Source organism: Diadema setosum, chromosome 1, assembly GCF_964275005.1.
Source record: "Diadema setosum chromosome 1, eeDiaSeto1, whole genome shotgun sequence".
Classification (NCBI taxonomy): domain Eukaryota; kingdom Metazoa; phylum Echinodermata; class Echinoidea; order Diadematoida; family Diadematidae; genus Diadema; species Diadema setosum.
The window spans coordinates 6,444,316-6,585,153 of NC_092685.1; the positions used below are offsets into that span (position 1 = coordinate 6,444,316).

Here is a 140,838-nt window from a genome sequence, read left to right on the forward strand (position 1 = left end):
ATATAGCTACAAACGGCAGTTGTTGGAGTGTAAAATGTTAAAATTTTGAAACTCGCTCGCTCCGCTCGCTCGCATCTAACCGCTATGCCATTCTCCTGATGTTGCTGCCAGTGATTGACAGCAGGTGCGCCCGGTGCGCCCCCCTTAATTTCCAAAGCGAAAATATAGCTACAAACAGTTTTTAGGACTGGAAAATGTCAAAATTTTCAAGCTCACTCGCTTCGCTCGCTAGCATTTAATCAGTATGCCATTCTCCTGATGTTGCTGCCAGTAATTGCCGGCAGTTGCGCCCGGTGTGCCCCCTTAATTTCCAAAGCGAAAAAATACAGCCACAAACGGCAGTCTTTGGACTGTATAAAATGTCAAAATTTTCAAGCTCGCTCGCTCCGCTCGCTCGCATTTAACCGCTATGCCATTCTCCTGATGTTGCTGCCAGTAATTGTCGGCAGTTGCACTCGGTGTGCCCCCTAAATTTCCAAAGCGAAAAAATATAGCTACAGTAACGGCAGTTTTTAGACTGTAGACCATGTGAACATTTTCAAGCTCGCTCGCTCCGCTCGCTCGCATTTAATTGCTATGCCATTCTCCTGATGTTGCTGCCAGTGATTGTGAGCATGCGCCCCCCTTAATTTCCAAAGCGAAAAATATAGCTACAAACGGCAGTTTGGGGACTGTAAAATGTCAAATTTTTGAAGCTCGCTCACTTCGCTCGCTCGCATTTGATTATTATTCCATTCTCCTGATGTTGCTGCCAGTATAATTGCCAGCAGTTTTCGCCCGGTGCGCCCCCTTAATTTCCAAAGCGAAAAATATAGCTACAAACGGCAGTTTTTCGACTGTCAAAGCAATGTCAAAATTTTGAAGCTCGCTCGCATCTAATCATTATGCCATTCTCGTGATTTTGCTGCCAGTAATTGCCAACAGTTTTTGCCCGATGCGCCCCTTTAATTTCCAAAGCGACAAAATACAGCCACAAACGACAGTTTTTGGGGCTGGAAAATGTCAAAATTTTCAAGCTCATTCGCTTCGCTCGCTCGCATTCAATCATTATGCCATTCTCCTGATGTTGCTGCCAGTAATTGCCAGAAGTTTTCGCCCTGTGCGCCCCCCCCCCTTAATTTCCAAAGCGAAAAAATACTAGTACAGCCACAAAGGACATGTGGGATATTAAAATATCAAATTTTTCAAGCTCACTCGCTTCGCTCGCTCGCATTTAATCGTTATGCCATTCTGATGTTGCTGCCCGATTGCCGGCAGTTGCGCCCGGTGTGCCCCCATAATTTCCAAAGCGAAAAAATACAGCCACAAACGGCAGTCTTTGGACTGTAAATGTCAAAATTTTCAAGCTCGCTCGCCCGGCTCGCTCGCATTTAACTGCTATGCCATTTTCCTGATGTTGCTGCCAGTAATTGCCAGCAGTTGCGCCTGATGCGGCCCCCTTAATTTCCAAAGCGAAAAAGTATAGCTACAAACGGCAGTTTTTAGGCTGTAAAATGTTAAAATTTTCATGCTCGCTCACTCCGCTCGCTCGCATTTAATTGCTATGGCTATGCCATTCTCCTGATGTTGCTGCCAGTGATTGACAGCAGTTGCGCCTGGTGTACCCCCCTTAATTTCCAAAGCGAAAAAATACAGCCATACACAAACGGCAGTCTTTAGACTGTAAAATGTCAAAATTTTCAAGCTCGCTCGCATTTAACTGCTATGCCATTCTCCTGATGTTGCTGCCAGTAATTGCCAGCAGTTGCGCCTGATGCGGCCCCCCTTAATTTCCAAAGCGAAAAAGTATAGCTACAAACGGCAGTTTTTAGACTGCAATGTTAACATTTTCATGCTCGCTCGCTCCCCTCGCTCGCATTTAATCGCTATGCCATTCTCCTGATGTTGCTGCCAGTGATTGACAGCAGTTGCGCCTGGTGCGCCCCCCTTAATTTCCAAAGCGAAGAATATAGCTACAAACGGCAGTTTTTGGACTGAAAAATGTTAAAATTTTCAACGCAAAGAGATTTCACCGTAGGAGGGGGAAACCCCCCTACCATATACCCTCCCCCCTCGCTTGATTCGTTCTCACACCGCTCCTCCTAAGATCAAATCCTGTCTACGCCGATGATAGGCCCCATTATTTAGTAGGCCTTCACAGTGATGTCGCACAGCAAGAGCTAAATTACCACGATTTTGTCATTCAATAATATATTGTGAATATTTCATTTTCTTATTGGTTTTTTTAAAGAAAAGAAAAGAAAATTTTCACCACAAGTGTGCACCAGATCGCTGAATTTCAGGACTGAAAATGCAAAATATTCCTCGTATGGGAGAGGGATAACCCCCCCCCCCCCATACACACCCTTCCCCCGTTCGGTCGTTCCGCTTCCTCTCACAGATATTTCCCCCCCCCCCAAAAAAAAAAAAAAAAAAAATGTTTTCATACTTTTAAGGTCTGATTTTCCGCCGAAAGTCGTCTGACAAGCAAAAAAAAAAAAAAAAAAAGCAACATAAAGGAACGGAAAGTCTTTATGTTGTTGCTGCCACTTTTCTCCCACTTTATATTTCATGCAAAAGAGTGGGGCATCCAATCCCTGTAAAGTGTGTGTGTGTGGGGGGGCGGGGGTGGAGGGGAGGGGGGCACAAAGCTTCTCCCCCCCCCCCCAAAAAAAAAGGCTGCGCCGGTCCGGTTATGGGCTTGTAATCGTGGTGATGGTGACCATCCCCCCCCCCCCCCCCACTCCTCAGCTGCATGGATTTACGCCGTTGCTGCATGGCGTTTATAGAGGTGACTCCAAATACCTATGTCACCAAAAAAAAAAAAAAAAATACAACGGGACCCTCCGCAATAACAATCCAAATACAATTTCAGGGACGGTGAAACTGTAACTTATTACCCACTTGCAGAAAACCCCATCCGTTATCTAACTTATGCTTCAGAGAAATGAGAATTTTTGTAGAACATTGTTCAGGAATCCCTTCCCTCCAAGTTATGTCCATTGTCAAGAGCATCCAAGTGCTAAATTTGGAAGAATCACATCCACGACATGCTTCACATTTATCACTGTGACCAAACAGCATAGACTGTTTAATCATATTGGAAGCTATCAATACAAAAATCCGATTGTGATTTTTTTTTTCTTTTTTTTTTGGGGGGGGGGGGTGGCATCATACATCATTACACTTAGGGACGCACTGATAGAGGCATCAACATTAGGCAGAGTATAAGGGTGAACTAAAATACTTATATATAGGACGTAGGAGAAGTGGGACACCTCGACACTCTCATAACTATAAACTATTATCTCAAAAAGTTTTGAACTAATCAGCTTTCAAGTCTTAGAGTATAAGCATATGGTACTGCTCTGCAACAACTCTGTGGAAAAGTTTAATTTTGAATTATTTTTAGGACACTTTTCCACATTTTTTTTTTTTTTTTGCATTCAGGGTGAAGTGCTTTCTGAATTCATCGTACGGCTTTCGCAGGCACTTAATAGCATGCTATAGTAGGCCTTATGAGTTCCAATAATTTGCATTAATTTTTTTTTTCTGTGCAAAAATTAATTAAATTGTGATGTACTTTTTAGCCGCCATTTTGAATTGTTAGGGTGCTGGGATGAACTGGGACAGCATCACTGTCCCACTTCTCCCTGTATTCAAAGTTATGATAAATATATCAAAGATTTTCTTATTATTTTCTTTTATCTTTCATTTTCTTTATCTGAATGCTTTTAATGCAACTGTCTCTGATGGACCGTAATGGATATATCACATTTTGTGATGAAACTCTTCATGTGCAAATAGTCAAACACACACACACCCACATTTCTGTGTGTTAGGGCCACGCACACACACACACACACACACATTATTATATGATATTTATGCTTGTAAGTGTCTAGCGTATATAGTTATATACTGTTTATCCTATACACACTAAAATAAAAGATTGCACAATTGCACCTTTTATTATGCAAGTAGACAATTAAATATCTTAATATTTATATTCGTACCTATATACAAAGATTCGGACATATCTATCAGAGTGTAAGTTTGATCTTACGAGCAAAACCTTGGTACTCGTGGTCCAAATTTTCAAATCACAAGATATTAATGTTTATGGTGCACGTCTGCACCCTCGATTACCAAAAACCTGAGGGTGCAAATGCGCACCCCTGTATAGGTTCAAAATTCAGCGTATTGCACCTCTAAGGGTGCAAATTGCTTATTGGGTTGCAAAGTTGCACCCTCTGGGGTTCAAATTTGAACCCTTATTTCTTAGTGTGTACTTCACCCTAACCAATGTCCCACTCCGACGGAGTGGCTTACTCACCTCGATCAGAAGCCTTTCAAATCAATACCACAAATGAGACTTAGGAATATGAGGTAACAACCCACCATGTGGCTTATAGCATCAGCAGCTTAAAGTTGGGTCTTTGAGACATGTAGGCTCCATATAAATAGATTTATATCAGAAAAGGGAAGAAATTCATCAAATCACAATTTTTGTCCCACTTCTCCCCACCCTCCCCTATATGAATTATTTGTTTCATATTTTGACTTTAAATAAAAGAAGGGAAAAGAAGGGGAAATGAGGCGAGAAGTCGTGTGTGGATGCGATGCAAGTGTGGAAAGATCCTACAGTGACCTTATATACGTTGCATGCAGGACGGGATGTATGTCACGATATTCAACGTTGCTTCGTAACATAAAAAGAAAGAAAGAAGAAGAAGCAACGCACGATCTCAGTATTGCGTTCACAATTGCTTTCAGACATATTTTCATAAACTTCGATACGAAGCGGTGCGCGATACCACAATAATAGAGAGCTTTAGATTTTAGACGTTCAAAGAGAAAAAAACATGATCTGAGCGTGCGCAGTAGCGCGGATCAAGTTACTGCGCACGCTCAGATCATGTTTTTTTTCTCTTTGAACGTCCGCGCGTCTAAAATCTAAAGCTCCCTAATAATACTTCATGATGACCGGGCCGATTGCGTTGTGATATAATTTCAAATATACTACTATATTGTAGTACTATTTGCCATTTGGAAAATTGCGTCACAGAAGGTGACGTCATTTTCCAAAAAAGGGCATATCATATTTTAGATTTTGAAAATAATATCCTCTAGTGATTGGCTGAAAGTGTTTCACGTCATTAGTATGACAATTATGTCAGAATGGGGTCGGCCTTTCTGACACTCCATGCAATTGACATAATGTCACAAAACCATTGTGACATCGCGCGCTGCATGCTTCAAACGGTCGTTGTCCGATACCTCCACAACATCGCCTCATCTATTCTTTGATGTCCTTTTTTTTTTTTTTTTTTGTTGGTCAAAATGCTGATCCAACATATAAAACAAATATAATCTGCCTAATTTCATGTTCCTCTCCGGTTAAAACTTTGGCCTCAACTTAATTATTTGAATATGTAGGCTAATGTGTTGCTCTGGAACAGCGCAGAGAAAATGACAGGCTAATTATGATCTACCAAATACACAATAATCTCACTCCTCTTCCCAAGAACTGTAAGGAACTGGAATTCCCTGTCGTCAGAAATTGTTTCAGCGCCATCTGTGGGATCATTTCGAAACCGTCTAACGGTTGATCACAGTGGCTAGTGTTTTCGTCAAATTTTCTATGTGCTTGTAAATATCTGTAAATAAATTGTATTATAATCAATGTAAATAGCACCAGTCTGCAAGAATCTTCAGTCTATTGAAGGAGGCAGACTTAATCAGAAGAAGAAGAAGAAGAGTGCACCGACCGAGTAGGGAATTGGGGAAACTCACTCTGGTGCATTTTGCATAAATATTGCAAGAAAAGGCGGAAAACAAACAAAATCCTGTAATTGTGGAGTGAATCATAATACTGATCAGCTTATTTGTAAATGTATTGAGCATATACTATCAGTCCAGCGAAAAGCGGCAGGTTGTTGTTGTTTTTTGCTCCCATTATTACCTCGCCAATAAAATCTCCTCAAAAGCAAGCAAGTATAAACAAACAAACAAAAGGTACCACACCAGACACACACACCACACTGATTCAATTTCTGTGTAAATTATGCTAGAATTATGCTAAAAGTAAAATAAAGAAGAAGACCTATAATACGTCTCGTATTGCTATCATGCCGAAGCGTCACAATTATATGCCAGATTTGGCAACGTTGAACACCCGGAAACATTTTTTTCTTCTCCAGTGAAATGCATTAATTCCTTGAGTTAATACAGCTATTTAGACATTATACATTACACTTGTGCCAAAAAGCTAACACTATGTTTATAGTATACATTACGAATTATTGAATTGCATTTTAGTTTATCTTTTTTTTTCTTTTTCTTTTTTTGGTATACTACCATTTGCAGGTAAAACCAAAAAAAAAAAAAAACCCATTATAGTGCTTAGTAGTTCTAAAATGTGAGTTAGGAATAGAAACAATCAACGTAAAAATGTTAATCACTATAATAATGTTAAGTATTGTTAGATTTTTAAAATATGGGTAAACCCTAATGTGTTTTATCAAACTGCTTTTTAGGATAAATTGTCTTTATGTAGTAAGGATTCGAAATATCTCCTCATATTTTAACGAATAGGCCTATGGTATGGTAGGATGCTTTGTGATAGAACTGAACTGTATACTTAGGCTAAATAGGCCTCATAGAGCTGTATTCGATATGTAAATACAGCTCTATGGTAGGCCTACATATTTTTTTTTCGAATTTCATAACTCGAATTTTTTAATCACTGTTCCCTAAGGTAAACTGATAGTGGCTTTAGGTCTAAATGCACAGCATCATAAAAATATTGTTATTTCTTTTTACTTTCAGTAAATTTTACTAGCGCCATCATGTACAAATTTGTACGTGGAATACGTGCGAGTTCACACGCCGAACTACGTGCGCGTTCGAAGTGCTACACTGTGGTGAAGCAGTACGCGTACGTACAAGCGTATGAAAACATTATGTGGAGTGCGAGTGAGTACAGCGCGCATTGCTGTATGTACGATCTTTGAGTGCGAGTAAACTTGTGGCGCTTTTTGAGAGAGACGTCCAAGAAGAGCCTGTGAAAGGTGACTGGTTTTTTTTATTCCTAATTTTCTTCTTCATCGTTTATTAATACATTAGTAAATCCATTGTTGTGGTCATCAGTCATTACTGTCCATACTGGGCGAACGTGTAGAAACTATTTACAATGACAACAAATGATTCTGATTCTGATAATCATGTCACCACATTTGTCAGTCGATCTCTGAAGCTGTGATCTGTACGAGAATGAATCGAATGCAATGTGTATTGTACGCTACGTCCGTACATAAGTGTGCACATTCGCTTTTGTTTTGATAATCAGTAGCGATAGCGCGCCGTATAGTAGTACAACAGACTTCAGTGTGTGCTTGGCCTGCTTGCATGATCCCTTGAACAGAGTGTCTTTGGAGGAGAAATAGTTAAAGCAGGAAAGTAGGCCATTTTGAGTTATTTGTAGCTCATTTATCGGGCAGTGGGAGATAATTCAGAAGAGAAATAAAGGAGAGAGCCTTATTTGAAGCCAATTGATTAGAATTGATTGAGATTTTTAATGAATGTAGAAATCCTGCCAGTTAATAAACTTTTAGTGCCCCATAATGTGGCACTGGCAGTGCAGTGCCGTGGCAGTGCACGTGCAGTGAGTGGTCTTGCACGGGGCCGGTCTTTGACATAATCTAGCTTCGAAATATTCTTTCCCTGTTCGTCCTCCCAGGCCCCAGACTGTTTATTACCTCCGTGGTCCAAGAATGCGCCATAGTAGGCATCAAATGCGCACAGTTTCTGATTGGTTTCCACATACAGTTTCGATTTGAAACCTGTGCGCGTGTGCTAGCAATTTTAGCAGGTAGCAGTTTAGACTTTTGACCAGGCACTCTTGATGCGCGACATTGTGTGGCGCCTGATTGCTTTCTAGTGGGCGCGTTTCCCTCGGACTCTTTTGCTTGCCACTACACACAGCGAGCAGCAAAAGGGCGCCTTGACCAAAGGCTAAAAACATTGTGACTTTCATGCGTATTCATATCGCCATCAATGTGCAAAGAGCCATGCAAAGGTTGTTTTGAAAAACGAAGGAATGAACTGGAGGTATTGAGACGAACTTGTAGAAAAACATCTTTTCAAGACCATGGGATCAATCTCTAAATGAGCAAGTGCACAATGGGTAGGAATTAGATTAACTATACACAGCCCTGTCGCTGTACACAAGTGTCGCGACAGGGCTATATTGACTGGGGCGCCGACACTATTCTGAATTTACTACAGTATATTTGTTACTCAGACTATGTAAATGAAAACTTTATCTATTTAGCTTCCGTCTTTAGCTATTGATATTGACATACAGATATCACAACTTACCGAAAATGAAGCCTTTTTTGGTCGTATACGCTGCAGAAATCGTAGAAATCGCAGAAATGATTTGAAATGTCAGCGCAGCACTGCAAAATGGTGGGCAAAGGGGGCGCTGTCCACCGTGCGGGTGTACAAACTTTAGCAGCGCAATTTGCATCGTTCAAAGTTGGGAAAGATTTATTTTGAATCGCCCAGCGATGATAACAGCATTCCAGGTTAAGATTAGACTTTTTGCTCAGTGTCTGTTGCATGAGGGCTCACTATGGACTGATATGCCATGCTCATAGTCCAAGCATTTCAATTCGCGTGAGTGATTTGTAAAATTTGTGTTAAGAATGAAGAAATTTTCCACAGTTTTGTTGTTGTGTGGCCATGTTCAATGGTCTTTAATAGATTGGTGTATCACAGTCCGTCTGACGCGTCTGGTCGGGCTAGAATTAGATATGGAAAACTGTAAAAGTGGATACTTTCGCGCTACTAATTTTTCGCACTTGGCCAGGTGAGAAGAGGTTGCCGTGTTTTTAATTCCGCGGAATCAAGACATCAACCACAGAAACATACGGCATGCAAAAATATTCGCGTGCTTTTATTTTTGCGCTAGTTTCTGGTTGCGTGAAATACGTGAAAATTTCAACACCATGAAAATTTCCACTTTTACAGTACAGGTATAGTTTAAAAGTAAACCATTTGCTAGTAAAATAGGACACTTTGAACATGCTTGAATTTGTCTTTCCTTTTTCATTGTACAGAGACACCACTTTGTTGACTTAGGGCACTTCCACAGTATAACCATGTGAAAGAGCTCCCTGGGGTTACCCCTCCCCCTTCCCCAAGTCTGGCACCTTGCCATTGTAGGATTTTGGTTCTTTCTTGATTTTTTTTTTTTGATTTTTTTTTTTTTTCAGATAGTGGTGACACAACACACAGTCAAACTACCTTCTCCTAACTGCGCATTTTGTTTTATTTTGTTTTTGTGGTTGTGTGCAGAAAATGGCAGGCAGTTTCTTCTGCTACCACTACTTTCACTGATAAAAATACTAAACTTTGATAGCCTTTGTCACCATAGAACCAAAAAAATGATTGAACAAAAAGAGGGGCATGACAGCTAAAAAGACACCTTTGCAAAGGTGTACATGACACAGGCGCATGACGGCCAATAGAACATTCATTAGTACACTACTTTTGTCACCATAGGCGCATGACGGCCAATAGAACATTCATTAGTACTCTACTTTTGTCACCATAGAACCAAAAAAATGATTTAACAAAGAGGGGGGCATGACAGCTAAAAGAACAAGAACACACCTTCGCAAAGGTGTACCTGACCACAGGGGCGTAATGGCCAATAGAGCATTCATTAGTACTTTTGTTAATTACATCCTTAAATAGTAACAGTCTAGTGATTTTGTTTTCATACATATGATATTTCTCTGGCAAATTAATTTTCAAGATTTAAAAAAAAAAAATATATGTCTTCAAACTGAAAATAAAATGAAAACAGCTTTTGCAGACTTTGTGTAGAAAGTAATATATTCAAACCATCATTCTTTTGGCAATAACCTCACCAATGATTGTGATAAAAGCTGAATTACTAGATGTTGCTTCATGTCTATGGTTATATATAAAAAAAGAAAATAAATAAAACTTTCCCCACATAGGGTACACACGTAAATTCTACTGTACCTTTGCCCTCAGTTACACTCGGTAACATCCCAATTCCTTATTCTGACCTTTGCAGCTTTTGCATTAGTGTAACTCTACTCAGCAATGGCCCGTACCAAGCAAACAGCCCGTAAGTCTACTGGAGGAAAGGCTCCAAGAAAGCAGTTGGCCACAAAGGCAGCTCGCAAGAGTGCCCCATCCACGGGTGGTGTGAAGAAACCACATCGATACAGGCCAGGTAACAAAAGCAGATGTCTGGACATTGAACATGTTGTATTCTATATCATCACTGTTTTGTGATTACATGTGTATGGTTTAATCACGCTGTAGAGAGCAAATACAAAGTTCTGGTAAACCACCAAAAATGTATAACGCAAAATTCGGCTTTTCATTTTGGTTTGGAAGATCATATAAAAAGAGACACAGATTGTTTGAGTAATGACAACTTTATCATTGACATATTAATTCAATGAATGATGCAGCCTAGTGTATTGTCATGAAATTTCAAGAACATGTGTGGGAACAAATTTTGGTACTACTTCTCAAAGAGATGAAAGTGGATGAAAGCCATTGCAATCAATGACTGTATAGGCCAATATTTCGCGAGGTTTTTATTTTCGTGAATTTCGCGAGTCGGGTGCTACTTGCGTAGTTAAAGACGCAAAAATATTGACTCTGGTCCCGATGTGAATGTGACGTGCGTGTACACTTCTCCGTTCAGTTTAGGACTCCACAATCGTGAATTTAACCACTTGCGAAATCGTCGGGAATTCCTGATTTGCAAAATTTTAGACTCGCAAAATACTTGTATATGACGTATACAGTAGAAAAAATTACCAATCTCATATTTGCTCGTAGTGGTGTCTTTCTAAAGAGCATAAGGTGGATGTTCGTTAATCTCATGTACATACAAAATTGATTTGAGTTCATTTTTTTCTTTCCTTTTTTGTACAGGTACTGTGGCTCTCCGTGAGATCCGTCGCTACCAGAAAAGCACTGAGCTGCTCATCCGCAAGCTGCCTTTCCAGCGTCTGGTTCGTGAGATCGCCCAGGACTTCAAGACAGAGTTGCGATTTCAGAGTGCTGCAATTGGAGCCTTGCAGGTCAGGATGATTTTCAGGCTGCCATTCGAATGTTTTAGTTGCTGTATTTTTTTTTCTTTTTGGTGAAGGTAGTTAGTCCCTCTAAGCTTAATGTGGAAAAATGACATCTACTTACAACAATAAGCTTGCTGTCCAGCTTCAATATTCTTCTGTAACAAAGAGAAGTTATCCTGACTTATATACATGTATTAACCAATAATTCTGTTTCCTTTTGCAGTTTTAACTAGGCTGTGTGCATACCTATGGGATTCATAACTGTCATTTCCTTACTGAAAGTTTGCTTTGGCCAAGGGAATAAGATGCCACATTTACTTCAGGGAAAATGGACAACATGTCTGCCTTAATTGGGCTTACTGTTTTGCTTTTGTTTGTATGTTTCTTTATTCTGATGATGATGATGACTGTAAATGTTCAACCATTTCCTTGTGCTTGATTCACATGCAACTCTGTTGATACTTGACATACTTGCCAACTAATAAGATTTTATCAGATTCAGTAAGATTTTTTACATTAAAAATAGCAAAATAAGATTTTCTGTCAGAGAAATAAGTTTTTAAAAAAATATTTAGATATACCTTTCATGTGTATTTTCTGAAGATTTGACTGAAAGTAAGAATTTTAACTTCAGTTTGCATATAAAATAAGATTTTTGCAATCCACGAGTAAGATATTTCATCTTGAAATGTTGGCAGGTATGACTTGACTGGCAGTTAGAGAGCACAGCAGTGGAAAAAAAAAAAGAGTTTGATACAAATTTGCATTGGGTAAATGTATAACGTTTGGTGTATGCAATTGCGTATGCAATTACTAGTTTGTAATCAGATTGTTTCTGGAACCTCTGCAGGAAGCCAGTGAGGCCTATCTGGTAGGTCTTTTTGAGGACACCAACCTGTGTGCCATCCACGCTAAGCGGGTCACCATCATGCCCAAGGACATCCAGTTGGCTCGCCGTATCCGCGGGGAGCGTGCTTAGAGGCTCTGTGTGTAATCAGCATTCTCATAGCATCCACTGTTTATGTCTGCTTTCTGATTTTGTCAAGTTGTATAGTTCTTGCTTCATTATCACATTAATTAGAAGGATGTTGAGCATCAACAATCTCAATCCATCATGTTGAGTACCTGTTTTTGTGTGAAAATCTGTTTGCTATTATGAAAGTACAATGTTTTTGAATCACGTAGGCATTAGTTGTCTTCAACTGTTTCGTGAATGTATCTTTGACATTATTATCTTGGAAGGGAAATTCACTTTTGTAGATTTCTTTTCACATTATTGCACCCATACTTTTTACTTGTGTTTCATGTACAGCATTTGTGTCAGTGGGAGCCCTATGTGTCAAGCCATATTTTAAGATACTCATGAAATCTACAGATAACTTCATTGTCCCCTACCTCCTTGCCTCCTTCCCTATCCCCCTCCCCTTTGTTTTGTTTGTTAGTTTTTTTCTCTGCAACTGATGTACTGTTTGTATCATTAGTTGAAACATTTGACAATTTCATTTGTTTTCCTTGTAAGTTGTGAATGATTAAAAAAAAAAAAATATATCTTAAAGACAGAGGCTCTTCACATTGTTAACTTTTTCAGGCTACAAAATTACATGCAGGAATATTTGATATAATACAGATGGAAATACTCATTCATCTATAGATTAGAAGACCCAGTATTGTTTGAAGTTTGTATAAAGACAAGACATATCCAGTTCTATTTGCAGTTCCTTAAAGGGAAGGTAAACCCAAAGAGCAATGTGGATTGAGTGAAAGCAGCAACATTAGTAGAACACATCAGTGAAAGTTTGAGAAAAATCGGACAATCGATGCAAAAGTTATGAATTTTTAAAATTTTGGTGTTGGAACCGCTGGATGAGGAGACTACTAGAGGATATGACGTATGAGTGGACAACAATACAAAGAAAATATAAAGGATATTCAACAAAAATTCACTTTTCTAGAATTATGAAAGAGCAGTGGACCAACCGCTTTCAGAAAGCAGGGGGAACAATTGCTACCCTTAACATATGTCAATATCAAGTTGATGGAATTTGTAATTTTCATGAAAAATGGATATTTGTAGTATTTTCTTTATATTTTCTTGATATTGTAGTCCACTCATACGTCATAACCTCTAGTAGTCTCCTCATCCAGCGGTTCCAACACCAAAACTTTAAAAATTCATAACTTTTGCATCGATTGTCCGATTTTCTTCAAACTTTCACTGATGTGTTCTACTAATGTTGCTGCTTTCACTCAATCCACATTGTTCTGGGTTTTATCTTCCCTTTAATTCTAGTAAATATTTGTTCAGAATATTCCTCATACTGTAATATCACAATGTTTATGTAAATAGTCTTCTTTCAGGCATTGTGCTGGTAAGTTTGTGAATGTGTTTGTGTGTTTGTATTTATCTTACATCATAAGGAGATTAAGACAGTGGTGCTGTGGGTTGTTTTCATGTTTTAGAGTTTATTCTAGTATTCCCCCGTAGTATAATGAGCATTTCAAGCATGATTGATGGTGGTCGTTTTTTCCTTACGCCATTCTACATGGGTGTAGATCTTTTCATTCCCAATTTTCAGTGTTTTTGTGCATTTGAACTATTGGCTCTCCTGACTTCTCAGAAAGTTTGCAGTATTCAAGAATTATGCAATCTTTTACATCTTGATATCGTAGTTAAGTTTTGTTATTGCCATCTGATACCTTATGCGGTCATGTGTTCAGTAATGAAGTTCTGTAGTACAATGTTAACGATTCACTTTTACAAGAACTCATTTTCAGTAAATTGTACTGGTAAAGGTACATTACTATTTGTTTTTCCTCCATTTGGTTGCAGTTCTTTGGTGAGGGAGACTTTCTGAGATCTAATTAAATTGGTAAATAATTGCACGAAAAGCTGTCAGACCAAGCTTTTGTATGATATGACAAATGATGATGTCTTGGAGTACAGACATCTCCTTGAATGGAGCACTCGGCAGCCAGAAGCATTTTCTTGATGGAATGGCATACCAGTATTCTATTTGTTTTGAGTCCCTCAACTGAAGTAACTCACCTTTATGCCTAACAGCTTATATTAAATTACATCTTTAAAAAGGGGAATCTTTGTATTAAACAGCATAGAGAGAGAGAGAGTGAGAGAGAAGAGGAGAGGAGAGAATGGTATCATACATATTTGTTCAAATTTTATGTTTCCATTACCCTTGTAAGTTGGGAATGATTTCCATTAAGGGATAATTTACCCAAAAAATAAATGTTATTACGACTATGAACCATTGTGCTAATGCAGCAGATCAGGAAATGAATCTGAGCAGAGTTACTTCCTGTATGAAGCTTCTTATCCTTTAAATCACCAGCAAATGGATGTGTGACGCAGAGGACCAAATTGTCTGCATTTAGTTGCCTCACATTGAAAAATCTGTGGCCAGCTATGATTGAAAAATATATTCAGTGGTATGATGTCTGATAAATTCTGATGTCTTTACTGTTCCAGATACATTTGTAGTTCCAAATTCCAGATACAATTAGCAGATGTGAGGCTGATTAAGCATTGTCTCAATAACTTTTTGATCTTTCCTGAAAGGCATCAGTGGGCCCACTTACAACATTACTGTAATCTGTATTGTCAGTAATGTATTCTATTGTGTGTATGATTGAATACAGGACTATAACTACCTCTACATCACATCTTTGCTGCAGTTGGATCGTCCTAAGTGCTATACATACATTGTATAAATCTTCTCCAGCTTTCTCGCTTCATTTTGTTACCGTTCTGAAGACTTAAATGAATGACTGTATTGATAGTGCACATTACCCAGCGTCAAAGAATATCCCACAAATTAAAGAATGGAAAAGGAAGTGACAGACATTCAGCATTATCCGAGTTATGCAGATTAAAGAGAATTTAAAGGAGATTGTGCTAGGTGCACTATTCGAGTGTGGAATTTTTATGACTTTCCAGTCCTGTGCAGTTGTGAAATAATTTGCTTTTCCTCATTCCGCAGCCTTTTAGCAAATTGTAGTACATGTAGTTTTACAATAAAAAAACAACAACTAATGGTGTAGTGAATATTTAGTTGTTACATCATGCATCATTATTTCAGTCATGCTCTGTTCTGCACAGAGTGCATTGTGATCTGTACAGCACAAACTGGAGAACTTTGGTGTGTTGGTGCAGTTGTTGGTGATAATGGAATACACTTTTCACACTGTCAATCCCAAGGAAATAGAATGGAGAGGTGGATGATTGAATGTTGATCAGCATGTGAAGTGTTTTGCCTTTTGTGGTATTTGGTTTCATGATGTACATGTAGAATCAAACATTTCATTCTTTCAGAGCCTTGCCATGAGAGTCAGAGTCAAAAGCATTTGTTCTCTGTTCCACACAGGTCTTGTACTTACACATACACATAGACCATTTTTTTATATACAGTGTATATGGTATATATGTATAAGTATTATGTGTGTGTGCATGTATGTGTGTGTGTGTGTGTGTGTGTTATACAAACAAACATGCGTACACAGCCTTCACAGATATCTTGACTGATGCTCTGGACAATCACTGATAAGGGAGTGGACATACAGCCCTGCATAATTTAGTCTCTGTTTTCATCATGAACTTTGCTATTAAAAAGTATGAATATAAAAAATGTCCATAGTACAGGTATGTATGTTGTGCTTTGATTTCACTGAAATTCTTCAAAGTAACCATTTCTTCCACTGAAACTCACCTTTTATAAAACATTTTATGGAAGATATTGCACGCATATGGCCATTGTATCTGAGGGTATACTTGGCATAAACTGAAAGAAGACATGCAATGCCTTCCAAAATCAGAGTCAGACTTTGTTTCCTCTTCAGGAATCTCAGAGCATTTCTTGGTGCAAGAGATTTCAATCGTTATTTTAGGTACTGCTCTCTTTTTCCATAGATCTATATATGATTCGGCACGCCGTACACCGGGGTACCGTTGTAACCCGGGGTACCGCTTTGTATAGCGCCATCTCATGCCCATTATTTATAATGCATATCCGAATTCAGACACGCCGATTCTGAATTCGGATACGGCAAAGTCGTCGCAATGAACTAGCACCATATAGGTGTTTTTCGAAGTACCGGTACACTTGCATGCATTAATTGATGCATAATCACAAATAAGAAAACATTTTTGTGCATAATAATACTAAAAAATATTTTGACACATTTTTTGGTAAGCCAGGGTACAGCGCTGAAAAAAAAAATAATCAATTCAACACAATGGCGAATTTTCATTTGGTACCCCAGGGTACCAAATACTGCATCATATACAAGATATCATAGGCCATTCCGACTGCAATACACTTGACAGAATAAAGAGGAGGGGGAAGGGGTGGAGAAGAGGGAGGGGGCCGATGAGAAGGAAGTCGGTATGAAATTTACTCCTAACACGCAGAGATGCCAAGTTCAAAAAACTTTTATGAGTGAGATTTTTATGACTCGGCGTCTCGGCGCTCGCGCGCATGCGCACGCGAACGAGGAGGGTGTCCCCCTCCCGTGGTAGGGAGCTTTTTTAAATCATTAGCTCTTAATGATGCGATCTGGTGCATACTTAAGTGACTATTTTTTTCTAATTTTGAAAGGCAAAAGGGAAATATATACCTTCAATTGCAACTATCACTCTAATCCTTTGAGATATGCTCCTTATTTTTGGCCCAAATTGCAGACTTCACCAGATGCGTGAGAAAAATGGGTGCCATGCGTGAGATCGTGAGACAGACCCTAAATGCTTGAGTCTCACGCAGAATGCGTGAGACTTGGTAGCTCTGAACACGTACGCATTAATTTTATCTATCATATCAATAATTAGAATGGTTTTGTGTAATTGTGTGTTACTATTACAGCATTGCTGTACAATTGCTGACTTTTTATTCGATGACTTGACTCAAACCATGAGAAATTCACCACTGATTACCACCTGAAAAACAAACAAACAAACTAAAACAATTAAATGAGATTTATTTTTTTTTTAAATGTCTGCATTTGTTGCGCTCATTTTGCGAGCGTGATCCTTCTCCCTTGTTGCGTAACGTCCGGAAAGGCTTTCAAAACTGATGTAAATATTGCATGCCTAGCTAGTAGTGCATCGGATCCGTACACGCTGCGCCAGTAGTACAGTCGTCGCTGCTTGTCGCGTTACTCGATCGCGCCTGTGAAGATGAAGTCACGATTTACGACCATTGACCTTCGGGCCCTGCTGTCTGAGATTGGTACAAAGTAAGAATAATGTTTTTGGATACCTAGCTCTGTTTTAACTCGATATGATGTTTTCTGATAATGTAATTATGACAAACATTGATACAGAGACAGAATGCTACCACTGTATATTATGTAGTGTAGTCCCACACCATCTGATTTATGTTACCATGAACCAGGTAGGTGGATTGAAGAGGGCGAGGCGAGGGAGCATAGCATGAACACTAGATCTAACACTTCTGCATGTGCAGTAGAAAACACCCCCTTTAGATTTACTTTGTAGGTGTAGAGTCTAGAAGAATACTCTTAGTCTAATACAACTTTTACACAATGACAATTGCACAGCCACAAGTAATTGGATCTAGGCTAGAGTAGAACCACTAAAATAAACGCATAATTTAATAGAACTCTAGTTTCTATCTAAATTAATTGGCCATATCCCTACATATAAAACATTAAAAGGTATCAGTGCAGTTTACTGAGTAAACATTGAAACAACTCTTTTGCGGCACGGTGCCTGTTTCTGGCAGTAGGGGCACTTTCATTCATTCATAAAAGTAAAACAGCTAATTACAATCAACGATGATCATCATTTGTGCTTTAGTCCCACTTGAAAAACACAAGCAGGAGTTACTCGCAAATGTTATGGGAAATGACACCTGATAATTAAGGCATTTTCATCAATGAATAAAATGGCCCCTGCCGCAAATAGACATCTTGTACAAAGCCTGCCGCAAACGGGGTGTTTTGCTCCAGTAAATTTCTAGGCATCTATTGAAACATTTACCTTATATAAATGCAGCTATGTCACAGCACAGCTGCAGCAAGTCACGTCAGACTGAACAATTGCCGTTGAAATACATCAAAAAAAGTAAATAAAGTATACTAGAAGGGACTCTGTAAGACCATTATGTCTATGATTTGACTATTAAGTGTATTCTGAATTAATTTCATTTACATACGCTTGGTAGCTGAGACCTACCTAAATCTAATCTTGATTATTTATGTTTTTTTCTGTTTTTGATGTTATTAATTCTAACTTCCATAATTTACAAATACAATGTGTCGAAAATGATGATTTATCGCTTTGTGTGCACACTGAGTGTAAATCACTTCTCTCCACACTGTTTACCCTCGTAAAGTTAGAAGTCATCAGCATGATAATTGCTGGACACACACACAAAAAAGTCCCGCTTTTGGCCGTGCGGCTGTACACTCCAGCCCCAGCAGCGTACACAGAGAGGATTCTGTATCGATACTCATGTAGGGGCTGTAAACAAGTGATAATTTGAATTAAACTGTGTAATCAGGGCAAGTATATCCTGCATAATCTTCCCTTTTATAGTTTATTCATTTTGTGTCTTTTCTTTTGCCATCCCTTGAAATATCAGATTGCTTGGACTGCGTGTGCTCAATGTGTATGATGTCAACAACAAGACCTACCTGATCAGACTAGGAGGGTGAGTACCAGTAACTGGTAAAAAGGTAGTCACCCACATTTATCAAATACCACCGAGTGTCAGGAAACTTGTGGAAAATATTGTAGAATGGAAGGTTATTGTCCAGATCTTGAGATTATTTCTTATAGAACAGAAAAATATGCATTCTTTTGTTGGTTTACTATGTCAGCAGACATTTGAGAAAATGACTGCAATATCTGATGGAAGCCAGCAAATGGTGTGAGAAATTCCATTTTCTGTTTCATCAGGTCTGATCAGAAGGTTGTCTTGCTCTTTGAATCGGGCACACACATCCACACCACCTCCTTTGACTGGCCCAAGAGCAACATGCCCTCCAACTTTGCCATGAAGCTGAGGAAGCATCTGAAAGGACGCCGCCTGGTTGAAATCAAACAGCTTGGTGTTGACCGCATTGTTGACCTCCAGTTTGGTTCGGACGAAGCAGCATATCATGTCATTGTGGAGCTCTATGACAGGGTAAGGAGTTTTTTTGTATTTTTTTTTTTGCTTCAAAGCTGTATAGCTTTATACAGAAACACTATAGATAGAAGTGCAGTACAGCAAAGTTGTAGAAAAAAATTGCAAGCATTCTGTGATGTACGTTTTACGACAGAGCACACAAAATTGCATTTCCAAGAGACTGACTCTTGCACACCACATGTGTATTCACATTAGCATCAAACAAATCACTCAAATATGTGATGTACTATAAAAGTGGAAATTTTCGCGGTGTTGAAATTTTCGCACATTTCGCGCAACCAGAAACTAGCGCGAAAATAAAAACACGCGAACATTTTTGCTTGCCATACGTTCCTGTGCGTGATGTCTTGATTCCGCGGAATTAAAAACACGCGAAACTCTTCTGACCCGGCCTAGCGCAAAAAATTAGTCGCGCGAAAATATCCACTTTTACAGTATATGATTTTGATAACCGGTATTCCATACAAGGTGCAACAAGTGAAAAGGGTAGTTGTCATTTTATGTACATTGATTTAAAGCAGAGTTTGAATTAAAGAGCTATGAATGTCATTTTGGGGGTTTTAGAACCAGATCAGAACAAGTTTTTGTTTTGTTTTGTTTGATTTTTTTTTTCTCAGTGTGTGTCTCATTTACAGTATTTTCCATGAAGTTGATTTGATTGATTAAATATCATTTGGCTCTCACCACTTTCTACAGGGTAACATTGCCTTGACTGATCATGATTACACTATTTTGACACTGTTGAGGACCCGAAAGGACAGTGAGGATGTTCGTTTTGCTGTCCGGGAGCGATACCCCATTGATGCAGCTCGTCGGCCACCAGCCATTCCACCTATAGAAAGGTTAGCTGATCTCAATCAGAATTAAGGGAAAAAAAAAATTAGAGCAACTGCAGTCACCCTCTCTATCAAGCCATCCATATGTCTAGAAAATTTGAAATGAAAGGGATGGTACAGTATTGGTGGAGGTGAGAACTGGGCTTTAACTTGTTTGTGAGATACCAAGAAAACACTTATGTAATAGTACAGAGCATATGATTTTAAGAGGAATTCAAAGTTTATTTGATGAAAATTGGGTTCTGAATGACAGAAACATCCAAAAACAAAGTAAAACAAAGCTATCGTAATAAAGTGTGGGTCTCACACTTATTAAAATCGCTCTGTTTTGGATATCTCAGCCATTCCAAAACCAATTTTCATCAAATGTTGAATTCCTCATGGAATTACATGCTCTTTCATATTTCATAAGAGGTTTCTCATTATCTCACCAAAAAAATGTTAGAAACCTGAAATTAGGTCTCAACCAAAACTATAAGATCCCTTGAAGTTACATTTAACAAATGTTACCTCAAGCTTCTTACTGGTACATAGCAATGACAAATGAATATTTATTTTCAATTCAATTCAATTCAATTTATTCATTTCATAAAATCACATATAAAACATTTACATAAATGTGTGAGTCAAAGGAGGAAATCACGCAAAAGCCCAGGGCTTGGAAATGGAGATTACCTTTACAATATAGTTTAAAATCACAGTTTTGAATGAAACATATATATATATATATATATATATATATATATATATATATATATATATATATATATCAAAATAGAACTTAGATTAGAGACCGTTACAAAATCAACAATATATCATGATGGAAACAGGAAACAGGAAACAAAACAACGACTAAACTAATACAATATATTACAATACAATACAATACAAAACAAAACAAACAGGCAGGGTATTTGTCAAAGGTTTGTATGGGAATTGCACAATTTTCATCATTCATTCATATATAATAAACAATCAGTACAGATTAAGAAAAAGCTGCTTATATTGAGTCATAAAAAGATTCAATGTGTTAGCAGTTTTCAGTTTCATGCTTAGCATATTCCACAATTTAGCCCCTTTGTACTTTATTGAGTTGGATTGACTAATTTTCAGACGATAAAAGGGTGAAACATAACATTGTTTATTTCTAGTATTGAAAGAATGTTTCTTGGCATGAGTAGAAAAATAATCATTGAATATATCTGGCATTTTGTATTTATACATACTCTTTGGGAATGATAATTCTAATTCTAGCTTCCAGTTATCATTAAAGTGTCTAATATTGAGAATGAAAGTTACGCTCTCACTACAAATGTTCCCCACAAAATGTTGTGCTAACCACAGGAGCTGTCCTTTTATGTGTCAGTTATCCTGAGTTTGCTTGAGAAGGCCCATTTCTGTTTGGGAATGAGGACTACAGCACTTCACAGTGAACAGTCTAATAATTAGACTTAATGTCATATTTCTAGTTTCACATCTTTAAATTGTAGCTTTGTGATAACTCCAGGAACCTTTGACAGAATTTCTTTAGACACAACAGAACAATGAAAGAAAGAAACTAAACACATTTTATCCAAGTTTTGCTGTAAATCCATTGATTGATTTTTCTTCTTCTGTTTCTCTGTTAACCCAGAGTACAAGAAATATTAGCAAGTGGTAAACCAGAGGACAACATTCGAAAGCTTCTCAATCCACATTTCAGTAAGTTGTTATTTATTCTGATATGTCTTCCGGCAACCTTGTGAATAAAACTTTTTGTTACATTCCTATTGATGAATTGATTGTTTAATTCTAATAATGATCTTACCCACTAAATTGATAAATTACCTGATGTTTACATGGTTGATTGATATGTTTCACATTTTCAACAGAGTATTTTAGGGATGAAGAGCAATTATAGATAAGACAGCAATATACAAAGATCAAATGAAGTTCCTTCATTGTAGGATAAAATGCGTATATCAATTTAAAGTGCAGTTGTTTTGCTGAATATGTTATTTGATGTCATTGTCTGCGTGCAGTTATACAAATTTAAGCAGACTTGGTGTCATGGTGAGAACTATTTGGTTTTTTTTATGCGTGAAATAATTCTGACTTTGCATGAAGTTGCACAAATGAGAATTTAAACTGTTACACCTCTATAACAACCATCACTCCCAGAGGGTACTTTACCACTTCAGGGCTTATATTTGTCCATAAAAAAAATTATAATAATAAAATAAAATAGAAATATTCCAAACTTATTTCTAAGTATTAATTGCAGATTTGTGGTATTTGACTCTGCTATAACTATGTATGGTTATACTCTGATCACATTCCAGTCATTTGTCTCTACTCTCAATGCTCCAGTTTATGGACCAGCCCTGATAGATCACTGTTTGCTCAGCCAGAACTTCCCGTCAAATGCAAGCAGAAAGAATGGATTTGACATTGATCAAGGTACAGTAAGGGTACCGGTTTTCGACACTTTAGCACATTTCCTTGTTTACCATCAATACCGCACCGTTTTACCTCGGAATTTCGACATGAAGTTGAGCTACAAAGGCCAATAATAATATGCCTTAAACGAATTCCAATTTGAATGCACTCGTGTTCAATTTTAGCGATTTCCGTCACGCCGTCGCTGGCATCAGATTTCGACACCCAGCATCATTTTTCGACACAATCACAGCGCGCATCACACAGAAATCACATGGCGCGTACAGTACGCGTACACTGCATTGTGGACGCAAACTAGCAATCATACCGCGCAAGCACTTGTTGTTTCCTCTATAACGTGTCTTGATATGGGAATGTCGAAATCTGGTGCCACATTCTCAAAGCCAACTCTTTCTACAAGTTTGCTCATTTATCACAAATTCAGCCATGATATTACTAAAGACGATTATGAAATCAAACATCAAGATTTGGCAAACAAACTGATACTAAAGCAAGATAACCGGCACGGGTGAATTTAATTTTACGGCGATGTATACAAAATGCGTCATATTGTTTTGAACCCCTAAAAATGGCTGACATTCACATTTCTGCTGACACTGTGTTGCTTTTCTCCTAAATATTCTACCGTCGGATTATATGATGACAAGTGTCAAACGGTGTTTATATAAGACTAGAAATGTGATTGATAACTTGGTTGATTGCTGAAGTCAGACGTTTGTATTGAGTACAAAATTTTATAAGAATTATCTGCTGGGTGTCGAAATCTGGGTCCTGTTGAAAACTGGTGCACTAACGGTATTCCTCCTAGCAAGAGAGTTTGTCCCATCCAATAGAATATTTGTTGGTTGAGAATCGTGAGTATTTGATTGGCTGTATGCTGAACTAATGCTCCTTTCTTATCCAACAAATGATGTGTATGCAGAGTGTGGCTGCAGTACATTCTGTCAACCAAGTTTTTACCATAAGCATTGATAAAGATGATGTAATCCAATATACATACTGAGGGTAGCCCTTTCATTGCTCTTCCATTATGCTCGGCCATTATTGTTTACCCCAGCTCGGTCAGATACCCATTTTCACACTAGCGTCTCATCTAAGAATGAAAGCACTCATCTTATTTAGATTATGGATTTCCTGTTTAAGATGTAAGAGTCTCATCTGCTCTACCACTATAGTCCCATTCTATAGTGTTTTGTGCGTCAAACTAAATGGAAGACCAATAATGTTCATGTACAGTTAATTGGAAAGAATGACATGAAGACATGGTTATGTCACTTTCTCACGCATGTAAGCCATTGAAAGAGTGAGAACAACATGTATGCATTGTTTTTATAGCGCATGAAAACTACTAGTATTTGAGAGCAATAGACGTTATAACTGTGTTTACCTTGTATGGTTGTGTTGTAACGAAGTGTAGGTGTAGTGTAATCAAGCTTGAGACCTCAAGTACACCATTATAGTTTTCTCCTCAACCCCCCCCCCCCTCACTCTTCTTTTTCTCTATTTCAGATATGCCTAGGATCATGGCTGCATTAGAAGATGGTGTAACTTACATGGAAAAATCTGGCTCAGTATGCAAAGTGAGTTTTGTGGTGAAGTGACCAACTGTTGCTCCTCATTAATGGGCAGTGGTGAGAGAGTGTGCCAGTATGGGATGATCTCATCAAGTCTTGCCATTTTGTCATCACTGAGAAAGAAACTGAAACTTTTTAATCTTCTGAAATATGTTGCCTCTTAAAAAACAGTGATTATAAGACTTCAAAAAATATGCAATCCTATTATGAATTTCACACTTTGATGTTATTTCATGTCATTTTTATGTAAACTCACATATTTAGTCCTCTGATATTTTGATGAGTAATAATAAAAACCAAATTAAATTGAATTGAAATGAGTGCAATTGAAAAAAATAATTTGAACAACAAAGTGTTCGAATGAAAGATTGTTTTTCATTCTGTCCTCTGAAACACTGACGGTGAAAAGTAAAAGACATGTAAAAAGATACATCACCAAATCTCATAGATGTGGTTTCTTGGACTAGGTAAGTTAAACAGGGGATGGTTTTAGCATTATCACCAACTGTACGGTACTAAGAAAAACTGGGGGTCAGAATACAGAGTGCATTTTGTTGTAAAAAAATTTAGAATGCTCCCCATCCAGCTTCTCCTTTCATCATCACCTAAACTGGAATTCTGATTCGCATGAATGAGGAGAAAGACAGGAGTAGGAAGATTATGGTCCATACTAATGCCAGCACTGTCTTGTCTCTCGTCATTGGCGACATGGTTATTTAAAAAATGGCATTGACATTATTGAGGCGTTTTGCCGTTAGAGAGCTTTATACCTGGATCATTGATCAAATATGATGATCTTTAAAGGACAAGTCCACCTTCATATACATAAGGATTGAGAGAATGCAGCAATATTAGTAGAACACGTCAGTGAAAGTTTGAGGAAAATCAGACAATCCGTTCAAAAGTTATGAATTTTTGAAGTATCTGCGCAGTTACTGCTTCATGAGAAGACTACTACAGTATATGATGTCACATGCATACAACGATATAAGGAAAATAAAAAGAGATGTTCACAAAACTTTACTTTTTGAATAAAGTGCATATTTCTTCGACTTCTTACTGACGTATATTAAGGGTAATATTATTCCCCCTGCCTTCTGAAAGAGAGAAGTTGAGTGTTCTTTCGTTATGCAAGAAAAATGGAAATGTGTTGAATTTTCTTTATTCTTTCTTTATATCGTTGTACACATGTGACATCACAAGCCATAGTAGTCTTCTCATCCAGTCGTGACTGAGCAGAAACTTCAAAAATTCATAACTTTTGAACGGATTGTCCGATTTTCCTCAAACTCTCATTGATGTGTTCTACTAATATTGCTGCATTCACTAAACCCACATGTCTATGAAGGTGAACTTGTCCTTTAAAGAACCACCAATAGTTGAAATACAAAATTGTACCACTGGTAGTATTCTGATGTTTAAGCTGAGTAATTGTCCTGCTACAGTATATAATTATTTTCTCAAATTTGCTGAATGAAGATTTGTAGAAATGTGTTGTTTCACTGTTTGCGAGGAATTCATGACAAGAAGCAAAAAGCACCTTACCATACATTCTGTTGTGGTTATATGCTTTGTGATATGTTATTCTTGGTGCAGGGTTACATTATCCAGAAGCGAGAAAAGAAGCCCAAAGCCTCTGAGGATGCCCCAGATGCAGAACTGCTAACGTGAGTCTTGGGATGATGTTCTATTATGTGGCCTGAAGTATGTAGAATTCTTGCTTCCATTGTTGCCAAAGTTGTACTCGGATGTCATCGCTAAATCAGGACTTTGATAATCAGGCCAATCCGCTCTGGTGGGACAACAATATCATGACAGCACTTCTCATCTATATCGCACATTGTATTTTTAGTGTAAGTGACAGCATTCAATGTAGTGCCATGTATGGAACTTTGTATAGTATATGAATCACCATTTAATTAAGTTTGTTGACAATTGCTTTGTCTGGACACAGTTCTTTCCTTCATTATTTCAGATAAAAGACAGAAGCATAGATATGATATATACATGCACACGCACACATTTCAAATAAGATTCAAGTCATCTACAATGATGATAATTCAAGTGACACACTGTCATACATGATTATTCTTTTTTGTTGTTCAACTTTAATTGTCCCCGCCGAACGAGTTCGAGCAGGGGACTATGAAACGGGCTCCGTACGTGTGTGTGTCCGTGTGTCCGTCTGTCTGTCTGTGCGTCCATGTGTGATCAAAATGTTCAATTTGCTACTTCTCTGTCATTTATGAGCCAATTTTGATTCTGTTTGCTTTATATGATAGCACTACATGGGAGCTTTGAAACTTCTACACAGAATTTCAGTCGTGACCTTTGACCTTGACCTTTGACCTATATTGTACATTTTGCTTCAAAATGCTACTTCTTCGCCATTTCTAACCCGATTTCGATTCCGTTTGCTTTATGTGATGGCACTAGGTGAGGGCTTCAAAACTTCTACACAGAATTTTGACTTTGACTTCTTTGACCTTTGACCTTGATTTTTGACCTATATTGTACATTTTGCTACAAAACGCTACTCCTTCGCCATTTCTAACCCGATTTCGATTCCGTGTGCTTTATGTGATGTTACTAGGTGAGGGCTTCAAAACTTCTACACAGAATTTTGACCTTTGACTTCTTTGACCTTTGACCTTGATTTTTGACCTGCCTTGTACATTTTGCTACAAAATGCTACTCCTTTGCCATTTCTAACCCAATTTCATTTCCGTTTGCTTTATGTGACGGCACTACAGTGTGTAGGTGAGGGCTTCAAAACTTCTACACAGAATTTTGACCCTGGACTTCTTTGACCTTTGACCTCGATTTTTGACCTATATTGTACATTGGCTACAAAATGCTCCTCCTTTGCCATTTCTAACCCGATTTTGATTCCGTTTTCTTAATGTGATGGCACTAGGTGAGGGCTTCAAAACTTCTACACAGAATTTTGGCCTTTGACTTCTTTGACCTTTGACCTTGATTTTTTACCTATATTGTAAATTGGCTACAAAATGCTACTCCTTCACCATTTCTATCAAAACCCGATTTCGATTCCGTTTGCTTTTTGTGATGGCACTAGGTGAGGGCTTCAAAACTTCTACACAGAATTTTGACCTTTGACTTCTTTGACCTTTGACCTTGATTTTTTACCGATATTGTACATTTTGCTACTAAATGCTACTTCTGGCGGGGACATATTTTACGCACCGCGTAATTTCTACTTTTCCTTGTTTTAATAGGTATTCAGAATTCCACCCCTTCCTATTCAAGCAGCATGAATCACAACCATACAAGGAGTTTGACACCTTTGACCAGGTAAGGCAGATTGTTCTAACTTTCCCATAGGCATTCCCACGTATACCAGTACTCATAATCAATCACCCTCAAGTAATATGATTTCATTTACTGATTAGATGTTCTCTGTTTCTGAAAGTCTGATTTGGAATTAAGGGAGGCAACATACCATATGAAAGAATTAATTTTGCCCAATTAACTAGGCTTCATCAACCATGTACATATGTAATATTGCAGAGAATATGTTAAGCATATGATAAAGTAACGTAAGGGAAAGGGTGTTTATAAGCACAGTTATAACATTACATTAGTGTATTACACACACACAGACTCACACACAAACACATAAAGCCAGTTACCCCAGAGGAATGTAGAGTCAACCAGTGGTTGAAGACACAGTGAAATTCTACTCCATGTTTAAGCTGACATTTAGTGAATAGAGGATAGCTCAACAAGTAATTAAACTGGAAGTAAATTCCATGAAAATAGGACATGGGGTCAAAGTTATGAAATCATAAAGTTCAGGAGTCTCTAGAAGCTATGACATCATCACATCATTAAATATAAGACATAAGGTGACAGGCAACATTGCTGTTATGTGACAACATGTGAGAGTTTGAAATCTCATAAATTTCTTGATCTAAGTCCAACAGCAATGAAACCTGCACTAATCCTCTTTTTTTTTTCATTATATTGATAATGAAATCTCAAATGAATACTTTGTTTTGTATATTACTTTTTGTTGCATGGAAATAAAGTATAACTGAATTGAACTGAATTAGATAAAGCATAATCTATTTAGTAAAGCCAACTTGAACATATGCATGAAGTATGGTGCATTTGGTTTGCAGAATTAATAAATGGACAGGGTGGTATCCTGACTTAGTCATAGTAGAGTAGATGGCCTTGCCTGCCGTATTGTTTACATTTTGTTTTTGAAACGAATCCAATCCTATCACTAGGCATACGTGGTAATGTGACCTGACTTGCAGAGTTCACTCGCGTCGCGCATTGTTACTGTAAATCCAACCAGACAAACACTACCACAGGAAGTGAGTTAGGATGTGAGTAGCCCTGTAGTAGTTGCACCATGTGTGGCAACTATGGGGGGCCTCAAACACGAACATGTGGCTGATTGGTGTAGCCATGAACCATTAGCTTGATGTGAATGAGGTCATTTGAGGGAATATCTCACACTTATAGGGTTATTGGATTGCATTATACATTGCGGTTTTCAGTGTGTTGTGACCGTTTTTCATCATTGGCACTGATTTGTAACATGTGTAGGGTTGTGTTGTTCAACATTTGTGTTTGTATCATTAGACGAGACAAAGTGACACCCCTGTTCCCATAATAGAATAATCCTCTCTTGTGGCATACACCATACATCATTGGTCTATTAAGAAGGTGTGGTGTATTTCTGCCAACAAGTTCAAAGAAAGTTGTGCAGAGTTGTAGCCATTGCACAATGATACAGCCACAAGGTGGCTATGAATGTGAGTGAGCACATAAATATCCTCTGATGAGTGACCTGGAATACTGGTTGATCACTGAATGGATAACATATTGTGTATGTTGTGCTCTATTACAAAGGATGACCAAGGAGTTTGACATGAGCAAATTCTTTTAGGGCATGAATATCATTGGAAATGACCGCTTATGTTTATTTTGCAGGCTGTGGATGAATTTTTCTCGCAGATGGAAAGTCAGAAGTTGGATATGAAGGTTCTCCAGCAAGTAAGTAATTGAAATTTGTGAATACATTTCTGTCTGCTAAGATGTGATCTGTCATGAAGTTAGGCAAAGGAGAACAAATACAAGAAAGACGTGAATTGAGTCTTATTGTCAAGATCAAATGCCTGATTTGTTAAGATTTGTGTAAATAATTGATATAAAGTATTTCTGTTAATTTTGTGTGAAGAGTGTGCGCATGTGTGTTTGTAGTTAGCATTTAGAAGAGATGTATGAGAATACCTCCTTGGTGGTACTGCAATGAAAGAAGTGTTTAATCATACATGTAGCTCTCAAATTGTTTGAAGAAATTTCTTCACTAGTAAGTTTGCTTGATTTTGTGTAAAGCATGATGCATCCAAATAAATTGTGATTTTAGTTTTCTATATCTATGATGTATCTCTATGCTTCTGATGTGCATTGTCAGGTATTCACACTAACTGTACTCAACTGTGTTGCAAGCCAGATATCATCTCAGATTTCAAAGATTGTGTGCAGCTCTTATTTTGAAAATTGTAATTTGAACAGAAAGTGGGTGTATTTTCATGCTTTGTAATAAGGATAGATAAAAGAAATTGTGCTCAAAAGAGGATACCTGATGACTCAATGATGAGTAATGAAGCTGCTGATTATTACTATGTTTTTTGTTGGTTCTGTTTGGTCAGGAAAGGGAAGCTATGAAAAAACTCAGCAATGTGAAGAAGGATCACGAAAAACGGATTACCTCCCTCCAGGAAACACAGGTCAGTTTTATTTCTACTACTGCTAGTCCTACTACCACTACTGTATTTTGTACATATAGTGTTATTTATAACAATTATTATTGTTATTGTTATTGTTATTATCATTATTATTATCATCATCATCATCATCACCATCATTAATCATTGTTATCTATTTGATGTTTTAAAATGACAATGAAAGTCACAAAATGTTCATTTTCCACTATCGAGGAACTTTAACATGTATCTATCATCTAGTGTTGATAGTTTGCACTAGCTCTGCAAAGCGCTAAGTCAATTCAATGTTATTCAGAATTATGACTGCAATATTACATATTTTTTAAAATCAATTGTCAGTAGTAATAACAGCAACTTTACCCTACCCCGTAGATAAATTCGGTGGTGTTTTAAGTCATGTTGCATGTTCTATTAATCATGAGACGTGGCATAGAGGTATTGAATATTATGTAGAGTGTTAGGGAGTATTATGTCATACAAGATTCACTTTAGAATGCCTCATTTGTGTTATAATTATTTGTTGCAGTTTTCTATAATCAAAACATTGTACATAAAGGGTATAGTTTATTGTTTCAGTAAAGGTGAACCAAAAAAGATTTTAATGCAGAGACCAAACAGATTGTCTCTACTATGGTGTCTTTGAGAATGAAAAATCTTTCTATCTCCTCTAGGCATTGAATGAGAGAAAAGGAGCCCTCATTGAGATCAACCTTCCACTGGTGAGTTGATGCAGAGTACGCCAGAGTGCAATTATCTGAAATGTATTGAACATAACGGATAAATCTTCTTTCTTATGTTTCAATAGAACTGTGAAAACAGTTTTCCTCCAAATGATGTTATATTTAACCAAAATTTGACCAATATCTCATGTTGTACGAATCATATGATGACACCATGTAACTTTCGTGTTAAACATCAGTTGTGTATACTTTTTATGCCTCCGCCACGAAGTGGTGCCGGAGGCATTATGTTTTCGGGTTGTCCGTCCGTCCTTCCGTCCGTCCGTAATGAATTTTGTGGACAAGGTAACTATCGAAACCTGTTGAGGTATCCTAATGAAACTTGGCATGTATGTGTATTAGGGGGTGAAGTTGTGCCTATCAACTTTTGGGTGCACATGCTCAAGGTCAAAGGTCAAAAGTTCAAGGTCAAATGCATAAAATTTCACTATTTCCACCATATCTATTGAATGCCTGAAGATATTTTCTTGAAACTTAGTGTATACATGTATTACCCAATTAAGATTCTCTGGTGAAAGTTTGGGTCATGAGGTCAAAGGTCAAAAGGTCAGGGTCAAATACATAAAATTTCACTATTTCCACCATATCTATTGAATGCCTGAAGATATTTTCTTGAAACTTAGTGTATACATGTATTACCCAATTAAGATTCTCTGGTGAAAGTTTGGGTCATGAGGTCAAAGGTCAAAGGTCAAAAGGTCAAGTAAAAATATTAAAACTTTTTTTTTTTCTCCATACCTTGGAAAATTGTTCAAGGTATCTTCATGGAACATAGTATATACTTATACTGACTGGAAGTGATTATCTAGAGAATGTAGGGTTCATGGGGTCAAAGGTCAGGGGTCAGAGGTCAAGTGCAACACTTCAAAATTTTACTATTTTACTCCTATCATGCAATGCCAGCAGGGTTATTTTTTTTTACACTTGGTGTATGCATACATGTGTAACCTAATAGAAATTCTCTGGAAAGTTTTTTTTTTCTTCTTTTTTTGCCTCAAAGGTCAAAAGGTCAAAGATCAAGTGAAAGTGCTGAACTAACTTTTTCCTCCATATCTCGGAAGTGGCTCAAGTTATCTTGAAACTTAGTACATACATGTATTATGCATGTTCTACCTGAAAGTGATTATCTTATGAATTTTAGGGTCAAGGGCCAGATGAAAATGGTAACAATTTACTATTCAATTCAGAAATTGCACTTTTTCTCCACACCTGTACCTTGAAAATTACTCAATGCCTAAATGTATGAATGGGTCAAAGTCGAGTTAAAGTCCTTAAATCCCTAGATACATGCTCTCCTATTCATCCAATTAAACCTAGGTCAAGGAAGGTGAACATTCAACACATTTGTGACAAACTTGTCATTTCAATATTTTGCCAATTTTGTGAAAATGTAATCACACATTGTCCACATGTACTATCTAGACCTATTGGGAAAATCATGCATTATGGCGGAGGCATACCAGTCGCCGAAGCGACATTTCTAGTTTGTTTTTTGGATTTGACAGGTTGACCTATCCTTTGATTTTGTCCAATTACAAGTTGCCATGATATGCCAATAAGTAACATTGTCTTGGAGCCCTCAAGGATCATGGTACAATGTACAGATCATTTAAGAAAACTTATAAATAAGCTTGTAAATACTGGACATAAGATGTCCAGTTTGAGGATTGAATTTATCATTTCTGTCTCTACTTACATCAATTGTCATTTCATTTCCTTGACTTTCATTGCTTTGTAGTGATGCCATTTTAATCTTGAGGTGCATTCATTTTCTTGAAAAATGTGCAGGATGCTGATGAATCTTCGCTCTGAAGGTAGTTATCTCTGCAAAGTTGTCATATGAAAAATGAGGAATATTTCAGGTTCACTCTCCATGAAAGACAAAGCATCAGAGATTTGTAGTTAAAGGCAGTGTGTCAAATTTCCAGAGCTCATCTGTGCTATTCAGTGATGTCTGTTGTCTCTTTGTCAAGTCAGACATTAAACTCTGGGCAACTGAATGTAATTTTTGGCAGTTTCTTTTACTTGTATTTTTATTCATTTGCCAACTTTGAAACTAGAATCAGGTCAAGGTTTGTTCATTCGGTTTGATAGGAATAAAAGCAAGGAACGTGGAACTGGAGACCTGTGAGATGATATGCTAAAATGGTTCCTCTTCAAATTAATGAATACTTGCATCAAGTTGTGTTTATTGCATCTGATTGACAAATTGCTCTTTGTCGATGTGAATTATCACCGATTATCCAATGTTTTAGTAGTAGCCATGATAGCCTTTCTGTGAAAACCAGGAGTGAGTAAATTTGTCGTGATCTGGCTGCAGGTGGAACAGGCTCTGAGAGTAGTGCGGAGTGCTGTGGCCAATCAGATCGACTGGAAGGAGATTGACAACATCATCAAAGAGGCCCAGACCCAGGGGGATCCGGTTGCCATGGCAATAAAAGGATTGAAGCTGGATACCAATCACTTCCAGATGCTTCTCAGGTGTGCTGTCATTTACTTAGTGCAGACATCTGTGGTGGAATGCACCATCACCATGTAGCTTGTCTGTAGCTTCGCATCAGGGCAATTACCCCCAACTAAATGTTGGTTTGTGATAAGGTTAGAGGAAAGATTATGGTTAGGGTTAGGTTTAGGGTGAGAGTTTAGGTTAGGGTTAGGATTAGGTTCAGGATTAGGGTTAGGGTCAGGGGAAGGGTCCGGGGTAATTGCCTAGGGGGTAAATTGCCCTAGACCCTTGAATCCTGATTCATTCAAATTTCATTCATTTTTCACGGACTTAAACCGCCAATAAAAAGCTTCAGGATGAATAACCGCATCAACTAATTGTGATGTTCTTCGTTATTTTGAACTTAACATTTAAGGGAAAACAAGGGAACAATAACTTCAACATTATCGACTGTTCCATATTGTCTTTTATTCAGGGATCCATACATTGACTATGATGAAGACTTTGACGAGGAGAGTGACAGCGATGGTGAGCTGAAAGACACAGCTCCTCGACAGAAATCCAAGCCAAGGGGCGATCGTCCACAGCCGATGATAGTGGACATCGACCTTGGTTTGTCTGCCTATGCTAATGCCAGACGGTGAGTTCCACTGATCAGAGCCTCAGATTCGAGCGAGATAGTGTGACTTTAGCAAAAGGTATTTTCACTTGCAGTCATTTACAACTGTATTGTCAGGTTTTGCATCAGTCATGCTGTGTTTGCGAAATAGGCTCTACACAATTCAGTGTAGAGAATTAGAGTGTATAACCATAGTCGTTCGTACTCACATGTCATTGTTGTGTTCAAATTGTGCTTGTACTATCTTAACTCATGCGTGAGTGCTAAATGGTTGATCCATACAGAAAATGTGCACAGTTCACTGATTTCTCCGCTCAGTTTATATTTCTGATGTTGAAATGATCCTTTTGCAGATTCTTTGTGCAGAAGAAGACATCTCAGAAGAAGGAACAAAAGACTGTGGAATCATCGGCCAAGGTTAGTTACCATAGATAAAGGCAGAGCAAGACCAGAAAAAAAGAAATGAAGAAGAGTATTGTTCTCTTTTCAGGTCAATTCTTGCTCATACTATTCTAAAGACTATGAACAAAATGTAATTCAGTGATGTAGCAAAGTGAAAACAAGCAAGCATAATACTTGAGGTATGCAAATGCAAGTCTGACCTCATTACCACCACTAATTAATTTGTGCGGGACTGTGCAGATATATACCATGAAAACCTAATGCATCGGTTCAACAGTAGCATAGCATTTTTATGTAGTGTGTCCATACAGCCCTGCCTGGCACCACTCGGAACAACCAAAAAACAAAAAATAAAAACAAAAAACAAAACAAAATGAGAATATCCATTCTGTTAGTTCTGGCAAGTACTAAATATTTGTAACATTTCACATCTAACAGCCATTATTCAAACATACCATTTGTGCATTCCAACAATGTACAGGCAATAAAGTCTGCTGAGAAGAAGACAAAGCAGGCTCTGAAGGATGTTGCCATGGTAGCAAGCATCAACAAATCAAGGAAAACATATTGGTAAGTTAATTTCTTGGTCTGCATCAGTGTACAAAGTTGCTGGTTTAACTCCAGTAAAAGAAATCATTACTGTAAAACGAGGAATGTTTGCGTGCATTTTGATTTCGCGAATTTCGCGAGCGCCAAAATTCGCGAAATTAAAATGCACACGAAAGTTTTTGTCTTCACTATATGCATTGAATGCCAGTGGCAGTTCGCGAAAATTTCATGCCACAATAAAGGCTGTTGGCTCCAATTCGCGAAAATGATACGCCGCAAATATATCATGTTATACAGTATGTTATTCTGAGAAGTGCTGCTCGCTAGTATGCTTCATGAAGTCTGTTACTCTTTGAATGGGCCTCGAACTAATAAATGGTTTTCACTTAGCAGAAAGAATATCTAAAATCCAAACTACTTTTGTTTTAAATTGTCTACCCTTTCCATTGATATACACTATTAATTAATCATAAGTATTATATGGAGTTCTAATATTGTAGCATCACCCTGCTTGAAGTATTGGGTAGATTGATATAAAAGTGTTAAAGTATGATTGTGTTGACCCAGCCATCTTCATAAACTGGACTTGGTATTCACAACTTCGTTGATTCCACATGGCATCTGATTTGCATGTCATCATGTTCCCACAATAGGTTTGAGAAGTTCTACTGGTGTATTAGCTCTGAGAACTACATCATCATTGCTGGTCGGGACCAGCAGCAGAACGAACTAGTGGTGAAGAAATACTTATCACAAGGTAGGACTGGTGGCCATTTTTATTAGCTTTTTATCTGTCAGCACATTCAGGGAATGCTCATATTAGATTTTGTTGTTTTTGTTTTTGCTTTTGTTTTGTTTTTATTTTTTGTTTTTGTATTTTGCATTTCAGATATCTATCATGCCAGATATGATGCAGATACTAAAAATTAATCAAAAATAAAATAAGTTTTAGTTAATGTTTGATATTCATGATGATTTCTAAAGATATGATTTGATAGTGAATCAGTGGAGAGCTGAGAAGGGCTTTCTGTCAGCACTGCAAACTGTTTGTAAACTCTTGAAATTTGTTGTAATAATTGTAAGTGACTGAATGTGATGCATTTACTGATAAATCGTATGCTGGTGCTGAAATTTAGTTCAGAGATTTTGAAGTAGGAATTTTTTTGTAAACCTGTATCTCTAAGGTAATAATATCTTCTTTTTTCTTGTGGTGGTGTAGGCCTAAAGCACATTAGCTGCATGATCATATTCTAAATCTGGAAGTTACAGACAAATATCTGAGTGAAATATTTCCCAAAGGTAATGATCTTGTATGTAACATGACAACTTCCATAACGCAAAGTTTTCAACAAATAAGATATTCTTTAAATTAGGAAAACAATTATACATTTTTCACCCAAGGGCATGATTAATTTTTGAGATACTGTGTTTTCTGTATACCAAGGTGATGTCTATGTTCATGCCGACATTCATGGAGCTAGCAGTGTCATCGTCAAGAATTCTGGAGGTTAGTGGGAGTGCATACATTTTACCACATATATCAAAGGCATAAAGTGCTGGGAATCAAGTCCTATTATACAGACTTGTTTTCATTGTTCTGGAGGTAAGTGGGAGTGCATACATTTTACCACTTATATCAAAGGCATAAAGTGCTGGGAATCAAGTCCTATGATATAGATTTGTTTTCATGTTCTACTTCAATACCAGAATGCCAAATTTTCAGCCTTTTGTATAATGTGCATTATTGAGGAAATAAAAGGAAAGAAACGATGCATTATTATTTTCAAGACTGACTGGCAGTAGAAAAATATCCAATAAAAGAATAGGTTGTGGTATTGTCAGCAAAAAAAAAAAAAAAAAAAAGGAGGTTGGATGGTGTCAGCTACCTCTGTAATGTAAGAATCCTGATGTTTGTAGTTAGTATTCTGGGGTGAAAGGACAAGGGTGAACCAAGAAAGACATGAGAGATGTGTTGGAAGTTGAGATGTGGTGAAATTGTGTTTGAGCAGATACCATATGTTGCCCATAATTTCTGAGCTTTGGAGATATAGAGATATAGAATATGAATATATAAAGGATGGCAACCACAAAGAAAGGGCATTTAATGTTGGGTATTGTGCTGTATCACTGTAATGTGCTAAACATTTACAGTGTTTTCATAAACAGTTAACTCGCCAAAGGCTTTTGAGGGCTATATTTGAAAAGACCTGACTCGTCCACACATATGTGCATCTCTTTATCTAAGTCAACACTCATTAAAGTACTGCAAAATGCTTTATGACAATTAGCATGTATTCATGTGATTGCTCTGACTGTGTTCCCATGCTCAGGTGGGCCTATACCACCCAAGACACTGCAGGAGGCCGGTACGATGGCTGTGTGTTTCAGTGTGGCTTGGGATGCCAAAGTTATCACCAGTGCATGGTGGGTGCACCATGATCAGGTGAATATATCCTTCTCCCTACTGTAACTTGGTGTCCTCCCCCTGGATAGCTGGTGGTATGCTGTATTCAACCAGAGATAATGATGACTTTCTGTGTAAATTTTCACAAAATCCATTTTTTTTTTCTTTGTTTGTCTTGTTTGGTTTGCTTCTTTTTTTTTTTTTTCTTTTTTTTTTTTTTACTTCTTTGGTCTCTGTGCACTTGTTTTCAGAGTTTGCTTTGTTTGAGTGATGTCAAGGGTACACTATGAATATTAGAAAAGCTAGAAGAAAGCAGAAATGAGACAATTACTGATTTCTGTAGATTTCTCCTGATGTCCTAATATCAGAGACAGTGAAGGAACAATGGGATCCTTCTAACATTCTGGTGGTATACTCAAGGGATTATGGTGGTCAGTGACTTAATAGAGGTGGAGAATTTAAGTAGAGGTCATTGACTGGCTGGCGGTGAAGTGACATAACTGGTTATCATAGTGGAATGAAAGGGGTAGTAATAACATTGTGTATCATTACACAACATTGGAAGCAGTCTTATCTGATAAAATTGCATCTAGAGTTATCACGTTTTTGACTCCCTACTCATCATTGAATTTATTTGTGTGTGCACTCTGCTGAAAAGCTGATACACTTATTATGTTCAATATGGGATAGTTGAAGCTTTCCATTTGATATGATAATGCATCAAGCTTCCTCCCACCCTCCCCCTTTCCATGATTGAACTTGCTGAAAAGTAGGATAGATTCTGATAGTATTTCAAGTACTAAAATTCTGCCTTTAATTATCTGCAACACCACAGAATTTTCATATAAAGAAATTCCCTCTTATTTTGTGTGAACCAGGTAACAAAAACAGCACCCACTGGGGAGTATCTCTCAACTGGTAGCTTCATGATCAGAGGTATGTTTCAGTTTCTTGTCCTCTTAGAATTTTGAGGGCATTTTTATATATATATATATATAATTTGTTTGTTTGCTTTCTATGTGTGTTCATGTGTTCACAAATTTGGCTTTGAGTGTTTCTTTTAATGGGTGTTCAAGTGTTTAATAGCAGTCTTACCATCTGGTTATGATGAGGTATGGTACATTGCAACTTCTTTTGATAGGGCAATGACATTGGAGGAATAATGATGTTGTCGGCAATCTCCCATGCATTCATCTGTATTTTTATAATGTGTTTTCATGAATCTTTAGGGAAGAAGAACTACCTACCACCTACTCAACTCGTTATGGGCTTTGGATTCCTGTTCAAGGTAAATGGTTTGGATTTTTTTTTCTTTCAATTACTGTGAATATTGTTTATATTGTTATATGTTATGTGAATGTAATGTTACTTCCTATGAATGATAATCAAACATTTAAGACTAGAGATTCTTCTGTACTGTAGAGGCATGACTGCTAACTGGGAAGCAGACTAACTTGATTCATAGTCAAAGAGTTCATTCTATCTCAGCACTCATCACTGTTGGAATGCTGATATCCAGCCATCATCAGATTCTCAAGTGTCATTATCAAGATCTGTACCAGTCCTAAAGAAATAAATCTCAACTTCAACATTACAACAGACATAGTTCACAATCATTGCAAAGTGAAGTCTATCATTTTTATTTCTCATAGACAGATTAATAGAAGGAGTTAAAATTTGATGTTCCATTAATGACAAAGCAGTAGTTGGCTAGATTTTATATACTCCATTCTGAAGAATGTGTGAATACCCATTGTAAAGGATAGAGTGTCTTCTACAGAATCAATTAGGACTACTGTGAATTATGATATCATTCATACTCTGTCAGCTCAGAATCATGCCAAAGGAAACAGAGCAGGAGCATAGTGTGGTGTGTGGAGATATTCTTGTTGGTAAAGAATGATAATCGTCAATGTATTTCAGGCCTTGAAGTTGCAAAGAGGTAGATACAAGGTTGTACAATTAAATTCAATGAATGACATAACATCAAGGGGCAAACAGAGAGAAGCTACTTCAAGGTTAATTTCATAATGAAGTTCAGGGGAATGCCATGCCCCCTCCCCTCCCTGGAAAGACACAATTCAGTTGATGGCATACCTTCAAATCCTTCAAATGTCACCATAGTACAGCTGCATTAAGATTGCATTTCTATCTTGAAGGTCAGGGAAATGTCCAGACCCCTTTCATCCCTTCTGCCCACCCCAGCCAGTTCTTATTTCAGTGTTTTTGAAATGACATCTTGTGGTTGGCTGATGTTTGTCTGTTTCAGATTGACGAATCCTGTGCCTGGAGACACAAAGGTGAGAGACGAGTCAGAGGACTGGAGGAGGACGAGATGTCATCTGTGGCCGAGACGGTGGAGGTACACTCTACTATTCCTTTAACCCGTTGAGGACGAGTCCCGAGTATACTCGGGCAGGTGTCTATGGGAAATGCGTGTTGTAGCAAAATCAAACCGTCCTCAACGGGTTAAGTTTTAGTCTTAGCATGTTTTACATAATTGTGATAGTAATTGGTGATATAGGTCAAGGTCAAAAGTTACTTTACTTTGGCCAAAATTTGAAGACTGTCCAGTTATATTTTGTGAGAAAGATGGGAATGCAACATATTAATTGATTGCCTTCAGTAGTCACAAAATTTAGCTAAAAGGTAATTGTGCACATATGTACAGTGCTTGGTCGGTGGTCGAGATCAATGAGCTTTGCCAGAATTAAGATGAAGCGCCACATTCATACAAGAGATATAATGGTTGCATGACAAGCAGAGGCATCCCAGTTGACTATGGGCAACAATCATATTGCCCTAGTTTATCTCTGAAATAAGATTGAAATCCTTTTCCAAATACTTTTGAAGGGATAAAGCATAAATGGCTAAGATATGTAGATGAAGTGATCAAAATTATAACACCCCCCCCCCCATCAGTCTGTTTCATTTCCTTACTTTCAATATATCTTGTATGAAACTCTGCTTCACCATCAAACTTTGTCTTGGTTTCTGAATGCCTGTTCAACTGAAGACTGACATCCATGTTGAGGACATTGAAGAGGAGGTCAACGGAGAGGAGAATGAAGATGAGGAGGAGGAGGAGGAAGGAGAGGAGGATGGGGAGGAAGAAGAGGAAAGAGTGGGTGATGAGGTCAAAGGAGAGACTGCTTCAGAGGGATCTGAGCAGAGACTCAACTCTTCTTGTCATTCTGGTGAGCAGAATGTGTTTTGTGTTTCCTAAAGGAATAATAGTATGCCTTCACTATCTGATTGTGCACAGCTTATGATGAGTATAATGCCTTAGTTTATTCATCTGCAGTTTATTTGATATTGTTTATTACCAGTATGAAACCAAATGAAAACAATAATTTGACTTTGAAACACACATAGTGCAACTGCATAATTCACAGGCTTAATCTGCATGTGTGTATTCATTTGTGCATTCATCAGTTCAAGTGTGTGTGCCTATATACACATAGCCATCTATGCCTCCTGTAAAGCTCATGGTATATAAATCTGTTTGCATCCGTTTCTATGGTAACCCTGGCTCTCATCCTTGTGTCATCATTGCACCCATGGATTGTTCGGTCACCCAAAGGTATGGAAAATGATGACCGGGAGGAAGCTGAAAGGGGGATGGATGCTGCCCAATGTAGGAGTGCAACGACAGGTGAGAAAAGAGAGGAGGAGGAAGATGATGGGGAGAACATTGGAGAGGAGGAGGATGAAGAAGAAGGAGAGGAGGAGGAGGAAGCAAGGCAAGCAGAGGAGGATTCTCGTACTGTGACTGTGAAGGAAGAGCTGAAGAATGAAGATGACAAGGAGAACCTGTATCCAGACACCACTATCCCACTCCTTCACATGCAAGGCAATAGGTTGGTGGACTGCATCAGCTGGGAGGAAATATAATTTACTCAGATATTCTAAAAACACGATGATACCAGTAATCACTGTTATCTCAGCAACCATAGCTTGATTTGAAACACAAGATTTTATTTCCTTGTAAATCTAGTGAAATTTTACCCTTTAAAAAAAAATCCAAGTTATTTGTACTGCCTTTTTTATACTCTGCTGCTATCTTTAAATCAGGATATCTACTATCTTTAAAGCAAGAATTCAATTCATGATAGAGAGAGAGTAAAAAATAATTGAAAAAAAAAGAAAAGAAATTTGATGCAGAAATGGCAAAGTATGACTGAATTTACCCCAAGGCAAATTTCATTTAATTTCATTGCAGCTGTTGAGTTAGCTATGTATGATGATACACCAACAGTTTTTTTTTTTTAATTTCTGTTTTTCTCTGCTGAGGTTAAAGTCCCTGTTCATGGAATCATTCTTATTTAGGGAGAAAAAAAAACCCAAGAAGTCTTCAATGATTAGATTGTCTCAAAAACTCCTTTATTTGTTTGGATGTATATCTGCAACTGTATTTGCGAACACTGCTCCTGTTCATTAGGTACTCTGTACTATTTTTTATATCGGACATAGATATGAACAGACGCGGCCCCGTGGTTCCAGTGTCATGAGTACAGGGAGCTACCATTCTGCAGACGGGAATGTAGATGAGGATGGCAAGGCAGTCATTTATCTTGGAGATGACAAACCAATCGTCATTGGGGGACCCGCAGCTGAAACACAGGTAAACTCTACAGAGTTAGAGTTCCTGTCCTAGTGATTTTGCTTCCCAGAATGAACTCTGAGATGTTCACTTTGATAAGATATTTCAGTGCAGTTTGATCAATTTCACCGTGTCACTCTGTAAATTCAATTTTGTAATCTGTTTGTGTTACTCCATGCTGTATTTACAGGACAGAGAGAAATACTGTGTTAGTTCTTTACCCTTATACCTCCAAGTAAAATTGGAATTTTTGCCTCATGTCAAAGATTTTAGTCCGGGTCCTAATTGTCACAAATTTGTAGAATGGCTGGAGCAGTCTGTAATGGTTTTAAGTCAACTTGGTCTAGATATGATTTATAGTAAAGCAGTTTTGTGGTGATAATAATTTAGCATAATGAGTGTAGAGGTCAAAGGTCAAGGTCAAATTTTAGGAGAACTCCTTCAATGCAATAGCTTCAGAAAAAAAGTGAATGTTAATTGAAGAGGCTTCTTCTTCTTTTTCACACAATCTAATTTTCATGAAAGATTTTCCCTGTAAGTGTGAGCCAATATATTTTCAAAACTTCCTACCTCTTACACTTTAGAAAAGAAAAGGAGGGTAAGGATGAAAGTGCTACACTTTCAGTTAATTTTAACCTGAGAATGTAGGTTAGCCACAGGATGAGAATGTCAAAACATTATTCCTTCTTCTTCTTTTTTTTTTTTTGTAATATGTAGGAGCATGTTGATCTCTTTCCAAAATGGTGCAGAGTGTTTATAGTTTTTTTCCTGTGTATCTTTCTTTCAGCAAAAATCCAAGCCAAAGCTGTCTGCCAAGCAAAGGAGGTATGTTCCATTTCTCTTCTGTTTTCTAGGCTTTGCCATTTTTGTCAGGCTCTTGTTTACAGTGATAGTATTGTTTTTAGAACTCCTCAAATATTTTAGAGATTTACACCTCACAACTTGTGGACAGGAAAGGATAAACATGTACAGACCAATATTAATGACATTTCTGTACTGTTGTGGGCAGTTCTTGTAAGGAATGTAGTCAAGTTCATAGATGACAGTAGGACACACCCATGCTGTTTTTTGGTTTCAATTTGCAGAATTGTGTGTTTTTAATGGTAGACAAATTGTAACAGTCCATGCAATTCAGATTTTTTAAAAAGAGAAATCATATAAAAGTCCGAAGTGCTCTGTTCTGACTATTATCAGACTACAATGTTACCATAGTTTCTTATCATCATTTTGATAATATTGTTCCTAAAGTGGCCAAAGTGTGTGTTATTCTGATACTAATTAGCAGTTTCAGAATGTCATGTAGATGCTGAATGAGGCTTTGGTGGAAATCAAAACTACCATGAACCTTGTACAATTTTGTGATGGTGTGCAGTTTTGACATCACCACTTGTTATTGATAATGCAGAGACTTGAAGAAACAGAAACAGAAGCAAGGAGGAGCCCCGGAGGTGAAGGGTGCTGAAGCCGAATTGACGGCCGACACAAGACAGGAGGAGAGTGATGGAGAGGAAGAGAAGGAAAGGAGCGAGAGAAGAGTGAATGAAGACGAAGGAGACGAGGAAGGAGCAAGACTAGAGAATAGTGATGGGGCGAGGGCGCCTTTCTCAAGGAGTGTGTCTGAATCCAGTGCAGTGAGTAAAGTGTAGGATTGGGAGAGGCTCAATCAAATGTGTACTTTGAATGTCTCACTACACAAGAAGTCCATATACAATAATGCTCATTAGCTGCTGTCATAGCCTAATATAGCATGGTCTTATTCATTTGACTCTCTTGTTCAATATATCATATGATATCTGCAGCTGTTCTGTGTTCCTATTCCCCTTTTTTTTAACATCTGTTGGCCATGGGCCTGAAATTATCACCTATTCACAATGCTGCAATTTGATAAGTGAAAATATAGTCATAAGTTGAATTTCTTATGGATAATGATATCAAAATCACATTCAAAAGTGCATTTACAAGTGCTTAAATTTGCCAACTTCACAAATGCAGGCCTGGTGTAAAAACATCTTTGTATTTGTGTTACTTGTGTACATTAAGACATAAAAAAACGGTAGTTTGACCACCCTAGTCATATGACATTACATGTATTTATTATTTTCATCACATTTGCCCAAAACCATCCCCTTCCATGGGATAAGGAGTATGAATGTGCCATTAATTTATTAAGATCAGATTTCTTCCCTTTTTGCACATTTCAGAGTTCTCAACAAGCACCTCCAAAAAGAGGACAAAAGGTATGTTATCTGGGTTGTGTTTGTTTGTTTGTTTGTGTGTGTGTGTGTGTGTGTGTGTATCACTCTTCAAACCATAGCATCTTCTCTTTGTTACTTTGTCTCTTTTGAAGATCACGCTGTAACTGATTAGAAATGAAAACATAATTGAAAAAAAAAAAGATGACTTGCAGTAGTGACTCTTCAATAACATTTTGCCAATCCCGAAGTTGGAAGGTTTACATTTTGTGCTATTGTTATGACACCAGTAAAACAAAATATCAACTCTAAAATGTTTGAGATATAGTGCACCTGATGAATGTGTTCTAATGAAAGTTCATCATGTTGTTATTACAATGACATCACCAGGTGTTTATTTGGTATACTGTTTTTGTTTGCCTTTTAGCACAAGATGAAGAAAATCAAACAGAAGTACAAAGACCAGGATGAGGAGGAGAGGAGGTTACGAATGGAAATTCTTGCCGTGAGTTTTTTTCTCTATTACCCCACTTAGATTTCTCAAATGGTCTTTATCTGTGTTGAGGTTTCAGTCTGTGCTTTACCTTGTGTGGTGTCCGAACAAATTGTATGCAAACTTCGCAATCGCTGAGATATGGTAAGTTTAAAGTGCTTGACTCAGAGCTGAAATATGCTCTGTGAGATAGGGAGAGATTCAACCTGTGAGGATGTTTGAGGCAAGCATGATGAAGGTAATCATGATGATATTCATATGACACCCCATGATGATATTCATATGACACCCCATGATGATCTTTGGCTAAACCCTATGCTCCATGGATGCTCTGGACCAGTCTAAAGTACCCTGTATATTGGAAGTATTCCTGCTTAGTGCATAAACACAAGCTGATCTCAAAGTATCTTTCTTTTTTTTTCTTTTTCTTTTCTTTTTTGTTATTGTTGTTAAGGTTCATAATTTTTCTGAATGTGCCAAAGACTGATTCATTGTGTACACAAGGAGGAGGGGGAGGATTGGGGTTTGTTGAGCCATTTTTTAACTCCAGTGTGCTCGTTCATCTACCCCCACCAGTCCGCCGGTGGCCCCAAGGACATGAAAGGGAAGAAGAGCCGTAAGGCAAAGCGCCAGGAGGAGCAGTTGAGTCGAATGCACCAACCCAACCAGTCAGCCAGGAGCAAACAGAAGCAGCAGCTCCAGCAGCAGAAGCAGGGAAACCAGGCCAGCCGGGGGCAGCGGCCGACCACTGGCAGGAGGCAGGACATGCCGGGACTGTCGACGGCCGGAGGGCAAGGCCAGGGGTCAGCAAGCAAAGAAATACAGACCAAGGATGAGGGGACATCTGAGGTGTCAACAGATGTCCAGGAAGAAAGACAGGAGCAAAGCACTCTCACAGGTAGGCCTGATGCAAAATTTGATGAGATGCCACAGGAGGTGTAGAAGCCAGAACGTTTCTGGCATTGCATATTGTGATGTGTGCTTTCGTTTACTTTCTCTGTTCTCACAAAATCATGATTTTTATGCCTCCGCCAACGAAGTGGCCGGAGGCATTATGTTTTCGGGTCGTCCGTCCGTCCGTACGTCCGTCCCGTTTTGTTTTTGTCGATATCTCAAGAACCGTGTGGTGGTTTTGCATCAAACTTGGTATGAGGGTATATCCTTGGGGGATGATACTTTGTGTGGATTTTAGGGTCACAGGGTCAAAGGTCAAAGGTCACAGGTTATTTTGTGAAAAAAAAATTGAAATTTCATGTTTTTCTCCATATCTCGCAAATGGTTCAAGGTATCTTCATGGAACTTAGTATATATGCTTGTACCGATGGGCAGTGATTATCTAGGGAAGTTGGGGGTCATGGTTCAAAGGTCAGGGGTCAAAGGTCAAGGTCAACTCCTCAAAATATAACTACTTTCCTTATATTTATGCAATGCCTGAAGGATTTTTTCAAAACTTGATGTATGCATGTATAACCCAATATATATTCTGTGGGAAGTTTCTTGCCAAAAGGTCAAAGGTCAAGTGAAAGTGCTAAATTGCACTTTTTCCTCCATATCTCAAAAATAACTCAAGGTATTGTCATGAAACTTACATATTTATGCATGTTCTACCTATTACAGTGATTCTCTTTGGAACTGTGGGGTCAAAGGTCAAAGGCCAGGTTTCGATAATACTATTTTACCATTTGATACTGAAATTATACTTTTTCTCAATACCTTGAAAATTACTCAATGCATAAACTTGTAAAAGGGTCAAAAGTCAAGTGAAAATCATCAGTTCCCCCAAATACCTGCACTCTGATGTTTTAATCATTCATCCAATTGAACCTAGTTCTAGGAAAGTGAACATTCAGCACATTTGTGGCAAACCTGTCATTTTAATATTTTGCCAATTGTGTGAAACTGTCATCACACATTGTCAAGACATTGTACTATAGACCTATTAGGAGAACCATGTATTATGGCGGAGGCATACACCAGTCGCCGTAGCGACATTTCTAGTTAGTAATTGGCATGCATTATCACACTACTAGAAATATTACAAGGTTACAAAGCTTTCTTGGAAGAACTTTTTTTTTTGATGGTCAAGCCATAGCCTTCTTGTAGAAACATATGTAAACAATATTTTATAATTGCATGCTTTTTCATTGTGTGAGAAAATGTAAAGAAAGGTTTTTGCGTAGTTCTTTGTCATTTCATGTACAAGTGAAATCGTGCATTGCCATCTTTCATTGGCAGATAAATACCAGCATTTTTGCACTGATTTTGTAATATGCCTGCATGCTGTTTGTACTGTTTCCTGTACATTGTATCATTTCCCTGTCCATTTGGTTATTTTGTTATCCAGACGAATCTGCTATCAAGCCGGTCATTAAGACTCATCCATGGGAAACCAAGAAGAGGAGGGGAGCTACGGATGACCCGGATGAGGTAATGCTGTCATGACACCACTCTTAGGGCTTTAATGGAGGGAACTTTGTGTCCAACAGTTCAATCAAATTTACCCAGATCCCAAAGTATATTGAGAGCTTTCCATAGCTTTTGGAGGCACAAACTAAAATTACGTAAGTGTTCCTAAAGGCACTTGATAGTGATATTCAGCCAGCAAGAAATACAGTTCAGGTACATCTGTAGAATATGATCACTTAATATCTGTTTTGTTATGCCATAAATCTAAACTGAAATGTATGTCTGGCTTAATTTTCCCAGCAGTGACTCTGAAAGAGGTTGCTTTGAGTTTCTCTCAAAAGTTGCTGTACTGCCTCTCTCTTTGATAGGAATCTATTGCTTATAAAGAAGGTCCCTTACAGTAATCTTGTGTAATTTAAAACATTAATTTCAAAAGATATTTGTGCTGTTTTACATGGCGAATGTAGGCATTTGGTCATATATAAAGCTAAAAATCCACAAAATTACTCAAACTTGTTGAATCGTGTCTACAGTGAAAATCATCTTCATGCGCAAAAATATTTTTAGGACACATAAATGAATTTATGTATATGTATATATATGTTTATATTTATATTTATATATATACACTTTTTAGATTAAAGTGATTTTATGGTAATCAATCTATCATGATATGTTGAGAGAACACTTTGTCCTCATGAGTATACCTCTCCATGGTGTTGTGTTGTGTTTTCTCTTGTGTATTTATGAAGAATTGATAACACATTTCCAGTGTATCACATTCTTACCTTGCAGTGGCCAAAACTTTAACACGGCTAATGAAGATGAGTTATTTGTGTTTACATTACAGGTAGACTCGGAAGAGGAGAGGGATGTTGAAAATGTCAACTCAAGATTGATGGAAGTAAGGTTCCTCTGCATAATTGTTATCCTCAGTTGATGCAATGTCATGACGAGGCATTATAGAATTACTCATATTGCTTTCAAGATGATAGACATTTCCAGCTTTAGTTTTGAAAGGAGTTACAGTAGTTTGCTCGCGATTCAATTTTGCACCACATCTTTCAGTTGCCCATTAACCATTTAAAACTGTAAACCATACTGCACTGTTTCAGATGCACTGGGGACATACAATTTTTTATGTTGGTAAGAAAAACAAACAGTCAAACATGTGACAGGTCCACATTTTAAGTTCTTGAATTGTATGTGTGTTGATATTGTTTGTGTAGATGTTATAAGTATTGTTGGTACTATAAGCAGTAGTATTCCCACTTTTATTGTCATCATTATTCCCATCAGTTATCCCAATTGATATTGTTGCTATCATGCTTGTTACTACAGTGTAATGCATCACTATGGAGAGCAAAGTTTGTTCTGGTTGGTTTCTATGTACAGTCAACGCCGGGTGAATCAAATGTGATAGGACTAGAAAATGACCTTCATCATAGGCAGTAGTAATCAACTGAGCGTGATGTAATGAACGAACACTTGTCATAAGTGCTGTGCGCTTTCCTATGACGTGTGCAGAAATTCAGCTATTAAAGGCAACATTGACCTGTACAGAGGTGATATTCCACCTTGCTGAAGTGCTGACATGGCCTTTGATTACCAAACATCAACTGCCAATTGCTACCACTGTCACCATTAATGCTGTCACATCTACCACTAAGGTATCATCTACGTATCTAGAGTCATTCCTCTAATAGCTGTTCAATTTCCATTTCCTTCACAGGAGAGTGTGTCGGTACTGGACACACTGACTGCCAGCCCCCACCCAGAGGATCTGCTTCTCTTTGCCATCCCAGTGTGTGCCCCCTACAACGTCATGCACAACTACAAGTAAGCTGCAGAAATTACACACACTCAAACTTGCAAATGCACACTCACACAGACAAACTTACAAGCACACTCACACACATGCACACACAAATACGCACTCTTTCATATTCTTTATTTAGAGTTTGTATTACTAATTTGACAAAAATTTAAGAATTTCAGAAAATGTGTTGTAAGTCAACTTCAATTCATCAGAAAATCCCTTCATTTCAATTCTCTAGTGAGTACTGTTTTGGAAGAGCCAGTGCTCAAAATATTATGTAGCAGCCTGGAAGATGAAATAGAATCATTTATTTGTAGGAAGAAAAAAAAAAAATCATCTTATGAAAAGCAAGAGGAAACTGTGTAGGCCTACTTGAAAACAGAAATGCACTTTAATTACATTATTCCTGTACTTTCAATATCAATGTTTGTGTTCCAGTTAGCTAACACGTTTTCAGTCACATACTTCAGTCACAACTTGGCATGATAGGGACAAACTGTTCCTTCACTGTAACATCTGTTGTAATGGGCCTTGTTTTACTTTCTTCTTGCCGTTGTTGTTAATGCTAGTGGTGATTAAGTTGGTGGTGATGTTGTCACTGTTGCAGTCAATGTTGCCATAATAAATTCCTCCTCCTCTCTCTCTCTCTCTCTCTCTCTGTTTTCAGATTCAAAGTTAAACTGACACCGGGAACAGGGAAAAAGGGAAAAGGTTTGTAAATCAGCAGTTTATAGTATTTTCTCCATCGACATTTCAAACATTTCACACACTTCAAACTTGTGAATCTGCCCTGCCATATTAAGGAGGATATCTCTGAAAATATCTGCCAGGGATGATGTAGTCACATATGATACATAACAGAAACTCTACGTTATAGTCCTATCATTTGACACTGTGTATCATTAACACAATGCACTTTTGCTGTATTCAGGATTTTCAGAGGTGGACGTCCTGAAGTGTTTTTCTTTTTGTCATATTTTCTTAAAACATTACTTGGTTATCACAGTGATGATGGCCAACTACCGAAATTGAAATGCTTCGCCAAGCTATGAGAAGTAAACATCAGTTTAGTCCTCAAACAAAGCCGTTGTAAAAATGTGAATGATTTCAGTTTGGTGACATATTTCTGTGGATGAATTCTTCTTTCAGCTGCAAAAACTGCCCTCAACATGTTTCAGCATGCCAAGGAGACGCTACCGAGGGAGAAGGATTTATTCAAGGGAGTCAAGGTAATTCATGTGTGGTAGATGGGGACATTCATTGTAACTAGCCAAGATCTGAAATGTTCAACATATTGCTGCAGCTGTTCTTTTTTCTCACCTACCCATCAACTCCCAGAATCCACATTTCTGTGGTTTTTGCTGTCTTTTTCCATTATATATATATATACAGATTGTTGTTTCATATGGTAGATAGAAAAATTCTCTCTCAAGAAAACTGAATTTTGATATTGTCAATTCTTTATTCCCAACAAGATCTGATTTCGTGTGTGTATTCAGATTTCTTTTGCATCATACAGTGCTGTCCTCTTAAAGCAGAACTAGAAATGTCGCTATGGCGACTGATGCCTCCGCCATAATGCATGATTCTCCCAATAGGTCTATGGTACAATGTCTTCACAATGTGTTATGACAGCTTCACAAAACTGACAAAATATTGAAATGACAGGTTTGTCAGAAATATCTTGAATGTTCACTTTCCTTGAACTAGGTTTACTATAATTGTCTAAGAGTGCAGGTACCTGTATTTGGGGAATTGAGAACTTTTACTTGACTTCTGACCTACCCTTTTATAAGTTTATGTACTGAGTAATTTTCAAGGTATGAAGAAAGAGTGTAATTACAGTATAAAATATATATAAATTTGCATTTAAACCTGACCTTTGACCCTTAACCTTTGACCTTCTGGCTGGAAATTTCTCAGAGAATCTCCATTAGGCAATACATGTATATATCAAGTTTTAGTTTTAAAAATAATAATGTAAGCATTGCATATACTAGTATATGAGGGAAATAGTAAAATTTTGAGGAGTTGACCTTGACCTTTGACCCCCCTGACTAGTGACCCATGACCCCTACATTCCCTAGAAAATCCCTGCCAGTCAGTACATGTGTATGTACCAAGTTCCATGAAGATACATTGAACCATTTGCAAGAAAAGTGAAATTGTAACATATTCACCTAACCTTTGACCTTTTGACCTTTGACCTTATGACATGAAACTCTCTCTGGAGAATCTTTATGGAGTAGTACATGTCTACAATAAGTTTCAAGATAATACCTTTGGGCATTGCATGGATATGGGGGAAATAGCAACGTTTTTAGCATTTGACCTTGACCTTATGACCTTTGACCTCTTTCCAATGTCACTAAAATCTACTCAACTAATTGCCCCATCATACATCATCCTTGGACCAAGTTTGGTGAAAGCTGCTTCATCCAGTTTAGAGTTATCACGTAAACAGATAAATTTTAGGATTTGACCTTGATCTTTGACCTTTGACCTCTGTCCAATTTCACTCAAAACCTAATCAAGTAATTGTCCCATCATACATCATCCTCAGACAAATTTTGGTGAAATTTGCTGAATTCAGTCTTGAGTTATCGCGTAAACAGATACAATTTAATGATTTGACCTTGACCTTTGACCTTTGACCTTGGGCCGATTTCACCCAAAACCTAATCAATTAATTGCCCCATCATACTTTATACTTGGACCAAGTTTGGTAAAATTCCAGTCAATATTACTCAAGTTATCGCGTAAATGAATGCGGACGGACGTACGTACGGACGGACGGACGGACAACCCGAAAACATAATGCCTCCGGCTTGCCTCCGGCACCACTTCGTGGCGGAGGCATAAAAACAGAAGAAACCAGATTTTTCTGTGTTTGCAAAATTTGAAGCATTTCTTAAAGGGACTATGTAATGTCAATGCATATTGACTTCATACCCTCAGCATCACTTATATGACCAAATGAATATCTACATACATGCCTTGTATTATAATGATATTTCTACTATTTTTCTTCAGATTACTTGTATATAATCACAAAAACCCTTCCTAACCAAAATTCTACCAGTGACATCATCTGTCAATCAATGCTTATTCAGTAACAAAAGACGTTGGAATACACCGTATTCTAGACTGAACATAACTTGAATATTTCTGAGTTGCTTTAGTACCTTCCACTCCAAAACACTCCTGATGCTAAAAAACACATTCAAGTTATGCTTACAGGTAGTCTAGAGTAAGCCTAAGGTGCATTCCATGATCTTTTGTGTATCATATTAGTTCTTAAGCAATGTTTGACCGATGATATCACTTTCTTTCTTTTTGTTTTGTGAGGAATGTCTTTCTTCTGTTCAATAGTTTTGGTTGTTTTTTTTTTCCTGCTACATTACAGTCATCCATTTATCTCTTTCTTTTTTTTTGTTTCATTTCATTTCATTCCAGGATGTTGACCTATCAAGGAATATCCCAGGAAAAGTCAAGCTTTCCGGTCCAAACCTCCAAAGAGCGAAGAAAAAATGATGTAGGATTCATACATGTAGGCTCGTATAATGTATGTAGGCCTTCAGACTTCTTCCATATCTTTCAGAATCCAAGGACAGTGGACAAAAGAAGAAAGAGAAGAAAAAAATAATCCAAAAGAAAAGGACATATTTGAAGAATCAAGGCAACCTGACCACCACACCTCCACCTCTCTGGTGACATCACATACCAAAATCTTTGGAAGTAAAGACCCCAAAGAATTATGGTGTGAATTGTTGAGTAACCCGTCGTTTAATTTTGTTGACAGTATCCCAGGAAACATCCTTTATCAGAGATGCCAACTATTACTCTTTTGCAGTACATGTATTTTTATGCCAGATACTGCAGGTTTGATGGAAAAACATTTTGTCCCAAATTGTATTACTACACACATCTATTGCAGGAAAGGTAAAAATACTGCCTTTCCACCAAAAATACACATTTTCAGCCCTGAGAATACTGCAATGCTACTTAAAAGGTTGTCATCACTGCTATCTTGATTACTGTATACGCTGTATACTTTGCACGGCTTTTTATTTTTGCAAATTTTGCGAGTTGGATGGTATGTGCAAATTAAAGAATGCACAAAATTAGTAACTCTAATCTAGCTATGAAGGCAACATGCACATGTACACATCTCTGTTTATTGCTGTACTCCATGATCGCAAATTTAATCACTTGCAAAATTGTTGGAAAGTCCTGATTTGTGAGAAATTAGATTTGCTAAATATATGGCGTATACACCAAGTCAAATTTTGTGTTACGTGGGAGAGGTATGAGAGTTGGCACAATTTGTTGGCAGATGTCATTAAGTTCCATGCAGATGTATAGAGTCTCCTGATGAATTCAGCTGTCGGTTTCCATACCTTTTTTTCCCCCAATCAACTAAGAAGTATTCTGAGGTAACAACACAGAATAGATCTTGTCAGACACTAGATAAAGAAGTTAAATCTGTGATGAATGACACAAAACATATATTCATCTCCAGAATACCAGGGAAATCATGACCTGGAAACATGATGGATCCTCACAGAGAGTATGAGGGATTCTTGAAGGTTTTATTGTCACTCAGGATGAGACATACCATCATTGGATATCTGTGCAATTTGAATGGAAGGCAAGGATTGGAATCAAGGATTCAAGTCAGTACATATTGCATGTTTTGAAATAACAGATGTCTCCTGTTGTTGCATTGTTCAGTTTGAAAAGTTTGCCAAAAAGGTCTTCTCTGTGAAGATGTGTAAGTACAATGTATAACCAATGTTTTGAGTCTCTTGAAACCACGTACACAAAGATGTGACAGGTAAGATTGTCAAAATTTGCACACAATCTATGATGAAAATTCATATTCATTACCGCAGGTACAATTGTAGAGGAAAGCGCTGTATGAAAAGATGGTAGGTGCATAGTATACTATACAATTTACAGTGTACTAATTGGTGAGTAAACACTCAGAGTTTGCTCTGGATATGATGGGAGACTGTACAAAATATCACAGTACAAACTTTTTTGCCTCCATACGTTGGAAGCCCTCTCATGTTAGCCCTCCACAATGTCCAGTACGTTTGACCAGAAGGCACATTATGTATTACAGTAATGGAAATTCAAAATTGAACTTGATCAATGAAATAATAATGAATGAAAAGAATTTTTCTTCTGGTTTCCTGCTTTTGTTTCTTTGTTTCTCATTGCTGAAAGTATCTTCCAATATAAATGTTGGAGAAACTGTGTAATCCATCATACAAACAGTATAAAGTATGAATGAAGTGTGTGTGTGTGTGTGTGTGTGTGTGTGTGTTGAGTGGGGTGCATTTGTCATATGTAGTATCACATCCAAGCTCTCACAAGTTTGTGTGTAAGAGAGACTGTACGATGTTGTTTTTTGTTTTTGTTTTTGTTATTGTTTTTTGTTTTTTCAGATAACGGATACCTCTTGACAAAGACAAGCATTATTGATTCAACAGAGCCACACAATACACAAAGTACTTAAAGTAACAATGCATGTACACACTAAATATAGGGTCATAACAATTTCATTCTGTTTATGGACACAATTTATACACTGTACACTGTATACAAAATTCCTGTACAACACATGGCCGTTTACATAATCAGTGATCACTCCAAAGCACAGTAACAAAGTACAGTAATAGTGAAATATGAAATATACTGTAGGCAAATATACAGAAGTGTACTCCAAAGACGGGCCAATCAAAAGTACAGTGTATGTATTCAGATACCCTGGTTGTCTTCTTCACAGGAAGAAGGTCTTGGAGTTCAACTGATATTCTAATGCTGACATGAATTACTCTGACCTTTCTCCGACTAGTATTCTTGTCATTAGCATGCCAGAAACTACATTACCCAAGATATAAGTTGAATTTCAAATTAATGGCCTTGTTAGGCTTACACAGACTTGCCTTCTTTGTAAAATAATTACCTTGATGTTGTAGTCCAAATTGCTGATACCTCCCTCCCGTACTTACGGCAAAATGATGGTAACATGAACTATTCTCATGTACCTCTTTTGCTGAGACTTCAACACCAGGATTTATGTAGAATAGTATTTACCTTACCATACCCCAGCAGCAGGTCAAGGAAATGTGAACTTCTTGTAAAGATGAAAATTTATGAAATTCCTGTTATAATATTATGTATTGATCTACTACTAAGACATCACATCAAAATTGTTGAAGCTACCATGGCGGCCAAACTCATTACAGTGATGCAGCAGGTGCAGGAGGGACTCCACAGGCTAGACGAGGGTCAACTCCTGGGGCTGGCAGAGACGCTGAAGATCTCCCTCTCCGCTACGACCCGGAGCTCGTCCAGAAAATGTTTCTGCATTCGCTCAGCACCGGGTTTAGCAACGACAATATCCGCCTTGAGCTCAGATTCACCTTCAACAACCTTTTGGTATCAGATGAAGAAATTCTTAAGTGTCTGAAAGATGCAGATGGCAGGGAGACGGAAAGGAGAGGAAAGGAGAAAGCACCAAAGGCCAAGGTATCCAAAGTTGAGGAAGCGGACAACGAACTGGCCAAGCAGCTCAAGCAGATTCAGGCTGACCTTGCAGCCTTAAAGATGAAAACAGAGTCTGTACCAGCGTCTCAACCATCACCCATGAGAATGAGGGAACGGGGCCCGAACTGGGGCTGTGCTGCCTGTAGAGAACAAGGGAGAGGTCCAGACTGCACCCACTGTTTTAACTGTGGGAGTGAGGATCACTTCCTGAGAGGTTGCCAGCTGCGGTACCGCCAACGTCAGCAGGTCAACCTGGAGGGACGAAGGTCGGCCACTCTCACAACGTCCCTGAGGAAACCCACAGGAACAGTAGGAAGCCCCACCCACAATAATGCAAACCCATCACACTCACAAAACCTGTACTTCGTCAATGCAATGAAGTCCAAATCAAGAAAACAACTCACCAAGTTACTGGAAGATAGATGCCTTGTGAAATGCCGGATCAATCGGATTACAACCGACGTCTTATGGGATACGGGAGCTCAAGTGTCTATCATGTCCCAGAATTGGAAAAACAAATACCTGCCCAATGAAGATATCCACGAAATACAGGAGCTCATGTATGGCTGCAACCTACAACTGAAGACCACTAATGGGCACGAACTACCTTTCCTCGGCAGGGTCAAAGTTCAGTTCTCCGTCGAGGAGGGTGACAAAGCGCCAGTGATTGACGTCCCAATACTAGTGACTCCTGACCAAATAGGTGACCCCATCATCGGGTTCAATGTCATCAGCGAGTTAGTCAAGCAACCTCCGTACACCCTACCTTCTGCACCACATGACAGGCTGAGAGATGCCTTTCACACAAACACCCATGCTGTCAACTCCATCATCGGTCTCCTCCAAAATTCTGAAGACGATGAAGAAATTGGCGTGGTAAGGCACCCAAAGCAGGCAACTACCATCCGTGCCGAGTACGAACAATCGCACCTGTCCAGGCTGAGACGGAAGTTTACTTCCAGCCAGACACCAACAGCCTACCACGAGGGCTACATCCGAGTGCAGGGTTACTGAAGCTGAAAACAGGTGCGTGTAGTAAAGTCCCCATACAAGTGACCAACACCCCGAAACACAATTTTATTGCATGGTACTGTCTGGGGAATAAAGGCCCGTAAGTGTAGGCCTACTGTTTATGCCACTTTAACTTGGTGCTAGAGGAGGTGTTATTGCATGTGTATGTCTTTTAATATTTATGAGAACATGGTGAAAGTCAGTTCATTATGATGTAAAACATGATGTAAATTATTGTCATTTCAGTTACAATAATGATTATTTTAAAAAAGAGAACTTTCTCTCAACATCAATTCATCTTGAGGATCTTTGTTAAAGGTGGAGAAGGGACATTAATGATGAAGATGAAAGTTAAAATTGGTTAGCTATGGTACAACCATTGAGATTTAAAATGGAAGGGGGAGAAAGATTACGAATAAATAAATGTTACATGGATTAGTTTTTTTATAAAACAAAACGCAACACTGTCAGCTAAACATAGCAATGATGCCACACAGAGGGTTAAAGACAAAATTCATGACAGCATAAGACTCGAAGCGAATGCTGTAGGAGTAAACGAACGGAGCCTATAAAGTATCAAAGACAAATTGCAGGCTCTTAAGAAGGCTGTCAAGGAGAAAGTCGCTCACAGTGCACGCGTGCAGAGAAAAGAACGTGGAAAAACTGGCAGAGGGGAAATTCCTACACTCATTGATCCCAATGTGCTAGGTGGCTTGAATGAAGATGAAAAGGAAATACTTGAAGTTATACTTTCCGAACAAATAATAGGTAAGTTTTATTTGATTACGAAAATGATGTCCCGATCGACAGTGCTAAGTAAGACTAAAACTAGGCCTAACTTATACTATAGGTTACTCATACAAATGCCTTTACTAGATTTGGAACTGCCAGATTATGGATATTACACTTGGTATTTTGGGTTTAGAGTAGAAATTCTGAACTTCAGAAATAGGTATCATAACAATGGACATTTGATTGACTTTTTTTCACAAATCTTGTTGATATTTATGAATTTGCACTTATTATGAACCTGCACTTATTATGAACATTATAGTCATTGGCAAGTAATTTTCGTGGGCAAGACTACTGTAGGCCTATTAATTATTTTAGCCCAATGTGCTAAAATTGTTTGCTCTAAAGTAGCAGCATGGATTTATAAGCGGCCTACATGGCCTACAGGGTGGGGCGTTTCCTCCCCTGTGAGAATTTGTAAGGCTTGAATTTGATACGGTCCTCGGATGCGATACGTAGACATACGTAAGCTACAACACTTTAGAAGTTACACGCACGCAAGAAATTATTCACTGACACTGTCACTATTGGTGCCCCTGGCATTGACAGTGAGTTGTTCAAACATCACCACTACAGTTAGCTTCTGTGCGGCCTTCAAATGTTAGGCGAACAAGAGGGTGCTGTTAGTGAATTTAATAATAATAATAATAATAATAAGGTCTTATTTATCCAGGGTAGCCTCTTCAGTGTTGCCACTGCTCTACCAGAGGGCCCTGCTATTATTATTACCCTAGCGTTGCCAGGTACCCATTTATATACCTGGGTCGAGAGGGACATTGTGGGTGAAAACATCTTGTCCAAGGACGTAAGCACTGGGCAGGATTCGAACTCGAGGTCCTCCGTTCGGGAGTCGGGAGTCTTATCCACTATGCCACAGCGCCCCCCCCCCCCCCCAAAAAAAAAAAAAAAAAAAAATTTGACTAACATTATGCTTATGTGCGGCCAAAACATCGCTATCGGTACGGTTAGTGCGCTGTTAGCACTAACACCGTTTCTGTGATAAATAGACCACAGTTAGAGAATGAGCATTTGGAAAGACAGAAAAATGTAGATTACAGTCAGAATGAGAGAGAGGGAGAGAGAAGTTAGAAAGAAAGTGAGAGGGAAAAAAAAAAGGTATGGTGAGGAAGAGAGTGAGAAGGATTACAGTGCATAAATGGCTGACAATATTTAATATCAAGTGAGAGAGAGATGGGCAGGAGAGAGAATGTGGGAAAGCCTTTAAGGAGCCTGAGAACGTGCTGGGAGGAGGAACTTGCATTCTGTATGTAGAATTATACATTTGTATGTTTTCCTTCGGGAGAATAATAAAACAAGGGGCTTCATTTAACATCTAAGGGTCTCCTATAATAATGAAAAATGAAAGAACACATCCCAGGTAATAAAAAACTTGATGTCTGAAAAGACAGACAATACAGCCCTTCAGTATGTAACGTGTAGTAAGCCGTATCGCCCATGGAAGTGTAAAATAGCCACTGCGTGTGCGTGCCCACTTCAAGTGTCAGCACAAGCGGGAATAGGCGATAATCGGTCCAGGTAGTAGAGGTCAGTGGGGTGTATGAACACCATATGACTACTGGATATTTGGTGGGGAATCATCAGCTGTGTGTGTGTGTGTGTGTGTGTGTGTGTGTGTGTGCCTTCGCTTGGTGGTGTGAGTGGGCAATTGCAATCTTACTCTCAATAGAGGTAAATGCAATGCACAGTGTCTCTCTGTGTTTGTAGCATATTGTACGCTCTGTGTACAGGCCCTTCTAAATTTGGGCAGCAATCACAGTTGGTGCATCAATTCAAGTGACCCGTCCTGATGGGCAGCCATATCGGCAAAAAAGTCTCCCCTATATGCACTCTGATTGCGATTCCCTTTATTTGATAGTGTCAACTGTATGTGATGATGAATTGTGATGTGCTTGCTGTGAGTCTGACTGAAATGTCAGTAACCATAACCCAAAAAGATCCCAAACAATAACAGGAGAAATGCTTTTGCATTACAATACCTATCACGACTTATTAAGTTACAGAACTACAATGTACAAAATGCCAGACACCTTTACTTTCCAGGCCCCATACAACAGCCATCAGATTTCCATTTCACTTTTCCTCAGTCACAAATCCTACAATCTGCTTGGTGACACCTGCCTATGACAAGATGATATTTGCCGATCAGCAACGTAAGGGCACTTCCAAGAAGGTACATATATCCATGGACACAGATCACTATCTTCACACCCATAACCATGAGACTAGTCCCTGCCAGTGACTGTGGGTACTGTGGCTCTGACTGTAGATCACAAGTACATCCATTAAATCATATTTCAATCATCCAAATTCTCCAATGTGGGAAAGTTTTCTCTTCTCCACCTTCATCACATACATAGTGTCTTAGTAGCCAAGCTTTTCATTCAATTGTGTTCGCCCATCTCCCTTCTGATCTGTAGCACATGTACAAGAAAAAGAGAGAAAAGAGAGAACAGAATGATTACATTGTGTTTCATGTAGGGTCAAGTCTTCATTTTTACACTGATTGTTGCTATTTCCTTTAAAAAAAAAAGAAAAGAAGAAATATGCAATATGAAGAATGGCAGAGAACAAACCACCACCTTCTCTGATCTGCAGATATGTTTGTTCTATTCCCTCTCGTATCAGAAAACAATACTTCACAATAACTTTCACATTTTTCGTGTGAGTTCAAAGAAGCTCCCATCATTTGGCTTGTTTCAGAAACAGCATAATTTGTAAAGATTTAGTACACCTATGCATTACTTCTTTCAACAACTTGGACACCATTATACATACAACTTTAACTAAGTGAGGCAAGTTTTTAAATTCTTTATATTGAGCCACCAAATTGTTTACTGTAAAAGTGGAAATTTTCGCGGTGCTGAAATTTTCCAGCATTCTGAGCTAACAGAAACTAGTGCAAAAATAAAAGAACACAAATATTTTTGCTTCAAATGTGGTCCAGTAGTTGATATCTTGATACCGCGGAATTAAAAACATGCGAAACTCTTCTTTTCCCGCCGAGCACGAAAAATTAGTCGCGCGAAAATACCCACTTTTACAGTACCACTGTTTGTAAATACCTTATAGATACAATGCAAATGCATGTTGACTCATTTTGATTTATAATACTTATGTGGCAAAATAGAATATCTACATATGGGCCACATAATCATAATGATTTACTTTTCTATTATTTTCTTCAAATTAACTGGATGTGGCCACAATAAAAAAGAAAAACTTACAGAACAAGATTCTGCCACATGCATCATTTGTCAATCACTGCTAAGTACTAATATGATTAACACAAGACACTGGAATGCAGCTTCCCCTAGACTGAACATACTTTGTATGTTTCCGCATTCCTATATACAAAATGGTCACGAGTGCGAAGGTACAAAATTTCGAAATCTTGTTCCATTGCACGATTAAAGACCATACACTATTTGTTTTATACAACACCTCGAACGTCAACAGATTCAGTCCACACAGATTCTTGAATTTAGCACAAAAATGGCAACCATTTTCTGTGAAAGATGAATGAGTAGCCGCACAGTCGCAGTCACCGTGTACGTACATGTACGTATGCAAAATGAAGTTGTTCACAAAAATGAGTGACAAAAGTAAGCGCTTGTAATTGTTGAGTGCGCGTGCCAAATGTTGGTTTATTGTGACATCGGAGCCATGCGATGGAACAAAAACTTCGAGTCAATCTTTAGTTTAACACGGGAGTCAATGGAAATGGGTGATGTCAGCCATGCGCTATCCATTTTGACATTCTAAATAGGTGTTGTATAAAAATGATTGATAAATGACACTGTATGTCATCATGGATGAAACATGCACATACCTGTGGGAGGCTGCCAGCCAGAGAACTCCTCACTCTCCTCCTGCCCCTCCATCTCCTCCACGTCAGCATCTCGCATGGAAGAAACCGCCTCGTCAGCATCTCTGCCGTAAAACTGCATGAAGTCCGCCTTGCTGGGTCCCCGGGCGGGGCCCTTAACCACTCCTGTGAGACGCATACCATGCATGTTTAATACACCACTAGCAGGAGCATCAAGAAAGTGCTTTACAAACTTCATATCACTTACATTCTGACAGTCAGTAGTGAAATACTATGATGTCAGGTGCACAGTTAAACACTTGTTTCAATAAGGTCCCTGATCAAAATTGAGACGACACAAGAAATTAATTTCATCTTTTACTGAATGAGAAATCATTTACAAACATTCACATAACAAGTCATCAAAACTGTGGCAAATTTATAGAATATTGATGAGAATGGTTTGCTATATAAGACAATGTTGTAAAGAAATGTTGCACAGACTAGTGGTTTAAAGACGATCAACTAGTGAAAAAATTTATCAACAAGTATTGCATGATAGACCTGTAAACCTCAACATTTGTCTACTATTACAGGAATCAGACTCTGTCTTGCTTCACATATTGAACCTCATTCAAACTAAAATGAAGAACAATGTGACTTGATACCATGCAGAGATATGTATTGTTCGTGTGTGCATGTTCCTCCTGGGAGAAAAGAAAATATTTAGATATCAATTCATTGCCTACAGAGCACATATAAGGCTAACTGATAAAACAGATACTGCTTGTACAAAACTAGCATGTAAGTTGTTTGCTTTTAACTTTTTGAAAATCAAGAAATTGATCTTACTCATATGATTATTTTTATAATTAAAAGTAATAAAATGTTAACAGCAAAAAGAGCATCATTATAATAGCATCTGGATGAAAATGAAATAAAGCTGAAAATAAACAAATAAGCATCATCATATCACATCCATTTCATGGAGAAATGTACATGTTTTCTTCTGTTTTGGTGGTGTGTTATTTCTTCAGTGCATACTATAGAATATTTCATCTTCCACAAAGTTTTGTGGTATTGGGGAAGAAAATAACAAATTCACCGTCTGCCACAAACAATATTACTAAGAATGTAAGACCCCATACCTTGGCTGAAGGCTGGGGGCATGGTAGGGCCGTATGTCCTCTTAGTCGAGCCGGTCTGAGGTTGGGCTGCATGACGATCATCCTCCTCCAGCCCTGCCCCTTCTGAAGGCTCCACCTCCTTGGAAGGCCAACCAGGAGGAAGCTGAGGACCCCTCATCGGTCTTGAGGATGACGATGATGAAGATGATGATGATGCCTCCTCAGCTTTGTGTAAAACCTGTGCAATATTGTGAATGCATCATACAATTTTTTTTTTTCCATTACTTGGTCATACACTGTACCTCCTAGTTCTCATCATGCATGTCATCTGCTGGTTTTCCTTGCCCAACTGGCTTTACGACTTTATGGCTGAGTTTTGGGGGAATAGGAAAATATACCCCTGTAACAGCTTGGCAACTTTCAGCTAAGTACGTGATGACATAAGAATTAGACAATGGTATACACAGCGTAATAATGGTTAATGTCAATGTGGTATAGGTGTGATGACAAGTTCAACAGTCAACAGTCAGCAGGAGCAAGAAGCGATGTATTCATAACAGACTTTTGAATGAAATCTTTTGACTGGCATATAAGTTACCAATTTTCCTTGCTTGTAGCTAATTAAATTTTAATCCGAGTCTGTCTGGATTTATTCAGCATCTGATATGAAACATGTATTTTTTTTTCATTTATCTATTTTTTTTTCTTCAATTAATCCTATCATTAATTTTCCAACATAAAATATCTAAAATAATCACTTGCATTTGTTAATTGACAATACTATACCTGCATATATAAAAAAAAAAAAAAGTAGATTTGAAATGCCTCAGGTTTAACTTAAAGTCCTATTCAAGTACAGCTTCCTAAATAAAACTGAAATAAACATAATTTTCCTCATAACTTTCCGTAGCTTCCTTGATACACTTGCTTAGTGTAAATGAGATAAGTTCTTGTTACCTGCTTCTCTTCACTGCCATGAACATTTCCCACTGCCTGAGTCTTGACAGCTTCTGTAATACAAACACAAAGAAAACAATAACCACATCTCCTTTCAGGTTGCCACATGTCACATGAGGTTTGAACAAAACATGGGCTATATGAGATGGTATCATACTGTGAGTAGATCTATGTGAATAGTTCACCCCATCCTTTTTGAGGCTTGTACACAGACACAGCTGAACTTTGTGGAGAAAATCAAAATGAAACATTCTTTGACACTGAGAATGGCAGTCACAAGATTCATCCATCTAACTTCACATTGGCTCTGATTCTTAGTAGGTCCATGGCATAATGACGTAGAGCTTCAAACATTGTAAACTTATTAATGGGATCAGCCTCAAAAGGTCAATGGCCTACTGCTGATTTCTACCACAATTACTCAAATTTTTATGTTAATCTGCATGTTTTAACTAAATTTGTGAAAATAAACTTGAAACTTGAAAACTCAGCCTAGTCTTGTTTGAGGTTCATGTGAAAACATAATTGAACATCATAAAGAAAATCAAAATGATGTGAATAGGAAAATGTGATGCTTTTGATCCAGTCTCTTTATCCCCCCCCCCCCACCAAAAAAGAAAAAAAAAAGAAAAAAAAAGAAAGAAAGTAGGAAAGTGACGAACTAAGAATAAGATCAACAAGGAAAAGTAGAAATTACGCGGTGCGTAAAATATGTCCCCGCCGGAAGTAGCATTTAGTAGCAAAATGTACAATATCGGTAAAAAATCAAGGTCAAAGGTCAAAGAAGTCAAAGGTCAAAATTCTGTGTAGAAGTTTTGAAGCCCTTACCTAGTGCCATCACAAAAAGCAAACGGAATCAAAATCGGGTTAAAAATGGCGAAGGAGTAGCATTTTGTAGCTAATGTACAATATAGGTCAAAAATCAAGGTCAAAGGTCAAAGAAGTCAAAGGTCAAAATTCTGTGTAGAAGTTTTGAAGCCCTCACCTAGTGCCATCACATAAAGAAAACGGAATCAAAATCGGGTTAGAAACGGCAAAGGAGTAGCATTTTGTAGCCAATGTACAATACAGGTCAAAAATCAAGGTCAAAGAAGTCAAGGGTCAACATTCTGTGTAGAAGTTTTGAAGCCCTCACCTAGTGCCATCACATAAAGCAAACGGAATCGCAATCGGGTTAGAAATGGCAAAGGAATAGCATTTTGTAGCAAAATGTACAATATAGGTAAAAAAATCAAGGTCAAAGGTCAAAGAAGTCAAAGGTCAAAATTCTGTGTAGAAGTTTTAAAGCCCTCACCTAGTGTCATCACATAAAGCAAACGGAATCGAAATCGGGCTAGAAATGGCGAAAGAGTAGCATTTTGTAGCCAATGTACAATATAGGTCAAAAATCAAGGTCAAAGGTCAAAGAAGTCAAAGGTCAAAGAAGTCAAAGGTCAAAATTCTGTGTAGAAGTTTTGAAGCCCTCACCTAGTGCCATCACATAAAGCAAACGGAATCGAAATCGGGTTAGAAATGGCGAAGGAGTAGCATTTTGAAGCAAATTGTACAATATAGGTCAAAGGTCAAAGGTCACAACTGAAATTCTGTGTAGAAGTTTCAAAGCTCCCATGTAGTGCTATCATATAAAGCAAACAGAATCAAAATTGGCTCATAAATGACAGAGAAGTAGCAAATTGAACATTTTGATCACACACGGACGCACAGACGGACAGACGGACAGACGGACAGACAGACAGACGGACGGACGGACACACGGACACACACACACGTACGGAGCCCGTTTCATAGTCCCCTGCTCGAACTCGTTCGGCGGGGACAACTATTGATTGCCCAGAGATCATTACCACTGTGGACACTGTGATCAGCTTCTCTCTGTGTCTTCAGTTCTTTGACTGATTCTTCATCTTCCTCCTCATCCTCTTCTTCTTCCTCCTGAAAGTTTGAAGCCCTTTCCTCTTCACTCTTGATGGGAGCAATTTGGATCTGAACCAAAGGAAACAATACTGGACTTGACAAATACATACTATAAATCTGGTAGTTTCACCTGCAATAACCAGAAATTTACAGAAAAAACAATCATTTCACACTTTGAAATGAGTATAGGAAACAACCTTAACATTATGGTCAGGTAGTTGTGGGCTAAAGAAAAGAAAACAACAGCAACAGCAACAACAACAACAACAACAAATCATGTGTAAAGATATGGCTCATGGTAATATCTAAAAGAGTTAAAGGACACTCAGTATTTGAGAACAACGGAAAATTAAAGCAGAAAAATAATCAGCGTTGTCTTTGACGGATCCAGAAGTCAATGTTATGATGACAGCGAGACACTCAAGGACTACATCACATTGCATGTGTGATACATCCATGCATTTTCTCCACTGCATTAGAGTACAGCCCTCTATCACCACTAGGGGGTTGACGTTGTTGCCTTTTCCCCCTAAAGATGCATGTGAAAGAGACCACTTCAATGGGTTTTGAGCAGGGCTTTTGACATATGTGACACAGGACCTTCATATTACAACATGTACATCTGATCGAAGGGAAAGAGTGTTTTGCTTCTTAACAGGAGGCATGGCATGAGAACACACAATACTGGTTCAGCTGGTATCATGGGGCTTTGAATCCAAAACCTCTCGATTGCAGTGCAGCCATGTTACTGACTGTGTTAGCTGACTTAAGCACTGACCTTTGGCTTGAACTTGTCCTTGAAACTTGTCCTTGACTTCATGGAGCCAACCATTGCAGTTAATTTACCTCTGGGCAATATTTTGGTTCTGCGGACAGAAACAGAGAAAGAAGAAAGTATGAAGTGTATCTTTTTTTTTATTTACAATGTAGGCAGATTCAGGCAAAACTAGATATATCGCTACGGCGACTGATATGCCTCCGCCATAATGCATGGTTCTCCTAATAGGTCTATAGTACAATGTCTTGAAAATGTGTGATGACAGTTTCACACAATTGGCAAAATATTAAAATGACAGGTTTGCCACAAATGTGCTGAATGTTCACTTTCCTAGAACTAGGTTCAATTGGATGAATGATTAAAAATGTCAGAGTGCAGGTATTTGGGGAACTGATGATTTTCACTTGACTTTTGACCCTTTTATAAGTTTATGCATTGAGTAATTTTCAAGGTATTGAGAAAAAGTATAATTTCAGTATCAAATGGGAAAATAGCATTATCTAAACCTGGCCTTTGACCTTTGACCTCACAGTTCCAAAGAGAATCACTGTTAGGTTGAACATGCATAAATATGTAAGTTTCATGATGATACCTTGAGTTACTTTTGAGAATATGGAGGAAAAAGTGCAATTCAACACTTTCACTTGACCTTTGACCTTTTGACCTTTGGGCACGAAACTTCCCACAGAATATATATCAGGTAATACATGCATACATCAAGTTTAAAAAAAAAAAAACCTTCAGGCATTGCATAACCATAAAGGAAAGTAGTGACATTTTGAGGAGTTGACCTTGACCTTTGACCCCCTGACCTTTGAACCATGACCCCCAACTTCCCTAGATAATCACTGCCCATTGGAACAAGCATATATACTAAGTTCCATGAAGATACCTTGAACCATTTGCGAGATATGGAGAAAAACATGAATTTTCAACCTTTTTTTTCACAAAATATCCTGTGACCTTTGACCTTCGACCCCGTGACCCTAAAATCCAAACAAAGTATTATCCCCCAAGGATATACCCTCATACCAAGTTTGATGTAAAACCACCACACGGTTCTTGAGATATTGACAAAAACAAAATGGGACGGATGTACGTACGGACGGACGGACGACCCGAAAACATAATGCCTCCGGCCACTTCGTTGGCGGAGGCATAAAAAAATTTGGTCACGAGGCATAAAAAAAGTGGTCACGAAGCAAGGCCAGCGTCGCACACACAAACAGACCCTGTTAAATTTACTTTTTCACATATAAAGACGGAACAAGCGAGGGCACCATCACCAAAAACAATAGGCGTCTTCGTTTTACCATAACACACCTTCATGTCAAATTTGAAGATGATCTAAGAAGAACTGCAGCCAGCAGAGTGCTCACAAGAAAATCTCTGCGGCGGACGCGGCGCAACGAGGCCAAATCCATAGTATCCTCCGAACTCTGTTCGGGGGATACAATGAGTGGATGACCTATATGTCAACACTCAGCATACTTTCACACCCCATGATAGCATACTATGCAAATGATATGCAAATGAGTCCATTATGCCCATTGCATATGGATATGAAAGATTGAAAATACTAAAAAATGTGAAATACATACACTTTGTATGACTACGTTCCTCTTTAACTGGAACATTTTCTCTGTGTGTACAGCTAAAATTGTCATCTACAGAAACATTCAAATCCAAACTTCAAAGCGTTACCTATTCCTCTCACACTGAGGACTATAATTGCAGTCTATAATGTTCGGAACAATTGTATTCTCTATCTGGTATGTGTTTGTTGTTGCTTGCCATTTTCTTCTCTGTTGTCATGCTTGAACATGTGTTATATCTATCTTTTCATTTATGAAGCGCCATGAGCACTAAAAAGCGGACCTGTGCGCTATACAAGTAGCCACTATTATCATTATTATTATCATTGCTACTTCTACTACTATTACTATACTACTACTACTAATAATAATAATAATAACAATAATACTAATACTAATACTAATTGAACTCTGCAATACATCTTGTAAAACTATGTCTGCTGATTCTTTAACTCCTTTACATGTATCAGTGTTTTTTGTGAGTGAATATATGCTACTGTCATACATTGTATAGTACATGTGTGAATAATGTGCACAGCTATTAATATTTACCAGGTACCATATTTTTTCCTTTCATTGATTTCACATTTTTCACAGAGGAAGACATTCAAAACTACAGAAGCACTCTGAGAGCGCAGACCTCCGCCAGGCATGCAGCTCATTTCCACCACTGATCTTGTTCTTCCATAGAAGTGATTTCCACCCATACATACTTATAGCATTGTGTGCTGAAAGTCGCCCAATTTCCCAATATAGAAGCCTTTGTTACGTCATAAACCCTCAGCTGCACGGCGCGCCTCGCCCTAGCAGAAACTAGAGCACGCACTAGTGCGCGCATGCAAACCTCAAATACGCGCAGCCTAAACTCCCAAGTTCATTGACCCTACCTGCCAAAATATCAAAAATCCTTCATAAATTCCTCCAAAATTCTCAGATCACTACCAAAATTTGATCATCTGTTACTTGTATCAATCTAAATCTTTCCTGCAAGTTTCATCCAAATTCGTTACCTACTTTTTGAGTTATTTTGCACACAGACAAACTAACAAACAAACAAACAAACAAACAAACAAACAAACCAACGGTAACGAAAACATAACCTTCCCCCTGGGCGGAGGTAATAACACAGTAACAGCAGATTTGTGACAGAAAAAATCTACTTTATCTGCAGATTATCCTATCATTGTTTTGATAGCAGAAATTCTAAAGAATTTGATAGGGTTGGGGTTTTAGGTGGTATGGAATTGTTAAATGGTATTGCTAAATTCAAGTATCAGAATGGCTAATCACTTTCGACATCCAGCTGAATCCCTGCTTGGCAAACTGCTTGGCACACTCTCTTATTGCCACAAACTAGCATTAGACTAACATGAAAACATATGAGTGGGACTGTAAGGACAGCAGCAATTCTGCTTAACCCACCACCTAGGCTTCAGTTTCTGTACCCGTTCATATGGGTGAACCGACATTTAAGAATTTTTAGCTGGCAGAAATGTATCAATACATTGCTTTGAAAGTGATTGCTATACAGAATCAGAGCGTATGTGAGTTTTGTCCTGGCAGCTCATATTACAGGATATAACAGCTAGTAGTTGTTGAATTCATGTTCATGGAATACAGCAGTGAACACAGAAATGTACACATGCATGTTACATTATCAGGAGTTGATATTTTCACATGTTGTTAGATTTGCGAATAGTACCCAGATCGGAGAATTCCCACAAATAACCCCAGGAAAACAGGTACGGTATGAAGTCTCATTAATAAAGATTGTCTCTGATGCATTTGAGGTGACAAAAAATGATGTCAAGTATCAAAACTAAATGCAATCGTAAAATTTGCTTTGTGTTTGCTCTGTGTTGTGGGCTGCTCAGGTGCAGCCCTGTTGCAATTTATACAGCGACTGGGCTGTGTATAGTTAGTGTACAGTGTATTTACATAATATGTATGCACAGGCCTGTCACATCATTATCACAGCAAGTCATGACTGTGTATAGTTAGTGTACAGTGTATTTACATAATATGCACAGCCCTGTACAGTGTATTTACATAATATGTGTATGCAAAGGCCTGTCACATCATGATCACAGCAAGTCATGACTGGTACTCTTAGTGGTCTCAGTCTGGTGGCCCCTGGCTGGGCCCCCTGCCTTGGGCCAGCACTTAGGCTCCTGGCCTCTGCCCGGCCTTGGGCCCGTGAGCCCGTGGGCCCCTGGGCCCCTGGGCCTGGGCCCACTTGGGCTATGGGGGCCCCTGGGCCTGGGCCCACTTGGGCTCTGGGCCCCTGGTTCCGGGCTAAGGCCCGTGGCCTTGGGTCCGGCCTTAGGCCCCGCCTTTGGCCCGGCTGTACTTTGTACATGGTCTATGTGAAATCAGGCTTGTCTGTAACTGTATAATTACAAATAATTACAAATAATCACAAATGATCAACATGTCCATACTACATATAGGACTATATGAATATATGAATATATGATTATATGAATATATGAATATATACAATGTATGTGAATATATATTATTATATATGAATATATAAATGTGATCAGGCATTCTGTTACAGTGTCAGATCTGCTGTCATTCATATATATGCATGTATAAATGGCATACATTCATGTGTACAGTATGCTACTTGATTGAACCAGCCAATGGAGAAAGATCACACCATTGAACAATACTTGAAAGACATGTACAGTTCAATGACTCATTGCTTGTTATTATGAACTCTGTAGAGGTATGCAGCCCTCTTCAGACGGAAAACATACAGTTGGCTATCAAACAGAGCTTGCAAAACCATCAACAATTTATTGAGTTGGATTTGTGTGTGTGTGTGTGTGTGTGTGTGTGTGTTAGAGCTATTTGGCTTGTTTCCTTTGCATGCATCATCACAAATTCCCGAAGTCTGAATAAAGTGAAACCAAGACCTTCATATAGATGTGCTGCATTGTAAGGTGCTGGATCAGAGCACTACCATAAGATTGACACCATGGCGGGAATTGTGCTATCAGTGTACTATCCTTCCTGTGCATTTATGTTAAAGTGTACCAATACCCTGAAAATCACATTTTAAACTAGAAATGTCACTATGGCGACTGATACCTCCACCATAATGCATGATTCTCCCAATAGGTGTATAGTACAATGTCTTCACAATGTGTGATGACAGTTTCACATAACTGGCAAAATACTGATATGGCAGGTTTGTCAGAAATGTATTGAATGTTCACTTTCCTCAAACTGGGTTTGCTATAATTGTCTAAGAGTGCAGGTACACATATTTGGGGGATTGAGGATTTTTACTTGACTTCTGACCGACCCTGTTATAAGTTTATGCATTGAGTACTTTTCAAGGTATGAAGAAAGAGTGTAATTACAGTACAAAATAGATTTTTTTTTCATTTAAACCCGACCTTTGATCCATAACCTTTGACCTCTGACCTTCTGGCTGGAAATTTCCCGGAGAATCTCCATTAGGTAATACAACATGTAAGTTTTAAAACTAATAATGCAAGCATTGAATATACACTAGTATATGAGGGAAACAGTAAAATTTTGAGGAGTTCACCTTGACCTTTGACCCCTGACTACATACTGACCCATGACCCCTAAATTCCCTAGATAATCCCTGCCAGTCAGTACATGCATATGTATACAAGTTCTATGAAGATACATTAAACCATTTGCGAGAAAAGTGAAATTGCAACATTTTCACCTAACCTTTGACCTTTTGACCTTTGACCTTATGACATGAAACTCAGTAACGCAGTAGTACATGTCTACACTAAGTTTCAATAAAATACCTTCGGGCATTGCATAGATATGGGGGAAATAGCAACATTTTTAGCATTTGACCTTGACCTTTTGACCTTTGACCTCTTGCCAATGTCACTAAAATCTCCTCAACTAATTGCCCCATCATACATCATCCTTGGACCAAGTTTGGTGAAAGCTACTTCATCACAGTTTTGAGTTATCACGTAAACAGATAAATTTTAGGATTTGACCTTGATCTTTGACCTTTGACCTCTGTCCGATTTCACTAAAAAAAAATAACATGTAATTGTCCCATCATACATCATCCTCAGACAAAGTTTGGTGAAATTTGCTCCATCCAGTCTTGAGTTATTGCGTAAACAGATACAATTTCATGATTTGACCTTGACCTTTGACCTTTGTCCTTTGGCCGATTTCACCCAAAATCTAATCAAGTAATTGCCCCATCATACTTTATACTTGGACCAAGTTTGGTAAAATTCCAGTCAATATTTGCGCGTAAACGAATGCGGACGGACGGACGGACGTACGGACGTGCGGACGGACGGACGGACGGACGGACGGACAACCCGAAAACATAATGCCTCCGGCACCACTTCGTGGCGGAGGCATAAAAAAATAGTGCAAGATGGTGCCAGTGTATCCATCACTCCAACAGGTTGCAAAAGGAGTAAATTTGAGGAGCAGGAGGGTATCTCATGTCCAGGATATCACACAAAACATTATCTTCCATCATCAATACACTGAAAATTAATGAAATGAAAGCTGGAAGGAGGTGCTGCAGTGGGCATTTGTATCTCTCCTTTCCTGTGATATATTAGAAGCAGCAGTGACCCATTCCTCCATTGCACTGGCATGAATATTTATAATAAACATCAATGCCAAACAAGACAAATCCTTAAAATTGAAGTAATGTTATGTTTACATACTGTTTGTTTTTTCTGGTTTCTTGTTTACAATCATTTTCCTGTAAGTAAAGAATTAGTGGACACTTGCCATTATGTGCCGAGGCATGTCTCATGAAGCGAAAAATAAAGTGAAAGTTTGAAAATAGAAAAAGAGATCTTCAATCACTGCAATTCTGTCTTATCTTATATATGTTTCTGGACTTGAATCATAAATTGGGACTGAGATGTATGTGTACTACTCTTACTCATACATCAGTTGACAGGTCCTGTATGCTCATGTAGGAGTAAGAAAGACTCACTTGGGTGCCTCTGGCATGGAGGCAGGCCTAGCTAGCTGGACCAGCTTCTGGAGCCGGAACTGTTCTTTCCTCAGATCCACGACCTTCAGCTTCAGCTTGGCTCGCTGGGCCCTGTCGTGGGAGCTCCCTCCTGCCTTCAGGCTGGCGATGAAGTCATCCAGGCTGTCGGAGCTTCCAGAAGCTGGTTTTGCTAAAGGTGGGGCGGGAGGCGGTCGGGATGAAAATCAAAACTTTGACAACTTGATATACATCATCGATTATTATTATCATTATTATTATTATTTATTTGGCAATTCAACATAAAATACAAACTGACATAGAATACAAACAGAAAATCATATTACATAATATAAAGATTGTGGTGATTCTGGGTGCATACAGATAAGGGTGTTAATGTCATGGGGTTAGTGACACCTTTCTGTGCCCTTATCTTTCTCGACCAACAATATCATTTATGCGCACGAGGTAGGTGGGAGTTCTTTGATGTCCCTGCACAATTTAATCTTCAGTCTGAATAAACTAATATGCATACTACATATCAAGGTGTGGGTTTGCAGCTAATGATACAATCATAGCCTTGCACATTCAAAATGAGCCATCATGGCACATTCACATTGTTCAGAACATGACAGTCCTGTACTGCAGGTATGTCATAGGGACTTTCTTTTTTTTCTGAGCAAAAGATTGGCTAATTCATGCAAAAATCAATGCAAACATGATTATCGATGAACTTACCTTTCTTGGCTTCTTCAAGTTGCATCTCAGCCCTCTCAAGCTCCTTGTCAACTTCGCTAAGTTTGGCAGTCTGCAAACAAGAGTACCAGGACACATTAAAAATCAAAATTAGCGCAAGAAGAATCAGGTAATCACATCGACATGGCTAAATGGTAACAAACTAGCAATAACAGATGTGAGCCAGTTAGTTAAATGTGAAGAAAACATTGATTATGGAGAAAAAATACAAGAGGACTTTATTAATGCACTATAAATTGTGACAACTGAAGTATGATACATTAAATTTTTGTATTATCACACAAGAATAAAAACTGATTTGATCAAGATCTATGTCACTTCAAATGGTATACATATTTGTGCAAGAGACCTATGGCATAATTTAGAAATTGTATGTACACTCTACTCACAAAGGTGTCCAACACCTAGCCCAACGCATGCCCAAGGCATACTTGCCATTGTGCCTCCACGCACATATTACTGTACACACATGAATGCATCTATTAAAAGAATGTATCAGAAAGTAGGTCAATTCATATTTCGTCCACTCATTAAGACTGACCAGTGAGTCAAATGTTTCCGCCTTCTCTTCAATCACACCGGCTTTCTTCATCCTCTGTTTCCGCTTCTTCTCAACGATACCTGTCCGATCCAGGTATGTGTCGTCATCACTGTCATAGTAATCATCCTGGGCCCAATCCTTGGCCTTCCTCTTCTTGCTCTCTTCGCAGAAAAAGAAATAAATAAAGGTGCATCAATGTCACAAAGACTTCAGAGAAACATGCTAATATTTTGGATTAATAAGAGCAAACATTTCTGACACTACATCTACTCTCATTTGCAAATACATGACCATATAAAACATTTTTTCCTAATTTCTTCCTGAACATGAATTCTAAAAACAAAAACAAAAACAAAAACATAACAATATTTTTAGCAGAACAATCCTGAAGAATAATCATGACTTACTAAATCAGGTAATACTCACTCATCAATAATGATGGCATACAAGTGTATCACACTAACCAGGGTTAACTATTTCAAAGAGTATATCATACAGAGGGAGAATATAGAAATTCTGCAAATTCCATGTTGTTTCTTGTGGTGTTTGTTACAGTCTTTTTACGACATCATTCTTACTGCAGGAACAAGTCGCCAATGAGTAAAATGGCAAAACTGCAAACCACTACACAGTGTAATGCCATTGGTCAACCTGGGTGATTGAAGTTGCCATTGCTTATTAAGTGATGACATGAATAATGAGTTGTGGTCCAAGATGCTGATTTCCTTTGCTCTATGTCGCATCATTTGACCATGTATCCTATGAATACTTAGAACCACAGCAATATTCAGAAACTGGTTAGAAAAAAAAAATAGTCGAGAATTAGAAGCATCTTTGCATCTGTAAACACTATCTGGTTATCTTGTTAATACTGCGAGCTGCTGCACGTATCCATGGGAACAGTGACGTACCATGCGTAGCCTGTCGGAGGACACCATGGGCATCAAGGATGCGACAGGCTTCCAGGGCGCAGGCCACCACTGCCTCCTTCTTCTTGCCTGACACAGCAGCCTCTGCATAGATAGGATTACCCATGGCATCGTCCAATGGTAATCTGGCGAAGAACAGGCAGAAGGCACAAGTTTCAATTTGAGCATTTATAGTACGGTGCTATTGCAACTATTGTACAAAGAACATGCAGCATTGTTCAAACACTCCCCCAAATCCACTGCAGGACCATTTTCTGAAGTTTTGACCTCAGTGGCTCAACAAATACACATTACCTTCATTTGAATATATATCTGAGGGAAAGTGACTCTGTTTTCACAACATTCAACAAACTGTGTGAACAACACTGCAGTCCATCAGAAAATTATGTCATGACACATTGAAGATAATATTGCATTTACTTCTCTCAGACATAGATTCTAATATAAGTAGAAAAGCACCCGAGGGGGCAAATTCTCTTCTATTTCAAGTCCACAAAATACTTTAATTGCAAAACAATTATGATAGCCAACATTAAACTTCACATGACCTATTTGGGACAAATCCTTTTGCTTTCATCTCTCATCTTCTAAAGAAGACTTCTTGTCAATCTAGGAAGAAAGCAATTTGATTTCCATTTATGTTGGACACATGATAACAATATCATAATCATTTGGATATTTCTCGTAAGGTGCCAATATTCTTATTTGACACCTGATATTACATTTTCTCAATGAGAATTAAGCTGTCAATTCATCATAATAATTGTGACTGTTTGCTCCATGTTGTCCACACAGTACTTCCATACTTACTGCACTCTGCAGACATATTGATGGCTGTAGCCCGATTGTTTCTCATCAACTTCATATTCCAGCTCAATATCTGAAGGATAACAGAAAACACAGCAATATCAAACATCATTACTCTAACAGAGATACACCAATTTCCTGTCAAGGGTTTGGCAGTGGCTGTGTCACTGTTTCTGTGATCATACAAGTTACGACAGTTGTGCTAAATTCATCACATTTAATATAGCTAAACAGAGGAAGATTTATCTCCAAAAGTAAGAGGAAAGTGGGCATTTTTTTTTTTTCACTCAGTGGTTTATTTTGCTTGGTGGTTTTTTTTTTTTTCGTAACATTAAACATGGACCTAAAGACAATGTAAAAAAATTGAACTACATATCTATTTTCTAAATGCAAAATATACTTAACTGTGATACACCTTAGAAGAAATCCACAGAGGGCACATAGTTATACTGGAAGAAATTGAAATACATCTTTAAGAGGAAATTTGGTAAGAGAGAAGATACATCCTGTTTTCTTCTCTTTTAGACACCAACCTTCTCTCTCAAAGAAGCCTCTGAGTGTCTTCTTAGGATCCTTCACATAGGATGCCTCACGCTCTTCTTGTGTTTCCATGGAAAAGGGATTCTCCGCATCAGGTTCTTCGTCATCATCCTCTGGCTCATCCCATCCTGTTTAAGAAAATAGACAAAAAACTATATTTCATTATTTCTTCAGTCAACTAAATTTCTGCATGACTGATTAACAGGCGGCAAGAGTAATAGACCAAGTTACAAATCTCTGTCTTAGCTACTGAAATTGACGGCCATGAGAGAATCTTTCTGTCAAACTCTGTCGTGCTAACTTCCAGTTTGTGAAAGGATAAATATTTTCTGACACGTGACACTGAGACAAAGCTATAAACAAAATTAATGAATTAAAATTGACTGCTGTATTGATTCTGAAAACTTGATATCAGCATTAAAAGTACTGTTTACCAATAAGAGCAGTGATTCTAAAAATGTTCGAGTTATCACATTTGGTGCATATGTGTAGGTCAGTTGTATCACAAAACATCCTAACATATAAAAATTTCACAATAAAGCCTAAAATATTTATAAGGAAATCTCTATTTTTCTCAATGAACCATAACTGTACACAGTTTATTCTAGAAACAATTTTATCATAACTCTTATTCACATTTTGTATATCTAACAATACTTAATATTGATTACACGGATTAACATTTCTACATTGGTTGTTTCTATCTCTAACTCATGCTTCAGAGTGATTTTGAAGCACTAAAGCTGGGTTTTTGTTTCACCTGCAAATGGCAAATAATGCCTTTAAGGGGAGGGGAAAGAACCTACCCATGCCCCAGTCGATACCACCGGACTTTTCTTCCTGCAATTTCTTCTTCTCCTTCTCTTCCTCCTCTTGCTTCCTCCTCTTCTTCTCCTCTGCCTCCAGCATCTGTTTATCTCTCAGCTCCTTCAGCTCTGTGATGCTCAGCTCTGCCTCTTGCTCCTGGTCATCAGGAGGACCCTGGTGGGAAATTTCATCATGCACATTTCTAATGCACAGAGCTAAAGTTACATGAACACACTCGCCCCATCCCATTAATCATCTGCCTTTGTCTTGACCTTATCATTAAAAGATAAACCAAAGCAACTTTTGAAAGGTGCATGCTAATCTATGAAAACACTCAGACAGTGATCAAATATCTGCTAACTAGTTCTAGTCACTTCTATTTTGCTCATACCATTTCATACCAAATATCACAAAGTGTAGTATGCTAGTAACCGAAAACTTGATTACCTTTAAGAAGACAAAGTCATGTGAGCCCATCACATGCAAACTTTCTGATGAAAATAAAATTGAGGGGGAAAGGCAAAAAAAAAAAAAAAAAAAGTCATCATCAATGCTACATAATACAGACCTGTAGTATGAATAACCGTGTGCTCCCTCCAAGCTTAAAGAGATGTCCAACTTTCATCCTGTAGAATGCTTTGGCATTCAGTTTGTGCTTGTTCAGGAAAGAGCCGTGTGTACTGCCAAGGTCATAGACATAAAAGCCTGGATCATGGTCACTGTCACCAACAAGTCTATACTGAAGAATCAGGTGGTATCTGGACAAGGATGGATGATCGAGCTGAACGTCACATGCTGCAAGTCTTCCAAAAACATGGAAAGGTTTGTCATTGAGTGCAATTCTGGACACAATGGTGCCATTCTTCAACACCTCCAGGTGGTACTCATGTGATGGAAGACCACTCCAAGATGGCTCCTTGTAAGAAAGAGGTGGTGTGACAGCTGCCTTCTCTTTCTCTACCGATTGGTTTTTATTTTCTTTGGAGGGAAGCACACTTCTCTTCTGTATCTCTGCAGGCACTACTTCCTTCATCAGATTGCTTTCACCTCCTTGGAATGCACTGTGCTTGGGGTGCACCTTAACTTTTGGTAAAGCCTTGGGCAGAACAAATGCAAATGAATCTTTGGAGTCACCACTTCCACTGCTGGCACTGCAGGATTTTGCAGGAGAGGTGGAAGAGCTCATGGTTCTTTCTCTCTCCACATCAGACTTTGAGTTTGAGGGTGCATCCGATTTGTGTTCCATGGTGGTGCATCCTGATCCTGATGATGTGTTTTTGTTCCTCTCTTCTCTATCTTGGCCTACGCCTATGGTTACAGGCACAGCTACACTTTTTGCATCCGAGTCTAGGCCTATGCTTAAATTTACAGGAACTAAATCTGAGGAAGCGAGATCAGAATCATTAGAATTATTCTTGCTACTTCGGCTTGTGGGTATCCTAAACACAGACAACGAAGGGTGAGCATCTTCTGCGTTCTTGTTCATACTCAGAACATTATCAGCCACCGACGTGACCGACGCGGCCTGCGCGGCAGCCGCGGCGGGTACGCGTACGGAGTCGGCGGTCCCTGTGCTAGACACGCTGGAGCTGGAGGTAGCCTGCTCCGCTGGGCCAACGTCGGCGGCACGTTCTAAGTCTGATGGCTGTGGTCCGGCTGTGATCGTGCTCTGCGCAGTACGAGCCGCCATTGCCTCGTTTGAATGCCTTCGAAGGCTAGAATCCGGTTGCTCTGATGTTGGTCTGTTACTTCTGTGTGCTTCTAGATCATCATAGTCTTCACTGCTCGACGAAACCTCGTCATTCTGTTGATCAGTGGCCCTTTCGACACCAGTACTGTTCAGTCTAGATTTATCCATGGAGGCAGCCATATTGGACGTATGGTACGCCGTGCGTGCGATGCAATCGAGGCAGCATCGCATAATTATATACAGTACATACAGCGTCTGCTGGGTCATGGGGCGTACGAGCTCGCCAGAGAAGCTGCCAAATTCTTACACCCGCACTATATACCTTCATACATTTCTCATGCGCTGATAGACCGACACTAAGAAAGTTTTGATCATATTGAACTCGTGGGACATAATACAGCTGTATCTTGAAACAGATAAACTGCATGTTGTTTTGTGTGTATGCAAACATCTCTTACTAAAATACAATTTCATAGTGTTTCATAAGTTTCAAGTTTCAAGTTTATTCAAAGTTTCCACAATACAAAAATTACATAAGATAATGTAACAAGGAATACATTGTTGAATATATATGCGATTAAAACAATTTACAGAATATTTGAATATAAATTGACAATGCATGTAGATGCATTATAGATGTAAAGTGGAGGGGTCTTAGAAAAGTAAGCTTGTAGTAATAAAACCCCTGAAAAGGCAAGTTAAGACATGTAATATAACAACTCACTAATATATACACAAACATATTACAGCCATAGAATAATTCTAGTGGAATCCCTCAAGAAGCGCCGCAACCACACCCCAGAGACCAAAGAAATTGACACCAAATTTATTGCCCCCCCCCCCCAGTCAATTTAAAATTCATTTTATTGGCTAGTGATATATGACCACAAGAGGGAGCAGCAATTCTTTTTTTTTTTTTTTTAACTTTGTGGTATGGTCTCAGAACCCTCACTTCTCCACAGGTAAGGACCCTTTCAAAAGGAGAGTTTCTAATTTTTACCATAAACCAGAATTACACAGTGGCTTTAACATACATGGATGGATTCTAAGTGCACACACACACACACACACACACACACTACCTATGGAATTTTAAAGCAAAACATAATTGGCATTTAGACTATGTTACTCAAATGGAAAGCGATGAGTTGATGAAGTCATGTATCTAGAATTAAAAAGGAGCAGCATCAATGAGACTGAGAATATCGATGAAGCAAATACTTCCGGGTCAACACTTTAAATCTGGAAAAAGTGAATATCTAAATGCACGGAGAAAGTGCATATAGGACCCCTATTGTATATTTATATTACATAAAGTGCACATTACAGAGTATACATTATTGCAACAAAACAGCATCAAACAATGCAGCATGGTACACTAGTTTCAGCACTGCACAAAGTACGAAAATACTCTTCCCAGAGGTCAGTACTTCACCTGGAAGAAGAAGAAGAAGAAACCCGCGTCGCTCGATCAGAACCTTTCACATAATTTGGCTGAATTTGGCCCTTAGACTGACTTTTGGCCATAAAAAGTGTTGGCAACCTGTGTCAATGTCTCATTTATATAGGCCTAGAATAATAAGATTGAATGTTGTGGATGAAATGTAATGTAATAATGTCTATGATTATGATTATATCAAACTACTTCAATATTCTATATCGATAAGTAGATAAGAATAGGCCTATACGTAGATGAGTATAGGCTATACCATGACGTACAGCTGAAATGAACCGTGTTCAAGCATGATTTTCCATGAGGGGACACCCCATGATTATGAAATAAGAATAGCTGAAATGAACCGTATAAGCATGAATTTCCATGACACCGCATATTGATGAAATAATTATGTTTACTTATATCAATGGAGTAGATCAAAAAAATACCTGTGAAATCTGACCATGAAAACATAAAGTTTGGTCGAATTTGGCCGTGAAAAGTAGGCCTACTGGCAACGGACCAGTGTGTCAATGTCCCATATTATAGGATAAAGCAATTAAAAATCGTAAATGAAATGTATAGTAAATGCATCAGTGGTTATGATTATATCAAAGTACAAACTTCTATAACCCTATATCGAGATATTAATATGCATACATAGGGGATATTATCATAGTAGTTGAAGAACCGCTGTGTGTGGGAAGGTCCTTGGCTATTCAGTAATCTCTTCTCCCCACATTGTTTGCGTATGTTAATCGTGTAGGGCCTACTCACCCCCCCCCCCCCGCCAAAAAAAAAAACCAAAAAAAAAAACCAAAAAAAAAAAAACCCCGAATGCAGTACAGTCTATTTCTCAGCGTCACAAGTTAAAGGATCAAATTCTTATGGTACGGTGCTTCACTCATGCAATGAATGTTGTGAATGAAACTCGACTACACCATGACTATGACTGTTAATGCATGGCAAGTCGTCATTTCCTGATGTCATGGCAGGTAAATTTAGCAGTATGGTCCATGGCAATGTGTGACTGTAATGATAAAACCTCATTCCCATGGTGTGGGCTCAGTTTACAGTTTATGTTCAATAAATGCTAATCACGTGTCTGTTTCCGTTCAATGAAGGATCATTTTGCGCAATTATGATTATAGGGCATCATCATAAAAGTAATTCCGATTGACCCGTGAAAGGGAATGTGGCAATAATACGGCGTGATTCTACAAAACATCTTCACTTGATGGCCATCATCTGCGTCACGTGACATCAAGGATAGGGGGCTGCCGGATATTGCAACAATACTGTCGCGATCCACACGATTACTGTAAACATGTTGCAATTTCCACACTTGATGAACTGGATGGTATGAAGTCGGTCACCTCGGCTACGAGCTTCATAGGCCCTATAGGTCAGATTCAAATGAGGTGGATTTGCCTCTGAACATTCACCAAACGTTCGTGAGAATGCCTCAAAAGGTGGTCCTACGGGAACAGTTTGCGAATAATATCGTAAAATGAACTGAAGAACTTTGCGGATTTCGCGAAACACGCGAGATATTCTCGAAGGTTTCTCGCAGGTTTGGCGATCTTTTGCAAACTGATATACGATCAAGTTAGATTTTGCCATTTTCGACATTGGCATCTAGATCTTTCGCAAATCGTTCGCTGCTCCGTGAAATCAGTCCTTTTGTTTAGGCCTGTAAAAGAACTATCGGCACAAGCTGCATCGGTAATGTATCTAACTAGTCTGCATGCCTGGGTCAGCATGACATTCGTATTACACTGTCTTGTTGGTTGGCCCCACTGAGTTCTCATATGATTTGAATGCAATCATACACTCAACCAAAAAAGTAAGTTCCCCCTAGCATTTTTTGATATATCTCAAAAAGTATTTTACCGATTTTCATAATTCAAACGGATAGGGAATTTTATTACTAATAACATGAATGGCATATCATTGCCACCAGATATCATTATTGGTGTGAAAAAATGCATTTTATGTCAAAATGCATGGAAAAAAGTTGCACTTTAGTGATTTGCGTTGACTTTTACACAAATACTTGGTCGGCCACTTCTTGGCAAATCTTTGACCTCTCCAGTTTCCTGAAACTTTGCTCTATAGTTTCCTTATGGCATTGGGCGAAACCCCTAGTCTCCTGGCCATCGGCTTCAACGGAAGCTGTAGCTCTCCCTCTTTCAAGAATTTGCAGACGCGGCATGATGCAAAATGGCCATAAGCACATTAATGTGATTAAACCAAAGTGGAATTAAAAAGCACATGGCTTCGACCAACATTTTCATATTGAAAAGGCCTATTGTTTGAAAAGAATCCATAACATCTGTTTTTTATAGGGAAGCACATTGTACCTGAAGAAATTCCTGAGAATTACATAGCAATCTAAAAAGGTCATTTGCTAACTTGCATATAGGAAAATGAATGTACACAATTTGCTTCATATAAACCTTAAGTGCAACTTTTTTCCCATGCATTTTGACATAAAATGCATTTTTTCACACCAATAATGATATCTGGTGTCAATGACATGCCATTCATGTTATGAGTAATAAAATTCCCTTTTCATTCCAGTTTGAATTGTGAAAATCGGTAAAGTACTTTTTGAGATATATGCAAAAATGCTGGGGAAACTTACTTTTTTGGTTGAGTGTATATGGAAGATTAGGTAAGGATAACTAAAAGTAGGCCCTACTAAAACAGTCTTTTAGATTGCTGTTTGGTATACATTGCAAGGTGTAAACTATAACCTACATTATAAAAAGAATAGCCGCTAAATCAGGGGACCTGCCGCTAACGATACAGATAATGTTGTTTGTATGATAACATGTCGGAGATTTAATACGATATTTGTTTTGTTATGTGTGGATGTGTGATTTTAGGTGGTATATATTTCATGAGGGTAAAGTGGGGTAACTGGAACACTGAGGTAAGTGGAACACTAAAAGGATTATGGGTACGTACATTGTTTAGGAGAAGACATTAGTGGAGTAAAAGTTTTTTACGAACAAACAACTACGTAGAAACAAAATGGATGCCTTCATTGTGACAAAAATTAGAATTATCAGAGCTAAAATCGTCAAAAATCCTGAACATCCCACAACCTCACTCCAAGATTTTGCGCCGTAACTATTCTATAAACAACAGTGGATATGACGTGGTAGTGTTTGGTGTCCTATTTGATTAAAAAAGCGTATTTTTTGTGTCGTGATTGAAAGATTGTACAACAGGTAACTAGACGTTCAACAAAACGTAAGCAGATTTTTTTCTTTTTTTTATCTTTTAGTTTAATATCGGGCATTATCTCCTCAGATCCGACGGCGTGTTGAGAGCGACGTCATCGTCGAGGTGATAGAACTTCCTATTAGTGCTTTGTTTTATTCAGACTCATTTTAGGCTTATTGTTTCTTCAAAATATTTCATTGACAAGTTTACAGGTCCGAAAACTCCTGAAAAGAATCGTTTTTAGTTTTTAGAAGATTATTTTTTAAGTAAAATTGATAATTTTGAGGACTAAATTACTCATAGAAATTGCATCTTGTGCCATGTATAAGACCATGATGTCAGGGCGGTAAATTTGAAAATCGAAATGATGCACACGCTACTGAAAATTGGTTTTAAAATTATTTATCGTGTTTATGGTGCTACTTTTTTCACCAAAACTTCTTGCAGGGAACTATTTATTCAATTAATTGTTAAGATTAGGGGAGAAAAATGTTATATTCCATCAATTGCAGCATTAAAGCATTTGCTGTTCCACTAACCCCATGGAGTTGGGGTAAGTGGAACGCATGTATTAATGAATGGACGGCTTGGTGACTGTCAGTTCTGCGTACTTTCACCTTTCTCATTTTGTGTAGACAATCATGCTTACAATGCTGTTCCACTTACCCCAGTACGTCGGGATAAGTGGGACAATGGAGTAGTCATGACTAAAGTGTAATCTTGAACTTAATTATGAATTAATTACCCAAAACAATTTCACATATTGTATTGAGTTAATGGTTAAACTGTGATGCTTGAATATTTCTTGGCGTGTTTTATTTTTTTTTTTTTTGTGTGTGTGTGATTTACGAATTAAGGCTTAAGTGTTTCACGTACCCCACTTTACCCTATGTGTCACTGAATAATGACTGTATGGAATTTACTAAACCGGTTTATTCGTTTGTCACATCCAATCCACAGGTCTAAGTTCTTGTCAGATAATGCGAAATGCCTATCTCTTATATCATACGAGTGTATATTTTGTTCGTAGGCACTGATTTTCAACCCATGGACTTATGTGACCTAGGCCCTGTTATTATGCTGAAAGGAACTGCCATCATAATCTTCTGCTTTTTCACCACAACCGAGCATACAACTACAATAGGCGTAAATCAACAACAAAGAGTAAATCAGAATGCATGACAGCCATCTACCATTGCGCAGACTCACACCAAAAAAAAAGAAGAAAGAAAAGTGCCTGATTTGGACACGGGGAATTCCATCGCACACTAATATATCATTGTTAATGCTGTTGGGCTTGTATGAGCATGATAGTGTTGGTTTCATTTATTGATTCACCAGGAGAAAGCGGATAGGATGGACGAGACAGAGTATTTCCAGCGTGTCTACGTATCGTTTAGAAATGACTTCTGTACAGGTGACTTCAAGCGCGCTCAGTTCGCGGCGTTGTCGATCGACTTCGCAGGCCATAGCCGTGAGTGTACCATCATCAAAGAAGCAAACCTCATTGACGGCGGGATGCGTGCCGCCAAGTTTATGGCGGCCACGTGCCGTCGAGGAGACGACGAAGTTCTCGTGCATGCGGAACGACGAGTGTTAGAGAGCATGACAGATTCACTCAGCCGTTTGTGTTATTGGAAGTCACACACTGTTCTCCTTTTCTCTTTCTTTTCACCCTGTGAGTCGTGTACTGAGCTCATCGAAACGACTCTGGCACACATAAGCAAGTATCGGCCACAGGTGCGATTGGTGCTCGGTTTCGTACAGAAGTTCGTCAGTGCGCGGGAATACCGATCATATGGCCAGACGACGCCAGCATCAGAACAAGCCTTTGCTAGGGCAAAAGAATTGGAGCTCAAGTACCGTGCTTTCAAGATGTTGCAGATACCATGTGAGCCAACGATGAGGAGGATACCACTCTTTATCCGGACGAGATGCAGTCTGACTTCACCCAGCTACGATGTGGAGGGAGATGGAGATGGTGCTCATGATGACGATCGTGGAGTGCGTCACGCCGTGGTTCCGATCACGGGCGATATCATTGACCGCGATCACACATGACGGTATAATGTATGCTATGATGATTACACTGCATGTGCATGGATGAACCAGACGATGACACGGACTTTGATGAGAAGTGCGTATAGTAAATGTAGCTAGTCCTGCATGTGTGACAGGAGTATTATAATGACAATAATTATGATGATCATAAAAGATAAAAACGAAACTAATCATGTGATGGAGGGGGTGTATAGGAGGGGAGGAGGATTTATATGCTAAAATATTTTATAAATGTTCTTGCTTTCGGATTTCAGTCAAATTTCATCCTTTCGGTCAATCTGAAGAGTTTCATTAATAATCATAAAGAGCATGATTTGTTTTTAAATGGTCTTTGGGACATAGGGCCAACTGATCCATTACAAACAGCCATTCAAAGTGAATTGTTTAAATTCGAAAATTTTGATACTTAAGGAGTCTAGGGATTTCTTTTTTTCAAACTGTAGCCTATACCTTTCAGAAATTTCTGCATTCTCACGGTTGGCAGAGATGTCAAACCCTCGGAAACTTTCGAACACACATCACATGACTCACTCTGTAAGACGCATTGTTAACACTTCGATGGATCTGACAACTTTACAAGCGTACTTTCATGTAGTTTCCTTCATCTTTCTCTTGCTTTCGCTTACGTTTTCTTAGCCACATGATATTGACATAGTCTATTGTATAATTATGGTCATGCGTTTATATTATTTTGACATAATGCTTGATAAATGTGAACGTGGGCGATGCTATAGCTAGATTTTAGCGTGTTTGAAACTGAACAGCGCGTGTTTGTTGCTGGGGCATGCATACAGGTGCGATTATATACCTCCACTTACTCAAACAGCTACATTGGTTGCTTGTTCGATAGACAAATTAATCACTGTTATAAAATATGTCATTGCTCCTGAATAATCATCACAAAGATATTACATTCTCCCCACCGTTTATCTTATGAATTGCGCTCTGCCATGCATATATACCCTGACTGTGCTCCAAATCCTACGTGTAAAAACAAAGGTCGGTGAACGTATTCCCTTATAGTTTCTCCCTTTTTTTTTTGGGGGGGGGGGGGGGACCAACACTACGGAACAGGACCTATACATTGCCAAAGGAACTCCGTTCGTAACCCTCAGTGTCTATTTTCAAGAGAAATCTGACGACGTTTTTACTTTCTTTCTGAGCTTGTTTATTACGACAACTTATATAATGATTATGCAAAGCGCGCTGATCAGTGATAAGCATAAAAGGGCCAGTCTGATGTACATTGTAGTAGCATCATTATTGGAAATGCGCTATATACTGTTTATCAATATCATTATCATTATTGTTACTATGTCATTATTATGTAATCATTGTATGCGTTTCATTTATTACGTTGTGGCAACTATTCTAATTTTGAGAAATATGAGAAACTTTTGAAATTGAATTGACTTGAACAAGAGTGGAGATTGTCTGTAAAGACAACTGCATGGAATAAGCAAAATAAGTGACACTTGAGTTGATGACACTTTACTCTTGCCAAAGTATACAGAGCAGTAAATTATAACTTTAAACAACAGAAATTACAGCAAGTCTTCCATTATTGTCAGAAAAATCGTTCCCAGTAAGTGCAAAATATTAAGCGTACATTCGTATACTCTCATGCAGACTCCCCCTTTATCAATATCGGGTCTAACCCCAACATGTTTTCCGCACATCTCAAAGAATGAGAAGTTCATGACGCGTTAACCTAGCGTCAGTCTCTTATAGCGAAACGTAAGTTTCTCTGATATATTTTTCTGTTGTGCCTTGTTTGTGTACTCGTGAAATACAAGGAAGATCCAGCTGGCAGTTATGCTACTTGCATGTATACTTGCTTGCATTCTCTAAGGACTAGTTGTGAAAGACACCGTTAAAAAAAAAAACAAAAAAAAAAAACACCTCATATGCCTTGTCAAATGAATTTAGCCAGAAAGTGGTGGATCATCCGACAGCTGTGTATATTTTGTATGTATGTATGTATGTATGTATGTATGTATGTATGTATGTACTACGTATGTACTTCTCTCTCTCTCTCTCGCTCTTCATATATATATATATATATATATTCATATATATATATATATATATAATTATATTCATTAATTCATTTATTTACATAATATTTATGTTCAAATATATACCATCAGAACCAAGCCTGATTTTGGACGTGATTATGTACAACCAGTGAATTATAATCTCGCACACATCATTCAGGTATATACATGTACCTATATTAAGATGACAGTGTTTCACTAACATGCATGTGTGAACTCAACGTTTGTTTGTTTGTTTGTTTGTTTGTTTGTTTGTTTAGGAACAAATTGGTACTTTCAAGTATCCACGTGGTGCTTTTTTTTGTTGGTATCAAATGTATATTTCATGTTCTACTGGTATATTTTTCCTCTTTTGTAACCCAAAATGTTGCAGTCGTCTCCCCTCCCCATTCCGTGGCGTAAATTATAGGCTACATGGCAATGAATGCCTGTACATGCTGTATGCAGAGCAATAATGCACCAGATCAAAGAGCATGTATTATGTATATAAATCATCTACCTTATATATACACCTGTATTGTTGTCTCCTCGTGATGTAGAAATGTATTACTGTTACCATTTTATTGTCTCTGAGAATACTTGACAAATAAGTGTATATTTGTGACTGTCGATCATTAAGAGTTTGTCCTCTATAGAGTGTATGCTGATAAATGAATTAAATTAAGTTAAACACTCAGTCCAATGTACATTTCTGATAGTCTGTCATTGCCTATATGATAAAGTGAATCCTCATGTAAATCTATACTTGATAAGCTGTTGACATAACAGTGTCTTACCCTGATTCAGTTTTATAGAATATCATTGGACAAAATATGAAAGAACAGTAAAGTATGAATTAAGGTACTAATTATTATCGGCATGAAATAAATAAGGAAAGTGAGTTAGTGAAAAAGTGGGACAAAGCTGATGTAACTGTCTTCACATGAGACCTGTAAAGTTCTTATAAACAAATTCGGAAAAGGTTATCTAATATCATGAATATGTAGCTGAAATTTGATTCTGTATAGATAAATCTTGAAGTGTGATTGAACAGGAAACTATATTATAGGTTGGGATCATCATGCCAATTACATAAAAAGGTATTTACATGACTGTGTCGGTAATTATGTATGAATTGAAATATTAATTCTCTTTGTCACCTTTGCTTCAGTTCAGTTGTGGCATAATATTTTTTTCTCAATTTCATATCATAGAGGACACGCGTATTATCTATATTTGATTTTGAATTTAGGCAACAGAAAAATAAAAAGGCCACTTGGATTTGGGGAATTTATACGTAAGTCAGCCTCTTTGTTTCGAAAGGTGAAAACCGGTGTATGTTTTATATTACACATGAATATATTTGTAATAATGTAAGAAATTCTGGAGTCCTTATTGCATCTCATTTTTTTTTTTTTTTTTTTTTTTGGTCAATCTGTAATCTTCTATATCCAATGTGTTCGGTTGAAATAAGAATGTAAATGTTCATAAATCTCGAAGAAGTAAATAGTCATTGTGTAGAGATACGAGAAACGTTTCCCATAGATAAAGGTGTTTCTGTGTGTGTGTGTGTGTGTGTGTGCGTGTGTGCGCGTGTGTGCGTGTGTGTGTGTTTGGTGCTTTGTTTATAGTTTGCCTGTAGATGCACTAATTTAATGTGAACGCGTCAAAAAAAAAAACCGCCTTGATATTTGTTAGCATATAGCTGAAGTCATTCTTTACAAAGTCAAGTCTGACAATGTTTTGTGAATATTATACTTTGCACTGACTGTTGATTAGTTTGTATATACTGTAGTTGATTCCAACCAAAAAAAAAAAAAAAAAAAAAAACAGATAGAGAAAGGTTTCTATATTTTGTTTGGATCATTTCAGATCTATTTTTTTTATTATTATTATATTGCGTTAGATACCATGGGTGGGTAACGAAGTAAGCTGATTTAACCAGTTAGAGAAAAGCCCCTAGATTCTACCTTACAAACATCCTAGAGAGTTCTGTGATGAGATTTGACAGAACAGACATCAACTGGGGGGGGGGGGGGTAGTTACTCGTTAACATGGGCACTGGAATGGGGCTCATCAAGACATGTGATCATGCGCAGTGGCGTATCTGGGGAAAACGGCGCCTGGGGCAAGCACGAAAATTGCGCCCCTAATTTCTGAAAAAGTGTTCAACCCCATCCCCATCCCGGTAGGGACTTTAAGTCCACATGATGCTTTTTCAAGCACTTAAAAGGGATCTTTTGAGAGTGATTTAAATGTAATGAATTTTGATAGATTTTGGCGAGCGAGCGCAGCGAGCGAGCCGAAAATTTTTGCGGCTTACAAATATGGAATTCTTGTCATTTTTTGCTTACCAAATCTTACAATTCTAATCAAGACATAGTGACGGCCTTATAGATAACGATTTATACCAAAAAAAAAAAAAGAACTGAGGACCCCAAAACTGAGAAAAAATACTCTAAATTAGTGCGCGCGAGTGAGCTGAAATTTGTATATAAAACATTCTGTCCTCGTCATCATTACGTATTGTTCTTATCTATCTATCGAGCCGAAAATGTTTGTATTTCAGCTTACAAAACATGGAATTCTTGTAATTTTTTGCTTATTAAATCTCACAATTATAGTGACGACCTTATAGATGACGATTTATCCCGACAAACTGAGGACTTGAAAAATACTCTAAATTAGTACGAGCGAGTGAGCCGAAATTTGTATATTTCTGCGTCATCATTACGTTTTTTTCTTATCTTTTTTTATTTTTTTTTGCGCCCCCCTCCCCCGTATGTTCGAAACCGTTGGCGTCCTCTTTTGATCCAATCGGCGAGCGTAGCGAGCGAGCCGAAAATTTTTGTATTTCAGCTTACAAAAAAAAAAAAACTCTTGTCATTTTTTGCTTATTGAATCTTACAATTTTAATCAAGATAATATAGTGACGGCCTTATAGATAACGATTTATACCAACAAACTGAGGACTCTAAATTAGTACGAGCGAATGAGCCGAAATTTGTATATTTCCGCGTCATCATTACGTTTTGTTATTATCTTGTTTGATTTGGGTTCCCCCCCCCCCCCCCTGTTGGCGCCTCCTTTTGATCCAATTGGCGATCGCTTCAGAACGAATGAAATTGCAGTCGCTGCTCCGTGTAACATTTTTCCTGCTAAATATAAAATGACATGAGTGAAAACAATAGACATTATCATTTTGTCCGCGTCATCGTCACGTTTTGTTCTTATCTTCTTCTCTTTTTTTTATACAAATTTTGGCGAGCGAGCGTAGCGAGCGAGCCGAAAATTTCAGCTTACAAATCATGAAACTCTTGTCATTTTTTGCTTATTGAATCTTACAATTCTAATCAAGATATAGTGACGGCCTTATAGATAACGATTTATACCAACAAACTGAGGACTCTAAATTAGTACGAGCGAGTGAGCCAAAATATGAAAGGAATGTAGACTGCTACTGAATTCAATACAAAACAATGAAATGGATGCCTGTAAATTGTCAACTGATGGAGTATTCTGATCACCTGATCACAACGCAAGTTATTTCTTTGTTTGAACATGAATTCCATAAATTGTTACGTCGGGCAAACTTATGCATCATGCCGCTTTGAAAACGAGTTAAGTGCCTAACCACGTGAGAAAAAAGAAAGGTCATTTGTACCAATGTGTACATGAGCTAATTACGAACTGGCTTATACCCCAAATTTCGAGTTTCGTACGTGATACAAGTCATATCACCTATCTAAAGCATGGGGCAAAGATGTCATGGCGTCCCATCGCGAGTTCTTCTCACAATAATTTGTCTGATCATAAAACAAACCAATCGAAATTATGTAGCCGATAACTTATCAGGGGTTATTGTTGTCGTTGCTCAAGTTATCAGGTAAAACAACAACAACAACAAACAAACAACGACCCCCACACGTTTGTGTTCGGGTCAATGTGACGCTGGAGACACTCGATATTGAATAATATATGATATTGAATATGGATTGAATCAGGGAAGTGGGCAATATAGACAATCGCTGGAAGACACCGAGCCTGATCTCGACTCCGTGCTCAGCACTTTCGTAAATTCTTTCTGAAATTCAGCACCTTCGTGAGGGTGGTCACGTGACTGTTTACGAAAACTGCGTGTAGTTCCTTTAGATATTTGACATAAAATCACAGCTTCAGAACGGCATTGAAAGCTTTCTTAAGACAATCATAACACGCAAAAGATATTTCATGTATGAATATTAGCAGATATTTTGTACACGTATACATGACATTATGAAATATATAATACAGGCAGATAGGCCTATGGGTGTCCTCCGCCGGAGGTGCGGGAAATCATTAGAAGTGGAAGTCAAGTCAGAATGTTATATTTCCTGGCATTTCTATATCTGACATTCTCACACCAAACCACATAATCGCAGTGACATAAAGTATATTCTTTATAATGCTGGGCTCAAGTTCAGTTGTTACAATGCAAATGTGATGGAAAAAAAAGAATCTTGCTCCTCGCCAGACTGAACTGGATAATGAGGTCATCGGGTTTGGGATTCCCCATAGCGTGGCAATTGCGCTATTTTAAGCATCGCCCGCTGTGTACGTTGAGACGTTCGAGCTGCGTCGTGACACACGTGTAGCCTATATATTCCGAAGCAATGTCATGAAGGGGACAGAACTCATTTGAGGCACTACCAGTCAATACACAATAATAGACACCAAGCGAGCAATATCATCATGGATCCAGAAGTCTGTTACTTTCAACAAGTGTATTGCACTTTCATGCAAGGCATTCGGCAATGTATTTTACGGAACAAAAATTACGCTGCCTTAGCCATTGACTTTGCAGGAAATAATCCGAGTTACCCTGTTATCGAGCCACATGAATACTTCAACGACGGACTTGTGGCGCGAAATTTTGTGACAGCAGCCGACAGCACATATGAAAGTTTGGGACATGGCATACGCTTTGTGCTTGATTACATAAGGAGTCTTCTGCGAGGCTTGACTCTGAGAGACCCGCCAGTACATCACACACTTTTTCTGTTCTCATCTTTGTTTCCGTGCGATTCATGCATCAAAAGCATTGAGATGACTCTGGATTACTTGAACGAGCACCGCCTAAACGTGCGTTTGGTATTGGGTGTCATGGAACCACGACTGAACCTCAAAAATCAGTCGTTGGAGGCTACACAAAAAGACTGGAACAGAACCCTTTCTGCGACTAAACGACTGGAGCAGAGGCATATTCGCTTCAGATCAGTTATGGTCAAGGGCGCAATGGCGCCGAGATTGATCGTCGGGACCCGAACTTGCGAGCCAAACTTTGCTGTTTGGCCGCAGCAGGTGAACAGAGGTAGGATCATGGCGCAAGCAGCAGACTACTTCGAGCGACTCTTCAACACGTTCCGGGATGAGTTTCGCCTTTACAATATCGGGCGCAACCAGTTTGCAGCTTTGTCATTTGACTTTGCAGGACACAGGAGACAGTTTCCAATCGAAGAGACTGAGGCATTTGACGATGGAGGCATCGGAGCAAAAGATTTTGTGGTAGCTACCTGTTGTCGATCAGGTAGAGGTATATTGCACGCTGAGCAGTTTGTGTTTGATTATCTGAAAGGTTTACTTTTGAGAAGGAAAGCCCTGAAGTTCTCGAATCACCGTCACACACTGCTTTTGTTTTCGTTCTACTCACCGTGTGAATCATGTGCAAAAGCTATCGAACAGGTTCTGATATACATGAGAAATTGTTTGCCCCACGTTAGCTTGATATTAGGATTCATGCAGACATTTAGTATGGAGAGTAAGCAATTTATCAAGCAGCTTGAAGAGAAATACTACAATTTCCGAATAATGGATATGACAGAGAGTAAACGGCGATCACCGCGACGGCTCTTTGTAGTAAGACGTTACATGTCCCGTGGACTCATCGAACAAATCCAGCAGCTTTGTATCTAAAAGACTACAGCGTGTATAAAAAATGCCTTTTATTCTAATCCGGTCAGATCACCAATCATTCCTCTATCCTGAATAGCTTTAAATAAAAGCATCTTTCCATTCCGTTACCAGACTATTATAATATGTGTTGTACAATAGCTTCATGTAATTCTAGCCATGTTTATGATACATTGTAGCCTCTACAAACGTCTTGTTATTTTCGAAAGTGACAAAAATACCCCCCCCCCCCAAAAAAAAAAATCCACTTATAATATATGTTCCACACAGAAAACTCTGAATGAATGTAGATTTGAATTTTGAATTTGTAAATAGAAAAATAATCCGGATATTGTTAATGCCACGTCTGCTAATGTTCTCTTGTAAGTGTTAACGATTATGATCGTCGTTTCATCTTTTCACTTTAATTCTTATTTTTACACTTCGATATTATCAACAGCAATACCACGACGGTGATTATTAATGTCATGATATATTATATTCTTGCCTTAGCATTGTTATGAAATGTAGAAAGGCTTTAAACATATTCTAATCACTGTCGTCTTTGAATGTATATAGGCCTCATGTATGTATGAATGTATGTATGTATGTATGTTTGAATGTATATAGGCCTAACTTGTTTAAAAGAGGGGATAGAGAATGCCCTCAGTGCGCGATTAGAAGTTGAAAGAATCAATCTTGACTGTTCGCTCTAGTGGGAAGATCTGAAGAAGACCACTGTGTGATCGTCATAAAAATGTCAGTTTTCGCCTGATAAGTCACATAATATAATCATGTTGCGATGACATAATCCTTAAAGACTGCATTATTGGCACCATTCTTATGATGGCATGCTTAGAATCTCTTTGTTATTGTTTCTTGGCCCTGTGTTACTCTACGACATATGCGGATACGTGGAAATACGAAATGGACTTTTATATCATAGAGTATCGCTAAGCGTAGCCTTATGTTTGAGTTGTGTACTTCAAATTAATCAATCAAAAGGGTCCAAACAATATTTTGAGGTCACAAATTGTCACTAGATTTGTGAAAAAAAGCAAACCAACAATGATGATGATAAACTGACAATGATAAGAAGTAGTGATAAGAAAAATAATTTAAAGTTATTGAAACTTCTAGAAACATATGGCGCTATGCGTTATACATCTACCACGCCAACACTCATGTAACAACGCACTTTCAATGAGCATTTTGCCAATGTTGCTGTCTAATTTGTACATGAAATTTGCACATAATATTAACCGACATGACCATAACACTTAATGTGGAACAATGCCCTCGTACCTCGTACTTTGCTTTATATTGCGAATGAGTCAGATGACAGAAATGAAATGTATTACTATCGGATGATGACAAGCAACTAAGTTCAGACCATGGATTGGTTCTATGAATAGATGTATAGTAAATGAGGAAAATGGAGCATGGAAAGTAGCTAAGGTCTTCTATAAACCAAATACCAGAATGGTGATATATTGATTACAGATGTACTATATGTTTTGTTGTCATTATATACTAGAGTACACATAATGTTTTCTGTAACCACAATTCTTTTGGACCTTAGTAATATATTGTTATTGCTTTGACAAATTTGAGGGAAGTGCATATCACAAGCCTTGCATTTTAGCTTCCCCTCCATTTTCAGCTTTAAATATTATCCATTTTTGCATTACAACATTTTATATTGTAAGACTATGCTGTATTTTGATATATACAGTTATATATTTTTTCAGCATATATGTTTTGCACATTTATATATTTTTTAAAGATGAAAATGAATAAATAAAATGAAATGAAATGAAATGAAAGCAGCCTGCCAATATCCTCATTTCCTTTTTTGAACGTATTTTATGGTATTGTAGCCCATGGAACATTTTCTCAACAATTGTGAGCTCACAAAATACTATACATATTCCACAGATTACCGGTGCAGTACATATATATACTGTTAAGTATGCCTATATATGTATACACACACACACACACACACACACACACATATACATATATATATATATATATATATATATATATATATATATATATATATATATATATATATATACCTTGTATATTATACATGTATATCTTAAAATTATAAGAACATACCGTTTAGTTTCGGAAGTTAATCCAAATGCTGATGTATATACTCGTTGCAACGTATGCACAATTTACAAGAGTGCATAATTGCACTTCAGTGTCGTTATTATATTATGATATATATTTTTTCATTATCATTATTGTGTCGTTCATTTTCATGTGCATGTTTGTGTAAGGATTTTTGTATTTCATAACTTACTTCTTCTACTGTGCCTTGAGCACGTTAACTATGTGGAACTGGCGCATTATAAGTACACTGTATTATTATTATTATTACTGTAAGTACAATAGGCTCTGTGTCATTGTGGTGCATAATAACAGGTACAGTGTATAGCGCATTTAAGATCGGACACTATATGCATGATAGTCTTTTAACCGAATGATATTCATGATGGTTCATGCAAAATGAATTATTCTTTCAATTATTGCTGGAAGAGGCTGACCATATAGCTCCGTTACTTTACTTGCCAAAGACAGACACGTGTAATGTAGCTGTGCATTATGTTTTATTCTGTTCCAAAATGTATAACGGGATCGAATATTTGAATGTGTGTCGGAAATCCTTCTTGGTATACATTGCTCATATGGGTTTTGTGACGGGAAGTGTGCGAATTTAAAGTGAAAATATGGAACAAGCACGAACAGTGGCATTTATAATTACAGCTGAATTTGAGTTTTCCTCCGGACCATCGATAAAGTTAAGTACAATATTGTTTTTCTTTTCGTCTTCACCTTGTACTGTATGTTGATTTACATATTTATTTTTGGAATAAAGTCAGACAAGAGGACATATTTCTTCGTTCGTCCTTTCAGGTCCTAAACACAGATCAATACGTTTACATACATGGTTTACGTATATATCTTGTGTATGTCTCTATGGGAATTCTACTGATTTGTGATATCACACTGCTGTGACCATGAATATTGTAATAGAATTCTCATCTACAAATAGTGACACATTAGATTTGTCGTATCTTTGAAAAATATAACTTCTAAGGGGATTGCAAAACTTTCCTACAAAAACTTAACTAAGTGTGCCGGTATTCTGGCTGCATTCTTTCTGAATCCACATGTATTGTTTTGGGAACCTTTCCCTATAAAGAAGTGCAAGCGAACTTCTATGTGAGAAGACATTAAAAAGAAAAAAAAAATCTCGTTATAGAATGACTCATTGTCGGCTGGCACCGAGAGTATATTCATGCACAGCTAAGCATACACAAAGACACGTATACACAAAACTGCACAGTACCAGCATTATAAACACACTTTTTTTTTCACTTTGCCCAAGTATTCTTTCTTTGTGTTTCGCGATGTACATCGTATTCCATTGTAAGTGGACAGAGTATAATGTAATAATTTTAAAAGCGATCTTTCGTAATCACAATATCGAGTCATCAATAACCCGCATAAATTTTCATAAAACTCGAAGAAATAAATATACGAGAAACGTCTCCCATAGATAAAGGTCTTTGTGTGTTTGTTTGTGTGTGTGTGTGTGTGTGTCTGTGTGATGCTTTGTTCATAGTTTGACTCTATAAAATGCACTAAATGTGCTGTGAACGCGTGGAAAAACGCCTCATATTTGTAAGCATATAGCTGAAGTCATTTGAAAACAAGAATAAAAATCTGACGATGTTTTGTGAATACTTTGCACTAACTGTTGATTAGTTTGCATACACTGTAGTTGATTCAGACAAAAAAAAAAGACAAAGAAAGGGTTCTAGTTGTCTGGTTCATTTCAAGTCTATATTACTTTTTCCTTTTTTTCGGTTAATATATTGCGTTAGATATCATGGGTGAACTAAGCTGTGTTAAAGGGGATGTCTAGTAACTGATCAGTGGGAATCAGTGGGAATGCTGGGGATGATTGTTCCAATCCTTGTGGGATTCATTGAAGAGTACATTATATATCTATTGTTGTGTGAAAATAATTTGCTTCAGAATGGTCTTATATTCAAGTAACGAGCAGTTTAATGTTTCCAGGTTAATGCCTGTACAGTGACGGCGATCGCCCCGTCAGAATTTAGTACATTTTCTGGAGTTTCAGTCTCTGACATTTTCACATCGAACCATAGAATCGCAGTGACATAGTATTATCTTTTTAAAGGAAACCCAAACCCCAAGAGAAATGTGGATTGAGTGAAAGCAGCAACATTAGTAGAACACGTGATACATTAGTGAACATTGGTGAAAGTTCGAGGAAAATAAGACAATCGATGCAAAAGTTATGAATTTTTAAGTTTTGATGTTGGAACCGCTGGATGAGGAGACTACTATATATAGAGTTTATGGCGTATGTGTGGACAGCAATCTTTTATAAAGAAAATATAATGGGAATTCCACCAAAAAAAAAAAAAATCATTTTTCATGAAAATTACACATTCCATCAACTTGATACTTACATAATATTATGTTAAGGGTAGTAATTATTCCCCCTGCTTTCTGAAATCGGTAAGCCAAGTGCTCTTTTTATTATGCTATAGAAAAGTGAATTTTTGTGGAATTTTCTTTATATTTTCTTTATATCGTTGTCCACACATACGTCATAACCTCTAGTAGTCTCCTCATCCAGCGGTTCCAACACCAAAACTTTAAAAATTCATAACTTTTGCATCGATTGTATTTTCCTCAAACTTTCACGGATGTGTTCTAAAAATGTTGCTGCTTTCACTCAATCCACATTGCTCTTTGGGTTTAGGTTCCCTTTAATACTGGGCTTCAAGTTCATTTTTTTACTTTGTTAAGTTGCAAATGGGATTAAAGAAAAAGAATCTTGCTCCTCACTTAAGTCAACACTCAATAACTTATTGGATGTGAGGTCATCGGGTGTGGGATTCCTAATGTCATGCATATGATTGCGCTACTTTTGACAGTTGAATATCGCCCGCTGTGTACGCGTAACACAGACGTGACGAGCTGCGTCGCGACCCACGTATATAGGCCCATATATTATGAGAGACAAAAGTCATTCGGGGCAACCACTCAATTATTATACAATTAGACATCGCAAGCGAGCAATACTAATATCATCATGGATCCAGAAGTTTGTTACTTTCAACAAGTGTACTGCACTTTCAGGCAAGACATTCGGCATTGTAACTCACGGAACGAAAATTATGCTGCCTTAGCCGTTAACTTTGCAGGAATTCCGAATTACCCTAACATCGAGGCACATGAATTCTTCAACGGCGGACTGGTGGCGCGAAATTTTGTGGCAGCAGCCGACAGCACATATAAAAGTTTGGGACATGGCATACGCTTCATACTTGATTACACAAGGAGTCTTCTGCGAGGTTTGACTTTGAGAGACCCACCAATACATCACACACTTTTTCTTTTCTCATCTTGGTTTCCGTGCGATTCATGCATCAAAAGCATTGAGATGACTCTGGATTACTTGAACGAGCACCGCCTAAACGTGCGTTTGGTATTGGGTGTCATGGAACCACGACTGAACCTCAAAAATCAGTCGTTGGAGGCCACACAAAAAGACAGGAACAGAACCCTTTCTGCGACTAAACGACTGGAGCAGAGGCATATTCGCTTCAGATCAGTTGTGGTCAAGGGCGCAATGGCGCCGGAATTGATCGTCAGGACCCAAAATTGCGAGCCAAACTTTGCTGTTTGGCCGCAGCAGGTGAACAGAGGTAGGGTCATGGCGCAAGCAGCAGACTACTTCGAGCGACTCTTCAACACCTTCCGGGATGAGTTTCGCCTTTACAACATCGGGCGCAACCAGTTTGCAGCTTTGTCCTTTGACTTTGCAGGACACAGGAGCGAGTTTCCAATCGAAGAGACTGAGGCATTTGACGATGGAGGCATCGGAGCAAAAGATTTTGTGATAGCTACCTGTTATCGATCAGGTAGAGGTATATTGCACGCTGAGCAGTTTGCGTTGGATTATCTGAAAGGTTTACTTTTGCGGAGGAAAGCCCTAAAGTTCTCGAATTACCGTCACACACTGCTTTTGTTTTCATTCTACTCACCGTGTGAATCGTGTGCCAAAGCTATCGAACAGACTCTGATATACCTGAGAAATTGTTTGCCCCACGTTACCTTGATATTAGGATTCATACAGACATTTAAGAAGGAGAGTAGGCCTAAGCAATCTATCAAGCGGCTTGAAGAGAAATACTACAATTTCGGAGTGATGGATATGGCAGAGCGAGAACGGCGATCACCGCGACAGCTCTTCGTTATAAGACGTTACATGTCCCGTGGACTCATAGAACAAATCCAGCGGCTTCGTAAACGCTGACTACAGCATGTCATATACCTTCTACTCGAATCCAATCATCAGATCACTGTTTATTCCTCGATCCTAAATAGCTTTAAATAAAAGTATCTTTCCATTCCCTTACCAGGCTATTGTATAGTGTGTTGTAGCTTCATGGTATGTAATTCTAGTTATGTTTATAATATATTGTAATCCATACAAACGTCTTGTTTTCGAAAATGACAAAAAACACCAAAGAAAAAATCCATTTGTGATACACATTTCAGGCAGAAAACTCTGAATAGATTTAGATTTGAATACTGAATTTGTAAACAGAAGAATAATCCGGATATTTTTATGTTATGACTGCTAATGTTCTCTTATTAATGATTACATGATCGTCGTTTTATCATTTTTTGATTCTAATATTATGTACACTTTGATAGTACTATCAACAGCAATACCAAGACGGTGATGATTAATGTCATAATACTATTTGATATATTCTTGCCTTAGCATTGTTATGAAATGTAGAAAGGCTTTAAACACATTTTAATCACTGCTGTTGAATGGCCTAGTAATAGTAATAAGAAGAATAATTAAAGTTATTGAAACTTCTAGAATCATGTCGCTAAATAATAATGTTATGCCATTATGCATCTTCTACGCTAACACTCCTGTAACAACGTACTTTAGATTAGCATTTTGCCATGTTGCTGTCGATACAAATTAGTACATGAAATTTGTACATATTAACCGACATGACCATAACACTTAATGTGGAACAATGTCCTCGTACCTAAAACTTTGCTATAATTGTGAATGAGTCAGATGACAAAACTGAAATGTATAAGCTAAATGCAGAAATCGGATGATGACAAGCAACTAATTGCAGAACACAGTGCTTTTTATAGCGCATATCATTACCGTAGTGTCTCTATGCGCTTTAAGGGAGAGGGATGAAAGTAGAAAGAGCTAGGATATGTAGTGTTCAATGTACCAGATGCAAACCCAAACTCATTCATAATAATTATTTCTTTAAACAAAAATGTCTTGAGAGCAGTTTTAAACTTTAACATTGTGGGAGCTTCTTTTATATAACATGGAACAGCGTTCCACAGTGTGGGAGCAGCATGAGCAAAAGATCGCTCACCATAAAATTTTGTTGTGATAGCAGGACATTGGGGAAGACTTTTCTGAGTTGATCTTAGATTACGAGAGGGAGCGTACCTTACCAAGAACTTACCGAGATATTCTGGTGCCATTGAATGCCGGCACTGATAAGTCAGTAACAGTATCTTAACAACTATACGTGACTGAACAGAGATTTGTATATGATTACAAACTTAAAATCAACTTGCTTTGATGTGATTCCCGCCAACTCGGCCAACAGTAAGTACAATAGGCTCTGTGTCATTGTGGTGCTCAATAACCTGGTACATTTATAGTGGACACTATTTGCATGATAATCTTTTAGCCAACTGATATTTATGACGGTTCATGCAAAATAGATTATTCTTTCAATTACTGCTGGACGAGGCTGACTAGATCCGTTACTTTACTGGCCAAAGACAGACACGTGTACTGTAGCTGTGCATTATGTCTAATTATGTTCCAAAATATATAATGGGAATATTTGAGTGTGTGTCAGAAATCTTTCTTGGTATACATTACTCGTATGGGTATTGTGACGGGAAGTGTGTGAATTTAAAGTGAAAATAAGGAACGAGCACGAACAGTGGCATTTATCATTACAGCTAAATTCGAGTTTTCCTCCGGACCCATCTATAAAGTTAAGCACAATATTATCTATCTTTTCGTCTTCACTTTGTACTGTATGCTGATTTATATTTGTTTTAGGAATAAAATCAGACAAATGAACATATTTCTTCATTCGTCCTTTTAGGTTCTAAACACAGATCAATACGTTTACATACATGGTTTACGTAAATATCACGTGTAGGTCTCTTTATATGGGAATTCTTTGCTGATTTGTGATATCACACTGCTGTGACCATGAATATTATTGTAGAGCTCTCATCTACATAATGACAGATTAGATTTGTCATAATTATCTTCGAAAATTATAACTTCTGAGGGGATTGCACAACTTTCCTATAAAAACTTAACTCAGTTTGCCAGTATTCTGGCTGCATTCTTTCTGAATCCACATGTATAATTGTTTTGGGGAATTTTGTCCTATAAAGAAGTGCAAGCGAACTTTATGTGAGAAGTCATTGAAAAAAAAATCTCGTTAACTTATAGAATGACTCATTGTCGGCTGGCACGGAAAGCATATCAGGCACAGCTAAGCATTGAATACAAAGACACATACACAAAACTGCACGGTACAGCATTATAAACACACTTTTGTTTTTATTCACTTTGCCCAAGTATTGTTTCTTTGTGTTCGACATGTATATCATATTCCATTGCAAGTGGACAGGGTATGTTTCACTTTCAAAAGCGATCTTTCGTAATCACAATATCGAGTCATCAAAAAACCACATTGCTCTGGAATTCACAGAATGAAAAAAAAAAAAAAACAACAACTAAGTTCTTGCTCTGTAAAAATCTAGAATACAATTGTATTCCTCACGGTGGAAGTATCTCCCAAAGAGTTTGTGGATTGAAAATCGTGTTGCTATCTTTTCTACGCTAAAACTTTGGGCAGGTTTAAACATGAGACAAGTCACACTTGGCTATACAAATGGCATAACTGGCTTGGGACTATAACTTCTACTCGGTATTGTTCCTTAACAGTGTCATTAAGACGGAGATTATAAATGTTATCATCTTGATGCCTATGCTTTGTTCCTGTTAAAATCGCTGGCTCTGAAGCCACGCAATGATCTTTCATTAAATCTATAGACGCTTTTTAGTTATCGTACAAAATCGTTTTAATTCAGTATCGGTAGGCTGATTTCATCTTTTCTTCTCGGAGTGAAAAACACTGCAGTATATAGAGTACTGTTGTACTATCATAATATTGTAATGCTACATGATGCTTTGTAGGGAAATCTTGTTTCTATGTTGCTAGAAATATCAGCCTTTGGACACACTTGGCATTGCAGGTAGACAATCAGTTAGAGGGTAACGTAAACTTTGTCCTCTTTGCGACACAGATAAAACATTACACAGATATGAACAGCATAATCATGCAATGCCCATCATAGCGTTTTCAATGTTGCGAAATCTGTGACCCTGTGCATCTAATATTGCGTTCCCAGATTGGGTATTCCCCACGAACGTGCTGGACTGCGTAAGGCGGTGGAGCATGGTAAGCATGTCGTGAAATCGGGGGGGGGGGGGGGGCGGTCACAATGGCACGATTCATAACATCACTGAATTGCGAGGAAACCCTTACTGTCTCTGCAATTACCACGGGAAGTCTAAGATTGGCTGTGTCTTTTCTATTGATATCTGACATTCATACACCATTTCTTCTTCGGCACGCAGCTCACTGGTTCATTGATATTTCCTCACAGGATGAGCTTATATTTCGCTGCAAATGTAATAAATATCGCAGCGTCAGGAGTGTTGGCAAAAGTCATGCATGCACACAATTTTGAACTGAACGCATACCAGCGGATTTTCTGAGAAAATGAATGTGGATTATCGACAGAGTTCTCGACTTGCTGTGCTAACGTCTATTGGAAAGTAAAAAGAAGGGAGAGATTCTTATGTCGCGTTTCAAGTTCCTGCAAGGGTTTAGAGTCAGATTTATGGTAACCTCACGGCAGAAATTCAGGATTTCACATTGTAGGCCTACTACTTTCTCTACTTTCTTGACACCAAACTAACATTGATATAGATATTGATGTAGCGATCGATCATTCAGTGTCTTCTTTTGTTGCCATGGCTTCGACGGCATCCATTGAAGAAGCATTCGAGTATTTTAAACGTCTTTATCTGACTTTCAAGGATGAGATAGCTGTCCGATCACCAAATCGGAAGCAGTTTGCCGCATTTTCGCTCGACCTGGCCGGACTTTATCCAGACCGACCGATCTTCCGCGGCCAGGAGTTCGGCGACGGAGGACTGCTGTCGTGGGACTTTGCCGTGGCGACCTGCAGCCGGAGTCGCCACGGGCAGGTGGAGCACGCCGAGCAGCGCATTCTCTGCCACCTGATCTCGAACCTGGAGGACATGGCCTACCTTAACGATGCCGACCACACCCTGCTCCTCTTCAGCTTCTACTCACCATGCGAGGAGTGCAGCATCTTCATCGAGCAGCTCTTGCGAGGTCTCCGCAAGACGCTCCCGAGGATGACCACCATACTTGGATACGTGGAGATGTACGTCGGTAAGGAGGATCGGAAGTTGACCAGCGACGCGACGTCGTCGATGGACACCCTTGGGACGCTTTATAAGCTCAAGGAACAGTTTTCTAAGTTTGACGTGCTCGAGATTCCCAATGTTGTGCATCAAGATTCATTCATTGGAAAGTTGTACGTCAAAGACGACTAAGCGACAAAAACTCCATGACAGAGTATATTCCCAACGAAATTTCGACACGCTTTGATAGTCTTTTCTATACGTCATAATCATTGTGTATTTTACATATACGAATGTGAGTAATGATCAATTTCAGAGTTATGTTGAATGTCCGACAAACGTTCCTTTGTTACCAGGCTCAAATCGTAAAATCAAAGTGCGTCGTTACGTTAAACTCTGTTAAACAAATGACAGAGCCTTTCCATAATCATGATTATTCTGTGAACATATTTCAGGGCACACATGATTTGCGGCAGAGGATGCTCTTACAAAAATGTAAAAATTGATATATTCGTTTGGTATAAAAATTAATGCTCATTTTCTATATCCAGTGATACACCCGTCAATCAAACTGGCAAACGATTATACCAAGGAGACAATATCAGAGGTATCTTATTATGTATTTATAATAACGATATGGTATACCAGTGTATTCAAAAGAAATGCTTTTCGTAATTTCCATACGCCAGGAACTCGATATACACGTTCTTGCCAATTGAAAATCAAAACGCCCCGTATACTGAATATTATAAGAGATCTTTACATTATATCAAAGGTCAAACCGTAATGTTACCTCATAGTATGCAAGTTTCATCGTCTGTTCCTGTATTGAAGAAGCAGAGTTGTACAAGTTTGTCTCTTGAATTTGATTGATTTTCTTAAAAAAAAAAAAACAAACAAGCAAAAATAAAGACAAAACATAGTGCAATATATTTATTTCTGGCACCAGGAACTGGCAACTCATTTATTTTGTTGTTTTTGTATATGCTCATTATATTTTTCACTCTTTCTCAATCTTGTTAAGTATTCTTTATCTTTGTTATCTGGTATATACTTGTATATATGTACTTTTGTTTGATTGTAATCTTGTGAATTTGAATGTATGTTGTTGGTGTTTGTTTTTTTTTTTTTTTTTTATAGTGCAAGGCCCCTTAATGGAGTATTTTATTTTTTTGGTTTTTGGCCTGTTCTGAAAGAAATATGTACATGTATTTTCAAGACGAAAAATTGAGTTGCAGTTTCTCAATTTCAAACAATGAAAGAATAGTGGCATAAGGGTCGCATGAACTAAACCACTTCAAGATGCTTACCAGCTAAGTCGATAGGGTCATCCATTTTTACTTGTGCAATAGGAAAGTGTACTAGAGTGACCCATAGTGTATGAGAAATCTCCATGTCACTTCAGATATTTTCCCTCTTTTTTTTCCCGATCGAAATGGAACAGGATCAAACATTAACAATGTCATAACATATGTTAATATCCCCATCCCTTGCTGACTGTATATTACTGCTCCTAATCATCTTCTTTGAAATTTTGCACAATATGAAAAGCACTGAAATTGTACTTTTTCCTCATTTTTGTTCACTGTCCCTTTTTACCAGGGATTAAGGTTAATGTCATAAGGGTATTATGCAATAAAACTTAATTTTAGTTGGTACAAGTGGGATGAATGTACATATCCTATGTATATATACATATAGGCCTACATACATACATATTCTATGTACATATGTATAACATACAGATATACAAATGCATTATATGATACAGCTTGTATACTTGTTTATTTATGTAGACTTTTTGAAAACTGTTTACTCATCACTATTTTTTTCTTAAAACCACAATAACACGTTTCTGTGAAACTTTCAACACATACTTTCCTTTCTTATACCTTTCTACCTTTTATACATTTTTTCATACCTATTTTTTTTTATATGTATAGAAACATCCAATATATAATAATGAGTTTTCTACTGAAAGTGCAATTTTGGTTCCCTTATTTTGTATATAATTGCATATCAGCAGAGCACTAGAGCATAGCTCAAATTGTTGGAAATGTTGATGTACTCGAATTTTACATCTATTGAGCACAGGAGTTCTGACATAACGTGCAACACCAGTCTCTAAATTGCAACTGATTGCCAAATTGCTGTTCATCGACGTAAAGATCATTCAATGTTTCATTCAGTGTATATAGCCACGATCAAAAATCATGGGCATACATACCCGGGTGGGATAGCTGAATATTGCAAATAACTAGATTTACGTTGGGATTTCTGATGTCTTCACTCAATTAACTGACCTTAGCTCTGAGAAAGAGTAGAATACATGAATGTTTCAAGAGAAAGCAGTTTGGACTGTCACGTTTATAGAAAATCTTGGATATTTCTTAGGTATGTTGGGACAAACTCTGCCTAGCAGTCTGACATTAACCCCCCCCCCAAAAAAAAAAAAACAACAACAAACAAACAAAAAAACCACAAACAAAACAAAACAAAAAACCAACAACAACAACAACTACTGAAGACTGTGCATGGATGGTATACACTTGCCAGTATGGATACAAATACACATATGAGTGAAAGGGTCGTTTGTAGAATTATTTTTGGTAGTTATTTTTATATATGTATTTTTGGTGTGTATTTTTGGTATGTATTTTTAGTATCTTTTTCCCCTTTTGAAGGGTTTGAACTGTATGATGATACATCATAGATGTGTACATTTTGTTTCTGTTTGTGTTTTTTGTCAGTCATTGACAGCTTCTGATAGCTGCTTCACATCTTTGGAGATGTTCATCATTTTCACTGAAGTCACAAAGAAAATGGCAAAATAAATATTCTTAACAAAATCCCCCGTTGTGGAATACTTCTAAAAATCATTAGTGTGCTCATTACAAGAATGCACTACTTGGTACACTCAGTAAAGGTATCTGAAATATAACTGAACTAAGTATCATTTCAAAAATCTGTATGCGTTGAATACCACGGCAAAAGCACATATAAACTGTATACACATTACAAATGAGCCTTCTGTAATCTATAGAAGGGTTAACATTCCATCATGGTTAAGGATTGTGTAACTTTTAAAGTGGAGGAATATAAGTCATAGCCATTTTATTCGTAGGGTTATATATAGTTGTCTCTGTGTGTGTATGTATATATGTATATATATATATATATATTATATATATATATATATATATATATATATATATATATATATATATATATACATACATATACATATACATGTATATATATATATATATATATATATATATATATATATATATATATACATATATATTGAAACAAAGAAAGGGAAAACTGACCAGAAACAAACAATGAATAGTAATAACTTTGAGTAAAGAAAATGGGTTTTCATCAGGATTCGAACCCGAGATCTCCGGATTACTAGACCGGTGCTCTACCGACTGAGCTATTGAAAGCCCTAGTTCAGTGTTCGACCCAAACCCTTAATTCTCTTTGCTCGTGCTCATGAAAACCCATTTTCTGCTCATGAAAAACCATTTTTTTTGCTCAAAATTTTCACTATATATATATATATATATATATATATATATATGATATGTTTCTTGCAATGAAGTTGACTCGGGTCTGGGATTTGAGGATTCCAATGAGTCTCACAAGAGAAAGGTTTGAAATGATCAGAATTGATGGATACAGTATAACAATGTGATGAAGAGTTGGACAGCATAACAGATGGCTTGAGTTTGTACTATTGCGAGTCTGATCTGAATGTGGTTTCAGGACCTTTGCATTTTCAGTGATCAACCATGTATCACAGTATGATACATACTAAAACACCCCAGCCCCCCCCCCCCCAAAAAAAAGGTGAAATAATCCAACTGTACGTCTGTACCATCAGCACAAAATGTGCTGTCACAAAAGTTGGTACTGCCATACACACAATCATAGCTTGAAGGCTGCACAGAGGAATAACACACACAAGGGACAAAGGAGACATCACATGAACATTTCCTGTTTTTACTCATTTTCCATATTTCATCATATGGATAAACAAAAACAAAAATATCAATAATCCAATAAGAAATAAAGGAAGAGATACCTGCGCATACATTTAGAAGTAATTCCACGTCTGCAGATGCCTCGATGTTTATGTTTAAAACCCCATTTCAAAAATGACATGAAGCTAGGGAAATTGCAATAGTTATCTCTCTAATTTCTTGTTTTTCTCTTGGTAGAATATACAGACAAAATGTACACTATATTTACAAATATAACAAGTTGTACAACTTGAACCAAGAAAAAAAAAATATGTTCACACAGGTACATTCACTACGTTTTTAGTCACTATGTGTAAAGAGAGGACGAAAATGTCTACCATGTCCTATGTATGCATTTGTAGAAGCTGTGAACATCACACTGTACACAAGTGCAAAATGTTTGAGTGAATACTTTTTGACTTCTCTCTTAACTCTCTTTTTACAAGACATGGATTACCATGTCACACACACACACACACACATACAAATGTAAAAGAATAAGCTTGGGTGAGCTAACAATCGATCAAAAACTGCCACTAGCTTGCATACGCACCCACAGCACCTCCAACTTTGTTTTTTTTACTCTATAAAATGTTACAACTGGACAGCTGTTGATATTCCTTTTGTATAAAAAAAAAGTATTTGTATGTGTGTACCATTAAAAGGATAATACATATATTTCTTCATGAAAATAATCTACTATGCCATACAATTACCCAATTTTTTGAATACAGAGTGAATGATACAATATGCAAATCAACATGCCATGCATAGACTGCACTACCCTTGGACATTGCAATCACAAACACTGGACACAATTTAGTTGTAACTAAGAGGCCTATGGCAACAATTTTGTTAAAGATGTCACTTAAATTCCCCACCTACTGATATCAGCATGAAGCCACTGACAGACAGCACAGCATAACTCAGTATTAATTTGTTGGGCAGCACATTTCATTGACTGAAAATTTGTGGTTTTGCAAGCAAACAAAATGGACTCTGTTCATACACATCCCTGTTTTGCACAGTGTTTTGGTTTTTTTTTTTCCCAGCAACAGCATGCACACATATCACCACCTCACCACTGAAGCACAATCCACATTAAGACGTGTTTGAGGGGGAGGATTATATAACCTCAGGGGATGAGTAAGGTGACATATCCAAAGACACAGAGACCACACTCTAATTTATTCCGATTTCATGCATGTTTCCACCTTAAAACTGGCCTAGCTTGCAGTTTCTTTCTTATTCACAGAGAAATCTTACACTGCCTCCTTGTGTTTGCATGGTCAAAGCATGCATCATGGAGTCCCCACAATGGGAAAGGGGTGGGAAGGAAGGGCTTGGGAGGAAGGTAACTACACTTATTCGGTAAGCGGTTTCACAGTAATGTTAACTTTTGTATGGAAAATTATTCAGTGCCCTGACAAAATCATCTACTGAACACGACATGACACAATAACTGACACCAGGAGAAAAAAAAAAGTTTCACTGTCTCGAGTTATGACTAATATGCATGCTGCAGATACAGAATGTATGCAAAGTCGCACCAATAACTCTACCTTGACCTGAACTGTGGAACACCATAAACTAGATTAACGCCCAAATCACAGTCCCATGTCTCAGCATCAAAACACATCATGGGGCTAGGCTTATTTCAGTGCCTCCCTTTTTAATGATGCACATCTTCTTGAGTTGCTTCTGGAGTATATCACAAATCTGCTAGACAGCCCAAAATTTTAACCCCTCTCCCCTCCCCATAAAAACACAAAACAAAAATAAAGAGATTATATGGCTCTTTGTTTTCCTGTACAAATTTGCAATCATGAATGGCTTACTATATGCCACTTGTACATAGTTTACAGGTCCTTAAAATGCTGCTGCATGTAAATGTACTTGTGGTGTTTCACAAAAACACTCACATGAGTAAGTATGGGCCTCTAGTATATAGATATGCAAATGACATTGAACATTATCACAGAGCTGTGTTTACCTCTAATAAGAAAATTAAGTGACAGTGGATAGCAAAATACACCAGAATGCACCTGATCATCTTAAATCAAATAGTTTAAAAAATGACTGCTTCAAAAATAATGTATCTAGAAAACCTGTCACATTGTTTCGCTTGAGGATGGCACAAAACTATCAGAGATGTTCACACACATCAAAAGGACTTCAACATAATGATGCAACACAAGCTGGACATACATCAGTCCTTACGTGCAAAAAAGGAAAGCTTTTTCTCTCTATATCAGAGAAGAAAATACAATCATGTTTGCCACTCAAGTGTTTAGTACACTATTGTAGAGGATCCCTTTCTATTTCTCTAATGAGACAATCAAGTGAATGCAGGCTTCCTTGGGGTGGAGCAAGACATAACAGTGGATTGTGCATGTGAATGATTGACAGAACATTTATCAATAACTCATATGGAAGGGAGGGGGTTACCATTATACTGATTTAATCTACTACCCATTTCCTGGACTTAAATGTACAATGAGACAAATCAGAGAGAGGGTGTCAACAGCTCTCATCACCTTTGCCCAAGTTCTGGGCTCAGAAGGGGAATCTATACACCATCATATCAACTGAAATGATGCCAGAATTTACCTATAAAAACCTGTCACCGAGTGTTATTTCACTCACTGTAGTGCGGCAGGTGTACCAAATGGTTTTATGACATTGATTGTCACATATAATCAGTCTGTCAAAATGCAGTCAAAGAACTGTTTTGAATGCAAGTCGGTCAAACTTGAAACTCTTGGATTAACCATCAACTTGGTCAAATTTGTGTGGCGAGGTTGCTAACGAGATAAGGTCTTGGAGTATTTAACACTACGTAGGTAGACAAATATAAAGAGAAACAATGTGCAAAACACATTACATTTGACGACAGGTCACAACTTGATAGGCTAAATAGCATATGAATGTGGTAAATGTGGAAAGAAAAGAAAGGATGTGCAGAGTGAAATAATACGATGTTAGTTTCTATCATCTGTGTGGTGAATATGGCACTTCAAAGACAAGTGGTTACAGTTCATACACATCTGCAGTTAAGGGTTTCCACTTTCACACTAACAAAATGAAATTATCACTTCCAAATCACACATACATATTTGGCATCTACTGAGGATCAACTCATGAAATACAAAATTTGGATTGAGTGATCTGTTTAATGACCTGTCTCTTGAGTATTGGCCATCCCCTGCAGCAAGTATCCTCTACATGCACAATTTTGTATGTACCTTACAATTTATACAATCAAAGATTAACATTAATACAATATACCGCTGCTGGAATGGAAAAGGCCAACACAAAGCCATGTCATGTAGAACTGACACCAAACTGTATGCCTTTCTCCTAAAAAAAGGTTTAATCACATCTTTGGCAAATTATTTCAACAAAGCAGACAGCTATATGAATGCGGTGTTCAACTTTGATCCACTCACAGCTGATCAAGCTGACAGACTGGGCAATGGGCTTGATTGCCTTGGGTACCTGCTGGATTGCCAAGATCCACTAAGCAGAGGCCAGTCAGGATGGGGGGGGGGGGGGAACCTAACAAAAGGAAACATTATATCTCCATTCTCTACAAAACAAGAATACATTGCTTTAAAAAAAAAAGAAAAAGAAAAAAGATAGAAAAGAGGTTGGCAGCATACCTTAAATTTGAGGGCCATGTCTTGTTTTAATCAGCACTTCATCTACACGGATGAAATCGACAAGCTCAATCATTCCTACACATCTACGATACTTTAACATCGATTTCTGGTACCTCATGGAGAATGAAAATGGGATGGCTCAAACACGATAAATGCTTCCTCTTATGGGCCCTTACGGGTACTCTTGTGCATAATACAGCAGATTTTAAATAGCTGTGCCTACTACATGCAATACATGTTAAACTTCTTCATATGTGTAGAAGTGACATAACTTCTTCATACACTAAAGCCTCAGCACACTCTGACTCGTACAAACTTGCGATAGTCATTCTCGTCTAGATTTTATATATATAGAAAATCTTTTGTAAATCAAATGAAGTTGCCAAGCAGGGTGATAACATGCATACCGTTTCTTATCATCATTAACATACTTGTGCAGTCGCTTATTAATGACATTATCTTGAGCTGAGGAAGTGACAAAGAGTGGTGCAACACGTGAACGTCACTAAGCTGACACAGTTCACACTTAGTTGATAACATGAAACTTTAGATGATTGCCAAATATAGCGAGAGAAAAAAAAAAGGTAGAGATCAACCGTGCCAATATTTAGTTTCATACATGGTCTCTACGCGTATTCTTGGTATCATTAGTTCAGTTTTCCTGGCATAGGTCTCCAGAAAATTTTAAGCGAAAAAAACAACACCACCACAAAATTTCTGTTACACATCCTACCCTCACACTACGAAGTTGACAGGATGTCTTTTGGGCATTCTATGTCTCCTCCACTTTGTCGTCATTGATATCACCATGGAACATTAGTATATGAAAAGAAATAAACAAACACCCTGCATTTTAAATCTTGCCCCTACCCCATTCCACACGACAACAAAAATAGAGAAAGAAAGAAGAAGAAAATGACATATTACAGACACCTTCTTTACACAGGACTGCCTTTTTGGTCTTCAGTCTATGAAGTAAATAATTATGCCTCCCAAGTGACATTAAAAAAAATGGCTTCCCATGCTCTAGTGTGCAAATCCCTATCACAAAACTTTCGGGAGATATACACCTTGCTCCTACTTCTTTCACTTGAAACTTGACTGATTCCACACATTCACTGAATTAAGTGCCTATAGCAGCCAAAACAGATTGTGACATTCCGATGTAATGTCAGACATGGGTAATTTCAATCACAGTCGTAATTTCACATCATTGGCAGGTCACTTTTGACTTTATGGGAAGGTCTATCTCTCAATTCTCTGAATCAGTTAAATCAGCTTTGACTGCATGAACAACCTATCTGAAACAAAACATTTATCTACATAGTTGTGAATAAGTTAAACTATCTGTACAAAACCTAGAGAGAGAGAAAAAAAACCCACAAACACACACACTATAAGGGAGAATCTGCAAGAATACTTCACTACTCATAGGGTAGCTCAAGACCCCCCCCCCCATTATATATGCACACAAACAAACATGAAAAAACAAAACCCAACACACACATAGGGATTGGATTAACTATGACCACGAACCATTGGGGGGAAAAGTGCCGTTGTGGAAACATTCTATCATTTATGATTATTACAGACTGATCACTAATTAGTACAGGGTTATGGAAAAGCAGATCTGTTCTCTGTTTTGCGTTTTCTACTCTTGAAGATTATGATTATTGCAAATACCATGCATACTTACAAAAGATGTACTTGGCGAACAAGTCCTCAAATGTCCCTCTAATATACACACCATTATAAAATGGGCTTAATACAGGACAGAGAGTCATAATCCATTGTCTCCTATTAAGTACATTCTTCGGCTAAAGATCTTTCACTGCTTCATAGTCAAGAAAATAGGTTGGTTCCATTTTTTTGTTTGTTTTCCTTTCCTGCACGTAGCACATTGATATGACTGTAATGTGTGCTCATGTAACAACCACGCACCAACTTGAGGTATACGGGTACCACACAGATATCCACCGCAGGTGATATGAACTGGTTATAGAGGCAAGGTGCAGGGGGTGGGATGCCGCTACCAGCACCCCAGATAAAATCTTAGTTCCTACTGCGCATCCTGGCAGCATAACACACAAACTTCATCACTACCTCTCGTGTCCTCTAACGATCAGCTCATAAAAGCCTGACTGTAGCAGCAGCAGACTTCCCGTTGGGGCTGTTGTCCTTTCAAGAAACAAACAAACAAGACACATAGAATCTACTTATTTGGCTCCTTCACATCCAATTGCTAAGTAGGTGATGAGAAAATAAATAAACAAAAAAGTTAACAAAATTATGAACAACCAACACTCATGCACATCCATTGTAACATCAGCAAAACCACATGCTTTGGCCCCAACTCCTCGTTCTGTCCAATGCAGCAACTAGACCAATATGGCGCCCTCAGTCTGTGAATCCAAACAATCCCATTTTGTGGGAGAGACAGCAAAGAGTCCATCAGAGGTGGAGTTTTCTTGGGGAGCATCCAGGGGGGGCAGCCATCCATGCACCATGTCTGTGCTGCCACGTCCGCAGACCAACTGTCCTTTCCTTCTAATTACTGCTGTTGGTTTGGTTATTTAGATGATTCATTTCCAGTTTACTTAGACGTTTCCACAGTTCATCCCGTTCCTTCTCCTTCTTCTTCTCCCTGCAAGGGGGACGGGGGGCAGGCAAAAGGTGGGGAAGATATAAGAAGAAGAAAAAGAGACACAGGATTATTGGGAGTTTGATATGATACCCTACGCACTGAATAGTATACAATGGCACCCACACACTTAACATGAAGGGCGGATCGTTGCATTAAAATGATTAATGATGCTCTTAATGTCCAGGGTACTGTTGCACATATGATAAAACTACATAAATGACTGCAAATTTACAGCATGAGGCATGGCAGGAAGAAAAAAAATCCTGATGGCTGACTGGCTGTTACTATGACAGTGGCACTACTTGAACATGAGAATCAGTAGTGATTCTCTTATCTCCATGATACAACTGGCCACCCGTCTCTCACAGTAAGCTACTATCTTACCGCCTACGCCCGATTCCCAGAGCACATAAACACAGAGAAACCACAACAAAAACAATCATTCACCGCAGGGCGCGATAGCGATATATTTTTCCCGCGAAGGAAAAACAGAGGGGGTCTCTGGAGGAGTACACTATAGGTATGTGAAGGTACGCATCCTTCAGGTCTATGGACACTGTCCAGTTCCCAAGGCGGAGCAAGGGGAGAATGGATGAGAGGGTTTCCATGTGGAAGGATGCTGCATGTACATACTGGTTGGGTAGCTTGGGGTTTAGAATCATACGGATGTCGCCCGAGCGCTTGGGAATGAGGAAGACAGGTGAGATGCACAATCGTGGGTGGTCTGCCATCTCCTCTATCACCCCCTTGGACAGCAGGGAGGAGACCTCCATTGTTATTTTGCCTCCTGTCCAAGGGGGAGGGGGTGAGGATGGAAGGCGGCGATGCCTCTGGGGAGCGGTTGTTGAAAGCTCTACCTGATAGCCTGTTCTCACAACTGAGAGAATGAAGGCAACGTCTATAATGTTGTGCCAGGCAGAGGCGAAGGATAGGAGCCTGCACCTGACCTCCCTTGGAATTACGCGCGCTCAAGCTGCAATTTTAAAAGGCGGCTGTACCAGTATTTTATTTTTTGATATGTTGTTCTTCTAATTCCAAAAGACTAAGCTGTGCAAATAAAAGCGGGATTTCATCACAATTTAGTCCGCAATTTCAAATTCAAAATGACCCTTTATTGGTGTTATTTATGCTAATGAGCTGACGAGACTAAATGTCGCGACGTATCAGGTGCACAACTAACATACTGATTTTAAGCACTCGCATACCTATCCGTTAATTCGTACCGAGTAGCAGACGACGCTTAGGCCTAATTTAGCTAGCAGGCGGCGCTTGTGTACTGTCCTATCCATGTTGATATCTCAAATTTCACTGAACCAAATTGCACCAAAATTACCTGGGATATTATGTGGGGGATTAGGGGGTGGCTGCAGTGCAGCTTGCCACAGTTTGGTCCTGAAGGCACCGCAACCGCCTAAGGTAGGCAGGCGCCACAGATGGGAGGTATGCTCATGGGCCTGCTGGCACATCGCAATCTCCTCCTTTACACAATGTGCGAATTGCCCTGGAAACAGCTGTGGGCCTTCAAATGGGAGTCCATGCAACAGCTGTGCACTGTGCCTATCGGAGAAGCCAAGAGCTCGGAGTGTGAGATCTCGGCGTCATCTGGTGGTATACAGGGCCATCCTTGTCTGCTGCCACAGGAGTTCTGTCAATGTGAGCAGCAGAGAGGATAATAGGGCCCTGTCTTCCGGCGATACCCCGAGCTCATCGGCTTGAGCGTTGAGGTTAGCTAGTGTGCCAGTGTACGCAGACAGTCGTATGGACGAGCGCGCGAGCTGGGCCATCTGGACCCAGTTCCTGTCCTCCTTGAGGAATGGCTTACGTCACAAGGGATTGCCACCTGTGACGTGATCGCCGAGTGAGAACAGTTCCGGGGAGAGCTGCTTGGGGGCAAAGAAACGTTTATAGTCCCTTGGCTGGAACAGGAATGCTCCGCGCAAGCCAGGAGGGCCCACGCGGAATTGGGTTTCAGCAGCCAGGCGCTCATACTCCTGGCGGAAATCCGCAGTGAGCAGGATGCCAGGAGCTGCTGAGGTGGGGGACCTGAAGAGGAGTGAGGCCTGTTGCTCATGGGGGGAGGACTCTGGCTTAATAGAGTAAAAGTCCCCCAGGTAGCGGAGGAGAAGAGCCTTTGCTTCCTCCCCAAGAAGGAGCAGCCGCCTAGGCGACTCAGGTTCCCCCTGTGGCTCAGAGCCCAGCGCCGCAGGGGAAGAGTTGTCCATGGAAAGGGCATAATCTGATGGATTAGACCAACAGGAATCAGCCACTGGGGCAACCCATTGAGTGGGAGCCTGAGGCTGTGGGGAACCAGCCACCAGCGGGAGTGTGTCACTGCCGGGGGTGGGTGCTGGGGAGCGGCCCTGCAAGAGATAGGTGTGACTAATATCTGGTCGCGCCAGGGTAGAAGTGCAGGCTGGCGGTGGGGGCCGCCTTGGGGAGACCTCTTCGGGAGGCACGCCTGCTGCGGCCATGGGCGGTTGTGAGCCCGCCATAGCCCTTTTTAGCACGCTTAGTTTTAGTCAGGCCAGCAGAGGGGCGGTCGGCACAGCACTTTTTCTTCCCCCCTTTCTGAGAGGGAGAGTCAGGCGCCGACCCCTCGGTATTATCCGGCTGAGCGGTCATATCCGATCGTGGCAGACCAGGCCAGCCACAGGTTGGGGAGCGCTCAAGGAAAATGCCCAGCCACAATGGCGTAAGAGACCAGCCACACGCTGGGGGAGTGGGGGAGGCCCTGGGCGGCAGCGAGCCTGGCCGGCAGCACTGGGGGGGGGGGGCATGCAAGGTATTTGCTAGGCCCGGTGGAGGACATGTCACACCAGTATGGGGCGGAGGCTCCCAGCTGCTGCCCTCGTGAGCACTTTCACGAGAGGACGAGGGTAGCCATGAACAGGAGGGTTCATCCGGCTCTGTGTCAGAGGGCAACAGAGCAGAGAGAGGGGGAGCCGATGCTGCTAGCTGGTTGGAGGTCAGACCCTCTGCTGGCGGCAGGGGCGCGTCAGCAGCAGGAGGGAGCGGGTTAGCCCTCCCTGCGAGCCAGGACTTCTGGGCAGCCGAGGAGGCCCGTGTCCACCACACGCAAGTTTCACATGGGGTGTCATGGCTGCAAGCCCGATGCTGGGGGCACGCTGTGTGGGTGTCCTTGTATGGGAGGGGATGGCAACACTTTACACAAAACAGTGGCGTACTGTAAGAGGAAAAAGAACAAGAAAACAACTTGTAAGAAAGTGTTTTCAAAATACTTACCCACCTGCACCAAAGAACCAAAGAAACACTAAGTTCATATGTGAATTTTGACCAATGTGGCTTGCCATAGTGATTTCACAACAAGGAAGTGAGCCATTCAACATGCCATAATAAAACCACCACATGGAGCGTGGGAGGGCAGAAAAATGAGGATTCATTGTAATTTATAACTGCCATCCTAAACAAAGGTTAGCAAGGTTGACTTGGCATGGTAAATAAGAAAGACAAACCAAGAATTAAGGCAAGAAAGCCACCAGAAGTAAGGGCGGGATTGCACGTGAACACAGGCAAAAACCCTCATTGGTACTACGCGTTACCTTTGCATGGCAGAGAACCGATGTGATAGGCGAGGTTTCTCTGTCAAAAATCCCTTTTGCTGACAAGGGTAGGTTAAGCACTATACTCTACCCCAAAAACTACTGTAATAAGGAGTGGTGCATGAAAGGGGTTGATTTGATGCTTGAACTACCTAGCAGGATGAGAAAGCCAAAGACACATCTTGACATCTCGGAGCGCGAGCGGTAAAAAGAGGATGATTTATGGACAAACTTGCGCACATCAGGGGTGCGTGCCGCCGGGCGCGTGGCGATGTGTGCGGTAAGTGATGGTTTTTATTGTGGTTCCTCTGTGTTTATATGCTCTTGCAATCAGGCATAGTCAGTAAGATAATAGCCAACTTAGAGGGATAGGCAGCCAGTTGTACTGAATGTAGACTAACTTGATTTGAACCTATCATGATATCATTTCTCAAATCATGGCCATAATATGTGCAACACTAGATTAAAGTTACTTGAGGAACTGCAAACATGTAAAATGAGCCACTGACAGAGCTGAAGTTTTGGTTTAATTGACCACTAAGAAGTAACTCATTGCTAATTAGCACTCAACTGCAAGACATGAGGCTTTCAATCACACGCAAAGGACTTGGTTATGAGGATAAAGTGCCATGCCCTAGGGCACTATCACTGCTCTAAGCAGACTTGAAACAGGGGCCTCAAGATCAACAGACCTTGGTCTGATTCTCAGAGTGACAACACCTCAGATATCACTTCTCTCTCTTGCCAAAGCATATATCTAAATGAAATTTGGGCATTGATCGAGAACATTTAAACTAGATCTGTTTGCCATCTTTCCCCCTTCAAAATCTCAGGCAAGTAGAATATCTATTGAGAAAATAATGACCCCCGAGAGTTGGCAAATAAATGACCATGGCTTAATGGATTCGATGATGAGTAGTGTACTGATGAGCACACCGTTGTAATTGTTTACCTTCGCTAATCAACCACTTCCCCTTCACTGCTCTCATTAAAACAAATCTTCATAGTGGATGAATTCTCCCTCCGTGATGAGGGCACAGCACCATGAACTCAGTTTGGGCAAGCCATTGCACCCAAAAGATGAGTGTTAAAAAGGGCTAATGTTTAAATGAGCATTGTAGTAATGTCATGTGATTAATATCTATTCAAGACAATGTACGAACACAAGATCTACATTACTGTGATAAAATTTGTGGTCTGTGAGTCCATACTGGTGTGTAACAAAGCAATGAACGTGTGCTTTGTGCATGTGTGTGTGTTCACATGCATGATGTACTATATGTCAAAATCTCATATGTACATGTATTTGATCAAGTCACATCGAGTTGTGCAATATTCACCGTCATTCCTATTTGGCTTGTGGGATATCTGTGATGTCAAATTAAAATCTTGCGCAGAATGATAAAAAAAAAAAAGTTTGTGTGCATGTGTGTGTATGCATGCATGTTTGGGTGAGTGAATGCATGTACTTAGCTGCTGTCATACTAGTGTTACAAGAAAGGTAAAATCTGATCTCCCGTCAAACGGAAAAGGAAACCCCTGGGGCGAATCAACGTTTCAACTCACTTTTGTCTCTCGGCCTTGTAGCTGGTGGTGAGCTCGTCAAACAGCTTGCTATTCATATCCATCAATGTCCTGAGTACATTGTAGACCAAGGCAACAATGGTTCTGGCAAGGAAGAGAAGGTGGAAAGGTGGTTAAGGTGGAATGTGATAACATATCATGGGTGGGGAAAAAGAGGAAATTCAGACCATACAACATTCTTTTCAATCTAATGTTCTTTCTGAAGCCACTGCAAATAAAATGACATTAGTAGGATAATCCTGGCAGGATATTGCTCTTGACAAAGAAAAAACAAACAAACACTATAAAAAAAGAAGAAGTGATTTTTCACTTGTACTGCAAGGGTACAGGGGCGGATCCAAGAATTCTGTAAAGGGGGGGGGGGGGCGTGACTAATTATTTCTCGTGCCACTTTCGGGTTTCATTTCATTTTTTTCTTTTTATTTCGTTTGTTTTTAACGAAAAATAAAGGGGGGCGTGCGCCGGTTGCGCCCCCCTCTGGATCCGCCACTGAAGGTATAAATTTCTAAGCTCCAACTCAAGAACTTCTGAGGACAAAAATTCTACACAACCTGAAAAATTGCATGATCTTCATTTCCAGATAATTGCTTGATCATGACACAACTTAAGTACGCAGAGACTTAATAAGTCTTTTACCATGAGTTGGGGAGGGGGAGGTATAAATGCAGATCCAAACACACCAAAGAGACAATGACTGGGTAATCAGGCACTGAAATGCTCCTCATCCAACATTCAAGTCAAGTCAGCACTCATATTCTTTCAGGAAATATACTTTCTCTCTCTCCCCCTTATCTTCTCTATCTATCTATCTACCTCACTCTCTAGCAAAGTAACTGGATGCATGCATGCCTCCTCATCTTGTCTTCTTGGTCTCCCATTCTTATGTATTTCCATGTTTACAGTTTGCGTGTCCCTTTTGCTAACCCTGGAAGTTAAATTCCTTTCATAAGCTGGTGTATTATAGAGGTAGCTGATTCAGACCTTTTCTCAGAATAATAAACCTTAAAACTTCTTAATGACGGAGGGGAAACAATATTAAAGATTTCCAAAGAATTTATTCAAAACTTGAAAGAATTCACACCATTACGCCCGGTACAAAAGGGGAGCATATTCTCAAGTGACATGGGGTTAGTCTTTTGTTTCTTTTTAAAAACTCTGAGGTTTATTACTGATATTATTCTTCAACCAAGCAGAATTTTGTGACATTTGAAAAAGGGAGGTACGACATATAAATTGCAATGGCTTCAGGCAGAACTGTGATATATAAATGCTACATATGCATAGGTGACAACAAAGGGGACATTTATCTGGATGTGTATACTATTACTAGCTTTGAATTGGTCACACTTTCATCCTGGATTAAGTCCCTGACAAACTTGTCAATCTGATGACTTATTTCACATTTCCTTGAAGGCAATACCACTACATGATGGAGGTGACTTTGATAAAAGCAACCATAAAGAATGTTAGAAGATACATAAAACAACCAATTATGGACTTAAAAAGTGCCCTGTGTTTCAACTGCAACCACATCGTGCAATTCAGCGATACTCACTGGTTCCAGTGGTCCTTGGATATCCTGTAGAGGTTGGGAAACATGATGGGCATGATAGCCGCATTGTTCTCTTCAATTAGACTCACAACGTACTCGTTGTTCCAGAAGTACAGTGCACGCTCTGCAACCTGGGGGTGTGAAGGGGAGAGCAGACAGCAGTCATGTATTTAGATGTATTCCCAAGAGGATGCTTGACAAGTACCTATACCTATGCTGTTGCTGATGATGACAACAATAATGAAGAAGAACATTTTATAATGCCCTAACTCTATCAAATAACATGCTCTTAGTAAAGATGAAATTACCTGCATACAGCAAGAAAAATCTCCTGTATGTCGTGAGAGGACATTTTACACACTGTTTTATGTTCTTGTTAAATTTGTCTTCATTTACAAATTATGCCCTTGTAGTACATTAAAAGCAAGTTTTCTTTCACTCTTCAGAATCCCTAAAAATCCATCAATATCCATCAAGGGACTGTTTTAGGGGGGAATTTGCAACTAAATACTTTCTCCACCACCAGTCCTGTGACACTTCAAATGTGCTTTGACACTCACGAGAGCTTTGACAAGCGAGGGCAAACTATTAACACTTGCTTTTGACACTCATGTGACACTTAATTGATACAAATATAGACCAATGAAAACAGGCGCAGATACACCGAGGACACCTCACCTGGAAGTGTGGACTTGCGACACATTTGGCTAGCTGCTTGAACAGCATGTCAAGGATCTTGACAAATTGTGAGGGCTCTATCGCGTCTAGGATCTCTTCCATTTCACCTAGAAACATTACCTGCAAACAGAGAGAGAATGTGATAACAAAGAGTTTAATGGATTGACTTTGAACAGATTATGAATGTCATGGCCTGTGACTATTCCTGCAGCATTGCTCATCAAGCTGCAACTAGTACAAATCTGTAATAAGAGTAACTTCTGACAACTAATTACATTGATCTACAGAAAATCAGTGCCCCTCCCTCTCCCATTTTGCACTTTAATAAGGAATGACATCACACTTTCTGGCTTTATCATGTATTTTGATCATGTATATTATGCCACAAACAGTGACCAAAGAAGCAGGTCATGGCATGCACTGCACAACCGTCTTTTCATGATAATGGCACATATACCAAAGTACATAGCACACAGCCTGTGTTCTAGCTTACTTGAAATCTATTATCTGGACAGAAGAAATATGAAGACACAGGCTCTTATCTGATCTGTCAGAATTTTCAACATCTCATGATCTTTCAAACATATTTCATAGAAAGTGACATGTCAGAGACATCTATCAGAATGGCAAAAATTGTTATGTTTGGCTAGACTTTGTCGTCTCATTTCAAACTCTCCTCTTTAAATATATCTACCCTTTGAGGATTAACGCATGGTTTTCCGCCCCGATTGAAGAACCAACTCACATTTGCATGATGTTTGTTGCCACATTACGACACCACACCAAAATCTATGGACACTAGTGTGGGGGTTGGGAACAAGGGCAGCATCTCATAGGAGAAGGTGATGTGGTTGCTGCTGCTAAATCTAATCAGGAAAGAAATGCTGCCCTACCCTACACCAGGGGCCAAGTACAGTACCACTGTCTGAGAGTGCCCAGGCATCAGCCTATGGCACATGTATGAGGAACATCAACAGCTTCCTACAAAGAACTGTTCATTCTAAACATTGGAACATGTCAAAAACATTCTCAGTATGCTTGAAGGTATTCATGCAGTGGTGCTATAATGGTTCTCACTTGTTTCATCATCACAATTCACAGATACATTGAACATTCAGAATATTCCTAACAGCTGATGGGGAAATGTTCTCATCTTTTATGTCTTCACTGTCCTGTCATTCTTAAGTGTAATGTAATATTGTATTGTATTAATTACATTATATTCTATTTGTAATGGTATACTCTGTTTGTTTGGTTTTTTTTTTTTGGTTGAATAAATGGTAATAATAACGATGATAATATGATTAGTTTGACTTGAGCTGTAAGTATATACCACAGCAAGTAAGAGTATGGGATGATTTACCCATAATTAATCTGCAATCCTCTTTAATCTACACATAGATGATCACTTTGCTTTCAGGTTGGTGGGACAGAGACTGGACTTTCATTTTAGAGATGATATGCTACAACTCCCTGGAAAAAAAAATAACTGCAGCAGTAATTGTCCTCCAACTCTTTGTTCTCATAGAAATCTGTGTATACTTTAAGCGAACGATCTGGAGTGTGCATTCCTGTGACCTTGATTGGAAAGTGATTGTTGCATTCGTAGCTTCCTTGCTTCAATGAATCTAATGAAAGGAAAAGAAAATAAATGTTGCTGCATGCAGTGCAACTTGTTCTCTTACTCAAGTAGCTAGAGCATTCCCATCAATACGCAATTCCAAGATATATTCAAGCAGTCCTCATGAAAGATCAAACAGAATGGTACAAGTTTCAATACTATCCATATGAAACAGACGGTTGTTGGATTTAACAATCTTACATGTTTTCAAGAAACTCCATCAGTTACAACCACATTTCCAAATCAGACGACGTAATAAAGCTATCACCTCACAACTGTCCCATTAGTTTGCACTCAAATGAGTGAAAATCACGTTTTGGGTGATTGTTTAATAACTACAACCCTTCAATCCTAAAAGTCATTATAAGACTCAGTTATCACAACACAACAAGTTCAATGTAAAAGATAGTTGTGTTTCCTTCTGATTTTATTCTAAAAGAAAATTTACTAAAGATTTGTGTGTCGCTCCATTTCAGATTTTAGTGCCATTTTTTCTGCTCTGTAAGATTTCAAATCAACTTGAACTTTCATGTGGATGAACACTGCAGAGCTCTATGACTGCATGGTAACCTCACAAGGCTTGGGTTCTCCACCTCACATAGATATTAACACCTGGCTGGCATGTTACCTCTGCCAGTATGTGAGTCAAAGTTCAGCTCTACTGCTTCCGATCGAAGCTGGAGCTATGCGTCTGACATGAACGTGAAAATTCTGAACGGAAAGTGACAAGGAAACAATAGCGAGAGGGAGGCGTGTGTGATTTGAGAGTTTTCACGCGGCTGTTGTCCTATTTTTGGATGCATTGATTCAGTTCCTGGAGGCCATCCATCCTGCCCTTGAAGAATGCTCCGTGTATGCCACCTCTCCCCTTCCTCTCCTGTGGATACGACTTCGGCCTGTTACAAATGATAATGAATGTTACTTCTTGTCTTCACTCACCTCTTTTGCACTACATGTCTTTGGCCAGAATTTTAGTAATCCGCTTACAACCTGCAATTTGAGAAAGAAAAAGAAAGAGAGGAGACTGTTTTACAAACAGAGCCAGTCTTCATAATCTGAGGGAATAAAAGGGAAGGGGAAAAGAGAAAGAGTCTAACTTTGATTACTGTGTTCATCTACGAATGGCTCTGCTGCATTTTCCATTCTGATCAGCGTAATGCCGCAAAGTGGGTGCTTTGAGTGTGATTTCAAAAATACTTCTTCAGCGATGACGTCTAATGGATGAGTCAGAGAAGCTAGAAATACTGTGAGAGCCGGCGTCATGTGTTCCAGTGTCTTCTGAAGGTTGCATGTCTCATTCTATACTCTGTTTGCATAGACAGTCTCCAACCCCCCCCCCCCCCTCCCATGTGAACATGAACATGGAAACAAACTGCATACACTGACATAAAGTGCCTTCAGCAAATGAGGGATATTTGGTCATGAATTTCAAATTCTCTGTTCAAATATGAGAGTGGGCAGATTTCAGCTGGAATCTAACATTGCAATCCAAGAAAATCATAAATACAGAAGTGAGACAGATATACTAAATCAGTGATAACCATCAAGGAATGAAAAATAATATCAATGTAAAAGATACGTCAAGAGTTCCCATGGCAATAAACTATTTCTTACAACATCTAGTGTGTATCTCAGACTGGCTACCCTAGTCATTTTATAATGTTCTAGTCTGTTTTGATTAAAAAAACAATAACAACAAAAAAGAACAGCATTCTTATATCTGCATAGGATGTTACTACAGTTTTATTGTATTCTATTCTTAAAATTCTAACAGGCACAAGCTTTAGACTTTTCATGAAAAAACAAAGGTAATGATAACAAGTTCTAAGTCACACTGTCATGTGACTACAATACAAATATGAAGCATTATAGTGTCCACATGACATAAATCTCCAAAAGTAACCTCTTGTCATCTGCTAGTTTGCTTTAATCTAACACTGATCTGTTGCTTTTCTATTTCACCTCTCTCAATGAAAACAAAAGTTTCTTTGTGGAACAAATTTTCCTTTGATGCATGTGTGGGAAAAATGTGAAGGAAGTAGCATTTTACAATGTTCAGCCTCTTGTACTATAGTAGTAGCAGGCAGCTGATGGATTATTGTCCTTAACAAGCAAAGTCCATCAACTGAATATCAAATAAGGTAGCCACAGAAATGAACGATGCAACTGCTTTTGATGAGCTAATACACAGGTGCCGTCATCATGATAACTGTTGACTTTCTTTAAGCATATGAATAGAATTGCAGCAATGCCATAAATGTATGTCTTTAGTAAAGGTCCTATATGTTGCATGAAAGTACATTTTTCTCTTTCTTTCTCTCTCATGCTAACTCACAATAAGCACTCCAATTCCTCCACATGGTAGGGCTGATCACAAGACGAGTCTGTCTGTCTACAAACGGCTGTGGTGATGGAGGTACAACTTCCCCACCAGTATTTTCTCATTCTCAAAGTCCTTCTACTTGATTTGACTTACATTGATCTGCTTTAACATGATTGAGCACTATTAGAAAGCTTTGAATGCTTATAAGCAAATTACCACGGGACCGAACACTTATAGTCCGCTCTGAAGGACAGGCCAATGAGGATAAAGTGCCTTGCAAGGGGACTTGAACCAGGGACCTTGTGATTTACTGTCTGTGGTCTTAACCACTGGGCCACAACAGCTCTTTAGTTCTGGAACATCAATCTCAAACTACACTGCACATGCTGTAGTTGTCACACTGAATCTCTTCCAAAATATGGTGGATCTACAATTGGCTTCTTTCAGCACTTTAGGTGCATGTAAACCTTAATACTACTCACAATAGTCAAAGCTTCACCACATCACTTGCTATTCCTGTCATGTATTGAAATGCATGTCAGGGATGTTAACAGTATATAAAAATGCTCTAAAAAACACAACAATTTGCAAAGCAGTCTAGCAAATTATCCTAACTACAAATTCCTACAAACTAGCTCCAATTTGTATTCAAAATGAAAAGAAGTATCTGATAATTTCAGGTTTCATGATACCAAGAAAGCAGCAGTGAAGGTTGAATATGACATATCACATTACCAATTTATGAAGGCTAAGTCAGTCATCGAACAGTCTCAAACTGAAGGGAGTCAGTGACAAAGCTGAAATCCCTAACATGTTATACATTTAGCATACTTCACATCCCTGACATAATCTGGGTCCCCTAAGCCAGGAAATATCAATGGATTTGCTACTCATCTGAGCATGTTGTTCCCCGAGTACAACTGGGGCCAGGGAATTAATAGAGGACACTGCTTAATATTGCTCCTCCTTCATAAAGGCTGACTGTTATCATGTTTTTGGACGTCACATATGCACAGGTGTAGGCGTATCATGATTTGCCAGCTGCAAAATATTTGAAAGAATCCACTGAACCGACAGCACGATTCAAATCTTGTCATATACAGATTTGACGAGACATCACTACACAGGTACTTTCAAATATAAATTACATTTACAGTGGGATGTGGCAGTCAACAGCACTAAATTAATTCTGCTATGTCACGTTCGTGCAGCTCAGCACAGACATGCAGCAAAGTGCGGCGATCAACTGCACACAGAAATGTGAACAATCTCCGCCGTCTGCAGGATAGGGCATTGAGAGAGCGAAGATGTCGCCGTACAAGTGTGCAATGCTATGTTTCGTTGTCAAGACGTGATGTCAAACAACACGCAGGCGTGGTGTGAATGCAGCCTACACAGACGAAATCCAGTGCATACATACTGCCTTGGCAGCACAGTATAAAGAGCTGGAGGAAAGGAGTGAGGTGAGAGACAAGGAAGAAGTAGTCAAAGGGATGATTTGAGAGAGAAGAGAGAGAGAGGAGGGAGGCGTGTTGGGTTTCAATGCACACAAAACTGGAGAAATCCACTTGGCAGCAGGCAGGACATCTTCATCATGGGGACGCCATTCAGACCACACACTCATTTGAAAGACGACAGAGGCAAAGAAAGCTGAAAAATTATCGTTCATCCCCGTGTGGGAAAACGGGCACTACGACCACAAAATTACCGCAACATGTCCTGGCAAATGGAGTATCACCCCATATTTTGTGCCTAACCTAGGGGCTACATAATCATAAGAACATGGAAAGGCAGAATCTTTTCACTGCTCCCTTCGGCTTCAATACAATTCACAAGCAACATCAGAGAAAATTTCTTCCCTGCCTCTTACATTTACAGCTGTAAGTAAGCCATCTCTGTAAAGCAAGCTCGTATGTTCACAGAAGTCATACCTGTAGGTTAATTTACTTGGCAACCAACCAGGCGTGGGGGATAGGCATCAGTTGTTTTTTAAATGTTGTTCACCTTGCCTCAGAGCAAATCTGTCATTCTCACACAAGCTACACAACCAACTTCCATTATGAATTTTTAGTAAGATCAGACTTCCAACTTCTTTTTTTTTTTTTTTTTTTTTTTTTTTTTTACTGGCCAGATGGACTACTGGTACTGCATCATCTCCCTCTACTAGTCTGCCAGAATTTGGACTTGTCATTCACTTTTGCCAACAGTATTTACAAGCCATTAGCCATAAGTGTTCATTCCCTCACATTTGAAGACATGTAGAATCACGTGTACGACTGCAATTGGGACAAAAGCTGGCTTGTAGTGGAACATTCCTGTCACTGTGGGGTGGAGCACATTAACGCCTTGAGATCAGACCATGAGGAATTGAATATCCTCTCAACTCTTGTAGACATTCATTTTTGAAAGGTCACAGTCAACACGAAGCTTGCTGTTAAAGGCATTATTTACCATTTGCAGATGAAACAAAAACCCAGCTTTAGTGCTTCAAAATAGCTCTAAAATGTGAGTTAGGGATAGAAACAACCAATGTAAAAATGTTAATCAGTATAATCAATGTTAAGGATTGTTAAGTATACAAAATGTGAATAATAGTGAACACATCAAGGTTATAAAATGGTTTATTGAGAAAGATAATATATCCTTATATTTTAGGCTTTATTGCAAATTTTTATATGGTAAGATGTTTTGTGATACAACTGACCTACACATATGCATCAAATGTGGTAAATCACTGCTCCCAGTGGTAAACAATACCTTTAAAGAAACCAAAATGTGTAGAGACTCAAATGTGCCTCAAACACACTAAAGGAACACCCTCTTTGTCATACCAAGGAGGTTTAAGAGCTGGAGTTCCAATGGGCTGTAATTACCCAAACAGCTATCAGTTTTCTAGGGATGGACAAAAGAATTCTACAGGTGCATTTGTGACTATGATGGTCAGAGCTTGATAACTTAATCTTTCTGAGCAATCTGAAGATTCATTTTGAACATATAATGTCAGATATATTTTGCTTGTTTACTTATACAAGGAAATGAAATTTCTCCAGATAAAATGCACAAACCAAACATCAATCTCATCCAGAAATACTTACAAAAGTGTTAATCAGAGCTTTGTGTTATAATATGAAAGGGCTCAAAACTGTACTCTCCTGGAAAGCCGATTATGATGATTTTTCTGATTAATTCAGACAAATAAAATTTATACGGAATAATCTTCAAGTTGAAGCGTAGTTCTTTATATGTAGGCTGTGTGTACATCCAACAAGATTGTAATTGACCTTGTCCCCAAGAAACATGTGGGGGCTATCACTAGCCATGACCTACATTTTTTAAGTGCTGAACAACATCAATTTAAGCATCGCCTATTCACTATTTTCCTTTATAAACTGCAAAGACAGAGTCTTGCATTCATGTAGCAGGTTGAAACTGAAAGTCTTCAGGTGCTTTGACATTAGTCACATTTGCTACAATATGAAAATATTGTCTGTAGACTGCAACTAGTACGATGGCCTCTGCACATTATGAATGATGAAGATAATTCAAAATATACGAAAAGCACAATTTATTGTGACAGCATGGAGCTAGTATACCCATGGTGAAAGTGGCAATCTTCACTGGAAGAAGAATCAAGCGCAAAGTTGATTCAAACAAAGATAGTGACCTAAAAAGCTAGTGATCCTTGCAACAATTCACTGTCGGTAAATCATGTACAACAGTGCTCATCTCACAAAGATTTCAAAATAGTGACATCATCATGTCATGGGTATTTTGTTTATTTTTCATTATTCTGAATCAAAATTTTCTCTTTAGATGAAAACTCCTTTTACTTAACACATGCGTACTTCATATGAGCGATTGACAATCCAAGAAAAGCAAGATCTCTGATTCAAGGAATGTGGAGTTAACTCCATGCATTATCTCCCCATAGCTGATCCTCATGCACATCGTTGGTATTCTCATTAGTTGTTAAGCCTAGTCAAACTACACACCACATGACAAAATAGCAGCAAAGAAACTAGTCTTGATTTCTTCAAGCCCCCCCCCCCCCACACACACACACTCTCTCTCTCTGTCTTACCATAAGCTTTGACTATTTTCTTCTGCTGCCATGGTTACCACCTAAAACAGGTGCACAGTCTCAATAGCCACTGTACGATAGATTGAGACAGGGCCAATGAAGAGTTTTCTATCAAAACGTAGTACGTCAGAAAGCCATGTGTAGATGGCACAGTACACCTCAACTGATCTCAGCAGACTTGGGGGGCAAGACGTGGTACACATGATATCGTTTCCTCCTCACCTGCCGTTACTGTATCAACACCATCCACGTTCGCCTTTTTCTTAATGGAAAATTGATCCTTGCGCTAAGAGAGCTTTAATCCATCCCTTCCTGAGAGAGAACAAGATTCACTATGTGTGAATCGGTCACTGAGAACAAGCTCTGACTTAGAGAACTATCAGACATACAAGTATAAATTCTACCTCCTTTATTACAGTCATTGGACTAAAACAAGCCGTAAATAGGCATACCTTTCACATGCACTCATCACCGTACATTCATTATTGGGTGTTTGTTGGCTTAGGTGATCTATCAAGCACATTCAAGCAGATGAAATTTGCATAATCCATGAGCTGAATAAAAAAAACTATCTTTAAAGGACAAGTTCACCTTCATTAACATAAGGATTGAGAGAATGCAGCAATATTAATAGAACACATCAGTGAAAGTTTGAGGAAAATTGGACAATCGATGCAAAAGTTATGAATTTTTAAAACATTTATGTTGGAACCGCTGGATGAGGAGACTACTAAGGCTCGTGATGTCATGAGTACAACAGTATAAAGAAAATGTAAAGAAAATTCAACATATTTTCACTTTTTTTTGCATAATAAAAGAGCACTCGACTTGCCTCTTTCTAAAGGCAATTGGAATAATATTACCCATAACATATGTCAGTAACGAGTCAAGGGAATGTGTACTTTTTTCAAAAGATGAAATTTTGTGAAATTCTCTTTATATTTTCCTTACATTGTTGTACGCATGTGACATCATACACTGCAGTAGTCTTCTCATACAGCGGTAACTGCACAAAAACTTCAAAAATTCATAACTTTTGAACGGATTGTCCGATTTTCCTCAAACTTTCAATGATGTGTTCTACTAATATTGCTACATTCTCTCAATCCTTATGTTAAAGAAGGTGAACTTGTCCTTTAAGAATTTGGGCCAAAATTTCATTCCATCAGGTTTTGTTTTTCCTATGGAACCATGTCCTTCTTAACTTTGCTGAGATGTATTACAGACCTCATATATGCTCATACACCTTCTACACACTATGCAATCAATCATACACAGTCCAGATACATGTACATGACCCTATGTGTTGAGTATATGAGGACTACAACTGGTATAATAAAAAATTCTTTAACCTTTAATTCTTAAATGAAATTTTTGCCTTAAATACAGACTATTTTCAACTATCAACTTCAATGTGCTGATAATTATTAAGGTAACCCTTATGCCACCGGCAATAGTCCTTACATTGATTTGTTTGGGGGAAATAAACGAAGGAGAGTACAGAACTAGAACTAGATTGAACAAATTATTTCACATTACATGTACCTGCTTGATCTTGATATAGACCACCTACATAAGTGCCTCATTACCTATGCAGCAAAGAGATACAATCTTGCTAATACGAAAAAACATGTTCAGATTTTAAGCACTGGATTTTACTGCTTTCAAACAAAATAGTAGGCTGGGTAGATTGTCCCAATATTGCTATTATTGGCAATAACGCTGTGGTGCTATGGTGGGATATATCATGAACTATGCAGGTAGAAATGCCTCGCTGTACATGACGACGTAAATACCTTTGCCGTGATATTTTGACCTCTAAATTCTGTAACATTGACCTTCTGATCAAAACTAAGATTATAATGAGCATTCTGTGTCCATATTCATCTACAGTCAAAGCACTGTGTTTTGCAATTAGCTATATGGCCTTTAAAACAAATTACATTCAAATTCACAGTGAATCAGTCCCACATGTTAGTTACATCTCACATCCTTAAGCATACAAATTTACTGTATAAAGTGCGTGGTAAAGTTGCAAAAAGATGGGCCAGTCGCCTGCCCCTTAAGGCAAGTATCTAGCAGTCAATGCTACAGTGAGTGGTGTGTGTGCTCCAGTGACCAAATTATGGCGCGGTTCTTCAGCATTAAGACAGTGTGATAGAGCAGATGCAATTATAAAGCTTCGATTCTGCCCCACGCCATCTTTACTGTGCGACGCCACCGCAAATCCGCTGATAGGGTGCATGGAAGAGTTCTTTGCCAAACTGGGGAGCAGCGTATTCAGGCATTGAAAACTGCTAGATAGTAAGAGGCTGGATGGATCACTGACTCTTCCAAACAAAATGTACTGATCGAGTGATAATCATATTGACCTCATGGCCATACAGACATGACAAGATGCACAAATAGAAAATATTTCAGGAGGTTCTCCTGCACAACTATGCAATGGTAGACATCATGAAGGAATAGGCTAACATGATGAATCAAAGATCACTACAAATCTTACAATATACCTGGTTGCTGCTATACGTTTGCAGTATATTTTTTTCCATTAAACTAAGTGACTAACAAATACAAAGACAATATGTTCAGTCTATTTTACTTCGCTGTTGTCATAATCTTACACCTAATACTTTTCAATAGCACATATTATCTTTTGCAGGCTGCTGGTGCTGTTGATTGCTGGCTCTCTGAATATTCAGAATTGAGAAGATTGATATGATGCTAATCTGCAGTTTAACTGTTTGGGTACTTGTGGGAGAGAAGACGGGAGAACAAAAAAAAAAAAAGCTTGGGACATCATAAAGCATGTCTCATCACGGACAAGACTGAAACTAAGTTTCACAGAAAAATTCTGATAAACTTTGCAATGTAATTTATCGTAACTTCAGATAATGTTATGCATCTTACGCACACACATCTGCCTGATTAACTAGCGTGGCAACATACCAGGGGCTAAGTTTAATCACTTACTGTTCCCCCCTCCCCTTTCTTTGCAATTTCTGTGCGGGACAATTTCAAACCTCTTAATTTGTGTGTTTAGAGTGCAAATAGTGTTCTCTTTGACAACATACAACACATGGGTCCTACCATATAAAACACTTACTACAATTGTGATCACACTGAATGCAATGGCAAAAGCCAGTCAACTTTTTTGATATTTGCATGCTGTAATATCCCTAGTTACTGCAACAGTTATGTCTATTATGCAAATGGGGCACTGATAACATATGTCACTAGGTGATGCCACATGAAAAAATGTTTGCCTTTGAATATCTCAAAGGGGGGGGGGGGGGGCATGGCTTACATGCAGAGAAATAAGATGTACAAACATATGGGGCAATGTACACTGGCTGACTCCATGCTGCCCTAGGCAACTCATCTCCACATCATCCAGGGCAGTGCGATGCCAAGCAAAGACTAACTTTGATGTGGCCCATATTTGTTTTATATCCAACATTCACGAAAAACAAAGCCTGAAAGTGGTGAACACAATGAACATGACAAAGGAATGCCATAATATGCCATTTGTCATTTTGGTTTGTTTGGTAAGTTCATGCTGTGTTACAACCACAAGTCAATTGATTTGCCATGTGTGAGAGAGGTAACTCATCACTTCTGAGATCAATGAACTTTTCAAGACTTCTATTCTGACTTTCCTGGTCAGGTGGAAAAGGTTCTTCCAATCCTAAGCATTTCCCAATGTTCATACCATTTCAAATCTAGATGCCATTTAGAGCGACTTTGTGGTCAGATAATATGAATATATAATACTGAAGTCCCTGATCACAATTGCAAGAATAACAGCTAACATGTTCAATCATTGCCGTGGCCTTTCAACCTTTTTTCTGAACATTCTCTGTCCAGAATTATTTTACCCCAAACATCCCCCTCTCTCTTTAGTTGCCATGGTTATTGACAAGAACATGAGTGCCTAGATAAAACATACTGCATGCTTTTCTTCGAATACAATCATCTCATAAAATTCAAGTTGGTAGAAGTCAATTCCTTTCTTGTTTCTACTTTCCATATGATATTCTCCTCTATCAAATCATAAGGATTAGGAAATTGCCCTGGTTGTCGGCACAAATCATTTTGTGTTTTTTGCACCCCCAGTATCACAACAACAAGTGCCTGGCTTGCTAAGCTGAGCCCTGGCATGGCCGTACTCGACAGAAATCTGTGCAGCCGAAGTATTGATTCTCTGCTTGAATCGTGAATGCAATAACACCGGCAGGGCTGCAGCATGTGGATACTAATTGGACAGACACACAAGATGTGTGCGCCATGAACGCGTCAGGGAGACGCAGCCCCGGTGATACACCCGTAGTTTGCCTGCCACGCAGGTAACGCAGTGCGCAAGGGTAACCCGTCCTGCAACTACACATGTGCATTTATCTTTAATTGTCTGCAAATTGAGTACTGCATGCACAAGAAGTGTGTGTGTGGTGTGTGTATGTGTGTGTATGTGCGCCACGTAGGAGCCCGTCTCTCGGTCTCTGCGTGGATGCAGAGTGGCTGTGCACTCTTCCTCAACCACACAACTTCCTCAGATGCCCCACTCAAAACAGAAGGGCTACTGCTCATCTTTCTGTAATTTCTATCCCTAAATGTCAAGAATGGTCGTACCAGCTTACGTCACACCACCGTCAGTGTTACAGGGAGACTAGACCAGCCTACATGCAATAAAGCTAGATTGTGTTTACTTCTATCCTCAACCAAGTAACGTCATTTTGGTCTCTCCTGCAGAGAATTTTAAATCAGGTATGGGATAAATGCCTGCGAGGAGGAGGAGGAGGAGGAGGAGATGATAAAGAAGGAAAGGATATCAGCACTGAAGGCACACTAGATCACAATGGAGATTTAATACAATACATCCATACTTGTCTATCAAAATGTAATATCCTTATTATCTGTACAGTATAAAAGATATAAGAGCGTCAAAATGAATTGAATCCTTGTGTGAACATAATCCCCAAATTAATGATTGTGAGTGTTTGCAAACATCTGAAAGGACACTTCAAAGCACAGCAGCTACTTAACAACATCAGCATTACATTACAGAGGTTTCAGATGTAGAGAATGAACAATGATAAAATCTAAGGGGGCACATTGAATGCCTCATTTATATCATCTTATTATAAAGAAAACTAGGACATCTAGAAGAAAAGTGTCTTTGACTGAAAAAAAAGAAACAATAAATTTCAAAACTGCCTGCAACTGAGGAGTGAACTTCATAGAAACTAAATTAGTTACAGCCAGCTTGTATTAAAGGGAAAGTATAGTTTTGGTTGAGACCTAATTTCAGGTTTCTAAAATTTTTTGGTGAGATACTGAGAAACCTCTTATAAAATGAAATATGAAAGAGCATGTCATTCTATGAGGAATTCAACATTTATTTGATGAAAATTGGTTTTGAAATGGCTGAGATATCCTAAAAAGAGCGATTCTGATAAAGTGTGGGACCCACGCTTTATTACGATCGCTTTGTTTTACTTTGTTTTTGGATGTTACAGTCATTCCAAACCCGATTTTCATCAAACAAATTTTCACTTCCTCTGAAAATGGTATGCTCTGTACTTAGATATAAGTATATATATATGTATATAAGTGACTTCTTGGTATCTCGCAAAAAGTTAAAAGCCCAATTCTCATCTCCACCAATACTGTGCTATCCCTTTAAACTACCAGTACACTGATATCTAATCCATTTTAAAACAATCAAACAGAGGTATAGGCCCTGGACGGAAGGGATGCTGTTAATCTCATTATGTATTTTCTTCATTGCCACCGGCACATTTTCAGGTTAGCATGCACCATGCAGCTTGAAACCCGGTTGATAAACTGTTTTCACAGCATGGCTGCAACTCTTCTGGTGCTTGTATTCCAGTCTGAACGAGCACTGCATAATGCACGCGGGCTCGGAATCGGGAATCTTTGTGAGGTCAAAGCCACTTCCATTTGAGATCAGTTGAAATAAAAAGACAGCTGGCACGAGAGAGTAAAAATAGTCACGGATACCTGGAAGAATCATAAATGCATCTGTGTCCTCTACAGAGGTGTCAGTTAAATATTTCACAACTGTGTATTTTTCTCTCCACTGTTTATAGTGATACACCTTGTACATGTCATATTGTAGCACACTTGAAAAAGAGCAGATTCACATCTAGAGCCATCTGCTTTGCAGATAACTGTATGTAGTCGTATATAAACCCAACATGGCAGAACTAGGATAACGGCTGTGAAAACATGAACTTCACTCATCGTTTTAACAAACATTAACATCTAATAAAGTGAGAGATTCTATTCTTGAAGAACTGTATTGGTCAACTGTGTTGTAACATCTTGAGACACTAGATAATCTGAAAGGGTAATACTGCAAGTTCACCAACCTCTGATATCTTTCAATCATCCTTAAATATTCTACATATCCTAACTATGGGTGTGCTTATTTAAAAAATTTCTGACGCAGAATAATCACCCTAAACGCGTTTGAGGCATTATCTGGGGTTAGATATCAAACTCAACCGTGTTTTCAAATGCATTCATGTATGATGGCATGCAGTTGACCTTTACTTCCTGGGTCAAATAGCGCAAAGCAGCTGCGCAGTGACAACACTCGAATTGCAATTGTACTGTATGATGGATAGATAAACGCTGCATCCCAAGAATCGCGTTTCAAACCACATTCGAAAACACCACTGTAATCGCATTTTGAAACATGATTATCTCTCTCAAGTTAGATAAACTCAGCCTATGACTGAAACATTTCTTGTGAGATACAAAAGTGTAACAAATGTGTTGAAGTACAATAACTGCAGAAAAAAAAAGGAAAGTTTGACACTAGTTGTTTCAAATGAAAAGGTATCAATCTTTGAGAGATTTAAATGACATCCCCTACATAAGAGCCTCAAATGGTCTACGGGGCAGAGTGATAGGACTGGACACCTGTCATCTACATAGAACATACCCCCCTCCCCCCACCAGTAAATCAAACTCATGATATTGACAGACCTGAGAGATGCTAGTTGCCAGTTTGATGTCTCCTCAATATTTGTTTTCGGTGAAAGCAATCCTCTCTTTCAAAATTGTGATCCATATTAAAAGGAGGGAAGGAATGCTGCCGATTAAATATACATGGACCATTTCTCACTAACCTCCCCCCCCCAAAAAAAAAAAAAAAAAATAAATAAATAAAATAAAAATATGGAGGAGTCTGATCTCACAGACCCTTGTACAAATAGCAAAGAGCAAAAATATCTTACTTGGAAATTGAGGACGTCAGTAAATCATGTTAGTGTACATGAAACAATGCATGACAAAAAAATGCAGAACCAAAATAGTAACTGACAAAACTATTGTAAATTTGTGAAATACTTGTATGGTGTACATAAATACAGGCAAGTATATTTGAAAAGTGGGTACATACATGCAATAGGTATAATATTATGCATCCCCATTGTCTCTTAGGGTTTATGAGGCTCATAAAGTATAATGTGACCTTAAAGTGAAAATAAAAAAATGTCTGATGAACCCTTGAGAAATTGTGAGAACCACATTGGCAAAAAAAAAAAAAAAAGAAGAAAAAAATTAACAAATTCAAAATGTTAATAGCCTTGTTGAACTATTGACAGCTTTGTCCACACCGCTCTCATAGAAACCTGATTGACTTTCGACATCCGATGACATCTTAACATTTTTCTCTTTTAATTTTAGACTTAATTACAGAGCTTCAACAGAAACTGCCAGACACAGATGAAGTGAAACTACTAAACTGAAAGCTGTACAAAGTTATCGAAAGCAGTGGTTCGGCACTTTTAACCATAAATCCCCACTGATCTAATAATAACTGATTGCCCATAAAACTGCAATGCCTACACAGATATTGGCAGCGATACACAAAATTCAACATGGAAAAACCGGTATTCAACCACGTCTATCCAATCTCCCATTACACGTTTTCAAAATCATAGTCTGCATGCAATACACGTGAAATACAAGAAATGGCAGGTAACATTTCTCTCCCATGGACCTGGCTTGCCATTTATGTAAGGAGTATGAATACATATCATAGTGTACACTTAATCTCTTATCTCAAGCTATATCTCCATGGATAGGTGGAACAATCGTTTCATCAGTTGTGTAAAATACTAAGAGGTAGCAACGACCCTTAATTTCTCTCTCTGTATGTCTCCCTCTCTCTCTTTCTGTCTTGCATGTATCTTTCTCCAACTGGCATGGCTGGACATTCATGGTGTCAAGCGAAAGAGCAGCGGTACTCAATGATGAAATATGAATTACTAGGGTAATCTTGAAATGAAGAAGAAAAAACTTGTGAAGGTTTCACTGAAATTGGATGCAGAATAAACAAGTTACTAGACCTTGAAATTTCACACAGTATCACAAAATACTGATACTTAGTGAAACTACTTAGTATGTGAAGTATATGAGGTGGCAACATCAACAGTCTAAGGGGGTGTTGCAAGAAAGTTGCAATCAATTGCAACTTGCAACTGATTGTCACTGGCCAATCAAAATCATTGTTGCATGCATGTCTTCTTAATACGGCAGACCCTGAGCCAATCAGAATGGTTGTTTCAAAATTAGCAATTATTTGCAATTGATTGCAACTTTCTTGCAACACCCCATAAGTCTCCACTAAACTTGCACACAAATATTCAACAAACTTTCTTTTTTTAAGGATAAAATTGGAACAGATGTCCTGTATCCTTTGCATCAAGTTATTGTTATTTTGTACTTGCGTTGCAATGATAATTAGGGAAATAGGGGTTGTAACGGCTCAATTACCAACAAAAGACATTAACTTTTGTGACATTTTGTGAACAAAACTATGGGAGGCGATGATTATCATGTCCTCCAATTTGAAGATGTGGGTGCAAACAACATTGTTATTTCATGAAACCATGTGAAACCATGAAATTCTAAGACTGTCAAACCTATATACGGACGGTGATGAACATTATCTCTCCTTAAAGTTGTACATACAACACGTATAATTACAAGCAATATCACTATTTGATAAAAATGTGTAAATCTCTAAATTCATGTCTTACCTAAAAGAAATTCTAGCTTTGTGCTTGTTTGATTCTATTCTGCCTTCCTGCAAATTGTATGTTAATTTGGAGATGGAGTTACACTGCTCATTAAAATATGTAGTGTAGGGTACATCTGTGCATATCATACTGTACATAACACAGTAATAAAATGCATGGCTTATTTCATAATACAGCAGCAGTACTATTTATTTATTGATGGCTTGGTTAGAACCAGTGTGAAGGAAACTTGGTAATGGATGCATCAGCTACCAGTACATGTCTGTTTGAATTGCACAGGGTGATTGCTTTATCTTTTTTTTTTTTTCAATGAAATACATGTTATGGGTAATATGAATATACTCATTTAGATATTTTCACTATCATAGAATGCTCATAACTTGTAAACAATGTAGTCCGAGGGCTCTAATACATGATGACAGGTATTATTCTTTAAAAATGCACGCACATAAATGTTAGTTGTTTGTAGACACTGAAAAACTGGAGAGACAGAAAAAAGAAGAAGAGAGGTATAAAACATTTTGATGAAAGGGGTCTTGCATGTCCTACAGACATGAGTGCGACAAACCAGCACAATTTCAACATTCGGAGTCTTGTCTTGTTTTCTAGCCTTCATAAGGCGGCTTCCTTTTAAAGGTAGGGAATCCCATTTGCATGCCTTAAATGAAGAGTTGTATAAATACAGTGGTATGTTGAAGAGAGTATCATTTTAGAAACTCCCATAAAGTATTGAAAGTGGAAGGTAACATTTAGTACATTTTTATTGACCGTTAGATTTTGAATTGAATTTTTTTCGGGGCTCACCGTAAATTCCAGTACATTACTAGGCTACCTTCGCAGACCCATGCACTGCATGTGTGTCCATCATGTATATTTTGTGAAGAAAGTTCATCAAAACATAAAAACATTTCTATATACATTCTTGCCACACACTCTATATGTTATTACATCAGCTCTTATACTTTATGATTTGTGTTTATAGATAAAAGATACAGAAGACTGCAACAAAAAGGCTTAAGTGTGGCTGACACACAGAACTACTGAGTAGTTGAGTTTTGTGCATTACTCAAATTGTAGATAACTGTTGACTTCCAAATTTCTCAGCAGTGGCCTATACAAGTCCCCTGAGGTTCATATTTAATGTTTTGCTGCATTTTGGGAGGTCTGTAAAAGGTATCCCCTACCTTTAAGAGCTGCACTGAATCTCGTTAGATGTAGGCGATACATCGTAGTTAGCCAGAAAATTGTTTCCTTAATTATCACATAGTCTAACAAACAAGACCATACTGGTGCAGGCTTGAATACCAAATTAAGAGCTTGTGACAGGGTAGTTGAACATGGTTTCTATTACCCCTCCACACATTTCATGAAATCCAGCAGGTCGACTTAGCAGTCCATATCCTCTCCATATATACAGTAAACGCCATATATCTAGCGAGTCTAAATTTTCGCGAATCGGGACTTCACGACTATTTCACGAGTGGTTAAATTCACGATCGTGGAGTACAGTACTAAACGGAGAAATGTATACATGTGCATCTGAGAGCCATGTTTCAGCTTTAATGGCATTGCACACTGTCGACCGGAATATCTCATGAAGTACTAGTACCAGCACTGTGACACCATGCAGGAATAATTCACTGCTTGTTCCTCATTACACAATGAAGCGTCAGTTCCAGTGCTGGTAGAGCATCTGCAGAAATGCAAGGCACACGAGTCATCAACTATCGTCGGATGTCCTTCAGCTTCCAATTTTTTTACAGCTTCCATTCTCCCAGATTTATTGATGTCATGCCGAGGGCGAATTTACAGACTGCACATGCACATAGAAAGTTATTGATGATTTCATTGTCTTGTCTCCCTGCTTAAATTGGTATGGATTTATGCACAGATGAGAACAATTGAGATAAAAATCACAATTTCATAACTTGGTTCAGATGTTTACTTACTTGCTCTGTAAGCCCAGCATCCTTTTCCAGGAATTGCACGACACAGTACGCCAGCTGAGGATGAAAGAAACAAAACAAAGAGCTGAAAATAAACGATCCACTTTCAAAATTAAATGTCAAAATCTACCGCTGAGAGAAAAATAAAAAAGACAAGGCATTAAATGGGGAGACAAATATAGAAATCAAGAACAGCTGTCTATATGAAAAGTCTGGAAGGCGATATGGAATTCTGTGGGAAGCAGTGCAATTGAAGAGTTACAAGTATGTGTCACATAATAACACTACATATCAGCACACACTGCATGTAGAGATAAATGTCAAGGTAAAGCAGGATACAAACTGAGCAAAATCTATCACGAGTGCCATTTACAACATACAGAAGTTAATAAAAGCTACTCCTGGCATGATCATTCAGACATTTGGGTTTCAACAATTCTTGTTAACTGGAGACTTATTTGTGGTTGGCCCTAGGGACGGGACAATCACTGAAGTTGAGTATGAATATACTGGTCGGGACAAGTTGAATCGGTGACAATGAACTCCCCTGCAAGTTGCTAAACATGTTGTTGTGCTACTAGTACACAAACAAAAGGGATTAAGGCGAGTG

At 38.5% G+C, this 140,838-nt stretch overlaps 5 protein-coding genes across 6 annotated transcripts in view; 3 read left to right on the forward strand and 2 right to left on the reverse strand.

The window, feature by feature from the left end:
* The first annotated feature begins 6,961 nt into the window (after positions 1-6,961).
* LOC140226198 (histone H3.3A) lies at positions 6,962-12,926 on the forward strand. The gene is made up of 4 exons (XM_072306692.1): positions 6,962-7,052; positions 10,094-10,255; positions 10,972-11,120; positions 11,965-12,926. The coding sequence occupies exons 2-4, from the start codon at positions 10,123-10,125 to the stop codon at positions 12,091-12,093; spliced, it is 411 nt and encodes a 136-aa protein (XP_072162793.1). The 5' UTR covers positions 6,962-7,052; positions 10,094-10,122; the 3' UTR covers positions 12,094-12,926.
* Positions 12,927-17,290: 4,364 nt separating this feature from the next.
* On the forward strand, positions 17,291-53,732 carry LOC140233727 (ribosome quality control complex subunit NEMF-like). Its single transcript, XM_072313831.1, has 36 exons — positions 17,291-17,357; positions 18,728-18,796; positions 19,045-19,273; positions 19,973-20,118; positions 21,746-21,813; positions 22,462-22,551; positions 24,061-24,131; positions 25,722-25,792; positions 27,365-27,440; positions 29,094-29,156; positions 29,816-29,893; positions 30,562-30,609; positions 32,951-33,111; positions 33,552-33,716; positions 34,049-34,112; positions 34,579-34,667; positions 35,300-35,403; positions 36,091-36,153; positions 36,977-37,089; positions 37,929-37,986; positions 38,280-38,338; positions 39,320-39,412; positions 40,067-40,247; positions 40,634-40,910; positions 41,524-41,674; positions 42,441-42,478; positions 43,059-43,284; positions 43,855-43,890; positions 44,273-44,350; positions 44,915-45,236; positions 46,683-46,765; positions 47,595-47,648; positions 48,477-48,583; positions 49,231-49,274; positions 49,713-49,792; positions 52,020-53,732. The coding sequence occupies exons 1-36, from the start codon at positions 17,299-17,301 to the stop codon at positions 52,095-52,097; spliced, it is 3,792 nt and encodes a 1,263-aa protein (XP_072169932.1). The 5' UTR covers positions 17,291-17,298; the 3' UTR covers positions 52,098-53,732.
* A 5,574-nt stretch (positions 53,733-59,306) lies between these two features.
* Positions 59,307-78,349, reverse strand: LOC140233663 (uncharacterized). Its single transcript, XM_072313766.1, has 14 exons — positions 77,048-78,349; positions 76,479-76,653; positions 75,666-75,800; positions 75,136-75,205; positions 74,308-74,450; positions 73,397-73,557; positions 72,838-72,907; positions 72,103-72,292; positions 65,527-65,614; positions 64,679-64,817; positions 62,835-62,887; positions 61,899-62,115; positions 60,775-60,936; positions 59,307-59,356 (listed from the first exon to the last, which is right to left on the reverse strand). Exons 1-14 carry the CDS (start codon positions 78,347-78,349, stop codon positions 59,307-59,309), a joined length of 2,955 nt encoding a protein of 984 aa, XP_072169867.1.
* A 24,706-nt stretch (positions 78,350-103,055) lies between these two features.
* LOC140233997 (uncharacterized) lies at positions 103,056-103,667 on the forward strand. Its single transcript, XM_072314083.1, has one exon. The coding sequence runs from the start codon at positions 103,056-103,058 to the stop codon at positions 103,665-103,667; it is 612 nt and encodes a 203-aa protein (XP_072170184.1).
* A 3,795-nt stretch (positions 103,668-107,462) lies between these two features.
* LOC140233674 (serine/threonine-protein phosphatase 2A 56 kDa regulatory subunit epsilon isoform-like) overlaps positions 107,463-140,838 on the reverse strand; it is an 81,682-nt gene continuing 48,306 nt past the window's right edge. For both annotated transcript variants that reach the window (XM_072313776.1, XM_072313784.1), the window contains exons 8-13: positions 140,232-140,285; positions 123,744-123,794; positions 121,184-121,303; positions 120,509-120,636; positions 118,936-119,037; positions 107,463-113,809 (exon numbers count right to left, since the gene is read on the reverse strand). In XM_072313776.1, the coding sequence (XP_072169877.1) occupies positions 113,713-113,809; positions 118,936-119,037; positions 120,509-120,636; positions 121,184-121,303; positions 123,744-123,794; positions 140,232-140,285 (552 nt within the window). In that variant the 3' untranslated portion in view covers positions 107,463-113,712. The remainder of the gene's footprint in view (positions 113,810-118,935; positions 119,038-120,508; positions 120,637-121,183; positions 121,304-123,743; positions 123,795-140,231; positions 140,286-140,838) is intronic.

Excerpts from the sequence above, each read along its gene's own strand:
- LOC140226198 (XM_072306692.1), top strand. The coding sequence starts at position 10,123 with ATGGCCCGTACCAAGCAAACAGCCCGTAAGTCTACTGGAGGAAAGGCT. Across the intron at positions 10,256-10,971 it reads ACCACATCGATACAGGCCAG|GTACTGTGGCTCTCCGTGAG; the intron begins GTAACAAAAGCA and ends TTTTTTGTACAG. Across the intron at positions 11,121-11,964 it reads CTGCAATTGGAGCCTTGCAG|GAAGCCAGTGAGGCCTATCT; the intron begins GTCAGGATGATT and ends GAACCTCTGCAG.
- LOC140233727 (XM_072313831.1), top strand. The coding sequence starts at position 17,299 with ATGAAGTCACGATTTACGACCATTGACCTTCGGGCCCTGCTGTCTGAG. Across the intron at positions 30,610-32,950 it reads TTGAGATCAACCTTCCACTG|GTGGAACAGGCTCTGAGAGT; the intron begins GTGAGTTGATGC and ends ATCTGGCTGCAG. Across the intron at positions 46,766-47,594 it reads CTACGGATGACCCGGATGAG|GTAGACTCGGAAGAGGAGAG; the intron begins GTAATGCTGTCA and ends TTTACATTACAG.
- LOC140233663 (XM_072313766.1), bottom strand. The coding sequence starts at position 78,349 with ATGGCTGCCTCCATGGATAAATCTAGACTGAACAGTACTGGTGTCGAA. Across the intron at positions 62,116-62,834 it reads ATGGCAGTGAAGAGAAGCAG|GTTTTACACAAAGCTGAGGA; the intron begins GTAACAAGAACT and ends AATATTGCACAG. Across the intron at positions 59,357-60,774 it reads TGGCTGGCAGCCTCCCACAG|ATCAGAAGGGAGATGGGCGA; the intron begins GTATGTGCATGT and ends CATGTGCTACAG.
- LOC140233997 (XM_072314083.1), top strand. The coding sequence starts at position 103,056 with ATGGCTTCGACGGCATCCATTGAAGAAGCATTCGAGTATTTTAAACGT.